A 109,999-nucleotide genomic window follows, 5' to 3' on the forward strand; every position below is an offset into this window, starting at 1 on the left:
AGGGAAACCCCATTTGCTAGGAGCCATGTGGGTACAGTTACAAGCAGAAGAGCAAAGCAGAGAGAGAGAGAAGGGCGGAAGGGGAGAAGGAGGGGCGAAGAGAGCGATGATATATGCGCACAAGTGTAATGGAACTACTCACCAGTGGCCAATGAGCTTTGGCTTTCATGCAACACCCTTTTCTGGTATGTGCCTTTGTGCCATACTTAATACTATAAAATTACCATACACAATCTCACAATCTCTCTCTCTCTCTCTCTCTCTCTCTCTCTCTCTCTCTCTCCCTCTCCTTTTTTTTTGCATTTTCACTCACTACCTTGAAATGTTCAATACCTTATTTATCATTGGTTGATTAGTTTAAATTGTAATATTTGTGTTTATTCACTATAGAAATTTTAAAATTTAAGCTCATTTAACAATGATAAATAGAGTGATGAGCATCACCAACCATCAGTTAAGTTGGTGATAAAAAATATTTTCTTTTTATTTATGTATTTTATTATTTGAATACTTAATTCAATAATTTATATACTAGTTTTATTTGTTATAATATTAATATAGATAGTTTTGGGGCCATTGTTTTCTTAATAGTTGCCAATTTCAAAACCAAGGGTGTTGAGATCTGTTAGTGAGAGGGTAGTGGCCACAAAAACAATACCAATTGACCCGAAAAGATAAAAAGGAACCACTATCCAATCCTCATCTCCACATCTCCACTTCCGCTTGTCTTTTAATATTTAGATTTCTTTTAGTATTTGTTTTAGTTGAGAATCTGAGTCTTGGAGAAGTGGTAACACTGTTCACAAGTTTTACTAATGCAAGTGCGTGACAGATACGTTTCAGCTTAACACTAATAAAGATAAGCTAATTAAGATATAAAAATATATAATCATACAAGCATATGACTTTACTTTTACTTGTTACTTTTCTAGGTTTGATAACTCAAATATTTGTTACTTTTCTAGGTTGGTCCATCAAGTTACTGGATGCATTATTTTCTAAAGAAGTTGTTTTGCTTTTGTTTCATTGTACTTCAACATTTTCTTGCTGTTTTTATCTTCTGGTATGGGAAGACAAAAAAATAACATAAAAATTACAACTAGTGGCTTGGGTTTGTCTTGCCACTCAATTTGGTTGTGAGATACAAGAGAAATGGTAAGATAGAAAAAAAAAATTATAACTAGTGTTCTTTATTTTCTTAATTCTTTTAAATGTAAGTTTGTACAACGTGCTTAGATTTGACTTGTCATTTAATTTGGTATTGTTTTTTCGTTTGCTAGTTCTTCTCGAATTTATAACATACTTTTTTGGTCAAGAACGATTTTCTTCACTACTTCACAATGTTTGACTAGACGTTATTTTTTCTCTTGTTAATTGCTACCTAAAAAATGCGTAAAAAGTGAAGTTTGAGAACATGTTCACTTCTTTTTTATGCCTATGATGTTCTACTTTGAATTGGATTAGAGATATTGGAGCTCTTTGTCCCTGTTTATTTCTATATATAAGTGGCCTAAGTTGGTATCAATTTTTTTTTATGACTGCATGAAAGTCAATCCCTTAGGCCATCACCAACCGAAGGGTCCAGAGGGCTAGAAAGTCGAAAATGACCTGAAAACGGTCTCTAATCGAGGGTCAGGCCAGAAGGCTTGTGGGCCCTACTGGACAAAAAAAGGTCATAGGCCAATTGGTTGGCCCAAACCAACCAGCCAACCAGCCGGCCCCTGACCGGGCTCCAATTAAAATTTGTAACGACTAGTTGCTGAAGTACGTTAGCCGTTATTTTTAAATAATAATAATAATAATAATAATAATAATAATAATTATTATTATTATTATTACTACAAAATATGTTTTAAACCTTGTAAAAATTCTTTTTTTTTCCCTATCACTTCTAAACCATTAAACATTAAATAACATGAAACAACATTAAACAATATTAAACAACATTAAATAACATTAAACAACATAAAATTTGTATTTAGTTGTAGTTTTTAAATAATAAATTATGTTTGGACCTATGACCTTTAGTTGGAGATATTTTTTTGTGATAAGGTTAAAACGAGCTTTATGGCCCTTTGACTCTCGGTTGGAGATGGTAAGAAATATGGCCCTATACTGTTCATTAAAATATTATTTTTTTGGAGGACCAGAGGGCTAAAACGAGCCATTTGGCTAGCCTTCAATTGGAGATGACCTTATAGAGTATCGTTATAGACCTATAATATGACGAGTAATGTATGTAACTTATATTTAATATACTAATATACGGTGGCCTTAAATGTGTTATTAAAATGTGTACACTTCTTTCTTATTTTCGTATATGTAGGGTAGAAAACATGTTGCAACCAATAATATGATATTGACTATCAACTATTAACCAAAAGAAACTATCGCTTGTGTATGGCTACGATGGTTTGGTCGCCATTGAGGTAGCTTCCCACGAACACCTTATTATTTTCTAGTCTAAGTAATAGTTTTAATACATCTATATTTTACTTGAGAAGTTACCAAATAATATCTATCCACTAGATTTATCACTCTCTCTTCCCTGAAAAAAAAAAAAAATTGAGGTTCCAATACAAAATCAATTGTCAATATGAGGAATAATCTAACTTACTTATAAACTCATACAATGTACATTTTCCCATTATGATTCGTTCTAACACGCCTCCTTATGTGTGACGAATTTTCAAGCCAATTGAACACGTTGACAACACAAACGGACGTGGCGTAGAACACATGTGGCCATTGAGTTTTGCATATAAGACAACTTGTTCTGGTACTATGAAAAATGTTGAGATTCCACCGCATACTAATTGAAAAATTGATGAGCTTTTTTCTTTCAATATGATGCAAATGTGGTTTACATATTATCCTATATAAGAGTCTCAAGCTTACCACGTCATCAGTTTAATGAACTATATCTTATACAACTAATCAGACCGAAGACACCAAAAGATACAATTTCAATACTTTAGAGTGTAATATGAGAAAATTAAAACTTTGTGACTAATTTTGAAATCACCCCATACCTGGAAGATGTAAAATTTAATTAACGCTAATGTTTCATTGGATGCTTAACTTCATTCTAGAACTTATTGTTGAATTGAATTCTTTAAGACCCTTTGCCTTAATTGAAATGGGAAGGGCAAAAAGTTGAGATCACCTTTACTACTTACTTTAACATAATTACGTATGTGATCATTTCAATCAGTCATTTTTATGAATGCTTATTGTTCAATTGTTAAGAATTTCATTCGCCCAAAACCTAACCCACTATTTATCTTTTCAATTTTTAGAGAGGGAATGGAAACGTGGGTACTCATTACGCAGGTCCCCCTCTTGATGGATAAGCGTTGCCTAATAATTGCTGGGGTATGCTACACTTACACAACTTATTCACTCAATAATATATGTTGTGGCAGTTTTTTCACCTGTTCAAATCTAATTCTGCTCCAGGGTTTATCTGGCCTAACAAGTTTTTTTTTCGTTTCCTTTTACGTCTGTATATTGTCATGTTTAAGTATTTCTACTTCATTCACTAAGTATTACAGTCTATTTGATATTCATTTTTAGTGTAGATATTATCATTTGCAAAAAAAAAAAAAGGAAGTATTTCTACTTCATAATAAATGTAATCGAGGTAGAGACACGCTTGCTATTTGTGTGTTGTAAATTGAGAGGAGTCATGAATTTCACAAGGAATTTCTCCAAAGAAAAAAAATGTTATCTGTTGATTATTTGACCAAAATAAATAAAACCCACTTGTTAATAAGATGCCTAGTTATTAGCAGTTAATAAGAAAACATAAATAGGGGTGGTTGACTCGAAAATTCTACAATGTAATGGGGATTCTTAATCCAAAATTTTTAGCTGTTAAATTTAGATAATTATAATTTTGATCAAGAATCTTATGGCTAAAATTTTTGGATTGTAAGATACGCCAAAAAATATTAGAAACTCCTGATTGACTACAAGTGAATCCCTTGTTCCCCTTTAGAGGGAAAATAATGATTAGGCAAGTCAACATTAGAATCATTACATTGCTTCCATATAGTTTGGGCTCAATAGGAAGCCGCCAATAGTCCCCAAAATTGTTAGAATAAAGTGGACAGGGACTTTTGGAAAATGGGGAATTGGCTTTCTCAGCTATTGAAAATGTGCATGATTGACACATGTATGTACCTGCTGCCCTCACACAATTTAATTTAATTTTCGCTGTGTTTCTAGGCCGGCCATTTGCTTCGAATGTTTGAAGAATAATTAGGTTAATTTCGGAGGTGACCAGTGTTTTTCCTTTGCTTAGAGGCAAAGCTGAATACATTCATGTGACATCATCATAATTTAGTGCTCCCTTTAAACTTTCAAATTCAGGAACCATAAGCATCAATCATTAACAAAACCCTGTCTTTTACTCCAGAAAAATGGTCCCCTGCGAGTAGGTAAAAGATTTGGATTAAACCCATGATTTGAACGATGAGACAAAGTCCATTGTCCTATTCCAAAGCCTGGAGTACCAAAGATGCTAATTATGTATCGATGTTTATTTTTATTCATTTTTATCGTTTTATAAGGAATCTAAAACTACAAGACATAACTACGTCACAAAACTCCGATAAACTCCAAGACGTACCCTAATGTCTATTTGTTTGCTTCTAGAATTTTAGTTCGAGGATGACAGTGAGTGAACAACTTTAAGTCCAAGTTCTTGGAGAGCTGAAGAGGGTGGGTGGTAGGGCAGGAGCAACCTATCAATTCAAGTTTTCATAAGGTCTCAAATAACAGCTACAACCTCAACAGATACTAACTACCTAGTTCGAGATTATTAACGTTAATAATATAATTAGGCTTCTTCATTACGATAATGTTTCCAAAGAGTATAATATATACAGAATTTTGTTTGTAGTTGTATCATAACAGTTGATTAGTTTATACATCTCTAAAATTAATTAGTGGAATCATTGATGTTGGAAATCGAAGCAAAACTTCTACAATGACAACCTAGTTTTGAAAAAGAGAAGTATATATATATATATATATATATATATATATGTATTTAAGGGTTGACAACATAGTTTTCTTGGTGCAAGAAGTTTGTAAACTGGGTAGTGCTATCCACACACTCATTTTTACTTTTCACACACTTCTCTCCGTTTTTGGTTTTTGGATCGAATGAATTGAAGAAGATGAATGACAAAAAATTAACAATGACGCGTGAGATATAAAAAGGTGTGTGAATAGTATTATCCTTGTAAATTAAGTAATTAAGAGTATTCACCAGTAGATATGAAATATTATGTTCGGTTCTTCTTTCCCTTAATATAACTTGTATAAAAATATAACAATATGGCAAAGAGTACTAGCTAGTATATGAGTTCAAGTCCTCTAACCTAAACAATAGCTTTAAATAACAAAATTCTGAACTTTGATCAACATTAGTGCAGAAAATATAATGGATAGATAGAGCGATACTTGATATTTAAAACGATTCTACTTTAGGAAATATATTCCTTCTCTCAAAATAGTAGTCCAACCTTTGATAACCAAACAGGAAAATCATATTACATGGCCATACTTTACAAGTTTCTTGAAGCAGATATATAGTTGGCTCTCTAGTCTTTAACTAGCGAGCTTCTCTCCTCAATTATTCAAGATTATTGTTAACCAAATAGTACGTACGTTGTTAAAAGTGGTTAGTAAATATATAGCAAAGCCAAATGGTCCGACAAGCTACTCTCTCAAACAATTATTAAACTCCTCATGAACAAACCTTTGCAACTTTGTTCTGTCTTTCTGCTCTCTCACCGTTTGATGTTGAATTGAGAAAGCTCTCCACCACTCGTTACTTGTATGGGTTGTGACGTGTGAAGCGTGTCCATTATATATTGAACACCCAAAAAATATGGCGCCACGCTGGCGCACGACAAGCCACCCAAGTGGAAATCTGCTGGAGGTACACGTACAAAAGGTGTAATGGCCTTTACGTTGTGCCTGTTAGGTTTGCAATCCACATAATCACAAACCAAGCTTTTGAACTTTCTTTTAATCTTTTAACGCTAGCAGACTACACCACTACCATCATTGGCATGGCCTCATTTGGATACACGTGAGAAGATATGGAGAGAGAACTAGAGAGCTTTGTTTCTTTGTGCACGTCTAAAGGGTTTGCTTTCTTGGATCGATCCACAACAGGCTGATCAAGTGGACACGTAAACCATATTTCTATATGGATCCTCTCTTGAGCAAAGGAGACAAAGCCTCCTGACCCAAGTACATGGGCCATTAGATTTTGATTCAACGGTTATAATTATTATAACTTTTAGAGGGGTCTCCTGTTTGTAGACGTTGGATCAAAATTCAATGGCCCGTGTGTTTGGGTCAGAGGGATCCGTCTCCCTTGCTCAGGAGAGGATCCAAATCCATTTTATTTATGTTTTTGTTAGTACAAGAGTGAATTAGAATTCATAATGCAAGCCCTAACCAAAAAAAAAAAAAAAATTAGCTTTAGCAATAATAAGAAAAAGGTAGTGCTATCAACCCACTCACTTTTTACTTCTAGACACCTCTCTCAATGTTTGGCCATTAGACCAAATAAATTGAAGATTAATTACCAAAAAAATAACAATGATGAGAAAAGTAAAAATGAGTGTGTGAATAACACTATCCTAAGAAAATAATGAAAACCTATTACAAGAAATAGTATAAAAGAAAGTGATGGTCATAGTATGAGATATTAAGGGGAGAAAAACCTTGACCTAGCTAGGTAATATTAAGTCTAAGGTACGTGTTAAGGTGAGATAATCAGTTAGGATTATAATAGATGTAAGATTTGATTCTCTCGAATGTAACTAAATAAAATGATTCATATTCATACAACAGGATAATTTTGCCTGCCTAAGTTTTCATTAACCTCACCGTTGTGCTCCACTTTTATGTAGAAAGTGCATAAAATCATACATAAATTAATTACCGACCGATTGACCACCATACAGATCGACTGCCACAATTTTTTTTGGCCTTTCAGTTTCTTTTTACTTTTCCAAGTAATTAAGTGGCATGTTACTTGCTCTCACTTATCAACATGGTGTAAAGGAGTGACAATAATACAATAGAATTGGAGTGCATATAATTATTTTTTGTTGGATTTGATGCATTGTGTTAGTGTTTTCTTCGGCATCTTAAAACTGAATTGGATATGTTTATTTATTTTTATTTAGTGTCGTATTTTCAGGTATTCAGGAGAATTTTTTCCCCTTATCGGTAAAAGACCTATTTTTATTTAGAAGTACGTAGTATGCAAATTCACTTCACTGGGGAAGGTAGGTAGTTTAGATCACTTATTAGGCAAAAATGGGATGCTTTTGCTCACTTTGAGGTAAATTAATAATTGCTGAAAAGTATTATAGCTAGGGTGGACGAAATGGGATTGCCACTAAGAAAGTGGATTAACGTTTCTTAATCCTTGTCTTTCCCGAGTAGTGGGCGATTACATCTCCTGCATGATATGTTTAATTAAAGGTAAAAATCCTTCAAAGAATCTTGTACGACTTTAATAATTCGAGGTTTTGAGATTCTTTTTTATGATGGAGGGACCAATTTGCAAGTGGTGACAGTTCCCAATTTAAATGTTTTAAAATCATAATGTTATTGTTATTCATGTACATTAGTGATAACATTAAGGTGGGTATAAATATCAGGAAGTAAATTATGGTTCTTTGTTTCGTTTTCTTTTGCTCTCTTTTCTATTATTGTTGAGTATATTTTTGCTCACAAATTTATTAATTATCATTAGATTACTTTATGTTTCAAAATTCTGCCTCTTGTTCTGAGCTTACCAATAGTTGACTTGGGAATTAGTAGGAGATTAAGGAAGATATATCCATGTGAATTACCTTTATATACATTGGTAATACTCACCAACCTATTAATTATCGTTAGATTACTCTTAAGTTTCGAAATTCTGCCTCTTTATATCAGTTTATCAATAGCTGACTCGAGGATTAGTAGGAGATAAATAAAGATATATGCATGTGAATTACCAGTGTATATGCGCTGTTGTCAGAATACAGAAAAAAACGTTGGTGCTCAATGATTGTCTTTCTATTTTGGCAAAGCTGGGAGTAGACGGGTTAGTTTTGAATTGGCAACTTGCCCAAAGAGTGAAAAGGACAAGAGAACGATTTTCAAGCTAAAAACAAACCACTAATATGTATCAAGATTCAAGAAGAAAATAATGTAACGAATCAAGGAAAAAACAATGTAACTGATCAAGTGTAACTCAAGTTGGAAGCCCATGATTCTCGACCCGATGGTGATTCTTCAGGCCAGATGGTTTTCTTAGCCCAGAAAACCACGATTTGACCAAGCCCTAAAAGAAGAAAGATTACTAAGGGATCAAACATAGACGTGGCTCAATTGAGTCCTAGTTGAATTAAAATTGTTAAGGATCAAAATGAGTATTGATAAGATTCGAATTATTCTAGAAATCAAAACCTATCTTGATCAGATAAGAATTGATTAAGTTCATCAAGAGACTTGGTTTAGAATTCTAGTTCAAGTCAATGAAGTCGAGATCAGATAGAGATTGCGTTTCAGTTAAAGAAGGGATTGAAGAGATAATGCCAAGGATATCTAGGTAGATGATGACGAGGCATAATACCTCATCAAGCTTGGTCATCACAAAAACTATCCCTATAAATAAAAGTAATTTTGGAATGTGAAAAGCCCCTTCAACTCAAAAAACAACTCAAAATGCTCTACATGAAACCTTGCTCTGCGGGAAATCCTCTCACACTCTTGAGAAAATATTATTTATCCTAATCCTTCTTCATCATATCTTCAATTTAGATTGACAACACTGTGTTGGCAATTGACGATACGTTCAGTTTGGATTAATGTCACTGAAGTCATAGAATCAGTCGATCGAGAAGTACCTTCAGTTTGGACTAATAACACTACTTCAAGTTTGATTGGTTATTTATCCAAGTCTTAGCTAGCAATGAGTCTTTGATTCTTTTGTCAAACGATGTCAATGTCGCTTCTATGATTGGATGCTCCCAGTGCACTTCAGAGGTAGTCAAACGGTTGAATGACATTCACCATAAAGACACTCATCTCATTTGAGTATCTTTGTCCCTACAACCTAATACTGATTCGGCACACCTATATTTTCACAAATATAGTTAAAGCTAACAAACCTGGTGTAGAAGATCCTAAACTTCAGAGTGAATTAAATAACCTTGTCTTCAGGTTCTAGAAACCTAGGCTCAGAATGTTGCTTCCCCAACCATAGTTGCTAAGTACAAAAGCTAGCAACACGTTCGACACCACACCGTCACATCTATTCTACTTGCTTGATTGAGCTTGGTTGCAAGTTGGCAAGCCTGCATTTACAAAAAGGGCGTTAACTCATAAATAACTCCAATATAATCTATGCAATTTTTAGAGTCATTAGTAACATGGTTACATAATGTTACATTGCATTTTCGTACAAGTTTTTAATTAGTAATATTTGCCTAAAATGTAAGCACGTCGTTCACAAAGTTAAAATTTTCATTATATGTACTTTCTACAGTGCTAATCCAATAAAGATTTATCAGCATTATTCAAATATAAATACTTTTATGTTAACAAAAATAGTTTAGCAAGATAAATCCGACGTAAAAGACATTTTCTTGAAGTTCTTTAGAGAAGAAATAAAAGTTAAAAATGAAAACTGCAATGCAGAGTCTATAAGAATGAAGTAGATGTATCTCCATGATTATCACCTCTCTTTGCCGTTCCGAAATTGCTGCCATGAGGATTGAATGTAAATGCAACTCAGAAATCACTCTCTTTCTCCTTTTTTATTTACCTTAAGGTTTTGGACTCTCATGTTTCTTCTTTAAAATGGATGAGTTTGGCCTTTTATCATGAAATGAGTGGTTTCATGGACACGGTAGCACTTTAATTTCTTGTCATTTTTCTCTTGAGACAAATGATAATTTATAACATATGTGGGAAACAAAATATGTGTGTACATAGAAACTAAAGATTCCGAGTAGATAGAAACTCGAGATTCTGTGTATACAATAATCTATTTGCTTTAAGAGATGACGTATAAATTCGTATCGAACTCGCCCTTTACAAAATTTATTTATCTATTAGAATGTCAACTATAATGTCTATTTATAGATCACTTTAGAATCTACTTGGATCCAAAATCACAGTTTCACTTTTTACACCAATAAGGAACTAAACGCAGATGTTATGACATATCGGCTTCAGGTGGACAACCACATATATTTAGTAATACTTGCAACATTCTTCTTTGGATGTCCACAAGCCAATGATTGTTACTTCAAACCCAGTGGACAAAAGCAAAGCGGAGGAAAGAGGTTACAATGTTTTATGAATCATTGATAAGGTGTTGGACACGGTAATTGTTGTCTCGCTAAAATTTTGACAGAAAAAACTCAACAAGATAAAATCATGGTCGAAGAAAAATAGTACTACATGCTCAGTTCATTATTGCATGTTATCGGAGACTCCATTGAATTTCCTTTCACATTAAAGGGACTTTTCTTGGGTTTCCAAATTGTGTTGGCATTTGCATGTGGTCCAATATTCTAGTAGATATGGTTTTGGGTTTCTACCATACATCCCGTGTTCAAAACACTCCATCTTATAAATCAGTAAAGCAGTTTCGAATCCTCTCACTTCTCCCTAAAAATAATTAAAAAAATTCTAATAAAAAGACAAATTATGTATTGGGCAAGAAAGACTTGTATATAAACACTTGATGAAATCTTAATAAAAATAAGAACAAAAACAAGGGAGCGGCTGCAATCATAAACGGTTGAAGTTTGGGTATGAAGTAACAATTGGCGGGGCCACCAAACGTTCACTTAATTACGTTACTGTCATTATGCTCAAACTTTAACTTATGTACAATACGCCTACAACATCTTGTCCTTATCATTAAAGAAATTTCAGCACAACTATCCCTATAATGCATGTGGTCCCCCAATTTGAATTAACCAATCAGAACTAGAAGCATGCATCCAATAATGTTGTCTCCAATGCACAATGCAGGTTAACCAAGTAGGACCACCTATAGAACAATGTACCCAAACAAGCATTGACTCTCAAAAAACTCATATTAACTTAGCATAATCATGCCTAAAACGCGTATGGTTCCCCAATGCGAATTAACCAAGCAAGACCATAGGCATGCATCAAATATTGTGGTTCCCCAATGAGGAATAACCTAGCAAAGTCACCCTTAAAATGCATATAGTCCCCTAGTACAGATTAATCAAGCAAGACCATATGCATGCACCCAATGGTAATGTGGATTAACCAAACAAGACTATCCATGGAAAATGAAGTAATCCAATAGGCAGTGACCCCCAAATGCGGATTAATTAAGCAGAGTTACCTCTATAATGCGTATGGTCCTACAATGTGGATTAATCAAGTAGGACCATCCATGGACTACGCTATTACATGGTACAGTCACATCACATCATATTGCACATCATACATTAATCAGCATGAATCACAATTGTAACCACACTCACTATCGATTCAACATAACTAATAAATATCTAGTCACACAAATGTACAAGTTATACAGAATAATTCTAATATGATTTCCGGCCCATTTCCTCCTACTAGCAATCACACATGTCATTTATTCATCTAGAAGCCCAATAACACACAAATTCCAGTAATGCATCACTTGCACGTAAATAGAGGTGAGCGTCCCCCAGGATGACACACTAACCAATGTAATCCACGAGGCTATGTCGGTTTTTAGCAATTCTAACTTCAACATTTGAGAATGTTTATGAACATGTTGACCAAAAGTGAACTATCGGTCAACGGTAGAGTAAAAAATTTCACGTAATTCAATTCAGAAGATTCGTGTATCAGATTTCCTCTCCATAAATTTCTAAGAGCATTACATTATGCAACAACATTCTAAAATTTCATAGCAATTCAACCGTTAGATCTTCACCAACCACAATGGTATGTGACGGCTATTTACGAAACTATCCTCAAACAACAAATCACATCAAATGGACAATGGAAACGATATCAGAACATGAATCTTAAGACAAACAAGGTCAGGTCACTGGCCATGCACCTGCAGCTCGCGGCGGTTGGCTACCACCATTCGTCTAAATTTAGATATAGCAAAAAAATAGCTCAAAATATACCAAATTGAAGATCGTGAGGAGTAGAGCATTTCTCATACCTTGGCTGGAGGACAGCGAAAATGGTCGTGAAATCCTCGGATTGCTGGAAAAGTTACATCTTTGTCGTGGACTTGCCGAAGTTTCAACGTCCAAACTGAAGCTTGCGTTTTGTAGGTGGGGTCATGGTGAGTTTATAGGTGGTGATGGCTGGCTCTGATACGCAAGGAGAAAGACGATGGCCGATAGCGAAAATCCGGGAAAGTAGAGCTCGACTCCGCCGAGGAACTTGGCCAAACAGTGAGGACTTCGGGTGAGTTATGTTAAAGAGGTGACAAGTTAAATGCTGGTGGTGGCGAACTATTTCGTCGTCAGAATCGGCCGGAAAGCAAAATGTATGCCCACTGAAAGGCTCATCATGTAGAAAATGTCAAAGTAAAGGGTACTGTTGCCATCAGTCTCTCTAAAGTCACTTCCTCATGTAGGTGTTTTTTTGTACTGGAAGCATATGATGTAACAAGTACAACTATTGAGAGGCTCACTAATGGAGTTTCGCTGATCCTTTTTTGTAGTCACTAATTAGCCGGTCTTTTGTAAATTTCAGAGTTTATCCTTATCTACTTTTCAGAATTGGTTATGAAATGATATATAATGACTATTTGGCCAAGTCACATTTAGGCATTTCACTCTATTTTGTTACAAAAACTTGACTTCAGAATGAGTAAACAAATAATTGTGTAAGAAAAGGAAAATGGTTGTGATATATCATTTCCTTGTTATATCATCATTGTGAGGATAAAGCTAGATTTCCCAAGTTTTATCCCGAGTTTTATCATATATCATGGTACAAAATTATATATCCGATTGTTTTTGCTCTCAGTCTCATCCATGCTTTTTTGCCAAACTTTTTAAGAAAAGCTTCTTTTAAAATTATATTATATAAGTATAGGTTTCTCCCTTATGATACAATTTTTTTTCTTTTTGTTGAAAATGATACAAACTTAAACAAATAAGAAAATGGCATACAATTAAACAAAGACCTCATTTTTTTCATTATATTAGAAATGGATACATCCTTCAAACATAACAAGAAAAATAATCATGTCCTTGGAAATACATCCATCAATGCAGCAACCCTAGAGAAATACAACATACTGCATGTTTTCTCTTCTTTTTTTCTTTGTTAGTATTTTGAATTTTTTTATTCATCCTACCAAGGACATAGCAGTTCAAAGAAAGAAGCAACTTTTCTAGTTACCATGCTGAAGCGGATCCTCTGCATCATCGTCATCTGCAACGCTGCTGACTTCGATAGCAACACCCATCAGTCTAATGCGCTTACCTTTTTTTCCAGTTACATTCTCACTTTGCTTCACCATCTCATGACTCACATCAGGTTGCCCTACCTCTTTTCCAGTACCACTGTGAGACATCAGCCCCAGCCCTAGGGCATCTCCAGAGTTCTCAATCCCATTGGCAGCAATATTACCAGCAGTGTTCTCAATGTCCTTCCCTTTCTCATAGTTGGAGGTGCCTTGTTCGCTATTCAGGTCCTCTTTCTCCAAATGCGCAACCAATTTCTTGATCCCGTACATTTTTTCCTTACAAAAGGAAACCAAATCAGTCATGTCACTTCTTTCAAATTCATTCAGTGATTTACCTTCGTGAACTTGATGCATGAGTTTGTTCCCTTTCATTTCCCGAATCTGTTTGTTGATCTTTTTTATTCTTTCTCGGAATTTGACCGCCCTCTCCAGAAGATAAGTCTCTTGGTTCAACGACTTCTTGTACCGCTTCACATTCGGTATGCTGAAGAACCTTTTAATCAGTTCTTCCACCTCCGGGTGAGTAGGCCACAACGTTGGATCATTGTTGTCTTGCCCGTATACGATGGCAAAGGCATTCACTTGGCATAAGGTGGTTATTTCCTCCATTTTCCTTAGCAAATTTGCCTTCCTCTTTCTAAAGCAATCTTTCCTAGCTCTATCATTTTCCACCCATGCAAGTTTCACCTTCTTACCCATGGTTTGATGTTGTTTTCTAGTTGATATTCAGCTCTCTATTTACTGTTTCTCTAGGCTTAAACTCTATCGTGCTCTAAAACATACGCAGCCTAGCGGTATTTATATATTTAGAATAGCATGGATATAACTCAATGCCATTATTTAGATATTGACATAATTGGAAAAAGCGAAGAAATCGTTAGGAAGATATTGGTCATTTATATTGTTCATGCATTTTAGAACCAAAATCTGTATGTGAAGATTTAAAACTATGCTGTTTAGTAAGAAAATTAATTTTACATCTACCTAATATAAGGGAATTGTCGTTGTTAATAATTTAAATGTTAAGTGACGAAAATGCATCTGATTAATTTGAAACCCACATTCAATTATTTTTAGCCAAAAACCTTTAAATTAGGAAACAAAACTTAATCAAATATGACACTATAAGATAAGATCTGGGCCAATTTTTCCATTCCTGCCTAAATTCTTATCAGTATAATTGTAACGCTCCACCAACTCAAATAAATTTTTGTGTAAACTTAACTCTGCCAACGCCACCAATTTAAAAGTGAGTGATGTTTCAATGTAAATATTATGATGCTAAATCAAATAATTTTTTAATGTGTATATAGCGCGGCCAACTCAAAAGAGAGTAATGTTTTAATGTAAATGAAGCACCGCTAATTTAAAATAGAGTATTATTTTAGTGTAAATATCACGCCGCCAACTCAATACTTTTTCGTGTAGTCGTCAACTCAAAACAGAATCATTGTTAAAATAGAACAATTAAATCAGAACTTCTCCGTAATTTAAGAAAATAATTTTATTGCTATGTTTATATATATTGTCAACCTATATATTGTAACATTTAAATTATTAATTCAGAAATTGATAAGACTGCATGACGTGCAAAGGTGCTAGGCGCTAGGCGTGGCTCCAATCACGTGCAAAGGGTATTCCGATCATTCAGGCCACCCTGCATACCACATGGCATGGGCTTCAAAAATCATGATCTCACAATTGCACCTTATTATGCTTCTGAGAAGGCATTCCTACACGAGGAAGGATGATTATAAATAGACCATACGTGAATCTCTCCAGAAATGACCCAGCATCAGAAAGTCCTTAAAAAATCTCTCGAAGATCTATCTTGTCGGAGAATCGAATCAAAAGTATAACTCCTAGTCCGAGGTTCCGAGCTCATAACTTGAAAGCTGAGTGAATAGCAAGACAAGTGAATTTGCCTAATGCCATGTGTGATTTTTGCACTTATAGTAAATTCGAAATTTCTTCCGGATTAACCATTGATCCGGAGAAGCATGTTTTTCATAGAGCTATTTCGTATGTCAGAACGAACTTGGTTCTGAATCATGGTTCCGAATCTGTACTCCGTAAATCGGAGTAATGAATATTTATACTCCCAGCGCAAGAAGTCTGTGCAATGTGACTGCTCTAGATGGGTCTCCTTAATTAGGATCGAGGTTGCTATTACACCCTTAGAGGATCTTGATATATTGAATCATGTTAGTGTAAATTGTGAGTGTTAAAGAACACATGCTCACTGTTTCTTGACATACAAGTAACTTGGTCAATCCGAGATAATAGTTGAGAAAATTATGGAGCCTTATTTGGTCAGGTTGATGAGTCCTTATTTAGTGCAATTAATCTTGAAAACCTTAATTAGTTTACAAAGAATTTGTTACCATATAGGACTACTATGATATCCTAATTGATTTGGAATATCCTTGTAATGAAGTAAATAGGCTGAATTATAAGGATCGTATCAGTATATTAAGGAGGTCCTTGCACTCACAACAATCATTCTATTCTAGACTTCTAGTGCAAAACCCTATTTCTGTGTACTCTCGGCTACTAGACTGTAGAAGTTCCTCCTTGAAACCCTAGCATCATGTCTTCTTCTTCTAGAGATAAGTTTATTTCCTTTTCATGTTGGTCTGGTTATTGCAATCGTGATCCTAATATCTTGTTGTTGTTATAATTTCAAAATATGTCTTACATTAAGGGCACGGTTAGTGAATTTAAGGATCAGGAACACCCTTAGAATCTTTTTTGAATTGATCTTTAATTGTCGTTGACCAGAACTCAATCCAAACTAAGCACTTGCTGAATCTGGAATGATAAGTCCTATTGGATGAGTTCCGTAAGAGATTTGGACATGTTAGTTCTACGTAAATTTAAAAAAAATTAAAATTAAAATTAAAAAAAAAATCATTTCAATAAGGTTCTAGTAAGACACCTTATTCAGACCCGCTAGTGGTAGGCTACATTGAAGAAAGTTAGGATTCCACCATAAAACTAATTAGCAATATAGTGAATAGCCCAACCTTTTACAATCTCATGCAAGGTCCCTACTCCCATCAATGTGGGACTCATTCTCAACACGTCTCCTCACTTGTGATAAATTTTCGAGCCTAACACGTGGACAATACAACAAAATGACATGGAGCTAGCACATGTGGTCATTTGACTTCACACGTGAGACAACCTGCTTTGATACCACGAAAAAAGTTGGGATTCCACCATAAAATCAATTGACAATATGAGAAAGAACCAACCTCTTATAAGCTCATACAAAGTCCCTCATTCTATCAATACGATGACACATTCTCAATGTACATAACTCGTTGACTTTACATGCAGTCCGGGATAAGTGCAACGTACTTTGAATGGAAAACACTGGCCTCTCGCGCGTATTTTTCAAACTGTTTATGAAGTCCCTCAATGGCATTGGGCCCGAGGTAGCACAACCCCAATTTTGCAACAGCTTGATTTCAGAACATTGTGTTCCGTGGGACAACGTTAAGAAAATCAGCATTTACCACAATGCATTATCGTGGTAGCCTATTCCCTTGTTAATCTAGAGGACTTGAAAACAAGTTTTGAGTTTTTTAGACAAAAACTCGAGAAACTGGATCATGGCACATGTCGTATTGATAGGGATACTGTAAAAAAGAACTGAGCATTCCGTTGGATTACACTTGAAACTTAGTAATATCTCCGAGCGGATTTACGTTGGCTGAACCCTATAAGTTGATGCTGCTTGAGGCCTTGAAAGAGTTAGCATAGACTCGCATGAAGTTCTAATGCGTCATCCTTCGTTCATGTGGATTTCAAAATTACAACTTAAGAAATTTAGCAGAGAATTCTAAGCTCGCATTATGAATGGCAAAACGGCGACAATATTTTCCACATCGTTCGGAATCGCGTTATGTGAAGATCAATATAAATCTAACATCTGTATATTCACGATGATGTATGACATGTAGTCCAGTTCCTTCTGATTAGGCAATCTGACTCGCGGTGCTAGGTGCGGCTCCAGTCACATGCAGAGGGTATTCCGGTCATTCGAACCATACTGCGTGCCATGTGGGCATGGTTCAGAAAATCATGTTTTCACATTTACCATTTTTAGATTTTCTACCTTGGACCAACAATGTGGTCTAAATGTTTTCGTAGAGAAAGATTGAACCATATTGTCAAAACTATGGTCCCGGTGGTTTGAAATTTATTTGTGGTTCAAACTTATGGATGTTTTTCTTAAAATACCGCATTTAATAATAACAAATTGCACAAATTAGCTATACTCAAAAGTACATTATCTTACAAATTACTAAAATCCATAATCATAAAATCTATAGCTACAGATTTTTTATCTTTTATATATAACGATTTTTTTCACCAAAACGGCTTGCGTCGCTGATTTATTTCCAAATTCTCATTTAAAATAAAATCGTTGAGTTGTATCTTTGCTCCTATATATATGTTGTCGTGAGTGTCGTTCAGAGCAATGGAGTTGGCTTAGAAACACATAGATTCTAGTAAGAAGATAGCATATCGCTCACAAGCTGAAACTTGCTTGATTTATCATCGTCTATGGCCCAAGCGACGACGAGCCGACTGTGTGGCCATCTGCCCAGCTGTGGAATAATTGATTGCAAGGTTCCAAGGGATACCAAAGATAGAGCAGTACAAGAAGATGATTAACCAGGAGACTTACATTAAGGACTAGCATACAATCTACGCTTGGTTCACCATCTTCTTGCTCTGCTCCATTTTTGGTATGCTAAAGAACCATGCAATCAGTTCTTCAGCCTCTGGGTGGGAAGGCCACACTGTCGGCTCGTAGTTGTATTGGCCATAGACGATGAAAAAGGTTGCCTTCATCACCAAGTTTGCCACTCTCTTTCTAAAGCAAGCTTTCCTAGCCCTGTATGTTATAACATGTAACTTCAATAAATGCATTTTATTTTCAAAAAAGTGTGAAATTATTAAAGTGCCCTTGTGAAGAGTTATGTTGAATAATTATGGACCACTGAATTTAAATTAGATTTCTCATTTAGTTTATTTTATGTTATTAGTGTTCATCCTCACAAGTGCTTGAGCTAAAGCATATTCGAAAACGGACTTATATTGATTAAGTGACGTTTATTACATTGTAATTTTGCCTTGAGGGAACTTTGAGTGAGTTTTACACCCCAACACTCAGCTCTATCTCCACTAATTTTTTCTGTCGCGCTCCTTCTCTCTTACGTCTCTCTTCTTGGCAATTCTCTCTCCCTCTCACTCTCACCGTAGACCACCACCCACATTGTCAAGTCTCGGAGTTGAGGTCGATGGGAAAAAATAACCCTGTGTGCGCGGGCTAAAAACTAAAAATAAAGGAAAAACAAACTTCTTTTACACAAAATGACTTCAAAATCTTTCTAGGGTGTATAAAAATAAAAGAAAATTCTTAAATCCCTCGTCTAACACAACCTCAGCTCGTCTAGCACCTGTCTTGCCATATAATTCACATGAAAAATATAATGGTGAGGGGTGAGCAATAACCACCGTCGCCCAGTAAGTAGAATATGTAATATAATAGTCAAGCAATGTTATTTTACACACACTACAAAATATGGTAATAATATCTTAGCTTTAACCACGTAATTCTACATCACATCATTCTTTTGCATGTTCATTATATCCTTATCAAATGTAACTCACTACGTGGCCACAATTGCCATTCTTCCATAATGTCCCCATGTGCAGTTTACATACCCTTGCATTAATGCAACACTAAAGTTCGAATGCTCCAAGAACATCTCAAACAATTCCACATAGAACATATATATACACATCTCAAGCGATTACATGAAATCAAACATGTTTGACTTGAAAATAGATAGAGATTTGTAAATAGAGAAAAAGGGCAATAGTTTGTGGTTTTCACATTTATAACAAAGAGTAAATTGTAGTAATGGTCCCTTAACTTTAACTCAATTGGGGCAATGGTCCCTCAACTAAAAATCTATTACCATTGGTCCCTCAACTTTAATCCAACTGGAGAAATGATCACTCAACTTTAACCCCAATTGGAGCAATAGTCCCTCAACTTTAACCCAATTGTAGCAATGGTCCTTCCAATCTAATTCATTTTGACAAAATTTTGACGAAGTTCACAAAAAGGACCATAGCTACACGTTTTCATGACTTGAGGGACCCCAATTGTAGCAATGGTCCTTCCAACATAGTTTATTTTGACAAAATTTTGACGAAGTTGACGAAAAGGACCATAACTACACATTTTGATGAGCTGAGGGACCAATGGTAATGGATTTTTAATTGAGGGACCATTGTTCCAATTTGATTAAAATGGAGAGATCATTACTACAATTTACTCTATAAAAAAAATAAGAAATTATGTACTCACCTCGATCGATAGCTAGAACCCCGGCAAGAGAAGCCCACAAATAATCTCCATACATAAGCTCACTATATCTAATCTCTTTCTAACTCTCTCTCTCTCTCTCTCTCTCTCTCTCTCTCTCACATATATATATATATATATATATGTATATATACGTACGCGCTCTGCATGCAGCGCATGCATCACTTTCTATTCCCAACTTACATCAAAAAAAGAACTGAAGTCCTATATATAGTCGGAGGAGGGCGGCAAAACTACATGAGATAACATCAAAGGTTAATATGATAATGTATAAAGGAGATGAGTAAACTAACTAGCAAGTTGACACCTAAAGCACCTAATCTGTGTCTGTCGACCGAGTAGGAGTACTATCTATTGGAGTGACACCAAGAAGTTATAACATATATGTATTGGATGCAAAGCTCCACCTCAATCTAATTGCATGCAACAATTAACGCCACATGCACTTGATCTAATTGCAAAGCTCCACGTCAATCTAATTGCATCAAACTAAAGTAGCAACCTTTTCCACAGTATCGATTCCATCATGTGCATGTTGAAATTGAGTTGAAAATAAAGGGTACTAACCCTTGTTCTTGCTCTGTGTGCGTTTCCAGTTTCCAGCGAGGCTCACCAGCCAATTCCCGACGAGTCCATGGTGAATCTCGAATCAAAACGTCAAGTTCTGGACTTAGGTGAGTAGTTTAGATGTTTTGCGAAATTTGGTCGAAAGAATTGTAAGCATCGAGCTAAAACAAAGCTCTGACCGTTTTCTGGAAAATCTGCAGAGTTTGTTGACGGAGCACGGCACGGAAATTAACGGCGGAATCCTTTAAGTTTAACTGAATCTTGGACAGCGAAGGTATATTCCATCCACCTCTGTTATTCTGCACATGCCTGACACGTGGCAGCTCTGGATGGCGACTGCCATTGTTCCGACGCAGCTGGACGACGGCGACAGCAATAGCGTAGCTGCTGTGAGTACGACGGCGGCATATTCTCACCGGCGACTACGTGGCATGTGATGTCCGTGTGACCATTCTTACGGCGGCACGTGTGGTGGCATGTGAAGCCCGATCTATCTTAAGGTTTTTCAATGTCCCAAATCACGAGAAATTTTTCATTGTGACGGGAACACAGATAATACACCACGTGTTTTTGTAGAAATCGTGAAATTTTTTATTTTTTAAGTTATTAACTCTTTAACACACATATTCCACCATTTGCATAATAACAGGTGGTGTACCATCCTATGTACCGATCACATTGAAAAATCTCTCCCAAATCACGTGGTGCAATCTTTTTTCACTAATTTGGAGGCATTATACACGTTTGACGCTTAAAAACTTTATTGCCTAGCCAAGTGACTAAAGATCTTAGGGATGTTTGTTTGCACTCACTAAGCCTTACTGGATAAGACTGACTTAGCTAAGAACATTAATTTGTGTTTGGTGCAAGCCAGGATTGAGTTTAATGAGACTAGCTCGGACTCGTTTTGACTAAACTCTTCACTTGCTAGGCTTAGCAAGGCTGGGCAAAAAGGATGCAATTGCTAAGACCAACGCTTCACATCATCATCGTGTTGAGGCTTCGACTTCCTTAGTCGTCTTCCACAGATCTCCAACCCACCGCCATTAAGCTTTTCGTCTTCGATCGTCACGTCCTTCTCGAGATTGTTAAGCACTCCACCAGGAAGATGCGTCCGCAAGTTTGTCATCGATTTGCAAATCTACCGATCCGAGCCTCTGCAAATTGAAAAAAAAAAAATTGGGATTTTTCTGGGTTTTATCTTAAGAGAAAGTAAACTAAAAGAAATGAAATATGGATTTTAATTGATGAGAAAGAAAATGAAAAGAAGAGAAAGTTTATGGGTTTGATTATTAGTGGGAGAAAATCTGGGCTTCCAAAGAACAGAATGCAAACTAGAGAAGAAAAGTAGAGGGATTGGGGGGGGGGAGAGAGTCAAATACAAAAAGTGTGTCACTCCAAACTTTCTATAATTAGAAAGAAAAATACACTTGTGAGGAGTGTAGAATAAGATTTTTATAGTGCTAATAACAGTTCCCAATATTAATAACATGAACTAAAAATGACAAAAAAAAATTTTAACTCTAAAATAATTTAGTCCGTCATTTAGTCATATATTGTAACAAACGTTTCATTATCCTTATACTATTTAGTCCATATCAAGCCAATCCAGTTTAGTCCCTGAAGTTAGTCCAGTTTGAAATAGTCTGGTGCAACAAACGCACCCTTAATGCATGTGCGAGCTCGACTAGTCCTAACAAAAGGAAGGCGCCTATTGTGGAGGAATAATTTGAGTTTCTGTTAGTGGATTCCTTCATAACTGTTTTGATGACCACGGTTGTTTTAATAACAGGAGTTTTTGAATATTAGTTGTAAGATCCCACATTACCCAGGGTATATCAGTTTTATAACAACAATGGGTCATTACCTCCCACTTTCTAAATGGTCTAACGAATTTCACATCTTAATTAATACTTTCAAAAATAGCTTTTTAAATATTTTTTGGGAAGTTCTCATGTGAGTTTCCAGAAACAAAACCATGAGGGCGTGGTCGGGGCCCAAAGCGGACAATATCGTGCTACGGTGGTTGAGCGGGCCTTGGCCGGATGTGTGCCAACGAGGATGTTAGGCCTCTAAGGGGGGTGGATTGTAAGATCTCACATTGCCCAGGGGATGATCCTTATATGTATATTCTCATCCCTACCTAGCACGAGGCATTTTGGGGCTCACTAGCTTTGCGTTCCATTGGAACTTCGAAGTTAAACGAGTAGCGTGCGAGAGCAATCCCAGGATGAGTGACCCATTGGGAAGTTCTCGTGTGAGTTCCCAGAAACAAAACCGTGAGGGCATGGTCAGGGCCCAAAGCAGACAATATCATACTACAGTGGTGGAGCGGGCCCGGGAAGTGGTCCCCCCAGGCTGGGATGTGACATTAGTCCTTGTAAAAAATTAAAATTTTAAAAAAAATCTGGTGCTAGATTACATATTAAATTTAATCCATTGAAGTGTACTTTTACTAAAGTTTATATTCAATTTTGTTATTTAATGTGTATTTTTATTTGATAATAAACATATAAGTACATTAATTCAATATAATGCATATTGGTACGTACATTTTGGTACACACATTTGGGTATTGACTTTTAGGTACATTAATTCAATATACTATATTTTGGTACATACATTTTGGTACGTGCATTTCGGTATATACATTTAGGTACAAGTTCAATATAATACATTTTGGTACAAAAATTCAGGTTTATTATAATATATTTCGGTACAAACATTTTCGTATAAACATTTAGGTACAAATATTTCGGATCAAAGAAGTCAATTTTATATATTTCAGTATAGTCATTTCTGTACACTTGCGTATTTACATATTTTTGTATCACAAATTTCTTTTAATATTTTCTCATTTATTTTCATTTATAATTAAAGAACTAAATATGTGCATATTAATAAAATTAAAATTTAATGTGGAGGAATATACCGAAATATTTAAATGTATTAATATACCTATATGAAGAACATACAAAATTGTTATTAGAATATATTAAAAAAAATTTAGTTTGCCTAAATTTAGACATTAAAATATATTGTTATGTAATTAATACATTAAAAAGAAAGAAAAGGATAAATAGAACATCAAAATATAAATAATAAATGAGATGATTAAATGTTCTAGGGATTAAAATTGGATTTTACTCTTACACAAAGTTATAGTATAAAACTCATCTTTTTTAAGGATTAAAATGAAGTTTTCCATTAATAAAATGAGCATACCATTGTTAGTCTCTGATGGGATTAACTTAGTTTGATTGTTTTATAGATTAAAATAATATCGATATATGACGGATACTATCTGTCACATCTTGGTCCGGAGCGGATCACTTCCCGGGCCCGCTCCACCACCGTAGCACGATATTGTCCGTTTTAGGCTTACCATTCCCTCACGATTTTTTTTTTTTGGGAACTCACGAGCAACTTCCCAGAGGGTCACCCATCATGGGATTGCTATAACCATTTTCTAACTTAACTTCGGAGTTCCGATAGAACTCGAAGCCAATAAGCTCCCCAAAAGGCCTCGCTTTAGGTAGGGATGAGAATATACATATAAGGATCACTCCCCTAGGCAATGTGGGATGTTACAATCCACCCCCCTTAGGGGCCCAACGTCTTCGTCGGCACACCACGACCAGGGTTAGGCTCCGGTACCAAATTATCACATCCCGCCCGGGACGGATCACTTCCCGGGCCCGCTCCATCACCGTAGCACGATATTGTCCACTTTGGGCTTGTCATTCCCTCACGGTTTTGTTTTTGAGAACTCACGAGCAACTTCCCAGTAAGTCACCCATCATGGGATTGCTCTAGCCCCCTTCTCGCTTAATTTCGGAGTTCCTACGGAACCCGAAGCCAATGAGCTCCCAAAAAACCTCGTGCTAGGTAGAGATGAGAATATACATATAAGGATCATTCCCCTGGACGGCGTGGGATGTCACACTATCTATTTTCAACATATAGTCTGTTATATGTTAAGATCTTGTTTGATAATTCGGATTATACTGACTATTTCAGTGAAATATGATAAATAACAATTGGATAGTATTGATTAAATTAGTCGGACGTTTGATGTAAATCGAACTAATGACCGTATTAGTTATATGGGGATTGGTATGCAACATGACTCAAATACAATTAATACAAAGTTTCAATAATATATAGATAATTTCGGCAGAGTTCCAAAAAAATTACATAAATTTTTGGAAAAATCCAACTTTTAGGATTTTGTAAAACAAATCCACACAGATCAACAAATTACAATCCACACATGGATCAAACATGTAGCACAAATTTCAACCCCAAATCAATCCTCACAGATGCAGACCCAACCCTAGGCTCGAAACGTCTTCGTCGTCATCGAGGAAAATCAAGCTTCCTTCATCGTCCTCATCCTTCTCCTCATAGCCCAGATCCCAATCGCCATCCCACTCTATTAATTTACTTTCAATCGTCCGGAAGAATTAGAATTTTTGTCTTCCTCCTTCAACCCATGGAAAGATCGATTGGTACTGTTGTTGTCCGAGATCGAAGACGAATGGAGGAGGTGGCAGGTCTGTGTGTGTAAAGGAAGAGGGCGAAACAGAGAGAGAAAAAGAAGAAGACGACGAAGATGACCTCAGACGAGAAAGAGCAGGTGATGCGGCGGAGAGTGATGTGAGAGATGGACGGAGTGCGCGAGAGTGGGACAGAATGAGCGAGAGAAATTCACCCGACTAATAATACACAGCTTTTAGGGGGATAAATAGTCGGATGTGAGTACTATAAAATAAATGGACTCAGATTAAATAATTTGATGCTTATTTAATACGAAACTCACTAAGCATTTGTTTCGTATTATTAATAATATCTGGTAGTCTTAAACAACATGTCAAACGAGTAGAGGCTAGATATACTGGTAGACGCTACTGAGGCCGTAGGATAATTGCATGTGCTATGTGATATCATTTATAGTAGAGGTTAGATATACTAGTAGACGTTATTGAGTTAGATAGCTAATAGATGCTAGCATTACTCGGGTATATGCCTGTGTAGCACTTGCACTAGTAGATGCCAGTAATGTATTGTAGTTCCTCAGGTATCATTTTGTATTTATGATTGGCATGTTTTTGCAACTATATATTGTAGTAGATACTAGTGTGTAGTTTTAAATTATATACATTTTTCTAAAACAGTAGCTAGTACGTTCGAAATAATTTTTACTAGATAAATGACTATGATCCATTAACACTTTGTTGTTCGTCCCTCAAATTCTAGTGAGATGAACGCAACAATTAACAATGGCGAGTGAGCTTGGATGTTGTGCAGATGTCCTACAGATTTGGGTGATCTTACTTCATGTCTTTTATATAGTTGTATAATAAATAGTCAATTTTATGGTACAATACTGCAAGACTATCTTCAATTTTGGGTTAAAATTTAAAAATTTTAATTTGGAAAATTTAAGTTTTAACTCAGAAATTGTTTTTCTCCTCCAACTCTTCTGGTTAAATTTTTAACCTCATATTATTAAAGAATTAATTTAGGATAATTTTTTTTCTTAAAGTAACTTTAAAAAAAAAAATTATGTAGACTATCCTAGTTTATTTTTATGAATGTTTAACCGATATCATGAAATTCGTGAAATACTATGAAAGAGTATGAAACACATAAATTATATATTTTTTTAATTACTTAAGCCATTAGATTTATATTTGGATCATTAGATTTTTTTTATTATTTTTTTATTTTTTACTGTTGAATTTGATAATATTAGATCTTAACCGTTGAGTTCAATTAATTTATACATATAAATATAAAAAAAGTATACATATATGGTGGGCCAGACCTACTAACTCGGGGAAAATCCTGGGCTCAATTTGCCTCAGAAATGAGTTTTTGATTAAAACTCATATTTGCTCCAAGGGTTGGAGCAAGTTAGAATAAATTTAGAACCTAAAATTTGAGTTTTACTTCAAGTGTTGGAAATGGTTTAAATAAGATGGGGGCAATTTTTCGATTCCCTCCTGGATTCTTAGTAACGTCCCCTTCCCCAATAATATTTTAGTGTAAACTTAACGCCACAAACCCCACTCGCCAATTTAAAAGAGATGAATGTTTTATTGCATATTGTCGCCAATATGAATATTTATAGTGCAAATATAATGCGGCCAACTCAAAAAAGAGAGTAGTGTTTTAGTGTGAATGTAGAGTCGTCAAACCTAATAATTTTTTCGTGTAAACGCAATGCTGCTAACTCAATAGTGAGTAAACTTTAGTTTAAATGTAGTGCCACCAATTCAAAATAGACTAATGTTTTAGTGTAAATGAGCACCGTTGACTTTAACCATTTTTTAATGTAGATGTGTTGACTCTAAAAATTACAAAACCTACGTGGCGCGCAGGCCGAGTAATTAATGAGCTAACTACGTCCTTCGGTTGAATGCGGGGCGTGCCAACTCGTCGGCCGAGCGCGGCCGAGGAGTAAAATTTGATGTTGTCGCGTTGAATGCGCTGTTGACTTCTATATCTTGCGATTGCGACCGAGGAAAGAACGCTCTCGGTCTCTGGGTCCTATAGCCTGAAGACAAGGCTACTAATTCCACGGAGTTCACGAGTCGTCGGAGCCTGATTCGGTCACTGTGATTATATTCGTAAGAGTATAAGCACGCCGAATCGAGACCAAACTATATGGGCACAGGTACTCGAATGTGATATATGTTTTGATGGTAAACGTAGTTCGGCCGTCGGAATGCCGAACCCTGAAGCTTACTTGCGAGTATCCAATCATAAAACCACTCGGCGTCCAATGCGCCGAGCAATGCAATTCGTAACACCCTACTATGCCGGGAAGGCTTAGTAAGATGACCTCTACCAACAAGGGCTTGAAAACCCTTCTCGGCCGAGACTTAGATAGATAATCGGTCGACCTCGACGCAGTGCTGTTTATCCAAACTGAAGGTGCTCCTTGGTCGGCTGATTCTGCGGCAGCAGTGCTGTTTATCCAAACTGAAGATGCTCGCCGGGTGCTTCCACAGTGCTGTTTATCCAAACTGAAGGTGTGTCGGCAGGAAAAGAAAAGGAAAAATCTCAAGGTGTTTGAGAGGTTTTGCGCTGGGCAATTGTGTGCTGAGTTGAAGGGCCTTTCTATTACGTGATTTCTTGTATTTATAGCACCCCATTCCTTGAGATCAATTCGCGTTCTGACTCGGATTGGGAGTCCTTGTCCCATTTCACCTTTAACTCGGACAATCCAACTCCTACTGGGATTCTGAATTTTCCTCCCTTTTGGGGTTTTATTCCTCGCTGGTCGAGAATCCTGGTCATACCAGGATTTCCTCGGCCTTTCCTATTCATCTGGACTACTGAGGATAGGATCTGGCCGACCCTACCAGCTGGCCCAAGTTTCATTATTCGGCCCATAGTATTTGTGACCTTGGGCCCAGCACATCCTGCTACTCGGCCCAATAATATTTTGGGCCCAAACAAGATGTAACACCACCAACTAAAAAGAGGGTAATGTTTTAGTGTATACATAGCGCCACCAAGTCAAATAGGAATAATGTTTAGTGAAAATATAGCGACGCCAACTCAAAAAAGTGTAATGTTGTTTTTTTTTTAAATTTTTTTTTTTTATCGAATGATAGATTTTATTAGATTAGATGTTAGATTAACCACCGACGGGATTTGAATTCACTCCGTCATGCAAGTGCTCAACACCTTTTAGTGTAAAGGGAAATGATAAACACACACTCTTTTTAGTCTTTGACACAGTCCTGTTTTAATCTTCATTGTTGATTTCATTTGATTTATTCAATTGACGACTAAAAATAAAAAGGTGCGTGAGAAGCTAAAAGGAGTGTGCAAATCAGTCACTAGTGTAACGCCTCGAACTTAAATAATTTTAGTTTTATGTGCAGCGATGTCAACTAAATTGCTTTTTAGTATAAATGCAATGCCACCAACTCAAAAGAGAGTAATATTTTAGTGTAAATATAGCTACGCCAACTTAAATAATTGTTTAGTATAAATGTAAGCTTCCAACTCAAAAAAAAAGTAAGAGAATCTCTCTAATGGACTTCCTAAATGAGCTCTTGACTAAAACATAGGGAAGATTTTGCAAAAATTTATTCTCCAACCATAGTCCTCCTTATGATGCTCCTAGGATAGCAAAATCGTTAGGAGCCCTTAGGAGCTCTTAGCATTAATTACCATTTCTTTTTAATCTATTTAAATATTTTTTTTATTTTTTTTTATTTTTTGTTGTTGTTGTTGTTGTTGAATTGTAGATGAAGTATAAACAACTGACCATATGAAGTACACATCGGAAATCATCATTCTCACCATTTTTTTCCGAAAAAGGAAAATAAAATTCGCAAATTCTAAATCAGTAGCAATTCTCATTAGCATTTCTGCAATTTTCATGGCACTTGACTTGTTTCAGGTATCAAACAGTTCTCAAAATCCATCTCCCCTCTCAAATACTAGGAAGTATCAATGCAACCTAAAGATGCAACATGTTGCGGCAATGAAGTTTGGATACAAACTAGAAGAACACAAATGTCACGGCAATATGCGACATTGATATCTCTTTTCGGTAAACATAAAATGATTCTCTCAAAGTTAATTAATTTACGACCATTATATTGGCCTCAAACGCAACTAAGCCAATGAGAAAAATTACAAGACAATGGCACCAACAGTTTACATTAGAAAATCTTGCTATACTGGCTAGTGAGGGAGTCTTTCAAATTCGAATAAAATGAGTACTGCATTCCGAAGCTGCAGACCACAATGTCCGTGGTTTTTCCAGAATCCGGATCCTTGCCGGATCTTCTTTATGAGGATCCCGAAAATCTGTCAAGCTTGTCCATTCATCGTACGTGCGGTCAGAAATTATTTTAAATATTTTATTTAAAATTAAACACAAGCAGTACTTGACAAAAACTGACTGCATGATGTACAATGAACAGACAGGATTCACGAATTCTCAGGATTCTCACCAAAATGATCTGGAGAGGATCCTGTTGAGTTTTTGTAGACCACAGATTAGCCACATGCAAAAGTAAATTAATTTAATAATTAGTAAAATCGTAATCCGAGAACATACATATATAAATTTTTGAACTTAAATATATAACCCTTTTGTGCCCGAACGGCTTGCGCCATTGATTTATTTGATTGTCCAATTTTGCCTTTAGAATAGCGTCGTTGATTCATATATGTGCTCCTATACATAACTCATCTTGAGCGTTATTCAGAACTATAGAATTGGCTTAGAGACAGAGATCCTTGTAAGAAAATAGCATATCAAGCATGACTAGGAAAAATGTGAAGCTTGCTTGTAGAATAAAATGAGTGAAGAACATGGCCGGTCCTGAGATTTTGGAGGCTCTATGTGAGACTCAAATGGAGGTCCTTACATAGTCTAAATTTTAGTTGCTATATTTTCCTTTATATTGTATATTTTTTTTTCTTGTGTATACTTAATGCTGTCAACGCCGCCAATTTAAAAGAGAGTAATGTTCTAATTTAAATGAAGCTGCCAACTAATATAATTTTAATATATATAACACTGCCAACACAAAAGAGAGTAATCTTTTAGTGTAAATGTAGAGCCACCAAATAAAAAGAGAGTAATGTTTGATTGTAAATGTAGCGCTGCCAACTCAAATAATTTTTTAGCATTAACATAATGCTGCCAACTCAAAAGATAGTAATTCTTTATTGCCAATGTAGCGCCACCTCCTCCAATAATTTTTGTGTTAACTTAACGCTGCCAACTGAAAAGAGATTAATATTTAAGTCGAAATGTAACGTTGCCAATTCAAAAAGAGTAATGTGTTAGTGTAAATGTGCCGTTGTGAATTGAAAAGAGAGTAAATGTAACGCCGCAAACTCAAATAATCGTACGTGATGCCAACAACTCAAAAGAGGGGTATTATTTTAGTTTAAATGAGCTCCGTCATTCAAAAGAGAGTAATATTTAGTCTAAAGGCTAAATCGCTAAAATGGTCCATGAGATTTGCATAACACATCACTTAGGTTCCTGAGATTTCAAATCAATAGAAGTGGTCTCTGAGATTGTCCACCATCCATCATTTTGGTCATTCCGTTAAAAACTCCGTGAAGTGTCCCCGAGCTCTTGGCCTGAAAATTGCCCAAACTTCCGGCCAAGAGCTCCAGGACACTTAATGGAGTTTTAAACGGATTGATCAAAATGATGGATAGTGGACAATCTTAGGGACCACTTCTATTGATTTGAAATCTCAAGGACCAAAATGATGTGTTATGCAAATCTCAGAGACCATTTTGGTGATTTAGCCTTAGTCTAAATTAATGTTGCTCGCCAACTCAGATAAATTTTATAAAGTAATACGGCCAACTAAAAATAGAGTAATGTATATATTAGTGCAAATGTAGCATCGCCAACTCAGATAATATTTTTCGAATTGCATGAAAAATTGTATATAAACAAAAAAAAAAAAAAAAAAAAATTACTAAACATCCAACTGATCACTAAATTGCTTCAAAATTTCATATAGAGAGTATAGCTGTAAAATGTAAATGCAACAAACAGATCCATTATCCATATAACTACAATATAGTTCAACAATCATTATTAAAAAAAAAAAACAAAAACGCATGTAATAGCATATGAATATGCTAAAATATAGTTTGCAGTCTTTATGGTGAGACCCTAATTGTAAGTCAACACTAATTCTTCTTATCAAACTTGTATTGATGGCGTCGTAAGGGCCTAATAACTACATGCGACTATATTTGTTGCTGAATGAACAAGATGGACTTCTATTAGGATGGACTTGGGCGTTTCCTATTTCCTTACGAATAAAGTTCACGTATGGCTTAATACATTGCATATGACTAAATCTATTAAAGTAAAGATTGGCTTCTCGATAACATATATATTTTTTCAATACCGCATTTAATAATGCCAAAATTGCATAAATTAGATAGACGTAAAAGTAATTTACCTTACTAATTAGAAAGACAAGGTAATCCTATAATCTCCAGAAATAAATTTTTTAACTTTATATCACGATTTTTCACTAAAACGGTTTGCACAGTTACTTTGTTTAATTTTCCAATTTTGCCTTTAGAATAAGGTCGCAATGCAACATCTCTACTCCTATATATACCTTCTCGTGATGATCGTTCAAAGCAATAGAGTTGGCTTAAAAATAGAGTTCCAAGTAATAATATACACATCAACCATGACTAGGAAGAAGATGAGACTCGCTTGGATAATGAATGATAGAGCTAGAAAAAGCCACATTAGAAAAGAGAAAGGCAAACTTGCTAAAGAAAATGAGTGAGCTCGCCATCTTGTATGTTGTTAATAGATTTACCGTTGTAGACGGTGCAGACGACGACGAGCTGACTGCGTGGCCATCCCACCAAATTGTGGAAGAAATGCTCGCAAAGTTCTCGTGGATACGAAAATAGTTCGATACAAGAAGATGACTAATCAAGAGTCTTACCTTAAGGACAAGGCCTACCATTGGCTGCCCTCTCCGTAAGGTAAGTCTCTTGATGTGACATCTTCTTTTTCCGCTCCACTTCTGGTATGTTAAAGAACCTTGCAATCAGTTCTTCCACCTTCAGGGGAGAAGGCCACACCGCTGACTCGCTGTTGTCTTGGTCGTAGACGATGGCAAAGCCATTCACTTCGCATAAGGTGGTTAGCTCCCCCATGTTCCTTATACCAAGTATGCCTTCCTCTTTCTAAAGCAAGCTTTCCTAGCCCTATCATTTTCTACCATGCATGTTTCACCTTCTTCTTAGTCATGGTTGACGTTGTTTTCTAGTTGGTAATTAAGCTCTCTATGACTATTTCTCTAGGCTTAAACCTTATCTGCTCTAAAACATACCCCGCCTAGAGGTATTTATATATTTATGGTAGTAGAGATAAGACTAGATGTTCTTACTTAGATGTTGACATAATTGGAAAACTCAAAAGAAATCATTGTAGGACAATATTGTCCTTAATATTGTTCATGCATTTAGGGCCAAAAATCTGCACGTGAAGATTTTTAAAACTTGTTGTTAGTAAGAAAATTAATATTAAATCTAGCTAACTTAAGTATTAGTTTAAACGGAAAGTGACGAAAATGCATCTGATTATTTTGAATGTGCTATTAAGGAATAAACAATTATCTCTAGGGTGGTGCTATGTACACTAAATTCGTGCAATAGATTTGTGCACCAAAATGGTATGGTACATTCTAAACTACATAAATTTGGGTAGTACATACACCAAATTTGCACCAAATGATGTGGCACATTGTACACCATATATGTTTTTGGTATAATTATTGATCAAATTCCAACTTGAATTAAAGTACAAATTTGATTGGTGTCTCATCATTTAGTACAAAGAGCAAAAATTTGGTGTGCCTGATATTTTTTATACAATTTTATTTCAAGTCAACTTGATTTAAATTATAAATATGATTGGTGCCGCTTTATTTGGTGCCCAAATTATTCTTATTTCTAACCAATCCAAACCTTGAAATTAGGCAACAAAACATAATAAGGTATAAGATACGATGGGGCGATTTTTCCATTCCCGCCTGGATTCTTAGTAACGCCAACTACTTAAATAATTTATTACGAGGGAATTTGATTTAAATTGAATTTTGTAAGTCATTATTGAGTTTAGTCTGCTTTGTTGGGTTAGGTCTATTGATTATCCACGTCAATTTATTTTTATTACTTTTTATTAAATTATGATAAATGTTATCTCTTATTTATAAGATTATTTTTTACTTAATTTTAGAATTAAATGTTGTTTCTCTTGCTTTCAATTGTGTCTCAATTTTTTCTTTTACCTCCATCCGATGTCTAAAATTTCTTCGATATGGTCAATATTTCCGTGGAAATATCAGAAAAATCAGAGAAAGATATGGAGAGGGGGGGTTGATGTCTAAACTTCACTCCATATTAGGGAAACTCTTAAATTTCGGTTAAAATCGACAAATTTTGTTGATATTTTTTACGTATCGATTAAATGTCGGAAAAACTCTTATATTTTATTTAAATTAGTGTTTGACATTCATTATAGTTTCATTTTAAATTTTTACGAGTTTGAGCAAATTTCCAACATTTCCATCTAAAACAACCGAAGAATAGCAAAGGTAGCGTTACCAACAAAAAATAGTAAATGTTAGCGATAAATGTAGAGCCACCAATTGAAAATAAATGCCACCAGAAAAAAAGAAAAAAAAAAAAAAAAAGAGAGCAAATGTAACACCACCAACTTAAAGAGTAATATTTTAGTGTAAATGCAGCACTGCTTAGGTAATTTTTAAGTATCAACGTAACACCGTCAACTCCAAAGAAAACATGAATTAGGTGACAGAATTGGTTGTAGTGCTTGAAAATTCGTCACAGGTAAAATATGTGAGGCATTTTTAGAAATTGTCACATAAGAGTTGTGTCAATGATTCGACTTTGTAAATTATATCATTCTTGATCATATTGGGTGAGGAAAAAATCATCACTTATTAATCTAATACAAGATGAAAGAAATAGGTCACATACTTTTGTATTTTGTGACCCCATACTCTGTCACACATAAAGTTACCAAGTGAAGAAAGCGGAGTTACCTATACTAAAAATTCGTGACAAATGTAAAATTCGTCATGCGTGCTATAGGTGATGATGTATAGGTGCGTAAGCAGTGACACATAATTTTGTCACATATAGTCAAATGTGACAAGTTTTCATATTTTCGTGATGAATGCGTGGATGCAAAATTTCGTACATGGCTAATTTGACAAAATTCCACCTACAAGAGAACGACCATGGTTAGCTAATTAATTGATGGACACCCAGAAAAAAGGGGAAAGGGCGTCCGTCAAAAGGCCTCTAATGTTGAAGTCAGAAAAGTAGTAGAGAGAAAAGAGAATTTGAGAGGGTTCTGAGTAGTAAGTGGGGGTTAACGTTTGTGACATCCCACATCGCCCAGGGGAGCGATCCTTAAATGTATATTCCCATCTCTACCTAGCACGAGGCCTTTTGGGAGCTCACTGGCTTCGGGTTCCATAGGAACTCCGAAGTTAAGCGAGAAGAGGGCTAGAGCACTCCCAGGATGGGTGATCCTCTGGGAAGTTGCTCGTGAGTTCCCAAAAACAAAACCGTGAGGGAATAGTAAGCCCAAAGAGGACAATATCGTGTTACGGTAGTGGAAGCGGGCCCGGGAAGTGATCCGCCCCGGGTCGGGATGTGACATTGGTATTAGAGCCTATCCCTGGCCGGAAATGTGCCGACGAGGACGTCGGGCCCCTAAGGGGGGTGGATTGTGACATCCCACATCGCCCAGGGGAGCGATCCTTAAATGTATATTCCTATCTCTACCTAGCACGAGGCCTTTTGGGAGCTCACTGGCTTCGGGTTCCATAGGAACTCCGAAGTTAAGCGAGAAGAGGGCTAGAGCACTCCCAGGATGGGTGACCCTCTGGGAAGTTGCTCGTGAGTTCCCAAAAACAAAACCGTGAGGGAATGGTAAGCCCAAAGCGGACAATATCGTGTTACGGTAGTGGAAGCGAGCCCGGGAAGTGATCCGCCCCGGGTCGGGATGTGACAACGTTACCGTTTACTCTAATTCACTTTGTTATTTGTAAGGAAGAATCCATAGCAGGTAGCTGGGAGGGGAAACTATAACTAGGCAGTCCTTAATGATGCATGCTAGCCTCCATAATCCTGCTAGATAGTATTCCTGAAGATCCCTCTATTAGTAAAAGTGTAGGCATACCAGACACCTAATGGGAGACTGCAGAGAGCCGGTACCCTGCCATCATTTGACCGAGTATGACCCGATGGCAGAACATATTATGGGTGCTCGGAGAGCCTATGGTCAACTAATGGCATAAAAGCTCAATCACCTTCGGGCAAACTACATCTTATTCCCTTAGAGTAATTTTGTGGTCTACTCATGTTGTCAAGGGTAAAACTATTATCTTGAGCATATAGTTCACGTGTTCTTCTCCTATTGAATGTGGTTAACTTATGTGTCCATAGAATGTCTTGTCACCACATAAGCCTAGTTTTCTTGTACTTGTTATGTTTTAGCATAAATATGTAGGACCACCAATTCAAAAGAGAGTAATGTTTTAGTGTAAATATAGCACTATCATTTCAAAAGAGGGTAATGTTCTATTGTAAATGTAGCTTCACCAAAGTATTTATAAATGTAATCAACCAACTCAAGAGAGTAACATTTTAGTATAAATGTAATAAACACCGCCAACTCGTAAGACGGCCAACTCAAAAAAGACTAATATGCTAGTGTATATAAATGTAACGTCGCCAACATAAATAATTTTTTCATACTGCACAAAGCAAACTAGTATAATTTTACACACAAGTTCTTATTTCAAGTGAGTTTCTTGCATGACATATATAATCTATGCATAATGGAATATAGTACAGTACTGTCGACGTTATCCAATCCAAAAAATTACGGACAATGTGCTTTAAATTATGTTGTAATCTCGTTGCTCTCAATCTCTCACACATGCATACCCATCACACATTCTAAATCCATATTATCATGAAAATGAGATGATCAACCGCACATATTTATCATGAAAATCAGATTGAAAGTTAAATACTTCAATATCAACTCTGGAGAATTATGTAACAAGTAATGATTTTATCACAAATTCAAATAAATTTGCAAATATTAAGATGTTGGAGAAAACTAATACCAAGTAATTACCCTTTCTTATTGTTAAATGTATTCGCAATTCAAGATGCTTTACGACTCTTCTATTTCAACCGTCTATTTTAACTTTCTGCTCTCAATTTACTTCTTATGCTAAATACATATATTTTTTCATGTCACAATTCTATAGAGTTATAAAGTTATATTTGGTCTTTTGTTAAGTAGAATATGTAAGGGGTGTTATCGATAATTTATTATCTTTTGTTGTGCTTTTAAAACTATGTTGGGGTAAAGGTGGTTTTTTACAAGCACCGTTTTCTCCACGCCGTGTACTGTGTCAACGACCTCGATCACACCATCAATTTTCATGTGGAGACTTTAGCTAATACTCGAATGCATCTCTGAGGTTTGGTCCCGAAGACTCTCACTGGTTGAACCAAGAAAGTCTATGAATTACGTTGGAATTCTCAAATTATGACATCTTCGACCCAAAAAGTGTGATAATGAGTGTAATAATGCAACCTTTGTTGTCACCTATTTTATGAAGGTAGAGAGAGGTTGCGGCACAGAGATGAAGAAAGGCGTGAAGAATTATGTGTATGATATTCCTCAGATCTAGTGCCTTTACTTATATAAAATGGATTGCCTTGCAAGTAATACAATCATAAAGGGATATGAAATACAATCTATTAATAATTTACACAATCACACATATGTTATGATTAATATCACGACAATATTTTCTTATTTGCACTCTATTTCTGACATTTCAGGAAGCAACTTTATAATTCTAATGAGTAATAATCTAAATGGAGTGACCAGTTATGTCCTTACACTCCTTTATTATTCGTTGGAACTCTTATCATTTCAAGATCTTGATTTTCTAGTTTAATTATCCATAAAATTCCACAAATTTGAAACATTATTCTTGCACATGTTTATTATCAGATGACTCAATTACATGTTGGAGTGTTGGATGAGGATGTCCGTAATGATATCCAAAGGTTCCTCAAACGAAACTAAATCAATGTCAATGTAGTTTTAATTACGGCTATGTAGGGCTTATACACACCTTTAGTAGTTCCCTTCAAAACTCCTGTCTCCTGCCGGAGAGAGAGCTTGTTAGATGGATAGAGTGAATGCAGTAATGGCATAGAGGAATGGGATGGTACCAAAAAAAAGTAAAAAGCACGGAAGCCTACAGTTGATATAAGAAGTACTTACTATCTTTCCCAAACTCCCCGTTCTGCCTACCAAATGTCAATGTAGTTTTAATTACGGCCCCCGTCTTTAAAAATCAATCTTTTAAGTTCAATTTTTCTTCAATGATAGGTTGCATTGAAGGATATGATAAATAAATAAGATAAGATAAAAATTTAAAATTTAATAATTAAAATACTCGTAAAACTAAATACCACGTGGTACTGAAACCAGACAAAAACCCTCTTAAAGTTTTCCAATTTTTTGTTTCTGAAAGGCCAAGCGCAATCCTTGGGCCTGCACTTTGAATTTTGTTGTACTCTCCTTTTCCCGTTTACTTTCTTTCCAGGTTTTAGTATTCTGGGAGTGACATTTTAGCCAAACTAATCGTTGAGATTTGCATAACTTCTCACTTTAGTCTCTAACATAGAAATCGATATAAGTGATCATTGAGTTTGTCCATTGGAAATCATTTTGAGAATATCCTCGTTAAGTGGAGGAGTTTAGTTTAACAAAAATACCCTTAAAAAGATGGTCATGTAGTCATTTCATGACAATTTAACAAGAATATCAACATATTTTTCATTGAAAAACTAAAATGATTTACAATGTACAAACTTAGAAACCACTTCTATCAATTTTCATTATCATGTACTAAAGTGAAGAATTATACCAATCTCTTAGGAAGTTTATGTTTATTTATACATTTTTAGTTTCCATGACATCGCCAATGACCGCTAATAGAAACGAATATTGCAACCTAAAAAGTAAATATGCAACATGCTACATTGCAGAAATGGAGTTCGAATTAAATGTCACAAATAAGCAGAACACGAATGTGAAGACATCGATCTCCTTTTCAGTAATCACAAACAGATCCTCAAAGTTAGTTAATTTACAACAACTATTTACCTCAAACGCAACGAAACAGATGAGGAAACCTAGTGAGTACGAGCGGTAGGAAAATTACAAGACAAATGGCAGAAACCGTTTAAATTAGAAAATCTTGCTGTACTGGCTACTGAGGGAGTCCTTCAAATTCGAATAAAGACCATAGAGCGAGTACTGCCTAAGGTTTGCCACTTCATACCATGAGTTAAGAACCGAAAGGTGCTTGTCTGTGCCGGAAAATGCCAACTGGATTCCGAGGCTGCAGTCCACAGAGCCGCCATGGTTTTTGCAGCTCGAGGTCTTGAAGGCGCAGTGCTGATTGTTGAGGCAAACAAAGTCGGAGCTCCCTGAACATTTAGAGCACCCATCCTTTTTCCAGTACAAGTTCTGCAGCCTGCCCCTGTTGAACTCAAGCACCTGCATAAACGAAATTTCACTCGCTATATATAGCATTGCGCCGAAAATTACAATGGCAGGGAAAGAATTCCAATTCAAAGTCCGATTTCGGTTCCATTGTCAATACTTACAAGGGTAAAGCTGGTGACAGTGTAGGTGCCATTAGCAACAAAAGTAGGAAGGGACCTTGCAGCATATTTTCGCCCAGCAAACGCAACCATATACCCATAAGTATCCTGATATTTTCAATACCAAGAACACAGAATTAATGGGTTGAATTCCAAACTAGTAAAAAATTTATGCCTGTAATAAATTTAAAAAATTTGTAATTATTTTAATAAAGCTTGTAACTTTATTCAAAATTTAACCCAAAAAAATGCAATTTCAATCTAATAAACAAGCTAATCAAAACCCTAATTAAAGCTAAACCCTTGAAAAGTAAAAATCCATATAAAATAATTGAAAGAAATAAGAGGAATCGTAGAGAGAGAGAGAACGAACCGGATTGAAGGAGGAGGAGTTGACGGAGAGGAGGGAGATCTCGTCAACTTTGGGTCGGAAAACGGAGATCTGGGCATTGGAGGAGAGAGAGAGCCTAGAGTCGCAAGGAGACAGCTGAACGGTGCCGTTTGGTTGGAAGGATTCCTTGGAGGCGAAGGCAATTCCGAAGGTGAACCCGTCGGACCTCTCCACCTTCGTGTCCGCGCACGGCGAGTACACGGGGTTGTTATCGCTGCCGTCGATTACATGCATGACCGTCGTTATCATCATAATCGTGATCATCAAGGTCGTCGTCCATGGAGAAATCACCGCCATGGTTGATCCAGCGATTGGGGATTCTTGGAGGAGACAGAGAAAATGGGTTTTTTGTTAAGCTGGAAAGGAAGCGGAGTTGGAGATGTGGGTCCAGTTGTCGGAGAAAACAGAGATTGAAACTGGGCCTGAAAAGCAAAGAACTGTTTGCAAAGGCCCAAGGCCTTAAACTATGGGGGCCCAAAATCCGTACGAATATACGACATGATGTGTATAATTAGATGTCCATTTAAGTGTAGACGTGTTAATTATGGTGTAGTAATGGTGAAGTTATAATCAAATACGCGACGAGCATACTAACAGAATATAAAATAATACTTTATTAATCGAAAGTAAAGAAACACTACAAATTACCAAGAAGGCTAATCCAATGAGACTACATCCTGACTAACAAATTTATCACAAACTATAGTACGAACCATTCTATAATAAAACGAAAGTAAACTCTAGCTTAATGAGCAAGACAAACAAACTTAGCGGGCAAAGAATCCTAATCCTTGACCCAGAAGAATAACAATAATATTATAACTAATTTTTCCAACAGGTGACACATGGAGTATCCATGGGCACTCATTGATCATCCCTACTCATAATAACATAACGGCCAACTTTGGACTAGATTGAATGATTCAATATACTGAAAGTACGTTGATAGAAGAAATGGAATAGAATTCAAATTTTTCTTAACATTAAAGTTAGAAGATCGACAAGTCATGAAAGAAATTTTCCCTTCCAGTCCTGCATTTTGCCGAGATTATAAAAGATAAGTTTTCTAATTACAAGAAAAAGCACCAAAAAGAAGCTGTGGAATTGATTCGATATAACAGGGTTTTGCAACCTTCCATACTTGTAACGAAACAATCTGGTCTTGCCGAAAATTTTGTTATGCTCGAAGTATCTGTACTCCAAAGTTTTTACCCGTAAAATTTTAATCATTACATATTTGACCGAGAATCTAGTAGCCACCAAATGCATCACCAAAAATTTTAAAAACTAAGAAAAGATGAACAGTTACATCCATTGAAGGGTCTACAACACACACCCCCCAAATTATTATTCATTTAATTATTTGTATGATAAGGCTGTTACCAAAAACAAATGCTAACTTCCGGTTCATATCTTCAAATAGCTGTATCATCAACTTTTCTGTGGGCACATAAAATCAGCTTACCTCTTTTTTATATAAAATAGCAGTAAACACCAACTATCCTTGCAATACATGGAACGTGCTTTGCACGCCCAAACAGGTTGGAAAAAAAAAATAAGAGAGAATTACACCAGATGTGGAGATGATTGGTTGAGTTGAGACAGATATAATTAATTAACGGAGAATACTAGCCATCTTACTATTTACCATTTTTTTTTCCGTATTTATCTTCTCTTTTTCATTTTATAATGTTGTATGACGGAAAAAGAGATAATTTTTGCAAAGAATCCACCATATTGCAAATCGGTTAGTCGTTTTAGTAGTATTTTGATGTTCAAAGTACCACGTTTATTTATTTGATAACAATTAGATAGCTAAATCAATTCTATTTCAGTTGATTTTGAGTAGAGATAATTTTCAAAAGATTATCTAGAAGTTAGATTACCATATTTATCTTCTCTTTTTAATGTTGCAATGTTATATTATGAACGAAATAATTTGTAGTAGAAGAGATCATTCCTGTAAAGAATCAACTATGTTGCAAATCGGTTAGTCATTTTAATAGTGTGATATTCAAAGCACTATGTTTGTTTGTTTATTTGATAATAGTTAGACAGCAATTCTACTTGGTTGATTTTAAGTTGAGGTAATTTCTTAAAAGATGGTCTAAAAGTCAGACAATTTTGAATGTCAAATGACATGACAGGATGAAAACGAGCTGGAAAAATGTAGAAGATGAAGGATTACATGGGACGTAGCTGGCTAGCAATTCCCCATAATTGACTAATTAGCCAATTAATCATATAACAAATAGAGATGCTAAGTTGAAAGATAGACGTTACTCACAAGAAACAAACAGCTAAACCACAAAAAGTATATCACAAAACGTTGACCTTCAAAACCTGCTGACACATAACCCATCATCTAACGCAAAGAAATTCACAGGTAATCCCTCATTCACCTCCCCTCTCTTTACTTAGGTCCAACTGCATCTTCCCTTAATTATAACTCCACCAAAACTCTCTCTCTCTTTCTCTCTCTCTCTCTCTCTCTCTCTCTCTCTCTCTCTCTCTCATGTAGCTACTAGTTGACTTCAAAAAAATTGGATTCCCCAAATAACCAATTCTTTTGTCAATGAGGCCATGGCTGACAAAACCAAAACCGCTTCTATCGTCATCTGCAGCTCCTCCTCCTTACCTTTCAATCCTTTTTTCTCAAGGAAGTGAGAGAGAGAGATCATGAACGCCACAAGCGACTCTGGCGGCTTCCTCGGTTCCAACAACATTGGTAGTTTCGGTTATGGCATTGGTGTATCAGTTGGCGTCCTCCTCCTCATCACAACCATCACCCTTGCCTCCTACTTCTGCGCCAGAACTCAGCAGCCGCCTGCCCCGCCCACACGCAGGAACGCTGGCGACGCCATGGATCCGCCCGGCGTGGAAAACTTTGTTGTGGACATAGGACTCGATGACAACACGATTCAAAGCTACCCGAAATTGCTCTACTCCGAGGCCAAGCTCCAAATGAAAGACTCCACTGCCTCCTGCTGCTCCATATGTCTTGCCGACTACAAGAACAGCGACATGCTGCGGCTGCTGCCAGATTGTAGACACCTCTTCCACCTCAAGTGCATTGATCCGTGGCTGCGGTTGAACCCTACGTGTCCAGTCTGCAGAACGTCTCCAATCCCAACGCCCTTGTCAACTCCTCTGGCCGAGGTGGTTCCATTGGCTAGCAGGCGTGACTGATGGTGGAGCCGATTGATTTCAGTCTTTTTGCATTATTTGTACACAGAAAAGCCACTAGAATACATATCATTAGAGTTCTCTCCCAAATGTTGATGGAGTTAGACTTCCATAGTCAAATTAGTTTTTTCAACTCTTTCTTTGTGATGTAGCTTGAGATCTGGTTGTACGAATTCGGAATAATTTGAGATCTCATTTCATACAGTGTTTAAGGAGTTTATGGTTTCCTGTGGCAGGAACAGAAACTGGTATAAAGTCTACTCATCTGCAAGCCATGAGAAGATAAATCAAACGGGGCAATGACAATATTCAAAAGAGTACCATGAATCTAAACCATTCAACAAATACACGAGTCACTTATATTTGTTGTTTTATTACGTCGCTTAATTGGTTGTGCACCGTTAACTTGTAAAATGTATATGTGAATACACAAACCATTGAGTTATGCTTCCAAAATACAGGCATCTTTCTTTTCTTCGCTAGTTCTCTCTGCGCTAACTCCCTCACTCTCTACCAATTTATGTTTTCTTATATGTTATTAGCCTTTTTATCAGAGCTAACGCTCCTCGTTATCGAAACTGTATAATCTCCACTGCAGCAACCTCCCACCTCTCTCATGGCCACCCTACTGCCTCCCTTCCCCCCTCCTTCAGTATCTCCAATATGATAGCCACCCCCATGAATCGCAACAATTATTTCCCATGGTGTCCCATTTTATGGATGTTCTTAAAATCCATAGCTTAGAAGACACTGTGGCTAGCAACAGTACACATTCAAAAAGGTTCAATGATGGTTCCCTATTAAATAAAATGAGGACCGATGAGACCTTTATATTATAATCTTCGAAAACCTTTACTATAATCGATAATTTGCACAGATCCGCTGCCTCAATCTGGCTTACACTCTGGACAAATTAGTAATTAATTTGATCAAAGTGACTTCTCTTCCTCTGTCAAGTCCATCTTGATTCCTTGGTCAATGACGTATGACGCGTCATGCACGTTGTCCATGATTAACTCCACACTCTAATAAGAGAGACTCGGCACACTCCATCACTATCTCTTACATGCTAAGAGCCTTGGTGATTCACTTGCCTCTGCTGGCTCCACCAGTAATGAGGATGAACTCATTGAATACATTCTCAACGGACTTGGCCAAGAATACAAGGCATTCACGACCTCCATTCATCTTCGTCCCTCTCTCACCTTTATTGACTGTTATGATTTGCTTGTTCAGGAAGAACATTTCATAAAAATGATGTATTCTCTCTCGCTGACCACTGGTGTGGTCCTCACTGCCAAACTCACCTCCTCCGAACACTCTGACCCTTCTCATCATGGTCCTGGTTCTTATAAATCAAGAAAGGGTCATGATCCCGACCGTCATGGTTGTGGTTGACGTTCTAACAATTCCAATCGTCATGGCCATTTGAATTCTCATCGGTCTCATCTTGAACCTTCATGTGATCATTGCCAATACTGACAATAGTGTCATCTAAAAATTTGGGTTGCTTTGAGAAACAGGAGAGATTACGGAAGTGTTTTTAAAATAGCTAAAATGGTTTCCAAAAAACCGATAGTGCTGCCAATAATGCTCATGACAACGTTGCCAAAAAAAAAAATTTCAAGCTTCTCTCATAAAGCATATTAAGGCAAGGAAGAACTTGGGATTTTATTGGCAGAATAGCTACTTGCAACTATCTTTAAATCAAATGGGGCAATGACAATATATATATGCTCAAAAAATGCTTGGAAATAAATGTTGGCTATCCTGCATCGGTGAGAGATAGAAGAAAGAAAGAGTTTAGATATGATTATCCCACTCTAATTAATATCAAGGCTTTTGTGAAAAACTTTACACCTGACGGATTGGGTAAATGGTAATTACAATATGGTATCAAAGCCACGTGACAGGCCCGTGTTGCTCCGCATGATGGGTGAGTCCTGACTTGGATCCATGTACTGCCAAATGATATGGGTGAGTCCTGATTTGGCTCCACGTACTACCAAATGATTGGGGTGGGTCCCCTTCGGCCCCACTTGTTGGGTGAGTTCCGACTTAACTCCACGTGGTTGCCGAAGTGTGATCACCATGTGTGACCCACTAACTGGGATCCTACGTGCGGGGGCGTTTTGGCTATCCCACATCGGTGAGGGAAAGAAGAAAAAAGTTTAAATATCTCAATCTCACTCTACCTAACACCGATGTCTTTTGTGATAAAGTCTCGCATTTGTGCAGGTGGTGGTTAACGAGTTGAGGACAATATCGGTGTTGTTGGAAGTGGATCTTTGGCCTGTCTCTCTGATAACTTGACAATAAAATTAAAGGGTTTTTTTTAACTTTAATCCTTTAAGAATATTGAAATTTAAAACAAACCTGATGTTAGATTACATATTGATTATAATCCATTGATGTGTCCTTAATTCAAAATAATTAAAGTGCATTTTATATAATGTCTCCCATTAAATATTTAAATTTATTAATTTACAAATTTTAATTTATTTTTTCACCAAAAAAGAGTTTTTTAATTTATTAATTTTATTTAACACTCTTCAAACTTGAAAGACTCAATTAAATGTACTTAAATGTTAGTACCGAAATGTGTGTACCGAAATGTATTATATTGAACTAATGTATTTAAATATTAGTACCGAAATATATGTACCAAAATATATGCACCAAAATGTATTATATTTAATTAAGGTACCTAAATGTGTGTACCGAAATGTATTATATTGAATTAATGTACCTAAATGTTTGTATCGAAATGTATGTACCGAAATATGTGTACCTAAATATATGCACCGAAATGTATTATAATGAATTTACTGTACCTAAATGAAGAAGACAAAGTAGATCGAAATATATTATATAACAAAAATTAATTTATCTAAATGCTTACAACAAAATATATTACAATAAATGAAATGAAAAAGAAAATTATAATGAAATAAAATTAATATTAAAAATTACGAAGAAAAAAAAGAAATAATTAAAAAAAGCAAAATATAATTAATAAATGAGGTTACTAATGTATCAATGAACTAAAATTAGATTTTGATCTTACTCACGATTTTAATCTAAAAATCATATTTGTCAAGGATTAAAATGAAGTTTTCTATAAAAATAAACACCCCCAGAAGACGCATTGACGAACATACAAGCAAATTCACAATAAAATCACCCTCGGATTTCACCATTTGCAGAATGTCATCGATGAAACTACCATGTGAGTCATTTACCAATGCAGGTTACCATTATTAATAACTCAACCGCTGAAATTGAAGACGCAAAGACCTTGCGGATGAGTCTTGGAGCAACTCTATTCATCAAAACACGAACGAACAAATTCCTAGTCTAGTAATCCCTCGTAAAGCACCCCCTCAAATTCCCTTCTCCTCATGGATATTTCCAACGACATTGAAACTTGAATCAAAAACATTTCTCCGCTCTCGTTGACGGAAATTGGAAGTTACGAATTTTCTGTCCATCCTGAACACCAAACTCCAGAGCTTGAATGAAACAAGACATCGATCTGCCATTCAACTCGCAGAAGTTTTTTTATAGCATGCCTTTAGCTCCTCCGTAGTTCATCAAAGCTTCTCTGCAATACCGATCTCCATATTTCTTTAAGCATCAGTAAGACAAGATGAAAAAGAGATCATGAGAAAATACTATTCGGTAACAAGCGTCACTCTTTTTCCTAGTAACCCAAGTAATTACAAGCCAAATACATAGGGAGTCATTGTATTCGTCCGAAAATTTACTTGCTCACAAGAGTATTGGTCCCGACATTGTGCAGAAAACCAATGTCTACTTCATAATATCTGTGGTTAGATCCTTCCTCGGCAAGGTTTAACATGATACGCCAGCATGAATCCGAAACACCTTTCTCCAGCTCCCTCTGAATCAATAAATCAATAGATAATAAAGCACTACAAAACACATACCTACCTACCAATACCCTAAATAAATCCTAACTAACTGACTGCATCTATATGTGATTATACTAGTGAACTAAACACAAATAATTCTCAAAATCATCCAACTATAAAACGGCCTCAAGAAAAAAAAAAGAAAATTATGCATTCTCCTTCGCATTGTTTATACTAGCTCGCTCATCCATCAAAACCTCCTCTAGTACCCCTTAGTCTCTCTCGTTAATTTTAACTAACGTCGTACTAGCATTTCCATCAATTTTTCATATGCAACCAGATCGATAGTTGATGGTATGTTGAGCATTTGTCAACCCTCCTCAAACCCGAAGCCAGAAGGTAAAGGGCATCTAAGCCTATATATATATAGATAGATAACAATGTCCCATATAATTAGAATCCAGATCACAAATGTTGAGTAAAGAAAGTAGAACAAATTAAAGGGAATACTTGCCTCTGCTATAAACATGCCAATGGGCTCCATTTAGCTGCTGTCTTTTGAGGATTAACAACTGAATTCGTACCATTGATCCACATGAAAGATCTCCTTTCCTTTTTGTGAACACACGTGCTTTGCATTTCAATTCTGGCACATTGATAGCAACTTAGCATTTTCGTATCTGTCTGAGACTGTCAATGTTTGTGCCTAGTCGTTAAACAGAAACATTGCTTCCCATTCCGATATAATAATGTGGCATTCGTTCATATATGTTTCACCGGCTCAGTGCTGCTTAGTGATTAGGACAAACTATCGAAAATGAATGCCGTTGTGAAAATAATATTTGGAACAATAAAAGGATCAATTATCCACGTTAATGAATTAGAGCTCGTTTGGAAGTGTTTTTATTGAATTTCAAGGATTGTATATTGATCATAAACTTTTACAAGGAGAAATCCAAGCTCTTTAAAGAGCCAAAGAAACTGCCTACAAAATAGTAGGCTTCAGCCACTACACAATCCCATGATTTCTGCCCTAACAATCGGACAAAACAATGACTAAACAAAAAACAATATACAAGTAAGGAAATCCTAGATTTTAGGGAAAGAAACATTGACAAATGAGAAGTATGGTTGAATAAGAAATGAGATGACAAGCTGGAAGGTTGTAGTCATCACTTTAACCCATAACTTAGCTATAGTGATAATTACAACCCATACTTGTGATTGTCATCTATTCCAACACTCTCCCTCAAGCTTGGATCGAGGAGATTGATTGATCCAAGCTTGGACAAAAGGCCTTGAAACACAGCAGTTGCCAATGGCTTGGTGAAGAGATCAGCAAACTGTCGAGAGCTCGGAGTGTAATGAGTTTGTATGATCTTTGATTGGACCTTTTCACGGATGTAATGGCAGTCAACCTCGATGTGCTTGGTCTTCTCATGGAAAACAGGATTAGACGCTATGTGCATGGCTGCTTGGTTATCACACATGAGAGTCATTGGTTGAGAACTAAGAAACCTAAATCAGAAAGAAGGCCTTTGAGCCAGATTAATTCACAAGCAGTAGCTGTCATTGCCCTATACTTAACCTCAGCACTAGATTGAGCAATCACACTTTGCTTCTTGCTTTTCCAACTTACCAGATTACCGCCAACAAAAATACAAAAACCAATAGTTAACTTGTGATCTAATGAGTTGCCTGCCCAATCCACGTCAATGTAACCAAGAATGTGAGTGTGACCATTGTTTTGCATCAAAAGACCACGTCCCACAGAACCTTTCAAGTATCGCATTATTCTGTTAACAACTTGCAAATGATCCATTGTTGGAGAATGCATAAATTGACTCACAAGGCTTACGTTATTGTAAGATAAATAAGTCTTCCAACTAACCTTTGGTAGTAACTGATATCAATGAGTACTTCTCCATCCATGGTCATTTTGTGTTTGCAGTCAAGAGGGGTAGAGACAGGCTTGCAATCCACTATATCTGCTTCTTGAAAAAAATCGAGAATATACTTCCGTTGATTCAAAAACGTTCCCTTCTTAGAAGTTGCCATTTCAATGCCAAGGAAATATTTGAGTGTCCCAAGGTTTTTAATGGCAAACTTCTGCTTGAAAGTGTTCTTAAGTAACACAATTTCACTGGCATTATCACCGGTGACAATGAGATCATCCACATAAATAAGAACCACTAGGGTTCCACTAGAACCAATTCGAACAAAGAGAGATGAATCTGCATTGCTTCTCTTGAAGCCAACTTCTTCAAGAACTGAACTTAACTTTGAATACCAAGCACGAGGGGATTGTTTTAATCCATAAATGGATTTGTGCAGCTTGCAGACCAACTCAGAGTCATTGGATTGAGGATGACCATGAGGGAGTTTCATGTAAACTTGTTCTTCAAGTTCACCATTTAGAAATGCATTTTTGACATCCATTTGATATAAAGGCCATGCATGGTTAATAATAACAGATAACAACACTCGAATTGTGTTCATCTTAGCTATAGGAGCCAATGTCTCCCTGTAATCTACCCTAAAAGTTTGAGTAAAGCCACGAGCTACCAGTCTAGCCTTGTGTCTTTCCAAGGTGCCATCATAATGAGACTTGGTTTTGTACACCCATCAACTTCTCACTGCCTTTTTTCCTGATGGTAGTATGGTAACACTCCAAGTTTTATTGTCATCCAAAGCCTTCAACTCTTCCTCCATAGGCTTCTTCCACTTAGTACCGCCTCCTGAAAGCTTCATGGTTCAGAAGCATTGGATATGGAATTGAGAAAGCCTGCATGTTTAGGTGCCATTCTTTGGTATGAAAGGTACTCAGCAACTGGATACCTTGCATTGTAAATCACATAATCCAACAGCCTTGAAGGATGGTGACGATCACGAGAAGGATTTCTTCTTCCTTGAGGAAAAACAGGTGATGGTTCTGGATCCTCAGGAGGTGAATGAGATATAGGTGATTGAATTGATGACTCTAGCAAAGTTTCCTTTTCATCACTTAGAGGATTCCCATATTCTCTATCAGTGGACACAAATATACTTTCATCACTGGTTGTTGGACTTGGTAAAGGGAACTTTTCAAAAATATTCTCCCCCTGATTTAAATCATCCACTGATTGTTAAAGAAATGTGTAGTTTCATCAAACTTTACATGAGATGATGATTTTCCTTGAAGAAGGATTGTAGCACTTGTAACCTTTTTGTGTTGAAGAATATCCCAAGAAAACACATTTGCTAACTCTTGGATCAAGCTTGTCACGATGTATTGAAGCAATATGAACATAACAAGTACAACCAAAAACTTTCAAATGAGACAAGTCAATCTTTCTTCCTTTCATTACTTTGTAGGGTGATTTTTGATTCAGCACCCTACTAGGCAGTCTATTGATCAAATAGGTAGCAGAAAGCACACCTTGGGACCAAAACTTCTTGGGAACATTCATATGCAACGTTAAGGCTCTAGTATTCTCAAGCAAATCCCTATTTTTCCTCTCGGCCACTCCATTTTGTTGAGGAGTGCCAACACAACTTGTTTGATGAAATATGCCATTGGAACTTAAGTATTGAGACATGTTATTTGACATGTACTCAGTGCCATTGTCAAACCTTAAAGTGTGAATATGACAACCAAAATGAGTTGTTACAAGTTTATGGAAATCTGTAAACACATTCATGACTTCACTCTTGCACTTTGAAAGGTATAACCAAGTAATTCTTGAATAATCATCCACAAATGTTACAAAGTACTTATAACCGTCAAAAGATTCAATTGTAGGTCCCCAGATATCTGAATGAACAAGTTCAAACAATTTACTAGCTCTAGACACTGAGGAATTGAAAGGTAACCTAGTAGATTTTGAGATGTGACAAGTATCACACTCCAAACTACTTTTACACATTGTGGGAAATAAAATGGACAAAACATGGTTTGAAGGATGAGCAAGTCAATGATGCCAAAGTAGTTGTTCCTAAAAAGGGTTTGAGCTGACTTGAAGACTCTTAGGTTTTGGGGGATCCTTTGAAAGATAGTACAACCCATTTAGGAAGAAACCTTCACCAATCTTCCTCTTGGTGACTATGTCCAGAAAGGTGACCTGATCAGGAGAAAAAATAGCATGACAATTTAGTTGTCTTGTGATTTTTCCTACTGACAAAAGCTAAAATGGAAAGGAAGGAACATACAAGGTTGTTAACACTATTTGATCGAAGATCAACTTAATTTTCCCTTTTCCAACAATTGAAACACGTTTACCATTTTCTACTGACACTTGTGAGAAGTTTCTCATTTTTTCAAAGTCATATAAATGTGAAGATTTGTTTGTCATATGGTATGTGGCTCCTGAGTCTATTATCCAATAATCATGCACAAGACTAGCATTTAAAGCCATGGAGAAAGCTTTCAATATACCTGGAATCTGGTTACTTGAGCTTCCATGATCAGAATCAGCAAGAAACCCAGCAAATTTGCTTAGCAATGTAGTAGGGTTTTCGATTCAAGTCCCAGTTGTGTTATCTAGATCTCCACTTCTTTTTTTTCCTTGTAAATAAACAACAAACTCATTGATCCAGCTTACTAGATTTGAAGTGAAGTGAAGTCAAGCAAACTTTCACTTGAGGAAAAAGGAGCAGCTAAAGCTGCATGATTAGCCTTGTACAAAGGTGGTTGTGAGTTTCTCTGGAACCCCTTGTTCTTCTGGAAGTTTAGCTTGAGCTTGAATGGAGAATCCAACATTTGTCAATGGTATGTCCACCATAGTTGCAATGTTTGCACTTCAGGTCAAACCTTTTACCCTTGTCTTTTCTATCATCCAAGTACTTGTGGTTGGAAACATATGCCCTAGATTCAGGCAAGCTGTTTTTGGTTTCAAGGTTCATCACTTTCCTCCAAGTTTCTTAATATTGAATAATGGCACATATACTTGAGAAAAAAGGCAACTCACTGTTCATCAAAATGTGACTACGTAGATCTTCATAGTCTGAGGTAAGACTCACCAAGAGTTAAAAAATCTTATGTTCTTTAGCTCTCTTCAAAAGCACAGAAGCATATGTGGTGTGAGGCCTATGCACATCAAGCTTATTCCACATACTTTTGATATCACCCAAGTGTTGAACAAAAGATTTACTCGCTTGCTGCAAACCTCAAGATCCCTTTTTAGTTGAAAAATCTGGGCAGCATTGTTTTGATTTCCATACATTTCGCAAACATTCTTCTAGAGATGAAAAGAAGACTATGAGTAGCTGAATATCTTAGCTAGCTTCCTCTCCATGGAGTTGAGAAGCCAGGACATGACAAGTTGATCCTTGCATAGCCATGTCTCATATAGAGGTGATGAGATTTCAGGTGCCTGAATGATTCCACTCACATAACCAAGCTTTGATCTTCCACCAAGAGCAAGTGAAACTGCTCGTGACCATGGAAGATGGTTGAACTCATTCAGCAAAATTGAACTGAGTCTTTGATTTGGATTAACTTCTACTTCAGTAAAATTTGAAGTGGGTGAAACACTAGAGCTTGCAACATCAAGACTGAGAGGGTTGTCCTCAACCATTTGAAACAGCTATGGAAGAACAAAGAGGTTGAAGAAGATATGTAGAGACAGGCCACTATGGTCACTGCTCTGATACTATATTGAATTTCAAGGTTTGTATATTGATCATAAACTTTTACAAGGAGAGATCTAAGCTCTTTAAAGAGCCAAAGAAACTGACTACAAAATAGTGGGCTTCAGCCACTACACAATCCCATGATTTCTGCCCTAACAATCGGACAAAACAAGGACTAAACAAAAAAACAATATACAAGTAAGGAAATGCCAGATTTTAGGGAAAGAAACATTGACAAATGAGAAGTATGGTTAAATAAGAAATGAGATGACAAGTTGGAAGGTTGTAGTCATCACTTTAACCCATAACTTAGCTATAGTGATAATTACAACCCATACTTATGATTGTGATCTATTCCAATAGTTTTTAAAATGATTGAAAGTGTTTTTGGTGAAAATATTTTTGAAACCAATTCTTAGTAAAAATTCAAGTAGATCATGGAAAAGCACGTGAAATGTTTTCTATAAGAAACACATATATGATGCTTCTTCTAAAAGCACTTGAAGTGCTTTTGAAATCCAAAATCAATTTCACCAAAAAGTTTTCTTTTTTTGGTTGAAAAACGGGGCTAAAAGCAAGGGCGCAAAAAAACATACTCAATAATAAATCTAAATCGGGACATCTCAAGTCAATCCTCACAGAAGAAACTAACTGAATAAGAAGGAGGAGTATCCAAATAAAATTTGCCTAAATCTAAATTAAGACTATAGATCGCTAAACTGTTTACAACGAAATTCCTTTTCCGGTAGACATGTCGAAGTTCGCATTGCCAAGATCTTTGAAGCAATTCTCGGCAGGCCAAAACAAGGGACCTAAAGGATGATTATTGTTAGCAACTTGCAACACGAAAAGATTTATAGTCATTGTAAAAGTATATCTAAATAAGACATTAAAATTAAATTGATTAGGACAACTTCAAAATCTTTAATAAAACATCTTCATACGAATTTGAAAATATTATTAAAATATGTATTTACACCTTGTTTTGTCAAGTATTTACACCTACTTTTAGAGTTAGTAAAGAAAATAGTTGTTTCAACCTAAATAAAAAAGAAAAGAAAGAAAAGTATAGAGCACGAGCCAGCGAAGAAAACCGTAAATAAGAAGTCTCTATTAATTGGTTTCAACTACCGTTCGTGTTTGTCTTTCTCCAACCAAAAAGTCGTCGCTCCTTCAGACTACTTCTTCCTCTTCTCTTCTTAGCTATCCTATTCCTATACGTACCTTCCTTCCTTCATCCAAATTCCTCTTTCTCTCTCTCCGCTGTCTTCTACTTTTATAAACTCTAATTTCTCGCATAATTTATAGATAATATTGTTAAATAGAATCGGAGCAACGCAATCTGTGAAGATATGGCTTTTCAGTTGAAGTTCATGGTCCCCCTCATCCTCCTAGTTTCTCTCTCTCTGGTTGCCCCTCTCATCCAAGCCAAGGACGTCAACTACTGCGGTGGGTTTCTCTCTCTAACCCTTCTCTCTTTCCTTTGATTTATGAAAGCATCATACTTTCCTTTCGGAACAAGTTTTATATTCTCCGTTTGTTTCCCGAGAAAATCGGAAGTTTTCCACTTTTTGTAATTTAACTGATTGTTTCGTTGTTTGTGGTCAAATTTGATTTGGGTTCTTCTGTTTTTGATGCAATCACAACAAGAAGGAATCTTTAATACGTATATGCATCTAAACTCTCGAGCTGAATAGACGAAGTTGGTCAACATCTTTGATATGTATTTGCAATATTTGATTATTTAAACAAACAAATAAAATTTGGGTTTTGTTTCTCTTTCGATAATTTTGGTATCGGATGCATGGTTCAATGGAATGGTGTTTCGGTGTCGAATTTTATTATGGTTTGTTTATTTCTTGTTGTACTGGTGTTGGCTAAATGAAACTTGAGCGGATTTTTGGAATATGTTCAGATAAGAAGGCTGACTATGATGTCAAGGTCTCCGCGGTTGACATTACTCCTTACCCCGTGGCGAGAGGCAAGCCTGCCAGCTTCAGCATTTCTGCAACTACAGGTCCTAGTTCTATCTAACACTTAAAACTTTCTGGGTGACTTTTTGTTTACCTGTCATTGTTATTAGATAAACACAAAAACGGCTCTGGATAATCGAACATCGTCTGAAGACTTTTTGGGAGTTTAGTTTTGACTAGAGTAAACTTGTATATGTGGTAACAGGTACATCGATCTCTGGAGGAAACTTGGTGATTGAGGTTTCGTACTTTGGTTGGCACATCCACAGTGAGACTCATGACCTTTGCGCAGAAACATCTTGCCCTGTTTCAATTGGCGATTTCGTGATTGGCCACTCGCAAGATTTACCCGGATATACTCCACCTGTAAGTCCTCATTTAAGTTTCTCAGTGTTACTTGTGAGCTGTCTCTACAAACTTGTATAAGCGTATGAGTCTAATTGTTGGTTTCCATCTATGCTTATACAAGGTTTAAGGTGATCCCTTCCGAAATACAATGAAATAGTTTATATTAACTGTTAGGTTGTCATGTCACATTAGAAAGGGAATGGAGACAGTTGAAATCCTTATTATCACGTTTGGTAACCATGTTGCACAGTTTATCGCTGTATTGATACATGTTTGGAAAGTGTTGCTTGTTTGCCAATATTTCTCATCGCGCTTATTCTGTGTAGTGCAAAAAGGACATAAAGCGAATCAAGGTTTTTTGTTTTTCCTAATAGGACCAAAGTGCCTAGTCTTGGGGATTCAATGGCGATTTTTTTTGTAACCAAGTTGTTGATACTACGTCAAGAATATTTGAACATATTGAGTTTTTTTTTGTTCTTCTACCCTCAATTTTGCATTATATGTCTCTTTTCTGGATAGTTATGTAATCCTTTAAAACAAACCTTACGCTATGCTCGTCCGAGGGACTTCCAAGTCCCAAGGGAATTAGGCCAAGTGAGGAAGAAATAAACTACGAAGAAGAATAGAAATGCACTTCATGAGCATTGTAGAGGCATGTATGAGGGGTTTGTATTTGGGTCCTCCCAAGTGGTGATATCCAAATCCCTCTCATATGCCTTTGTAATGACAAGAAGTGCATTTCAAATCCGATCTATCTAACATTTTTTAGTTCATTCCTTAAGTTGTCTAGGAAGTATGTCATTTCTGAAATCTTTGTCATGTGTTTCTTTTAGGCATATTCAATTCAGTTTCCGCTTACTTATCATAACTTACGGCAGTTCTGTTTATAGAATTTTGCTTATGAAAGTAGAGATTTGACTTTAAATGAGTCTCAACCTCCATATATTAGACATTCCTGTGATGCAAAATTACTGTCATCATCCATGTGTTTTAGAGTCAATATATTCTTTAGTTGCATTTACACTGTTAATTGCAGAGAACAAGTAGCAAATAGCTCATGGGATAATGATTGGATTATCTGTGTATATAATATACGTCATTCTGCTTCGTAAATCAAATTGCTAATGCATTGTGTTTGATTTGTTTCCTCTTGGATTCTCTAATTGCTTTTTGAATCACTCTGTCCCTGTCATCATTGCCACTTTCATCATCTCTTTGTTTATATTCGTCTGCAATGTCCTGTGTTTTGACCAAGTTTGTAAAATGCAGGGTTCGTACTCTCTTAAAATGAGGCTGTATGATGGAAACAAACATGAGCTGACATGCATTGCCTTCGATTTTGACATCGGGTTTGTATCATCTGTGGTTGATAGTTAAGTGCGTCAAATGTTGGTCATTTGGTATAGCTATCTAGAACGTTACACTGCATGTAAGAAGAATTCTCTCGTTCCATACTAATAACTTCGCCGGTACGTTGTGATGTGTAAGTTATTATCATTCCGTCTACTTCTTGTTGAGACAATTGAAAGTTTATGGCACAGGAATTAAAATACGAGATCTTGTTATAGTATGCATGGTTAAGTATGATCATAGGATGATAAGCTCTGTCCAATTATTTTGGTTCTTTCGGCTCACCGTTATACTAGCCAAATCACTGAATAGCTTCACTGGCGTCACACAAATTCATGTGCAACTCCAGAGTGCCATACTTCATTCAGAAACCTGTCCTTCAAATTCAAACACCATGTAGAAATTGGTGGATGGCTACGAATGAATGTTCGTATGGTAAGGATATGTGGAACTTGTTCTTGGTTTGGTAGTAAATTTCTTCCTAATGTTCGAAGAGGTCTCAAATTTGGATTCTTCACTTTCGTATTGATGTCCTAAAGAGAACTAGGTTGCTTTCAGCCGTCAGTCACGGTGGCCCATCGTTGCCAAACGGGTTAGCTGCCCACCCAAGACGTTGTATCCCCAGTCAGTGTCCGATCACGTACTCGCATGGAATGTCAATGCCGGAGGAAAAAAAGTTGGCTATGCCAGGTTTATAACCTCTCTTCTCTGATGTGCCCAAAAAACTTAGGTATGTCGGGTTTACACCACTGTCTTCTCTCTGACGTTTCACGTGAGGAGAGAGATGAAATGATAATGTTTATACGAAATCATTCGAACTCGTGGGCATAATCTGACTTGCAAACAATTAGTTTACTAATTAGCACAATTAGTGGAGGGTTTTGCTGAACATGATGGGTATCATCGTGGTCGGATGTGATTGCGTGTACAAAAAGTTTGAGTTTCACTTTAGCTGTCTTCTCGAAGGGTTCCTCCTAACTGATAAAAATTAAAAAGAGAAAAAGGAGAGCTTTGATTTTGCTTGCTAGAGATTCAATCATGACCTAATTGGCACACCACTTGAGATTCAATCATGGCCTAATTGGCACACCATGTCTCCCCGGAATTATTTCTTGTCCTGTGACACATGACCAATTAATTTACTCTCGTGATTATTCGTGATTATTTGGTGTAATGACATCCGTTCTCTATTTAGTTAAAGAAAATCTTGAATTCAACCTCATACACGAAAGATGTTGGTTAAAAACAAAATAAAAAGGTTGTTCAAGGTATGTTATATTTTAGACAAGTCATGAAAGATAATTTTGTGGGGATTTATGCATGGTTATTTAGGTACGAGATAAACCATCATCGGTCATCTTGAATTGTTTAAGTATGACAAACCTAATTTCAACATAGGATCCACTTTTTTATTTTTATTTTTAATTTCTTGAGTTAGTAAACTCAAGATATGTCAGGAAATGAATATTCGACATATCCGTTCTTCCTAATAAATTACAATGAAAAATAACCTACATAAAATATGAGGACAACACCAAGGTGGCGTTGTCCATAACCCATCACCTCTTGCCATGTGGAAAGTTAAAATTCATAACATGGTACTATTCACCCGAAAAACCATGTCCTCTCATCAATGAGTATTTGAGTCATTTACTCTTCAAATTAGGTGGTGGAATTAATCACAATTACACCACTTAATAAATCATGAATTATATTTGGTGAAGGGTCAATTAGCACTAATAGAGGGAGGGAGAGGGGGTGCCCCAGCCTCCCACCGAAAACTCTAGAAAGCATCCCAACACTTTAAACTTTTTGAATTGTCACTTTGGAGCAACCGGAAACCAAAAGGGAAAATGTCATCAACTATGGACATTCAATCTCCTGACCAGTCCCTTTCACCCCAAAACACTCTTCCTTTTATCCTCTCCCACCCACTCTTTGTGATCCTCTCAATGTGATCATATCACATGCCATTCCATGAACCAAAACAAAAGTCAGAGATGAAAGGAATGAGAGGAAAGTTTCTCAAGAAACTGAAGTCCATCCCAACAATTGGCACTTTGAAACATGGCCTGCTCTTTCAGGTCAATCCCGCGGAAAAGTTCTCCAATCCGAACCATCAAACACCGTCTTTGCTTGTTCTCAAACACGAAGATGGCCAGAGGAAGAACAATCTCTCGGCGGAGCTTGTAGTTAAGGAATACAAAGATGAAGATATGGGATTGGGTTTTAATGTTGTCTATAAGGAGAATGTTACACCACCCTCAATGGAAACCAAAGAAACAGGTGTGGAGGCTGACATATTTCATGATGCAAAGGATGATGATGAGGATGATGAACCTCCTTCTTTGTTAGATTTCGAAGAGAAGTGTCCGCCAGGAGGAGGCGATTCTGTCATTCTATATTCAACAAGCATGACAGGCGTTAGGAAAACATTCGAGGACTGCAAGGCAATCCGTTTTTTGCTGGAAAGTTTCAAAGTATCAGTGTATGAAAGGGACGTTTCGATGCACATGGAATTCAGGGAAGAGTTGTGGACGTTATTTGGCGGTAAAGTGATCCCTCCGAGGCTTTTCATCAAGGGAAGGTACATTGGTGGAGCTGAAGAAGTTATAAGACTTCATGAGCAAGGCAGGCTGAAGAAGCTCTTAGAAGGAATCCCAATCAACCTGTCTAGCTCCCCATGCACCGGCTGTGCCAACGTGCGCTTCATTGTGTGCGTCAATTGCAATGGCAGTCGCAAAGTTTTCACGGATGGTGATCATGAACACGACGAGTTGTGCGTTAGATGTCCGGAGTGCAACGAAAATGGTTTGACTAAGTGCTCCATCTGCTGCTGAAAACTAAACTAGTGTCTCCCGTTTTCTTGTTATAACTTTTCGAGTTGTAAGACGCTTAGTGTTTGTGATGCCTTAGCTTGTCCGAACTATGAAGAACTAACAATTTGATGCTGTAGAATTTCAGTTGTAGGGATCTGATATGTATAGTAGATTGTAATATTTATAATGTTAAGTTTTCAATTCCATTCGTTTCGGTTTCAAAGCCTAAACAACTGCAAAACAGCCTTTTTAAAGAGAAAGAAGATACATTAGAACGAGAAATCACGAGTACAACCGGAGCCAAGTTTGTCAAATAAAAAATCAGGGTACGCTGCTGGCGGTAGCGACCTATCCCCAAATATGAGTATTCTCTCGGCCTAACTTAGCAATAGCATCTACAAGAAAATTTGCCTCTCTAAAAATATAGCTTCAAGAAATATGGATAAAAGAGGAAGCGATCCACCGGATAAAAGAGGAAGCGATCCACGGAATGTCTTCAATAATCGCCTTCAGACGCCAAGGAACACTGCATTTGTTTTAGATATAACATCATGCTTGAACTAGATTTAGACTCATTTAGTTTGGATTATGTCATAATAGTATAGGGTTTAGGAATTGATTATGCTGAATTGTGGTGAGGTTGCAAGTAGACATGAAAGTTGTAATTGTGGTCGGATACAAATTCTCCAATGATGGGCTATGGAAGAACATGCACATGGCTCTTCGTAACTTTGGATAAAAAGTTTATGTTTATATATACTAAATGGATGCTGTGGTGCTCATAATAATGAACATTCAGGCCAGCAACTTTATATTAAAGGGATAAAGCACATAATATTTTTTTTATAAACATAATGAATATTTACACTAGGAGTTAAAAATTTGGACTAAGTCACAATAATTTAGTGTCAAACTCGTTATTCAGAGGAGTTAAACCTAAAATCTTTCACCTATAAGGGAAGAAGAATATACCAGCGGCTTTAAGCTTCATAACTTTTAGTCTCAATTCATTTGTATTTTGATGGGCAAGAGGAGAGAAAAGATACCAATCAAATTAAGAGCATCTCCAATGGCGAGATGTAAATTTAAGATGCAAAAATTATATTTACATTTCATTTTACATTTTTGGAAGTAGATGGGAGATCTACTCCAATTAGAGAGGTGTAAATTTGAGATTCTATTTAATTTTCTCTCTTTGATTGGCATGACCCACAACCAAAAAATGTAAAAAAAAATGTGTATATATATATTGAAGTTTTAATTCACATTATTTGGCGAAGATGTAGATTTTACATTCTTTATTGGAGAGTTTTTTTGACCTACCAAAAGTGCAAAATACACATTTTTCATTGGAGATGCCCTAACATATTTTGCACCCCTACAAGAAGGCCAAGTCCATTTGGTTTGTGATATGGAACATTCATCCCCAAGGGGACGAGGGTCTCATCACATTTTTAACAATGTGCCTACACATTGACATTGGGCATGGTTTAAAGCAGATCGGGTTGTGGGCGCATCATACTTCTCATTTATACTGTTTTTGTTAAAACTTGGTTAAGTTTGGCTAGCCCGATACCTTTCAACCATGTTTTAAACTGATGAGCTTCATTGAATTTTAGCCTAACTTTCAGATGGAGATGATTTTTGTACAAATCAATACTATTTTGGCCCTTTAGCCCTTTAGACTTGAGCTATCCTGATTGAAAGTAGCCTAAACACACTCCTATTTCCTTCCGAATAAAGTTAATTTGTAGCATAATACATACAATTAATTCTTTTAAAATACATATTGGCTTCTAGATAGCATAGATATCTTTTTTATATACCGCATTTAATAATAACAAATTGCGCAAAGTAGCTATATACGAAATTAAAATATGTTACTAATTAGGAAAAACCGTAATAGATTTTTTAACTTTTATGCATAACCACTTTTCACCAAAACAGCTTGCACCGCTGATTTGTTTCATTTTCCAATTTTGCTTTTAGAATAGATGGAATCCTATAGAGTCTTTATTTGATGATTTGAGAAAAGAAAAGGGGAAGCAGATCGAAAACATGGTTAATTATGGTGGTTGTAGTAGCATGGCTAGCAACATGACCACTGTTGATAGTAGTAACAATGGTGTTATGAGCGATATGGGGCTGTCACTGCATGAATATTTTGGCAATACTTCTAATATTCATGTTCCAAATGATACGAGGTTGATGCACGAGACTTTTAGTGGTAATGTAGGTTATGCCAAAAGTAATTTTGAAATGTCAAGAGAAAACTTTAGCCGGAACAACGAAGAAAGCAATATGGGATCGTTTTACGAAAATTTCGGTGTAACTGATGGTGGAAGTTGTATGATATACCGACACCGCATATGGATTACGGGATGCTGCAATATTTGAATGCTAACGGAAGTAACAATAATGTGTTGGGGAATCTGCCTTATGATGGTAGCATAAGAGATCCTGAAACAGATACAATAGGACTGCCTTACGGACTGTTTGGAAATAGCAGTGGTGGAAGGGATGGAGGTGGGCAATTTGGAAGGTAGCAACAATGGAGGTGATGTTGGAGTTCCTTATGACGTTTACAAAACTTAGTAAAGCCCGTTCACTCCTTGAATTGCAATTTACTTACATGCAGATTACCAATAAAAACCTGAAGAATACAGAAAAGTGGCAATGTACTTCCTTTGTGTGTGTTTTTGTTGTTGTCTTTTGGTTGTTTTCCCATTTTTTTTCACATCATCTCTAATAAATACTTATCTTTTTGTTACAATAATTTGAAGTCATTGTCTCTTTTTTTCCCCTAAGTGCATGGCATATTCGCATGAATGATTTGATAAACATGCTATGTTTAAATCATAATTAGTAAATTATGGAACGGGTATAGTACATAAAAACATATGTGTATTACTCAGCAACTTTTCTAAAAAGATGCTTTGAAAAATTCGGCCATTTTTTAACTGTAATATTCATTTATTATAAGTATTAATTTTATTATTTTATTTTTTTTACAATAACATCTTAAAAATGCACATAGAATATATGTGAATTTTGTGAATATTGAAAAATCTGTCTAAATAACATGTATTAAAGTTGAAAGCTACATTATTACAAGATAGAAAAAAAATATATATATATATATATATCAGGCGAAGGCAATCCTTTAACACCAACCACTTGTAAGTGGTCTTTTATCAGTTACCATAGTGATGGTAAGGTGTTAAGCTCTTACATGATGGCGTGAGTTCAAATCCCGATTAATCTAACAAAATCTATCATTTGAAAAAAAAAAAAAAAGAACCTCACTTTCAAGCCCATAAATCGGTCCCTATTGAGAAAATATTAAAAGTTTTTGTCTTTTTTCGTTTTGCAGTGGTGGAAATGCTTGTGCACTCTGGTGCAAGTTCGATTTCTACCATTTTTCCTCTTATCTAACATTAACAATTTAACCCACTATTACCATCAGTTGTCAAAAGGAAAAAACTTAGTAAGTGAAAAATCCTCCCCTTTTTTTTTTTCATAGACTGAGAAATATAAAAATATGGCTCAACCATATCCATTATGTTGATGGCCCTTCTAACATTTTGTCAATTGTTCCATTCAAGCTGTTGGATTTGTGTTGTAAATACAATTACTTCAACAAGGCATTTGTCTTGGCCTTTCTGTTTGTTTTCTTCTTCAGTGCCCAGAAGTCAGCTACAGCCGGAAGTTGACCATCACATGGTAATTATCAAAAGAAACAAATCGAAATTTGAGTTGAAAATGCAAAGGAACCGGCCAAAAAAATACTGTTGTGTCCTACTATCTTGATCGCTTAATATAAGTAGTCACGTGGTATAATATGAATGACGAGATATTTGTACTTTAGAATATAGTACCAATAAACGTCTATTTAGATTATGCTATATACATTGCCTAAAAGATATCATAAATAAGTTGATTTTGACTTATCTAAGTTAGTTAGAGCAGTGTGTTTCCTCTTTCTGCATCCAAATTTGAATCCATCTCTGCCGTAATTTAAACAAATGTACTATACAATATCGCTTATATTAAAAAATTTGAAATAGAATAGTGAAGTAGTTTGTGGTAGTCATTTTTGTAGATTAGGCCAAATAAGGATTATAAATGTGAAATTTAATGGTTATAGAAAATCATTGAACATTTTGTTTATGTTATGTGTTATTACACTTGTCAATTTGAATCATGCATTCATACTTGAAATCCTACAGGTCATATTTTTATCAAATAAAACGACATTCATTTTAATTAATTCAATTATCAACTCACTTCTATCTGATAACGTTACAAACAAACTCACAAGTTCAAATTCACTCTTCCATTAGATTTGATGACATTTTCAGCCAAACTTTGAGTGACATGTACGTGGGTTAAGTTGAACCATACAACATGGAACAATGACAAAAACTAGTACCAACAATCCATTGATTCTCAACGTGCACCACATGCCTTTGATTGGATTATTATGCCATATGCAAAAACCTAACCCTAACCCTAACCCTAACCCTAACAAATGTCATATTATTTTAGGTATAGTAGTACCCTAGTGGTGGAAACCAATTCCAGACCACAACTTTTCCTCCAAGACAGCGTGCATGTTTTTTTAAATCACCTTTTTCATGTCCTCCAACACCAAAACTTGAAAGTTCATCATCCATCTTTTTGGTTAATTTTTATTTATTTATTTATTTTAATTTATATATATATATATATATTTTCGGGAAAAGGTTTCCCATGCATCTTTACAGCTAATGAGATGCACCAAATTTGGGAATGGAATATCTGGTTTTACCACAAACATAGAGAATGGAATATCTAGGCATCAATAAAATACGGAGAAAATTGCACAACGGTCAGTGTTGTTTGTCAGGACTTTCACTTTCGTCCACGTTTTATTTTTTGTTACATTTGAGTCGGTGTAGGTTCGTTGTATTTTCAATTTAGATCAAGACTTTCTAGTAACCAAAACCGTTTCTGGCTACATTTGACATAACAACTTGTAAGCAGTCCCAAACAAACCAAGTTTTATCTTTCCATTCATTTTTGTGCACATCTTTTAATTTCAAAAACCAAAATTGGAGAAATTTTGCCTTATTTGATAGGATAGACTCAAGAAGCCAACAGAATGAAACTATAAGGACGAAATTGAAAATCGAAGTAAACTACAGGGACTATTTGTGACAACATGTCCCGGATTATTCGTACAGTAGGTGTGAATGACAATTTTGCCCTTGGTGGTTATTTGTCATTTTGGGATGGTTATTTTATTGTTTGGCTGGTTGCATCTGGACTATACACACACCCTCATCCCCATCATCCTCTCCCGTGTACCACCCTCTATCTCGAACACTCTCTCTCTCTCTCTCTCTCCTTCTCACGTGACGGCCAGCATGCCTTGATTCCGGTCAAGGTGTCACTATTGGTGCAATTCAATCCTATAAAAAAAAACTCTCAGAAATCACATGGGAAATTGAAATCACAAGGAAAGTAGCTGCAGAACAAAATAGTTGGATTTTCACTACCTCAAACTGCAAAAGTCAAAAGCCAATGCAAAAAGGAAATAAATGTGCCCAAAGATTTCGATATCGATAAGAAGTCAGAGCTCAGTCAACTGAAAGTGAAATTACAATTTACAGGGTCATGTTACAGAATTACTCATTTCCCAGTGAGAATAAGCAAGTTAATCTCGAAACAGTGGACACTTACACTTCCATTTTCCAGCCTAACCTAGAAGACCCATGACCCTCAAAACGCTTAACCGGTTTCCTATCGGTTAATCCAGATCCCATTAAGAACACTCAGTTGAAAGAAAAAAAGATAATATAAGCGAAAATACAGTTAGGGTAATCACACTTCCTACCATTTACGTTTCTCCTATGCCGCAACCTCTGTTGTTCAAAGTTGGGGACTTTGTGAAGCGTCCGCGGCCATTTCTGCTGCTGGAGTAGCCGGCAGCAGTTTTAGTAACTGGGTGTAGTGGAACTCAATCTGTAACCGGTGATGGAGAGGTGTGGACGACATTAGTCCTTTCTTGAGATCCGCCTGCAACTCCCTTATTGGAATCGCAGCCAAAAAGCTCTTTATATACTCTTTGCAGGACTCCTTCCCTTGACACACCACCTCCTCTTCCTCCTTCGGCTCCTCTGGCTTGGTTATCTCTGCCTCTACTGTAGATCCATACTCCTTTGCACTGACCTGCTGGTTCCTGGATTCTCCTGCTTCTGCTGCCACAATTTGCTGATCACTGGTTGTCGGTTTATCATCAGATGATTGTGCAATATTTTTCATTTTGTAAATTGTCGTGTTGCTGTCGAATTTTAAGATGTAGGCCTGGTTGCAGCCTTCACAGAGCCTCTCCCCTAATGTGTCGATGATGTAGTAAGCTTCAGCTTCAACCTTGAGAATGAAGAAATGGTCATTCCAGCTGACGATATAAATTTGAGGTTCGCCATTGCTAGCACATTCTGATCCAGCGCGGCTAATCTCATCCCAAATGTTATCAAGGGACATTGCACCATGCAAAAAGTCAAATTGTCCCTCGTCCACAACCTCAGGATGGAAAAACCCAATGAACGATTTCCCAGGAACTACAGAAAGAGGACGTATTTTTGCTTGCAGGACCGTCTCAAGATCAAAGTGCTTGTCGGGGAATCGCTCCCTGTAGGTCTCATTTTCGCAGAGACTCCTCCACTCTAATGAGCCTTCCCGAATCAAACTATCAAACTGAGACTTTATGGGCATGAGCTCTTGGTTATTCTGAAACCAATTGGCAATCACTGCAACCAGAGCTGTACAAGCACTCTCGCCCGCAGCTCTCTCACTACGCTGATCAATAGAAGCAGAAAAGATCTGGGTGTGAAGCTTCATGTGTCCATCGCGGTTTGTCACTTCCTTGTGCTCCCAACTGCCGATGGCAAAATTATCATCCCCAAATTCAGACACTGACGACCGATTAGCAGATGAATCCTCCTCCGTCTTATTCCACTGCCAAATTGTATTAATTATAATCAGAACTTAAGCAACTAACTTTTATTTTTAAGAGATTCTGAGAGGAAATTAACTATTAGATGCTGAAAATGATAAACGCGTCTCATACTTTAGCTATGTTCAGACACTTTTGGTTGGATGTTGGTTTTTGTCTAGGTTCAACTACCTTAATTCGTTGTAAATTTCAGGACAAGTTGAGAGATTTGCACAAGAATTTTCACACAGAAAAGCATTTAGAGAGATGTTTCCAAGGAAATTCAGAATTCCAATTACAACTAAACCTGAGTCAATCAACAAACTTAGTAATCAAGCTTCAACTAATTAGCCATGTGGTGAGTAATTGACAGTACAACCTATCTAATATTTTAAAACACCATATGAGACTTTTAGCTTTCAATCTCTTTATCCTTTACTGAAGAGCAAAATGAGTATACCACAACACCAAGATCTTAGTAAACCATGATAACGAGAAGATTTAGAAGTGGATACTTACGCTGAGAGATAGAGATTCATCAGAGCTAAGCTGCCGACGATCAAAGTCAATGTCATCACCACCTTCTTCACCATAGGCCTTCTTTAACAAAGGTTCTCCTTTGGCCTTGGGAGACCGAATGAAGCTCAACTTTCTCTTCCTCCAAGATAGCAAGCCTCGTTTTGAACTTGCAGGCAGCTCAGACACCGGTGCAGTGGGCTCCTCAGTTTGTGAGCATTCCATATCTGATTTGCGATTGCTGTAGTAAACCCAGTCCTCACCTTCAGTATTGATTCTCATGTTGGAGTAAATTGATCCCCCAGCATAATTTGCATGTGCCAGCGTGCCATAACTGAAAGACTTCCTAACACTGGAATCCTCTTTGACCTCTTCTGATTCACCTTCCTCAAATTCATCAAGCGAATCAGAGTCAAAAGGATAATTATAATCACCATCGTCACTCCTAGCAGAGCACTTGCCCTCACTACCGCCATCCTCCTCACGGCAGGGCTTTTTTGCTTTTCTGGCAGATACGTACTCTGTGAAAATCTTTACTTTTCTAAGACCAGCTTTCAGAGCAGAAAGCTCGTCTTTTTCTAGAGATACAGCTTCTGCTGACTGGGGAGGTGATTGAACAGGCAAAATTGATCTCTGCACTGGCTCTGTAATTTCTTGAGCAGTTCTCAGTTCCAATAAGCTGAGTGATATCTGAAAGTTTAGCATAACTTGATATCAGCAATTGTAGAACTTCAAAGAGTTAAGCAACAGCGGAACCAAACTAATTCTACCGAGAAAGGATAACATACGTGGAAGAAGAAAGAACTAGACACTAATGGGGAGAAACATACACAAAGTTCAGCAGCAGAACCAGATGAGGCCAGGGGGATGTGTAACTCAATCTCCTTCTGTTCAGCTTCCGACACAAATTCAGCAAGGTTCACTGATGCCGTTCCAACAGCAGGCGCCTTACTTTTGGCACCTTGATTCAAACCCTGTATAATAATTGCACCTTAGTTCTCTACAAAATAGTAATCAAAGTTTACAAAAAATCACATCTGCTTTGCACACCAAATCACGGAAAACCCATAACAAAATAACCAATTCTGAGTACAGAGGCACTGAATTCAAACCAATCATCCAACCTAAGTGAAAAACAGATTACAATTTGCAGCAATTTAAACCAACAAATGCGCAATTGAAGCGACTATTCATACACTTGTAAAACTTATGGGATGAAAAAACCCCTTGAGGATCAGGATATCATTTCCAATAACCGTTCCCCAACTCAATCAGTAAACTTTCAGTCGAGTGAAAGATCTTCCGGTCAATGAGCCGAAAATTGGCCAAATTAATTGTATAAAACCAAATCCAACCCTTCGATTATACACAAAGATTAATTTTTTCAACCATGAACAAAAATTAAAAACAAATCATCCGTCCAAATCAAATGAAAGCAACAACAACAACAACAACAACAAATAATATTATAAAAAATAAAAAAAATAAAAAAAAAAAACCTATCTCAGCTTTAAATTCACAAAACCATGTCTCTAATTTCAAGCTAATTTCACAATAAATTCTCTAAAATCACAAATTTAATTCATAATTTCAAGCTAATTTCATAATAAATTCTCTAAAATCACAAATTTAATTCATAATTTCAAATTAAAGAAAAAATTTTCGAGAAAGATCGAAGCGAAAATTCGATACTTACATTAAAGACAGTAAATACGATCTCCCAAGGGTGAAATACATTGTCCTTGTAAGCCGAGAGAGAGCAAACGCTGTGAAACTCCTCGTCCCAGGAAACGACGCCGTCTTCAGACGATGCCTCGACCTCTCTGGTAAAGTTCCTCTTGACCACGGCGCGCCGGAGAGAGCTCAAAGCCCCAACCTTGACCTTGGATCCCTTCCACCTAATCTCCGCCGACCACTTGTCCTCTTTTTCTTGGTCCTGTGGACCGGCCCCGCCCGCACCCTCCCTCACCAGATCCCAGCCCTCCAGCCTCCGCACCACCAGCCTCACCTCGTACTTCTTCGTCGTCAGAGGCGGCCACGGTCGCCACCTCATCATCTTAACCACCATTCTTTTGAATCAGTCCCTACCCACCGACCCACCAAGGCCAGAAAAGAAAATTTGAGGAAAGCAACCCTTAATCTGAATCAAGAAATTTCTCTGGGGGCTGTTTGGTTCCCGGGAAAATAAATGTTTCTGATGGGTTCTTGGGTTTGCAGTGAAGGATTTTCCGAGAAAATTTGGGAGGAAGAACAGAGAGAGAGAGGAATATGCCGTTAATTTTGGAATGGAAATTTTAGAGAGAGAAAGGGAGTGGATTTTAGAGAGAGAAAGTATAGTGGATTTTAGAATGTGGAAAATTTTGTGCCTGTATTGCTAGTGTAGGAGAAAAGGTTGAGTTGGGTTGGGCCCTTTTTTGTTTACTTGGGTTATATTTTCACCTACGGTTAATAGTCACACTCTACTCTAGAGTTTATACTCTCTACACTGTACCGATAACCGGTATTTTGTATACCGTAAAACAAACCTAATAACGTTAATTTTTTTTTTTGTAATTATTCGCACACTAACTTTTACTTCTGACAAACCTCTTTCAACTCTTGGGATCCTATGAACGAAGACATGGTCTCTTTGGATTCCATTGAATTTCATTCGGAGGAGGAACCTTATAAAGATTGTATTGATTCTTATCAAAAAGATTGAAAAAGATCAATTGTCAAAATTAACAAGGATGTGTAGAAGGTGAAAAAAATGTGTAAATAACACTATTTTTTTTTTTCAAGGATGCTCTTGCATGACTTCAAGTCTCGAATTTGATTATCCTCTCTTCCCCACTATTGTTGGCATAAAAAAAATATAAAAAAATAAATAAATATTATCAATAAAGTGTGTTAAACTAGAATAAAAAAGAGAAGCGAATATCCTTATCAACTGATTTAATTCACGTATACAACCTAAAACCGTATTAAGGACAAGGCGTGTTGACTTTGGCTATCACGCACACCATACTTTCTTCAAAGTCTACTGTCTTACTGCGGTTGTTATGTCACCTGGGGTAGTTAAAGTGGAAAAATGTTGTGCAGCATACTCTCTCTTATGTTGACTTGGCAATGCATCCCGCTTTTCTTAGTTGTTTTTCTCTTTTAAAGATCTCCATGCTGAAAATAAATCAAGCTCGTTCACATTTGTTCAGATGAGTTTGATTTTCATATATAAAATAATACAAATAAGACTTAGGTGTTTTATTTATTTTTAAAACGTCTAGAGATTAATTGTGGCTAGCCAACTGCTTAGCATCTGAGCAAGCTTAAAACCATCTCTAATCTTTTGGACTAAAACCTAAAACATTTAAACCAGAAACAGTTTTTCTGCTCCAACTTTCTCGTTAAATTTTTAACCTAGATTATTAAGGAATGAATTTAGAATATTTGTTTTTAAGTAACTTTTAAAAATAAAAAAAATTATTTAGACTGTCATAATTTAATTTTATAGACATTTTAACCTAAAAATATTTAGATTCCAATATATATTGGAAAATCACTAAACCGACACCATGAAACTTGTGAAACATTATAAAAGAGTATGAAACACATGGAAGAATTTTTTTTTTTTTTAAATATTTTAGCCGTTGGATTTAAATTTGGACTATTAGATCCTTTGTTTTTACTGTTAGATTTGATCATATTAGATTTTACTCATTAGTTTCAATGAATTTATAAATATAAAACTAATAAAAATACACTTATATGGTGGGACAGCCCACTAACCCAAGAGGAATCCTAGATTAAATTTGTCTCAAAAATGAGTTTGGGTTAAAATTCGTATTTAGTCCAAGGGTAGAGCAAATTTGGGTAGATGTAGGACCTAAAATTTGAGTTTTATTGCAAAAATTATAGTGTGTCTAAACGACCCTATACAGAGCTTTTTAAAATACTTTATACAAGTAAGACATTTCAAGTCCAATTTAAGAATTAGTATCACTCATAAAATTCAAACTTTCCGACTTACTGGAAGAATAACTCGATTTTCTAGCTCACACACGGAGGAAGGCCTAAGGAAAAAGTATGTACAAAATATGTTAAATATGTAACAGACAGAAAAACGCTTCGCTACCCTCAGCTTTTCCTATCAACTTTTCTTTTATCGACAGTAAAATTATCACATTTTGGTGAACACTATATCGTATGCAATAGGGACTAGAATTCTCTTCTTTTCTATTTTCATCCCTTTCTATTTTCTTCTCTCACTCTCTATTTTGTATTTTTCTTTCTATAAAAAATTAATATAAGATGTTGATGTGGCTTAACCGTGACCGTTCAAATAGGAGGAGAGGGAAGAGGAGGGAAAAAGAGAGAGAAGAGAATCGTTCTCCATTCAATACTGTCACAAACTTACAATAAGTTGGGGAATTATAGTTTGAGAGCAAAAATCTAAGCTCTTAAGTTGCTTTTACTTTTAAGAACTCGTTTGAAAGTGTTTTTAAAATAACTAAAAACGTTTTTGGTGAAATAGATTTTGTGTTTCAAAAGTACTTTAAGTGCTTATTGAAAAAAGCATCAGATATGTGCTTCTTATGAGAAACACTTAAAGTGTTTTTTCAAAATTCACTTGAATTTTTACTGAGGATTAGTTTAAGAAATATTTTCACCAAAAACGTTATCAGTCATTTTAAAAGCACTTTAAAAAAAACTCTAGTAAACAAGAAACAAAACATACTCTACGAAGTTTTAAATTCCTCCGCATATTATCAAATGAACAATAATTTACAAATGAACTTGCAATATCTTTGTTCCATCAGTCTGATTTTAGTCGCTCATGTATACTAATTTATTACTCACGTGACCCAATCTGTGCCACATTCAAGTTATTTCCAAGACAAGGGAGCTAGTAATTGAGGGTTGTTTCTTCAACCATAGTCATTTGAAGAAGTGTAACAACGCAATTATTACATATTACACATGACCTTGTATTAGCGCCCTTAATTGAAATTATCACCATAGTAATTGAGGGGTGTTTCTTAGTTTGTTTGTAATTTCTTAGGCTAGCTGCAACGCCGGCTGTGAATATAGCTAAAATATATGTTTTTTTTTTTTTTTAACTCTTCTCGTTAAATATTTATGTATTGTGAATGATGGAGCCTTCAAGTATTTTGTCCCTTCATTTTTGTAAACAGAGATATTTCTATGAGGGCAGAACTATTATCGACGAAAAGAATATGTTTTTGTTTCGTACTGCAATCACTGCTCCAATTTGTTACTATCAGAGTATTTCCACCCTAAAAAGCACATAGGCAATAGGTAATTCAATCCCCTAAATAAATAGTAACTATCCTTAGTGGATGGTAACTGCTCAAGTGCATCTCAGGAGTAGGATTCTCTTCCCTCCTATTTTCATTCCCTTCCCTCTCCTCCTCTCATACATTATTTTTTGTCTTATTATCTCTATAAAAAAAATCAATATAAGATGTTGACGTAGCTTAACCATGACCATTCAAATAGGAAGGGAGGGAAGGAGAGGGAAATTTGGAGGGGAGAGAATCCTCCCCGTGCAACTCCACCTTAAACTGAATAGTCTAGACAATTTGTATTAAATTTTTTTTTATATAAATTAATAAAAATAATTTGTTTTTAATTTCAGATGATAATAAAGCTTGGTTGAAAGTATCTGAAAATATTGAAATGTGGTGTGAGATGAAAGAACACAGTTAGGTATTTATAGATAAAAATATTATTTTTATTTTATATTTATTGTATTTTTAATTAATTTTTATGATTAATTTTTATATTTTTAATTATTTTTTTATACTTTTTATTAATTTTTAATTATATATATTTTTTGTATTAATTTTTTAATTATAGCTTATATTATCCTTGCATCATATGGCCTAGGGGCTAGGCTAGTCAATTTTAGCCTAGGTGAGCAACTAGGCTCCTCTAGATCCCAGTGGATTGGAATGGGGTGGAGGAGTTTTGGGGGGAGGGAGTTGATTTAATCCGCCGTCCTCTAGGCTATTTGAAAGGAGTGGAAGTGCTCTGAGTTTGTAACTTGCCTCAAACTGAAACAAACTTCATTGTCTCACGCTCTTAAAGCAAAGTTTTTTTCCTTAATATAACGATGTACTGTATTAATAAAACTTGTCGCTTATTGAATTTAAGACATTTTACCTACCGATAAAATAAACATTACCTATTTATAGTACTAAGTGATTCGCAGTAGGGAATCCCCAAAACTGAGGAGGGTTAGAAAGGAAATTTTGCACACTAGGCACAAAAAAAATTTGCATGAAGCAACTTGTAATTTTTTTAGTGTGGCATTTCGTCAAATGGTTGGTAGACTATAATCATCTACCAAGCCATTTAGTACACACAGAGACGTTGCCAAGTGTTGCAGAGGAGGAGCAATGAAGGGACGACGTTGGTCACAAGCCCACTTGACATTTTTAGTGTTATGGTTATGATTTTCAAGATTTTTTCGTACGCTCGGTGCCCCAATCTGACATTTTTAGTTTAATTTCTTTTAGCGGATTTGATTTGAGGTCAGCGGCTCCTACTTTGTTCAAGCAATCTGTTGTTTGTGAGCTTTGAAGAGGAGGGAGAGAGGAAGAGAGTCAAAGAGGTTTGGGGTTTAGGTTTTAAAAAAGGAATGTTGATGACGATGCCATAGCAGACCCAAAACAACGAGAGTCAATTGCTCATCACATGATTAGGAGAGTTTCAAATTGAAACTTTTGAGCTCATAAGCTAAAATTCTAACTTTGTCATTGAAGTGTTAATTAAATTTGTTCAATACCTTATGTGCACAAGTGATTACTACTCGAATAATTAAGAGGACATCGGAGACGTTTCCCAACAAATTTTCCGGCCGCTATACCATCACTGACTGAAGCGTGTCGTTTTCTCACATGTGTATAATTAAGGTACAAAGCAACTTTTTACCTAAAAAATAAATCTTTTTATTCTTTCTTGGACGTGAGTTGATTTTTTTAATAATTATCCTCAATAAGATAATGTTCAACTGGAAATTTTGTAATCCATAATTTATTTTCGCCAGCTGGCAGCTACAATGTTTAGGTTATCCGTTGAGTGGCCATCATCTGAGAGTACAGATCCTTTTCGGTTCTAAAAAAAACTGAGTTTAAAGATCAAATTATTTGAATTATTGAAATTTGATCCAAAGACTACAAATATGAGGTTTCTTTAAAAGTTATAATAATTATAGCCGTTGAATCAAATTTCAACAGTGCTAATCATTTGATCTTTAGACTGTATTAAATTTTAATAATCCGGTTTATTTGATCATTAGGCTTAGTTTTTTTAGATGTACTCGTCATCTGATTCATCTCTATGTACAGGGCCTGACCAGACATATATATAATATATGAGATTTCCAAGTATTTCTTAGTTTATACTAGGGCTCGAAAAAATATTTGAAAATGCCTATACCAACTTGAACAATACAGAATTGATTATAGTAACCGAAAATTTTCGAAAGTCTGATACGAGTTGTGGGATCACAGGCTTGTTACTTCAGTAATACCGAACTGAACTGAAATAAAAAAAATATATTTAATTTTATTTTATTAGTAGTGCTACTAACATATTCTCTTTTTACATCCCACACATCTTTGTCAATTTTTATCCACCAGTTTTTTTCAATTCATTCAATTCGACAACCAAAATTTGAGAGAGGTGTGTGAGGAGTAAAAATAGGTGTGTGGATAGCACCACCCAAATTTTATGACCATCGGATTGTTTAAGATTTAATCTCAACCATTGAATTAAACTCAACTCTCTCTCTTGACCTCACCTTAGAACTTTTGAACTTTTCTCTCTCCTTGACGACTCTACCCGTCTCTCTCGACTCTGATAGTCTCTCCTCCACATATCACAACATGATATAACGAACCAAAAAAATTAAATGAAGTACTCTAAACTAAAATGACACACACTGAAATCAAGGTGCGATGGCCGTCACTCGCGTGACGGCCAGCACGCCTTGATTTCAGTCGGGATGTGTCATAAAATCTACTAGCAGTTGCTTGACTCGTAACTCTATATTATTCATGAGTACAAATAAAAAAACAAAATAAACAAATATCAAATACCAAAAAGATTATAAAATCTTAAAACTTCGGTTTGGTTAAACGAAGATAAAAAATGCCCTATATTAGAGCAAAGCACCGAGTTTATTTCGGCTCGCCATTTTTTTTTTTAAAGATTAGTCATGGACCCGAATCAGACATTGAATCTTAAATCGGCAGTGCTTTGATCTTGTTGTAGACTTTATGCCTTTCAAGTTGATTCGATCCCTTCAGCCATTTGTTATACTCATCACCTTTCAATTATTAAACTAGCTGCAAAGCCAAGTAACTTTTCTTTTACAATGTGCTTGTATCTCTTTAAATGATTATTGACACTCTAAAAAAATTAACATAGACTCATTTAATTTTAACGCTCGTTCATTGCATTGATATAAAAGGAATGCAAGATGACTATTTAAAGTTCCCTTAAATAAAAGCACCCTCCTCCTTACCCCCGAAACAGGGTGACCACTTTGGGTGGTGGTAATATATGCTTGTTTCTCTTTAAGTGATTGTGCTTATGATATCATGCTTCGATAGCCAGCGATGTACAATGAGTCAACGTCTAAATTAATCCAACCCATTTTCCTTTTTATCTTCTTTTTTGTGGGATATAATTAAATCCAACCATTTTTTTTTTCTTTTTCTTCTTTTGAGTTGACTGTTTCTGCAAATGCTGAGTTCTAACTAATTGGCTTTGCATCTTTTTGACTCCATGTGCACCACAAACATGTCACATGTTGCACTCGATTGGATGTGCATTTTTTGCTTCATGGGTTGGATGGGGATCGAAGACCTTTGAAGCCAGACTACACATACAGGTAGCTTAATATTTCTTTATGTGAACCAAAATAAAGGGAAACCAAAACCAACCTCAATTAGGGTTTTAGGTTCTTTCATTCAAGGACAGTTTTGGTTTTACAGCTTGGTTTTCTTGCACTTTAAAATTTTCAAATTGTTTTGCCACTTAGTACTGCAGCTTGGTATTTCTTTTTTAGTTGTAAGTGAGAGATCTTAGGTTCGGTTCTTGCCAAAAACGAATTCTAACCACATTATTCCTAGCACATCATGAGGCTTAACCCACTCCCCTATCTACTTAGTTATATATAATATCGTTTGTTCAAAAAAAAAATATTTCAAATCGGTTTTGCCACAAACACTACGATCTAGTGCTGTTTTACAGCACATGTAAGTAGATTCAAATTTCATAAAAAAATAAAAAATAAAAAGTTCGATATCAAATTATTGCTAACTAGTTGTGTGGTTAACCCAAATCTCCGCCCCTAATATCGTTGTGTCAGGAAATCGGATTGGTTTTGAAAGTTTAAAGATAGCCTTTGGACTTGGGATGCATCTTGTTTATTTGGTTGAAAGTTGAAGGAATCATAACCTCATGTTAGCTAGAGATGATGATTATCATGATTGATATTATTACCAAATATGTGGGCTCTAAAGTTAGTTACCTAACAAATTCATTGGCTCCACCACATAAGCTGGATCTCAATTCAAAAAAAAATTTAGCTTCATTTGAAAGGTTTTTAATTTAGTCATATTTTCATCAAATCTGATATATATTTTTTTATTAAAATTAGGTCGTAAATTTAGCACATTGTTTTCTCTAATGTATTAGCTGTTAAAATTCGCACATATAACCATGATCATGTTTCATGCCACCGTGCCATCCCCAATAAGAAAAATTATAGTCTAAAACAGTAGTAAATTATCTAAAACAGTAGTAAATTAAATATAATCATGCTTAAGAGCTAAGAATGAAAGGATTATATCTCATCATGCTTAAGAGCTAAGACTACGTATTTCACATGCATTGCGTGTGTATAACGTAACCTAATATATTTGATTCAATATGCAATTTACAATTTTAGATATAGCTACTTACGATCAAGTTTACCAAAAACAAAATGATGTTACATGATTGGTTTAAAATACAGGTACATGAACATGGAACCCTACCGTAACATGCAAGACCAATAACACGACTCCATGCACATAGAACGCTATCGTGACATGCAAGACCAATAACATGATCGCACATTTTTAAGTTTTTAACATGGTGATGCTTGATTGGCTTAAAACACCGATCACTTTGAAGCTCCCATTAAATATATGTCCTCTAGAAAGAAAATACACCATAAAGTAGAATTTGCTCTTTTGACATGGTTCTAATAGAGATTCAGTCTGTATGGCTTGACAAATAAAGTTGAAAATTCAAGTAATTTGCCGTTCTTTCACCATCTTCCAGATCTTTGAATGCTTTTATGAAGATTTTAAGGACCTCATTTGATCAGTTGTAACCACTACCAAATATTTGACCTTGTCTGTGTATTAAATTGCTTTTGCGACAAACAAGACGATAATTGCAAATTATCTTTTCTTCAACACACGTCCAACAACTTAATGAAAGACTGCAGGCACAGAGAAATGTCCCAAAGTCCAAACCCTAGAAAGCCAGAAAGCGACATGTGGAATAAGTAGCCACAAATCGAGGAAAGGACCTTCGTGGGCCTAGAGAGAACCACCAATCACAATCACACATGAAAAAGAAGAACCCTTCAACTAATGAAAACCTGCCATATGTCAAGTAAGAATGGCCCTTATTGGCCCAGAGAGTGATTGCTCGATCTTGTCACTGTAGGAGAAAGCGGCCGCACCAATTTGGAGTTTTTAGGGGGAATTCGATCATTTCTGGACTCAAAGGAACTGAGCATGATGATCAAATGATTCGGATTATTGAAATTTAATCCAACAGTTATAATTATTATAACTTTAGAGGGGCTCTTTGTTTATAGCCGATGGATCAAATTTCAATGATTCGAATCATTTGATCCTTAAGCTCAATTCATTTGGATCCGGAGGGGATCCGATTCCTTTTTAGGGATTGCGTTGGATTTTCGGTAATTTTTGTCAATAGATTGGTCATCGTAGCATTTATTTTTTAGAATTGTCATCAATCATTATTAGTATAGAGTTTGCATATCAGAGGCGATTGACATAGTCTTTGGTTGAAAAGTGACTCTTCTAGTGTTATTTCTGCTCTCCAATTGATTGATTTTGATCCTCATTGACCTCTTCATATGCAATAGTCTATTTGTTCAAACCGCATTCGAAAAATAACTTTCTATGCCTCTCACATAATCACGAAAGAAATGTTGTGCGGACAATTTTGCTAACTTTGTCTTCTCCAACTTTAATAGGGCATGTTTACCCTATGTCGGTGGCTAATGCTGATTTGTTTTTTTAACTATGTTGGCTTGCCTGGCTTCCACTTCTCAAATTAATGTGCATCTCTCTTACTTTCTTTTTTTTCCCTAACATTATGGTGTTATTCGACTTGTTTTGCAGGTTTAAACATTTTACTATGAAACCAAGTCACATTTTACTATGAAACTAAGGAGGTTATCGGAAGGTGTTAATCTAGAGTCTACTATATTAAAATCATGTAATTTATTTTAGTTCAGAACAATTGGGTTATAGAGAAGTTTTGGCACTTAGATTATGGTTTTAACTTTTTAACTTGTAACGGGCTACTCATGCTTTAGTTGTTTTACTCAGGGTTGTAATAAGTCTTTAGTTCAAGTTGAAGAACTTTGATTATTTGGAAAGGGCAACTTGCAAAAGTCTTTAGTCTTTTTCAAGCATGAACTTTGAACATGACGTTATATAAATCAAGGTGTCAAAGTTCATAGCAAAACGTAATTACACTAAAGAAAGTGATTTATGCACATCATTTTTCTTTGCACACTCTTATTTATATTGTTGATTCTCATTTTATTTGTTCAATGCAAATACTACAAACGAGAATATTTGTATGGAAAAAAAAAAAAAAATAGCTTACGCTTATCTTTTTCCTTACACCAACTTTTTCTTTATTGACACCAACCCGTATCTTGTGGTTCATCGTTTGTGTATATTTTGGTGGTGTAAAACTTAATTAACCAATTCTTTAAATGAAAAGGATAATACTTGCATTTCTTCTTAAGGGATGAGCTCATCCTCCCACTTGCAAAAAACGTATTTTGACTGTAAATATTTCATAATTGGAATTGTTCAATATCTTAATTTTCATTTGAAAATCATTTTTACAAAAACTCATTCAAATTGGAAATAATTTAGTCATCCAAATATGTTCATCATGAATATATTACTAGATCCTACACCGTTAGTTTGATACAGAACCCCACATGACCAATCATCAAACCCTAAACACAAGGTCGTGGAGCCTTTTGTTGATTGATTCTTCTTATATTAAGGTTTAAACAAATAATAATTTTTTAACGTGTTCAACACTCATGTACGATTTGGTTTGACGTATATTTTGTCATCACATATTCACTTATTCTCTGTCTTTACACAGTATACTTCATTGTTCAATCAATAATTATAAATAATTAGCCAGCTAATCTGTTGGATATTCTCCCAACTTTCCCGGTCAAAAGTGCTGGTAAGGCCTCAACTGGTTAACCCTGATTAAAGCTAATAATTATAAAATAATATATCACAGCAGATCCACACCATATTATATTAACCCATTTTATATAGTTCTGAATATACTTTTTGTGCCGTTGGTGTTTTTTTAAATGTTTAAATTTATGCGCCTACTGTTATTATATTTTAAAGAATCGAATTTTGGAAATTCAAAACTAAAGAATACGAAAATTGTGTTTGATGAAATCTATCTGTGATGCATTTCATGCAACAGAATAGCATGGTGAATTCTGCCGGCAAGCAGGCAGGCGGGCGAGTGGCTCTTCTAGGTGGGCAGCAGTGTACAAAACTTTAAAAAAAAATCTGCGTCTCAGATTATCATAGAAAGAAGTTAAGCACAGAACCAAATGTCTTTTTCTAAAATCAAAGACTTACAACGGTACTCCAAAGTAAGGTAAAAACAAGATGTGACTTGTGGAACACCAAAACCCCACGGACGTACCACAGAAGAGAGGACAAAATTAAAGGGCAGCTTCGAAACAAAAGCAGTGATGCATACAATGCTGGACACCAATTAACACCAAATAAATACACTGTTGGTAATCATATATTATAATATAAAATATTGTAACATATAATTTTAATAATTGAATGAAAAATAGAGTTAATCATATTTCTTGGAAATATTATATTATTTAGGTGCATTCTCTTGTCAAATTATGTATACTGATAAATGAAAGGTTACATCTCTTTCACAAGAAGTAATTGGGTACTATATAAACTCATGAAACCATCATCATTAATATAAAAAATTAGAGTTAATTTTTACTCTTGAAAAATAGGATTTCCCCACTTTGTTTCTCTCATGCTTCGTGTGTTAAATTCTGAGTCATGTCTTCAGAGAACGGAATATATAAAGTTCGTCAGAGTCTGAAAATTGAAGTGCTTTGGCTTTGGATTATAGATTGTTGAATCCTGGGAGATGGACGCCTACCGAACTACAAGCACAAGAGTAGGGACGAAATTCTATCTTTAGGACATTGCATTTATGCAAACCTCAATCTCTAAATTTGTCAGTTTTTCTAACTTTATCTCTAGTTGTTTATATTAATCTTGTATACTATTGATGTTGTTATTTTCTTTATGATTATTATCCTTAGAATTCTTGTGTTATTTTCATATTTTCTAATATTGCTCCAACAATCTAAAGGTAGAATTTTGCCCCTACTCTTGTGCTTGTAAAAACATTACCCTGACATATCAAGCCCAGATATGGCTTCGTCAAATCATATGCAATGTTTTGCATCTTCCCTATCAAGACATGATTTGTCTGGGCATGAAGCCATTCCATCTTCCATTTTAAATAATGGGATTCTATGCATCAATTCAGATTCATTCCTTTTTGAAAAAATAAAAGGAACTAATCATTTCATGAACTGGTATATCACTATAACCATTCTACATTTGCAGATAAACCAATTTTTTCAATAAGCCATTTCACTCGGCCTTAACCGTCACCTCTTTTGTAATAGAAGAATCAACGCCAAACATAGTTTTTGAATGGTATTTCATAAGCGCTATTGCACTGCAGTCATCGAAGTCAAATGATATGCTTCATATTGATATGTAAAGCATTTACTTATATGTGTACTGTCAACAATGACCATACAAATGCATCTATACCAAACAATTGGTTTGTATTAAGCATTAAATAACCCAGATTACATGAAAATCTTTAAAATAAAATCATGCAAAGAATATTATATATATCTTGTCTATATCATGTATATCGCATACAAGATTATAGAACCAAACATGCAATTGTTTTGCAATAATATCTTCTAATTATCATCAATAATTCGCACAACTCACTATATATGCAACCAACTCATCACCTAGCCCAATGATCAAATTAAATCTTTCGATGTAAATTGGAAAGATTCATGTCTCAGTTTCATCATTAGATGCAGTGATCCTTCCTTCTTGAAGAGGGCTAGGGTTTACATCAAATACAACGTTTTCTATTCCCAATATTTAGCCACTGCTTTATGAGAATTGTCATATTTTTAAAAAGTAATTTGAAAAACTTGATGAATATTGTTTAAGTTTTACTTTTGACAACGGTTAATAGTCACACTCTACTCTAGAGTTTATACTCTCTACACTGTACCGATAACCAGTATTTCGTATACCGTAAAACAAACCTAATAACGTTAATTTTTTTGTAATTATTCGCACACTAACTTTTACTTTTGACAAACCTCTTTGAATTCTTGGGATCCTATGAACGAAGACGTGGTCTCTCTGGATGCCATTGAATTTCATTCGGAGGAGGAACCTTATAAAGATTGTATTGATTCTTATCAAAAAGATTGAAAAAGATCAATTGTCAAAATTAATAAGGATGTGTAGAAGGTGAAAAAAATGTGTAAATAACACTATCTTTTTTTTTCAAGGATGCTCTTGCATGACTTCAAGTCCCGAATTTGATTATCCTCTCTTCCCCACTATTGTTCGCATAAAAAAATATATAAAAAAATAAATATTATCAATAAAGTGTGTTAAACTAGAATAAATAAAAAAAGCGAATATCCTTATCAACTGATTTAATTCACGTACTACAATCTAAAACCGTATTAAGGACAAGGCGTGTTGACTTTGGCTATCACGCACACCATACTTTCTTCAAAGTCTACTGTCTTACTGCGGTTGTTATGTCACCTGGGGTTGTTAAAGTGGAAAAATGTTGTGCAGCATACTCTCTCTTATGTTGACTTGGCAATGCATCACGCTTTTCTTAGTTGTTTTTCTGTTTTAAAGATCTCCATGCTGAAAATAAATCAAGCTCGTTCACATTTGTTCAGATGAGTTTGATTTTCATATATAAAATAATACAAATAAGACTTAGGTGTTTTATTTATTTTTAAAACGTCTAGAGGTTAGTTGTGGCTAGCCAACTGCTTAGCATCTGAGCAAGCTTAAAACCATCTCTAATCTTTGGATTAAAACCTAAAACATTTAAACTAGAAACAGTTTTTCTACTCCAACCTTCTCGTTAAATTTTTAACCCTAGATCATTAAAGAATGAATTTAGGATATTTGTTTTTAAGTAACTTTTAAAGATAAAAAAAATTATGTAGACTGTCATAATTTAATTTTATAGACATTTTAACCTAAAAATATTTAGATACCAATAAATATTGGAAAATCACTAAACCGACACCATGAAACTTATGAAACATTATAAAAGAGTATGAAACATATGGAAGATTTTTTTTTTTTTAATTATTTTAGCCGTTGGATTTAAATTTGGACTATTAGATCCTTTGTTTTTACTGTTAGATTTGATTATATTAGATTTTACTCATTAGTTTCAATGAATTTATAAATATAAAACTAATAAAAATACACTTATATGGTGGGACAGCCCACTAAACCAAGAGGAATCCTAGATTAAATTTGTCTCAAAAATGAGTTTGGGTTAAAATTCATATTTAGTCCAAGGGTAGAGCAAATTTGGGTAGATGTAGGACCTAAAATTTGAGTTTTACTGCAAAAATTATAGTGTGTCTAAATGTCACATCCCGGCCCGGGGTGGATCACTTCCCGGGCCCGCTCCACCACCGTAGCACGATATTGTCCGCTTTGGGCCCCGATCACGCCCTCACGGTTTTGTTTTTAGGAACTCACACGAGAACTTCCCGATGGGTCACCCATCCTGGGAATGCTCTCGTGCGCTACTCGCTTAACTTCGGAGTTCCTACGGAACCCGAAGCCAGTGAGCTCCCAAAAGGCCTCGTGCTAGGTAGGGATGAGAATATACATTTAAGGATCACTTCCCTGGGCGATGTGGGATGTCACAATCCACCCCCCTTAGGGGCCCGACGTCCTCGTCGGCACAATTCCAGCCAGGGATAGGCTCTGATACCAAATTGTCACATCCCGGCCCGGGGTGGATCACTTCCCGGACCCGCTCCACCACCGTAGCACGATATTGTCCGCTTTGGGCCCCGACCACGCCCTCACGGTTTTGTTTTTAGGAACTCACACGAGAACTTCCCGATGGGTCACCCATCCTGGGAATGCTCTCGTGCGCTACTCGCTTAACTTCGGAGTTCCTACGGAACCCGAAGCCAGTGAGCTCCCAAAAGGCCTCGTGCTAGGTAGGGATGAGAATATACATTTAAGGATCACTTCCTTGGGCGATGTGGGATGTCACACTAAACGACCCTATGCAGAGCTTTTTAAAATACTTTATACAAGTAAGACATTTCAAGTCCAATTTAAGAATTAGTATCACTCATAAAATTCAAACTTTCCGACTTACTGGAAGAATAACTCGATTTTCTAGCTCACACACCGAGGAAGGCCTGAGGAAAAAGTATGTCCAAAATATGTTAAATATGTAACAGACAGAAAAACGCTACAGTTCCCTCATCTTTCCCTATCAACTTTTCTTTTAGCGACAGTAAAATTATCGCATTTTGGTGAACACTATATCGTATGCAATAGGGACTAGAATTCTCTTCCTTTCTATTTTCATCCCTTTCTATTTTCTTCTCTCACTCTCTATTTTGTATTTTTCTTTCTATAAAAAATTAATATAAGATGTTGACGTGGCTTAACCGTGACCATTCAAATAGGAGGAGAGAGAATAGGAGGGAAAAAGAGAGGGGAGAGAATCGTTCTCCATTCAATATTGTCACAGACTCACAATAAGTTGGGGAATTATAGTTTGAGAGCAAAAATCTAAGCTCTTAAGTTGCTTTACTTCTAAAAGCTCGTTTGAAAGTGTTTTTAAAATAACTAAAAATGCTTCTGGTGAAATAGATTTTGTGTTCCAAAAGTACTTTAAGTGCTTATTAAAAAAACATCATATATGTGCTTCTTATGAGAAGCACTTAAAGTGTTTTTTAAAGATTCACTTGAATTTTTACTAAGGACTAGTTTAAGAAATATTTTCATCAAAAACGCTTTCAGTCATTTTAAAAGCACTTTAAAAAAAACTCAAGTAAACAAGAAACAAAACATACTCTACGAAGTTTTAAATTCCTCCGCATATTATCAAATGAACAATAATTTACAAATGAACTTGCAATATCTTTGTTCCATCAGTCTGATTTTAGTCGCTCATGTATACTAATTTATTAATCACGTGACCCAATCTGTGCCACATTCAAGTTATTTCCAAGACAAGGGAGCTAGTAATTGAGGGTTGTTTCTTCAACCATAGTCATTTGAAGAAGTGTAACAACGCAATTATTACATATTATACATGATCTTGTATTAGCGTCCTTAATTGAAATTATCACCATAGTAATTGAGGGGTGTTTCTTAATTTGTTTGTAATTTCTTAGGCTAGCTGCAACGCCGGCTGTGAATATAGCTAAAATATATGTTTTTTTTTTTTTTTAACTCTTATAGTTAAATATTTATGTATTGTGAATGATGGAGCCTTCAAGTATTTTGTCCCTTCATTTTTGTAAACAGAGATATTTCTATGAGGGCAGAACTATTATCGACGAAAAGAATATGTTTTTGTTTCGTACTGCACTCACTGCTCCAATTTGTTACCATCAGAGTATTTCCATCCTAAAAAGCACATAGTAATTCAATCTCCTAAATGAATAGTAACTATCCTTAGTGGATGGTAACGGCTCAAGTGCATCTCCGGAGTAGGATTCTCTTCTTTCCTATTTTCATTCCCTTCTCTCTCCTCCTCTCATACATTGTTTTTTGTCTTATTATCTCTATAAAAAAAATCAATATAAGATGTTGATGTAGCTTAACCATGGCCATTCAAATAGGAAGTAAGGGAAGGAGAGGAAATTTGGAGGGGAGGGAATCCTCCCCCGTGCATCTCCACCCTAAACTGAATATTCTAGACAATTCGTATTAAATTTTTTTTTAATATAAATTAATAAAAATAATTTATTTTTAATTTCGGGTGATAATAAAGCTTGGTTGAAAGTATCTGAAATATTGAAATGTGGTGTGAGATGAAAGAACATAGTTAGGTATTTATAGATAAAAATATTTTTTTATTTTATATTTATTGTATGTTTAATTAATTTTTATGATTAATTTTTTATATTTTTAATTATGTTTTTATACTTTTTATTAATTTTTAATTATATATATTTTTTAGTATTAATTTTTTAATTATAGCTTATATTATCCTTGCATCATATGGCCTAGGAGCTAGGCTAGTCAATTTTAGCCTAGGTGAGCAACTAGGCTCCTCTAGATCCTAGTGGATTGGAATGGGGTGGAGGAGTTTTGTGGGGAGGGAGGTGATTTTAATCCGCCGTCCTCTAGGCTATTTGAGAATGGTGGAAGTGCTCCGAGTTTGTAACTTGCCTCAAACTGAAACAAACTTCATTGTCTCACACTCTCAAAGCAAAGTTTTTTTCTTAATATAACGATATACTGTATTAATAAAACTTGTCGCTTATTGAATTTAAGACATTTTACTTACCGATAAAATAAACATTACCTATTTATAGTACTAAGTGATGCGCAGTAGGGGACCCCCAAAACTGAGGAGAGTTAGAAAGGAAATTTTGCACACTAGGCACAAAAAAAAAAAATTGGATGAAGCAACTTGTAATTTTTTTAGTGTGCCATTTCGTCGAATGGTTAGTAGACTATAATCATCAACCGAGCCATTTAGTACACACAGAGACATTGCCAAGTGTTGCAAAGGAGGAGCAATGAAGGGACGACGTTGGTCACAGGCCCACTTGACATTTTTAGTGCTATGGTTATGATTTTCAAGGTTTTTTCATAAGCTCGGTGCCCCAATCTGACATTTTTAGTTTAATTTCTTTTAGCGGATTTGATTTGAGGTCAGCGGCTCTTACTTTGTTCAAGCAATCTGTTGTGAAGAGGAGGGAGAGAGGAAGAGAATCAAAGGGGTTTGGGGTTTAGGTTTTAAAAAAGGTATGCTGATGACGATACCATAGCAGATCCAAAACAACGAGTGTCAATTGCTCACCACATGATTAGGAGAGTTTCAAATTGAAACTTTTGAGCTCATAAGCTAAAATTCTAACTCTGTCATTGAAGTGTTAATTAAATTTGTTGAATACCTTATGTGCACAAGTGATTACTACTCGAATAATTAAGAGGACATCGAAGACGTTTAATTAAATTTGTTGAATACCTTATGTACACAAGTGATTACTAATCGAATAATTAAGAGGACATCGGAGACGTTTCCCAACAAATTTTCCGGCCGCTATACCATCACTGACTGATGCGAGTCGTTTTCTCACATGTGTATAATTAAGGTACAAAGCAACTTTTTACCTAAAAAATAAACCTTTTTATTCTTTCTTGGACGTGAGTTGATTTTTTTAATAATTATCCTCAATAAGATAATGTTCAACTGGAATTTTTGTAATCCATAATTTATTTTCGCCAGCTGGCAGCTACAATGTTTAGGTTATCCGTTGAGTGGCCATCATCTGAGAGCACAGATTCATTTCGGTTCTAAAAAAAAACTGAGTTTAAAGATAAAATGATTCGGACTATTGAAATTTGATTCAACAACTACAAATATGAGATTCCTTTAAAAGTTATAATAATTGTAGTCGTTGAATCAAATTTCAACAGTCCTAATCATTTGATCTTTAAGTTGTATTAAATTTCAACAGTTCGGATTATTTGATCCTTAGGCTTAGTTTTTTTAGATGTACTCATCATCTGATTCATCTCTATGTACAGGGCCTGACCAGACATATATATAATATATGAGATTTCCAAGTATTTCTTAGTTTATACTAGGGCTTGATAAAATATTTGAAAAGACCGAACCGTGCCTATACCAAATTGAACAATACAGAATTGATTATAGTAAATCATTTAGGGTTTGTTTGGTACTCTACTTGAATTCAACTTTTTAAACTTAAAAACAATTTTTAAATTTTAGGTCTTAAAAACTTGTTTGGTAGGACTTATTTCAAAAACTGAACTCAAGACTAACTCAAAAATATAGTCTATTATCTAAAAACATAAAAAGTGAGTTTTTAGAGTTTTTAAACTTAAACTCACACATTTCTTTTCTCTTCCTTCTCCCTTCTCACTCCAAATCTATCTCTCTCCTTTTTCTTCTTTCTCTCATTTTTTTTATTTTATTTTTTGTTACCTTTTTCGCCTCTTCTCCAACCCGTTCTCTTCATTCTCTCGGTTCTTTCTCTCACTCATCTTCCTTTCTATCTTGTCCAATCCCCTCTTTTCTTTCTCTTTCATTCAATCATCTCTTACTTTCTTTCCTCCTCTCTTCTCTTTCTCCTTTTCCTGCGACCCCTCTTTTTAGATCTCTTCGTCTAGTTTAAGTCGTAAGATTTAAAAAATTTAAATCGTAAACCAATCAAGTTTTTGAGTCTTAAAGAAAATTGTTTTAAAGAAATGTTCTTAAGAAATGTTTTGAGAAATGATAAAAAATTTCAAATAAGATACCAAACAGGCTCTTAGTAACTGTAACCGAATATTTTCAAAAGTCTGATACGAGTTGTGGGATCACAGGCTTGTCACTTCAGTAATACCGAACTGAACCAAAATTAAAAATATATATTTAATTTTATTTTATTAGTAGTGTGTGCTACTAACATATTCTCTTTTTACATCCCACACATCTTTGTCAATTTTTATCCACCGGTCTTTTTCAATTCATTCAATTCGACAGCCAAAATTTGAGAGAGGTGTGTGAGGAGTAAAAATAGGTGTGTGGATAGCACTACCCAAATTTTATGACCATCGGATTGTTTAAGATTTAATGTCAACCATTGAATTAAACTCAACTCTCTCTCTCTCAACCTCACCTTAGAACTTTTGAACTTTTCTCTCTCCTTGACGACTCTACCCATCTCTCTCGACTCTGATAGTCTCTCCTCCATATATCACAACATGATATAACGAACCAAAAAAATTAAATGAAGTACTCTAAACTAAAATGACACACACTGAAATCAAGGTGTGATAGCCATCACGCGATCACACACTGAAATCAAGGTGTGATGGCCGTCACGCATCAAGGTGTGATGGCCGTCACTCGCATGACGGCCAGCACTCCTTAATTTCAGTCGGGGTGTGTCATAAAATCTACTAGCAGTTGCTTGACTCGTAACTCTATATTATTCATGAGTACAAATAAAAAAACAAAATAAACAAATATCAAATACCAAAAAGATTATAAAATCTTAAAACTTCGGTTTGGTTAAACGAAGATAAAAAATGCACTATATTAGAGCAAAGCACCGAGTTTATTTTGGCTCGCCATTTTTTTTTTTTAAAGATTAGTCATGGACCCGAATCAGACATTGAATCTTAAATCGGCAGTGCTTTGACCTTGTTGTAGACTTTATGCGTTGATTCAATCCCTTCAGCCATTTGTTATACTCATCACCTTTCAATTATTAAACTAGCTGCAAAGCCAAGTAACTTTTCTTTTACAATGTGCTTGTATCTCTTTAAACGATTATTGACACTCTAAAAAATTAACATAGACTCATTTAATTTTAACGCTCGTTCATTGCATTGATATAAAAGGAATGCAAGATGACTATTTAAAGTTCCCTTAAATAAAAGCACCCTCCTCCTTACCCCCGAAACAGGGTGACCACTTTGGGTGGTGGTAATATATGCTTGTTTCTCTACAAGTGATTGTGCTTATGATATCATGCTTCGATAGCCAGCAATGTACAATGAGTCAACGTCTAAATTAATCCAACCCATTTTCTTTTTATTTTCTTTTTTGTGGGATATAATTAAATCCAACCATTTTTTTTTTCTTTTTCTTCTTTTGAATTGACTGTTTCTGCAAATGCTGAGTTCTAACTAATTGGCTTTGCATCTTTTTGACTCCATGTGCACCACAAACATGTCATATGTTGCACTCGATTGGATGTGCATTTTTTGCTTCATGGGTTGGATGGGGATCGAAGACCTTTGAAGCCAGACTACTCATACAGGTAGCTTAATATTTCTTTATGTGAACCAAAATAAAGGGAAACCAAAACCAACCTCAATTAGGGTTCTAGGTTCTTTCATTCAAGGATAGTTTTGGTTTTACAGCTTGGTTTTCTTGCACTTTAAAATTTTCAAATCGTTTTGCCACTTAGTACTGCAGCTTGGTAATTCTTTTTTAGTTGTAAGTGAGAGGTCTTAGGTTCGGTTCTCGCCAAAAACGAATTTCAACCGCATTATTCCTAGCACATCATAAGGCCTAACCCACTCCCATATCCACTTAGTTATATATAATATCATTTGTTCAAAAAAAAAAAATATTTCAAATCGGTTTTGCCACAAACACTACGATCTAGTGCTGTTTTACAGCACATGTAAGTAGATTCAAATTTCATAAAAAAATAAAAAATAAAAAGTTCGATATCAAATTATTGCTAACTAGTTGTGTGGTTAACCCAACTCTCCGCCCCTAATATCGTTGTGTCAGGAAATCGGATTGGTTTTGAAAGTTTAAAGATAGCCTTTGGACTTGGGATGCATCTTGTTTATTTGGTTGAAAGTTGAAGGAATCATAACCTCATGTTAGCTAGAGATGATGATTATCATGATTGATCAAGTTATTATTACCAAATATGTGGGCTCTAAAGTTAGTTACCTAACAAATTCATTGGCTCCACCACATAAGCTGGATCTCAATTCAAAATAAAATTTAGCTTCACTTGAAAGGTTTTAAATTTAGTCATATTTTCATCAAATCTGATATATATTTTTTTAATAAAATTAGGTCGTAAATTTAGCACATTGTTTTCTCTAATGTATTAGCTGTTAAAATTCGCACATATAACCATGATCATGTTTCATGCCACCGTGCCATCCCCAATAAGAAAAATTATAGTCTAAAACAGTAGTAAATTAAATATAATCATGCTTAAGAGCTAAGAATGAAAGGATTATATCTCATCATGCTTAAGAGCTAAGACTACGTATTTCACATGCATTGCGTGTGTATAATGTAACCTAATATATTTGATTCAATATGCAATTTACAATTTTAGATATAGCTACTCACGATTAAGTTTACCAAAAACAAAATGATGTTACATGATTGGTTTAAAATACAGGTACATGAACATGGAACCCTACCGTAACATGCAAGACCAATAACACGACTCCATGCACATAAAATGCTATCGTGACATGCAAGACCAATAACATGATCGCACATTTTTAAGTTTTTAACATGGTGATGCTTGATTGGCTTAAAACACTGGTCACCTTGAAGCCCCCGTTAAATATATGTCCTCTAGAAAGAAAATACACCATAAAGTAGAATTTGCTCTTTTGACATGGTTCTAATAGGTACCATTTGGTACGTGGGGCGGAACGGAACAGAGTGGGACAAGGCGTTCTGTCCCACGTTTGGTGCGCCTAAAACGGGTGGAACGAGTTGTTCCACAGGACGAGTTTTGGGTGAATTTTCGTTCTACCTCATCCCCTGGAACGACTTGTTCCACATCCGTGGAACACAAAATTATAATCTCTCCGTCTCCTTCTTCTTCTTCTTCCTTGTTTCCATCCGAGGGCATCTTTGCTCCTACTCTATTCCATTCCGTTCTGTCCCGTCCCGTCTCGTCTGCATATCAAACGATACCATAGAGATTCACTCTGTATGGTTTGACAAATAAAGTTGAAAATTCAAGTAATTTGCCGTTCTTTCACCATCTTCCAGATCTTTGAATGCTTTTATGAAGATTTTAAAGACCTCATTTGATCAGTTGTAACCACTACCAAATATTTGACTTTGTCTGTGTATTAAATTGCTTTTGCGAGTAGACGATAATTGCAAATTATCTTTACTTCAACACACGTCCAACAACTTAATGAAAGACTGCAGGCACAGAGAAATGTCCCAAAGTCCAAACCCTAGAAAGCCAGAAAGCGACATGTGGAATAAGTAGCCACAAATCGAGGAAAGGACCTTCGTGGGCCTAGAGAGAACCACCAATCACAATCACACATGAAAAAGAAGAACCCTTCAACTAATGAAAACCTGCCATATGTCAATTAAGAATGGCCCTTATTGGCCCAGAGAGTGATTGCTCGATCTTGTCACTGTAGGAGAAAGCGGCCGCGCCAATTTGGAGTTTTTAGGGGGAATTGGATCCTTTCTGGACTTAAAGGAACTGAGCACAATGATCAAATGATCCGGACCATTAAAATTTAATCCAACTTTTACAATTATTATAACTTTAGAGGGGCCCCTTGTTTATAGCCGTTGAATCAAATTTTAATGGTTCGAATCATTTGATCCTTAAGCTCAATTCATTTGAATCCGAAGGGGATCCGGTTCCTTTTTAGGGATTGCGTTGGATTTTCAGTAATTTATGTCAATAGATTGGTCATCGTAGCATTTATTTTTTAGAATTGTCATCAATCATTATTGGTATAGAGTTTGCATATCAGAGGCGATTGACATAGTCTTTGGTTGAAAAGTGACTCTTCTAGTGTTATTTCTGCTCTTCAATTGACTAATTTTGATCCTCATTGACCTCTTCATATGCAATAGTTTATTTGTTCAAACCGTATTCGAAAAATAACTTTCTACGCCTCTCACATAATCACGAAAGAAATGTTGTGCGGACAATTTTGCTAACTTTGTCTTCTCCAACTTTAATAGGGCATGTTTACCCTATGTTGGTAGCTCATGCTGCTTTGTTTTTTAACTATGTTGGCTTGTCTGGCTTCCACTTCTCAAATTAATGTGCATCTCTCTCACTTTCTTTTTTTTCCCTAACATTATGGTGTTATTCGACTTGTTTTCCAGGTTTAAACATTTTACTATGAAACCAAGTCACATTTTACTATGAAACTAAGGAGGTTATCGGAAGGTGTTAATCTAGAGTCTACTATATTAAAATCATGTAATTTATTTTAGTTCAAAACAATTGGGTTATAGAGAAGTTTTGGCACTTAGATTATGGTTTTAACTTTTTAACTTGTAACGGGCTACTCATGCTTTAGTTGTTTTACTCAGGGTTGTAATAAGTCTTTAGTTCAAGTTGAAGAACTTTGATTATTTGGAAAGGGCAACTTGCAAAAGTCTTTAGTCTTTTTCAAGCATGAACTTTGAACATGACGTTATATAAATCAAGGTGTCAAAGTTCATAGCAAAACGTAATTACACTAAAGAAAGTGATTTATGCACATCATTTTTCTTTGCACACTCTTATTTATATTGTTGATTCTCATTTTATTTGTTCGTTGCAAATACTACAAACGAGAATATTTGTATGGAAAAAAAAAAATAGCTTACGCTTATCTTTTTCCTTACACCAACTTTTTCTTTATTGACACCAACCCCTATCTTGTGGTTCATCGTTTGTGTATATTTTGGTGGTGTAAAACTTAATTAACTGATTCTTTAAATGATAAGGATAATACTTGCATTTCTCTTTAAGGGATGAGCCCTCCTTCCACCTGCAAAAAACGTATTTTGACTGTAAATATTTCATAATTGGAATTATTCAATCTCTTAATCTTCATTTGAAAATCATTTTTACAAAAACTCATTCAAATTGGAAATAATTTAGGCATCCAAATATGTTCATCATGAATATATTACTAGATCCTACACCGTTAGTTTGATACAGAACCCCACATGACCAATCGTCAAACCCTAAACACAAGGTATTGGAGCCTTTTGTTGATTGATTCTTCTTATATTAAGGTTTAAACAAATAATAATTTTTTAACGTGTTCAACACTCATATACGATTTGGTTTGACGTATATTTTGTCATCACATATTCACTTATTCTCTGTCTTTACACAGTATACTTCATTGTTCAATCAACAATTATAAATAATTAGCCAGCTAATCTGTTGCATATTCTCCCAACTTTCCCGGTCAAAAATGCTGGTAAGGCCTCAACTGGTTAACCCTGATTAAAGCTAATAATTATAAAATAATATATCACAGCAGATCCACACCATATTATATTAACCCATTTTATATAGTTCGGAATATACTTTTTGTGCCGTTGGTGTTTTTTTAAATGTTTAAATTTATGCGCCTACCTTTATGGTATTTTGAAGAATCGAATTTTGGAAATTCAAAATTAAAGAATACAAAAATTATGTTTGATGAAATCTATCTATGGTGCATTTCATGCAACAGAATGGCATGGTGAATTCTGCCAGCAAGCAGGCAGGCGGGCGAGTGGCTCTTCTAGGTGGGCAGCAGTGTACAAAACTTTAAAAAAAAATTTGCGTATCAGATTATCATAGAAAGAAGTTAAGCACAGAACCAAATGTCTTTTTCTAAAATCAAAGACTTACAACGGAACTCCAAAGTAAGGTAAAAACAAGATGTGATTTGTGGAACACCAAAACCCCACGGACGTACCACAGAAGAAAGGACAAAATTAAAGGGCAGCTTCGAAACAAAAGCAGTGATGCATACAATGCTGGACACCAATTAACACCAAATAAATAAACTGTTGGTAATCATATATTATAATATAAAATATTGTAATATATAATTTTAATAATTGAATGAAAAGTAGAGTTAATCATATTTCTTGGAAATATATGTTATTTAGGTGCATTTTCTTGTCAAATTATGGACACCTATAAATGAAAGGTTACATCTCTTTCACAATAAGTAATTGGGTGCTATATAAACTCATGAAACCATCATCATTAATATAAAAAATTAGAGGTAATTTTTACTCTTGAGAAATAGGATTTCCCTACTTTGTTTCTCTCATGCTTCGTGTGTCAAATTCTGAGTCATGTCTTCAGAGAACGGAATATATAAAGTTCATCAGAGTCCGAAGATTGAAGTGCTTTAACTTTGGATTATAGATTGTTGAATCCTGGGAGATGGACGCCTACCGAATTACAAGTATAAGAGTAGGGACAAAATTCTATCTTTAGGACATTGCATTTATGCAAGCCTCAATCTCTAAATGTGTCAGTTTTTCTAACTTTATCTCTAGTTGTTTATATTAATCTTGTATACTATTGATGTTATTTTCTTTATGATTGTTATCCTTAGGATTCTTGTGTTATTTTTATATTTTCTAATATTGCTCCAACAATCTAAAGGTAGAATTTTGCCCCTGCTCTTGTGCTTGTAAAAACATCACCCTGGCATATCAAGCCCAGATATGGCTTCGTCAAATCATATGCAATGTTTTGCATCTTCCCTATCAAGACACGATTTGTCTGGGCGTGAAGCCATTCCATCTTCCATTTTAAATAATGGGATTCTATGCATCAATTCAGATTCATTCCTTTTTGAAAAAATAAAAGGAACTAATCATTTCATGAACTGGTATATCACTATAACCATTCTACATTTGCAGATAAACCAATTTTTTTAATAAGCCATTTCACTCGGCCCTAACCGTCACCTCTTTTGTAATAGAAGAATCAACGCCAAACATGGTTTTTGAATGGTATTTCATAAGCGCTATTGCACTGCAGTCATCGAAGTCAAATGATATGCTTCATATTGATATGTAAAGCATTTACTTATATGTGTACCGTCAACAATGACCATACAAATGCATCTATACCAAACAATTGGTTTGTATTAAGCATTAAATAACCCAGATTACATGAAAATCTTTAAAATAAAATCATGCAAAGAATATTATATATATCGTGTCTATATCATGTATATCGCATACAAGATTATAGAACCAAACATGCAATTGTTTTGCAATAATATCTTCCAATTATCATCAATAATTCCCACAACTCACTATATATACAACCAACTAACTCATCATCTAGCCCAATGATCAAATTAAATCTTTCTATGTAAATTGGAAAGATTCATGTCTCAGTTTCATCATTAGATGCAGTGATCCTTCCTTCTTGAAGAGGGCTAGGGTTTACATCAAATACAACGTATTCTATTCCCAATATTTAGCCACTGCTTTATGAGATTTGTCATATTTTTTAAAAAGTAATTTGAAAAACTTGATGAATATTGTTTAAGTTTTGCCGATGGAATACTGAGAAAATGACCATTTATTATCCAAGCAATTAACATTAAATGAATAAACCTTAAAAAGAAATTTGAAAAACTTGATGAATATTGTTTTAAGTTTTGCCGATGGAATACTGAGAAAATGGCCATGTATAATCCAAGTAAATAATTCGAGAAACACAGTTTGCAGGAGTCTATATCACGCACTACCTTCCTCTGTAAAACTTTAGAAAACTAATAGGGTTCAACATTCAACTGATGCGAAAATATTGGGAGTATATGACAATTTTGATGATGGAAAACTGAGAAATGGCCAATAAGCAACCCTCAACAGGATGATGAAAAATTGGTGTATCATTTGAGGAGAATGGACCATGGTTCACATGAGTATCCTATATATGAGAGATTCTATCATGCAACTAAGATTTAGTGTTAGCAACGTTATCATTCTATAAATGTTAGTCATGTGCAAAAGAAGTACACTATATATCCACTTCATAGACAATTGACACGTAATAAATTGATGACATGAAAAAATCTTTCCCTTTATACAGTCTCATATATAGCGAGTTGCACTCATATATAGGATATAGCACAATTTCTTTTTTATATAAACACTATTAAAGAGAGGTAATTTGAACTTGGAATCGAATAGAAGAGTAACAACAACACCAACAACAAAACCTTATTCTACTAAGTAAGATCGGCTATATGAATTCTATAACACCACTGCGCTCGGTTTTGTGTAAAGTCTTTCGTTAGCTCCAAATACTCCATGTGTCGTAATCCCACCCAAAACATCGAATACAAGAGTAAATAATAATAATAGTTATAAAAAAACATGCGGTGAGTAGTATTTTGACCTTCAAATAGTAAGCCATGAACAATGATTATAGTCCATTAGTGGTGGGTGGGTAGCCTCGAGAGTTTTGAGGGCCATGCATTCCACTTAGGTTCCACTCCTCGCGTGGATGCAGATAACATATATTTGTGAAGGAATCCCAGGAGGAGTAATGGTGCCTGGCAATGGACGACGTAGTGTTGCTATCTATTTCTTTGCCCTTTTACTATTACACATATGGATGGTCACGGACAAGCCAAAAAGCACGTATGTATTGTTAGATTCTTGAATGGACAAGACAAAGGATTATGGCGATGCCAAGCCTTTTGAGAAAAAAACTTGCCTATCTCGGAGTGTATATATTCTGCTTTCTTCTCCATCAACACCCATGATTGTGTACGAACGTTATAGGAATCCATGAATGTGCATCTTAGCATGCAAGTTGTTTTGCAAGATTTTTCCTCCTAACTCCTATATATATTTGTAGGAATTTGCTTAGTTGAAATCTGACTTTGGTCAAGAAAATAAAATATCAAGGATCCCTGAAAATTTAACCAAAGGTGGTAAATTGGCCCAATTGTAATGATAAATGTGGTAAACTACTACCTAGAGAGGAGAAAATTTTATACTATGGGTTTTGGTAGTGGTTCAGTTAGTTTCTGGGCTATCCCCAACGGTCCAACCACTATCAAATCAAATGGGCTGGGCTCAAAGGTTGAAGCACCTCTAAGAAACCAACTTCTTTTATCTTATGGGCTTTTGAAATCCAATCACTACCAAATCAAATTACAAAGTTTACATATATGTTAAAGGAGTGAGAGTTTTCTTGTCAAAGATCCTTGATATGATTGGGATCATAATTTTCAATTTATTTGATACATTTGTATGACGGAAAAGATTGAACTCGCTCCGAAAGTTTACGAGTTAGCAAGAGGTTATTTGAGCAAGATAGTGGAATTTTAGAAGAAATTGGTGTGACCCATTCTATTGGAAGTAGAACGGGATGAAAATGGGTAATACTTAGCTTCTTACATATGAATAGTCATTTCATCATTTCATTACACAACCTCAAGATCAAAATCGTTTATTATATTTATTAGTATTCAAATATCAAGTGTAGGTAAATTTATTTAGTTTGAAAACAATTAGTCATCTTTGTGTGTCTAACAAAAATATGACTACAATGATATAATAAATAACTTTCTCACAATGAATCAGTAACTCTATGATTTTTATGTGTGACTAAGCATCTTTAAATTGATTTTTTTTTTTAAATATGATCTTTAAATAATTTAAAAAGAAAAAACATTTTCAATTATATTGTGTATGTGATATAAAAGAATTAGAGTAAACTGTCAATTTCCTCCTATATTTTCACCTAATTTTCGAGTCTCACAGATTTGCACATGTCAATATTTTATAAATATAGGGTTTTCAATTATCTTAAAGAACAAAGCGACCAAATTACCTTCACATGTTGTGCACATGTTTTCATTTAACAGAAATTTGGATGAAATAAATAAAAAACTAACAGTAGTTTTAGTCCTTAATTTTCTAATTCAAAAGTTTAAAGATAAAAAAAAAATTAAGTGAAAGTTTAAAGAGAGAGATCGGCAATTTATCCTAAAAAAATAATCTTAGATAGCAAAACAAGATTTATCCATAAAAAATCTCCATCGGTCCATCTTTGCTTCGAATTGAGTTGCAATTTTCTCTAAATATTTGTGTTCAGAGCTGTCAGATGTAGAAATTCATATGGTTGGATTAATAACTTCATTAGCACATCCCGATGTCACACCGTACAAAAAAAAATCCTTAAACGATCGGATCTCTCTCTTTGAACTTGTCGGATCGGATTCGTCCGGACGGAGAATCTCAACTTTAATGCTCTATTACAAAATGTCCTTTCTCGGCCACGCTCACATTCAGCGCGTTCAAGACACCCACATGCACCCATGTGGGGTCCACACAGTCGTACAGTCCTCCAAAATTATTAAATATATTTTTTAAAAGTAAATCAGTTTTGTGTGGCGAAGAGTAAATAAGAAAGAATGGAGGGTGTGACTCACTCTGTATTATGACCCGACGACTCTACGAGAAGCTCCGTCTCTCTCTCTTCCCCTACAAGCCGCCCCTCCGCTTTCTCTCTCTCTCTTCCACGCTCCACCTTTGCAAGTCCCTCGCACGCGCCGTCGCCGCCAAAACCCTAGCGCTCTTCTCCCCGAACTCCGAAGTTCACCACGCCATGGACGGTTCCTTCGGCGACGACGCCTTCTGGGACCTCGACTTCCGCCCCCATTTCCGCTCCCAGCGCCCCCGCCTCCACGACGACTACGATGACAACGGCGACAACGACGGCGTTCTGGGCAATGCGGTTGATAAGGTCTACCTCGTTCCCTACAGGTGCGCTTTGGAGCGACTACTCCCGCTGAAATTCTCACTCTTTTGGGGATTTTTCCGATTGGGTTTGAATGTCGTTTTGGTTTGATTTCAGGTGGTGGAAGGAGGCTCGGACGGAGGAGGATCGCAATGGAGGGGTCCTGTACACTGCTACGAGGGAGGAGGACGACGACGTCGACGCCGCCGCTGAAATTGTACTGAATTTGAAGAAGAACGACGTCGTTGAAGAGGGGTTTTCGGGGCGCGAGTACGCCTTGGTCCCTGAATCAACGTGGTGTCGCGCTCTCATACGGTGAGGACAACTTTTCGGCTCTGATTTCGCAGTGTTTCTCACTCAAGATGCTCTGAATTTGGTTCTTTAAAGTTGTATTGATAGGGGCAGGAGTAGGCTAGTTCTGGTGTTTGAATCCCTCGAAAGGAAAGATAGTGTGTCATTTCTCTCTTGGTGTAAGGTGATAACTACGACTCTATTGTTCTGAGGGAATTGCTGGATAACCTTTTTAGAAACTGGTAAATAAGCCTTAGTTCAATTATTACAGTTGCGTACACAAATCTTTGACCGCCCATTTAGTAAATCATCGACCTTGGATAGCACATCTCCCCAATTACCAACTTTTTTTTTTTTTTTTTTTTGGTGGAAAGAAAAGGAGTAGGTCCGAGGAGATGTGCTATGACGGCAGTGTAAAACCTCATTTACATCCCATTTACATTTCCACTGGGAGATGTATTAAATTTGGCCTCGCCTCTTCTTGAACTCATACGACTACTGCTTTCATTTCTCTCCTGAGGTGTATAAAAGGATGTTAATTTATATATATTACATCCATGGGTCAAGATGGGTATTTTACATTCTCTTAATTTACCCATTGGAACTGGAGATGCTCTGAGAATGTGGATAGGGTTGAGTTTTAGGCTCGTGCGGGAGGAAATAGAAAAATGCTTTTAATATGTTGTCAGGGATTTCTTTCTTTCTTCTCCGCCTCCTCCTGAAGTATTTTAGTATATATTTATTATTATGTCTACATGATTTAACAGTGATTTACGCGATCGGTGCTTTTCTTTCTCTCTTTCTCATCCACAACCTCCTGGCTGCCATTTGTCTGCCACTATCTTTCTATTCTTTTCTAGGCAGTGTATTGCCTAAATAGTATTGGCATTGATTTGTCCACTCTTCTTGTAGGCATAATGCTTTCAACGCAGCAAAGAAGGATAACGTGAGCTTTTTTGGTGCAGAAAACTTGTGGAAGGATATTTTTTCTCTACAAATTAGGCTATTTGTTTCCTGGGAAACAAATTCATTATTCGTAAAGATCATCCAAAAGGTTAGTGACTCCTCTTGTTATAGTCCTGTATTAGGTGAATTCCGAGAACTTTGTTACAGTCCTGTATTAGATGAATTCCAAAAACTTTGTTATAGAAGTTAGATGCTCTTGTTCTTTGGGAAGGAAATTGTTTGAGAATCATGCTCTACATTATAATTAGCATAATCTAAAGTGTGGAAATTTATTTTTGTCGTTATCTTTTTTCTTTTCTTTGTGATATGTATTTGCGGGTTCAACATTGTAGGCTTTCAAAGTTGTTGAATCATGCATGCATTCTTCCTAATTTAAATTGACGTAGCAATTGACTAATTCTGTGTTGTGAACTGGAGTTCTGTGAAACTATAGAATGATATGGTTATTGAACAAGATGCTAAGAAGACGAGTGAAAGAGCGAGATCAAGAAGGGGAGTGTGTGTTTTAGATAGCCCAGGAGTATAGTCTGAATAAGCGATGAACTATTTCTCATCAGTTTATCAGATATTGTATTGGGATTGTTCTGCAATGTTTCAAGGAAATTTTGGTGAATATTTATTTGTCCGGACGGCTTGAGTCATATGAAGGAAGGTTGTATGAGCGAGGAGTCAGGCTAAGAAATGCATAAAGAATCAGAATATGAAAGCATACTGTTTATGGATTATATTGCTTCTTGTAGTTTGACATTAAGTGGAAGATTTAGCTTTTACGAAAAAATTTCTTGGGATTCTACTGAAATGTGGGGTGTGTAACTCGCATTTTCTTTTCTTAAACCTCGTGTATGTTTGTGACATGCATATGATTCTTAATTTTGTACTTGGGTACATTCTCAGGATAATGCAATAGTCTCGTACAAGAGGGCCTGTAATATTTTCAGTAGAGTATGTTCCGGTGAGTTACCTAACAAGTGACACTTGGTCATTTACAACTGCTCTGATAATTAAGTGTTGATATTCACTCATTCAAGAATTGATTGGACAGTTGCTTATTTGGGACTTCTCTGGGCAGACAACCCAATTTTTCGTGAATGACAGAGTTGATTTGCTTAGCAATATTTCTGAACAGCTGAACAAAGAGGTGAGTGATTAAATGTATGCAACATTTATCAATATATTGATTTCTTTCTCCCTTGTATTTTTTGGGTGAGAATCTGATTGGTCTTTTTGGATTTGGAAACAAGGGTTAGTTTCTCATTAGCATCATTTAATTTGGGTACTCATATTTGCACCTTGACGAATGTCAACACGACCAAGGTTTAAAAAATTCCCTTTCTTTCCATTTCCCCCCAAGCTATTTCTATGTTTTAAATATGAGAGTTCTTTTAAAAAGCACTGTTGTGGCTGCCATGGCCCATTTTTGGTGAGGGAGGGAAGAAGAGGGGGGGGGGGGGGTAGGTATGACAATGATGCCCTTTGGCTGCATTGATTCTTTGTTAATGTGGAGTAGATTACATCAAGTCTTGGTGTTTTGTTTCTGTTTTTTTTTTGAAAAAAGATTACATGATGCATTCTTCTCAAGGATCCAAATTACAAATATCTAGTAAACTTAATTTTCAATGCTCAGTGTTGCTATATATGATTATGTATGGCTTTCATGCAGATTAAGTTCTACAGTTTACTTATCCTGCCTTTCTTTTCATATTGTCTTTTCAGATTCTCCTTGAATTGCGACTCCATGGATTTTCAGATTATATGAAAGGTACAGATTGGAGGAGCGATGAACTGGCTGATAAAGAGTCAAGTTTGGATGGTTCTACTTCTACTTCTGGTGGCTCTATTAAGATGAATGGAACAACTGACTGTGTGAATCCTTATTTAACTCCAACTAACTCCTTGCAAAGTGGTATAATCTATAGAGGAGTATGTTCCTTAGGCCTTACTGGACTAGAGAATCTTGGGAATACTTGTTTTATGAACAGTGCCATCCAATGCTTGGTGCATACTCCGAAGCTGGTTGATTACTTTCTAGGAGATTACCGGAAGGACATAAATTATGCAAATCCACTAGGATTGAAAGTATGTGTTTGGAACATTCCTTTAGTTCTCATTTTAAATGTCTGCCTCTCTGTGGCACATTTAACTTACTTTGGCTATTGCCTCTCCCTTTTGCTATACTTATTTACCAGGGAGAGCTTGCTTTAGCATTTGGAGAGTTATTGAGGAGGTTATGGGCTCCGGGTGCAAGGCCAGTGGCTCCAACAATGTTCAAGTTAAAACTTGCTAATTTTGCTCCCCAATTCAGTGGCTATAATCAGCATGATTCCCAGGTTAGTTCTTTTTATGTTTATTCTCTTTTTTATCTTTGTGGGAATGTTTAATTATGTTGTGCATGAAATAGGTTTATTAATTGTAATTTGTTGAAGTGCCTGTTGTAGGAACTTCTTGCTTTTTTGTTGGATGGTCTCCATGAAGATCTAAATCGTGTAAAATGCAAGCCATATATTGAAGCTAAGGATGTAGAGGGTCGTCCTGATGATGAAGTAGCAGAAGAATATTGGCAAAATCACCTTGCTCGGAATGACTCAATCATTGTTGATGTGTGCCAAGTAAGCATTCTGGTTAAATGCATTTGTAATTTGATGATTTAAATTTTACCTATACCTTCTTTAAGTAAGTTTGTCGGGATTAACTTCATTCAATTTTCAATATGTTGCTATATATATTCGCTTTCCAACTGTAGGGTCAGTACCGGTCAAAATTGGTTTGCCCTGCTTGCAACAAGGTGTCTGTAATGTTTGACCCATTTATGTACCTTTCAATACCGTTACCTTCAACATCAATGCGTACTATGACTTTGACGGTCCTAAGCACAGACGGGACTGCGATGCCATCTACACTTACTGTGACGGTTCCCCAGGGTGGGAGGTTGATGGATCTTACTAATGCCTTAAGCACTGCATGTTGCTTAAGAGATGATGAAACTCTGTTGGTAGCTGAGGTATATTTCTAGAGCTAAATTTGGGGGTATGAAAACTTTGTTGCATGTCATTGGGGCAGGGGTAGTGGTGGGGATGGGGATGGGGTTTTCCATATGGATGGGTGACGTGCATACTAGCTATGGTCATGGGGCAGTTGTGTTGTTGTGTAGACTCTTGATTCTCTAGCACCATTTATTGGCTGACTATCAGGTGGCCTCTTTATGCCTTTTGCATTCTCCGTGGTAAATTCATGCCCATGATTTTTTTTTTATTTTTTATAGTATTTGTAATCTTGTCAAGAATCTTCAGTGAAAGATTAACAACTTGGCCTTTGTTTATAACTTTGTAGATATACAAGAGTCGTATTTTTCGTCTACTAGAAGATCCATTTGATTTATTAGTCTTGATCAGAGATGGTGACCTGTTGGTTGCTTATCGGTTGCCAAAGGATTGTGAGTCGTCCCTTTTGGTTACTTTTATTCATCAGCAGATGGATGTGTAAGTTGTCTCTTAAATATGTCACTGCTGCTCTATCAATTGCTTTACTCAAATTACTTCATAAAAAACTGAAAGTGATACTGCTTCTGATTTTCTGCTATATTTGTATGTCAAACACACTAGCTTAGTGAACTCAATAAGCAACCTAAAGAGTTTTTATGTGATTGAAACATAACTCATGGCTTTTTACAAAATGTTTGATATAATAATCTCGTTTACAGGTATAATGAAGGTGCATTGTTTATCTAGTACAAATTTGGATATGACAGGACACTTTATGCTAATATGCAAAAATGGCGGTTAGTTCTTATAGTTAAACTAGAAATTGCGTTGAAAACATACTCTTTGAGAAATTTTCCCCATAAAACATTTTTTGCTAGTGTATGTTACATTTCATGTAATGCAGATGTTAAGTAATGCAATTAGTTGACTTATTGGAAAAAAAGAGCATGTAATTGATGTCGTGATTTGACATCTGTTTTATATTCATTTAAGTTTGAATTCATGGCATAAAAGAATGTCTTATAGGGTGGTACTGGGTTCAGGGGCTACAGTAATGGAGACATGAGCTTAGTCCCACAGGCGTTTGGTGTTCCCCTCTTAGCAAGGTTGCCTGATGTTTGCAATGGATCTGATATTCGTAACGAGTTCCTGAAAGTACTAAATCCATACTTGATGCCAACTGGAGATGCATTAGATATTTTTGATGATGATACTGGAAATTATGCTACTGAAGATTCTAACAAGGAGGATGCTACTACTCCTACGATTATGGATAATGATGCTTACTCGGACAGGGAATCAGGGAATGAAGCACATTTGGATAATGACTTCCAGTTTTACTTAACAGATACAAAGGCAGCTATAGAAGACACCTTGATAGAGACGAATGAGCCAATAGTGCTCTCAAAGTTGCCTAAGAGGTTGAGTGTTCTTGTTTTATGGTCCGATAAAATGACTAAAAAGTACGATACATGCCTTCTAAGCAATTTGCCGGAAATTTTCAAGCCCCAATTTTTTGTGAGGAGGCCTCAAGAATCTGTTTCTCTGGACAAATGCCTGGAAGCCTTTATGAAGGAAGAACCTTTAGGACCAGAAGATATGTGGTTAGTATATGCTTTTTATTCAAAATTACGTGAACAAAAATGTTTTGCATCTTGTTGCCTCTTGTTTCTTGGAATAATCTGGCTAGTGAGAGAATGCAATTTTGTTAATTACTTATGTCATCTACACAGTTGGACTTTCCTGTTTTTTACAATTTATTAAATAATAATGGAGTCAAGTCATATTCCTGTATTAAGTACAGATTTTGCAATGATCTGTTATTTACAGGTACTGCCCAACCTGCAAGACGCCTCAGCAAGCTAGCAAAAAGTTAGATCTTTGGAGGTTGCCTGAGATTTTGGTTATTCATCTGAAAAGATTCTCGTACAGCCATTATTTTAAGAACAAGCTAGAAACATTTGTTGATTTTCCAATTCATGATCTTGATTTTTCACACTACATTTCCCACCAAAGAAGCCAGTTATCCAGCCGATACACGTTGTATGCGATTAGTAATCACTATGGTGGCTTGGGCGGTGGTCACTATACTGCATTTGCTCAAGTAAGTGTTGTTTCGTTTATTGTTGGAAATTCCTTGTGTTTTTTGTCTAAGTATCTCAATTGAAACATTTTATTCATCTATTTCCAAGGTTTTGTCAGTTTAATGCTTTCTTAAAACATATTTATAATTAGGCATGCGTGAGCTAAAAAATGGGTAAATGAAAAAGAACGAACTGCAACTTTTGAGGTTCTGTTAGTCAGACACTGGCTGGTAATTGTTGTGTTCTCAGACATGGTTAACAGGATTGTGGATTTCTTTCTGCAAGCAAATTTGCGTTTCTTTTGAACATGGACCTTTTGAATGACATGGGTTATAAAACAATAACTTTTCCCGTGCAGCTCGGTGACGGTTCGTGGTATGAGTTTGATGATGACAGGGTTTGTCCTGTTATGGAAGAGACGATCAAGACATCAGCTGCATATGTTCTTTTCTACAGAAGAACACCAAATGTATAATCACCTAGACAGATGTATAGTTAACAATTGGGAAGCAGGTTCCGGGAGGAGGGACGACGGGCGTAGATATCGGAGAGGGATATTCATAGAGAAATGGAGCAGATGATTCATGTTGTACAGCTTTTAATTCACCTTGTATATATACCTGACCCAGAAAAATGCTGAAATACCATCAATTGGTCAACATTTTTGTCTTCTCATCTTTTGCGTTATTTATGGCACATTTTAGCATTTGTAATTTACTCCAGTTTACTTGCAGGCTTGCAGCTGGTTAATTTGATCTTAAAATTAAGATCTTGAAGAAGGATGAGCGTTTTTTGGCCGCGGTTATGAAATAATATAGTTAGGGCCAATTATCAGATCAGATTTGCGTTTGTGCTACAATTTGATGTGATGGTTACTAATTTACTTATTTATAACATGAGTATTTATTTATTTATATAATTGTATCGATTATAGTCTACTTATGATATATCAATCTTGTCATATCACATATTACAATTATCAATTTTTATAAGATGGGGACTAATTTTCTGAAATTGGTAATACCATTTCAATTAGCAACAATTTGGTCCCTATCTTCCTGTAGTCCCAAAAACACCCTTTTATGTTACGGTGCTATATCTAGGAGGATGTTGAGAGGATGGCGTGGCAATAAAATCATTGTGGTGTTATTGTGTCAATGAAAGAATGACGTATAAATTTTGGTTCAAGTGTTCTTATTAACATTAAGATGAGATGTCACGTAACGGTATACGCGTGCTATATAAGTTGTTTTCTTACCTAATAGGGTGTTGTATTCTAATCATTATAATTTGACATGTGTAATCAGCATGACGATCAGATATAACCTGTACGAATATATAAATTAGGAGACCATAATTAATAGTTGAGATGGTGATACATGTAAGTATTGTACTCAAAATAAATGACGAAAGCACTGGGAAAACGCCACGTCATGTGGTAACGGTTTATTTGATGGTCTAATGGACTTGATGGGTTAATTTTATCTATATATATATATAGATGGACTGGTGGATCATAGACCATAGTTACGATGTATGTATGTATGTGTGTGTGTGTGTGTGTGTGTAGATAGATAGATAGATGGACTGGTAGGTCATAGACCATAGTTACGGTGTATGTAACATAGGTGTAGCCTGTAGGTATAGCGCGCTATCTAGTATCCATCTGTGAGTTGTATGTACGGTGTTTCAGACTCCCTTGAACTGGGTTCTGCTCGCATACACACGTCTGACCAAACGCAGTTTCTCCCGCAACGCACACCCTTGAAGAAACATTCCGAAAAGCTGCCAAATACAAAATTTGTAACTAATGGCTGCGCCAATTTCTGGTAAACTCAACTTTTCTCTCTCTTTTCTGCTTACTTTTTCTTGATAAGTAGGATAAATCCAGAAGCTTTTTTTGTATTTTTGATGTGGAAAAAGGTCTAAAATTGAGAAATGGGTAATGGGTTCTTGAACATTTGTGGTTATGAGCATGTGAGCATTACTGGGTTCCTCCTGGATTTACAGATACGGAAGAGGAAGATGGAGAAAACAACGACTGTATAGGCCTCGTTCGGTGCCGAGGATTAGATTGGATTGGATAACTCAGTAGATTGTATGTATGTTGAATGAAGAAATGGATGCCAACTTCCAAATTTTGCACTGGCTGAAAGGTGGAAGATGGACTAGTCAGGAAGGAAACTTATCCCTCGGAGTCCTTTTTTGTGGGGATTTGAAGGATAAGTCCCTTCACGACTAATTCATATTCCGTCTTCAACTCGGACAAAATTTGAAGAGTCAGCCTACATTTCTTCATTCAACATTCATTGAAGCTACTTAGTTATCCGAACTAATCCAATTCAATCCTAGACTCCAATCGAGCCCACCACAAAGTTTAATGAACATGGAAAATTTCTTAACAACCATAGAAACTTATATTAGGAGTTGGGGGATAGTTTACAAGGAAAGTTGTGGGTTTTCCTGTTGACAGTCTATTTGCATACCTCGACTTAGCAAAGTTGACTAGAGTAGTGACATCCTCTTTCTGCACCCAAGTTCAAATCCCTTCCCCGTAGTATAAATTAGATTAATTAGAATAGCGCTCAACTAAAAAAAAGAAGTAATGACAGTCAATTTGTATAGATTCTTGTTATCTTCAGTAATAATTTTATTAAGTTTTGTATATGGTCTAAGTGAACATGAACATGTTTTATGGATTCTTTATTGGTTCGTGTTATTGGGCAGCCATTTATGGCTAATAATGGTTGATTTTCATTAGGAACAATACAGGAAGATGCTGCAGTAAGAGGGGGAGATAAGCTCATATTGAGGGGTTTGAAGTTCCATGGTTTCCATGGGGTGAAGCCGGAGGAAAGGAAGTTGGGTCAGAAGTTTGTAATAGATGTTGATGCTTGGATGGATCTCCGGGAGGCTGGTAAATCTGATCGTTTGTCAGATACCATTAGTTACACCGAAATCTATCGGTCAGTAATAGCATAGCACCACCTTTTCATTTTCCATTACCTTGAATACTGACATATATATAATGTCCTCGTTAAGTGCTGCAGTTCTAGCATTTTCGTATTGCGGTCAAATGGTCACTTCAGTTTGCAATGGCCTTGAAAAGTTATCTCCGATATCAGTCTACCCTGATATCTGTCTGTTTCTTTGGTCTTATAAATATGATATGATTATCGTCTTATATCTAAGATTTTATCATATTAATACGAGATCACTTTTGATTTATTGAAATTGTACACTGCAGCATCGTGAAGGAAGTCGTAGAAGGGCCACCTCATAATCTTCTGGAGTCTGTGGCTCAACAAATTGCATCTACCACTCTGAAAAATTATCCCCAGATATCTGCTGTCTCTGTGAAAGTTGGGAAGCCGCATGTTGCTGTTCATGGTTCTCTTGACTACTTGGGGGTTGAGATTTTCAGATACAGAAGTATTGATGCGCCAAAGTGATATTTTACTAAGTCACTCATACATAGGCAATTATGTCTCTTGTGACTTCCAGACAGTTTTTCGGTGTTGGATCTTTTCTTTCTTTCTGAATTTAATTTGGCGGGGATCCTTGTTATGTAGCGTGAACCAGTGCTTTCACTTGTTAATGGCAATGCAATTTTTCTTGTGATTCCCCTGAGATTAAAACTGAACTCTACCCTCTATTGATAACAGCCTATAAATGCCCATCTTTGGCACCAATGCTTCTTGCATGCAACAATAGTCGACCCGTGGGATTAAAACTAAACCTACCCCTACAAATGCCCTATCCCCGTCACTTATGGTTCGTACGGCAAATCATGGCTGACACGTGGGATTAAAACTAAACCCTACCCCTTTATAGATGCCCTACCCCTGACAATTGGTTCGTATGGGCAACAATGGTTGACTCGTGAGATTCAGGCTAAACCCTATCCCATATTGATAACGGCTTATATATGCTCCCCCCCCCTTGAGCACCAATGCTTCGTCCGAGCAACAATGGTTGATCTGTGCGCCCGGGCCTGCCACGTTTTGCGTGCCAATTCCTTTTGTTCACAAAGCTTACCTTGCTTTTTGTGCTAGAAGCTTGTCTCGTTTTTTCTGCGTCGAGCCCGCCTCGTCTTTCGGGATGAGCTTTTTGTGCGCCGATACAACCCTGTTTTGCATGCTCGGAAGGCTATCTCGTTTTGTGTGAGTAGAGTATGCCTTGATTTGCTCAAATAAAGTGTGCCTCTTTTTGCGAGCTACATTTTTCGTACGCCGAGAACGCCTCGTTTAACGTAACAGAAATCCGTCTCGTTTTTCATGAGCGGAGTTTGCCTAATTTTCTGTGCGCTCGACTTCGCATCGTTTAGCTTGCGCAGAAAGTGTCTCGTTCTGCATGCTGTAGTTTTTTTTCGTGCGCCTTGCCTGTCTCGTTTTACGTGTACTGAGCCCTCATTTCCGTGAGTAGAAAATGCCTCGTTTTGCCTACACAGAGACAGCTTCATTTTTTGTGCGAATGCGATCACCTCATTCTGCGTGTGCAGAGTCTGCCTTGTTATGTGTGTCGCATTTTTTCGTGCACCGAGCTCGTCGCATTTTCTATGAGTGAAGCCTACCTCATTTTATGTGTGCCCGACTTCGCCTTGTTCTGTGTGTGCAGAGTCTGGCTCGTTTTGCATGTATTGAGCCAGACTCTTTTCGCATCTTTATGCACCCACCGAGCAGGACTTTAGAGAAATATTTTGTGTGAGAGTTAAGAAAAATGTTGCTAGACCTTTGAATGTGATCCTAACATTTATTAGGTCCTGAAACTATTTTTATGGATTTTTTAAGTTGAAAAATAGAAAAAATAAAATAAACTAGTAGTGGGTCCCCCAAAGAGATTTGTAGGTGTCAAAAATCTTGGAAATGTCGTTAATTAACTTTATCAAACATGTGGTATGACCAGAATGACTCAAATTTTGGGTTATATTTAATCTTTTAAAATCCTCAAAATTCATTGGAAAACATTGGTTATAACTCATAGTCGTGAAAAAATTTGAAATTTGTAGTTTTATGAAATATTTTGAGTATGAATTAACGAATATGTTGCAAGACCTTTGGATGTAATCCTAACATTTATTAGGTCTCGAAACTATTTTTTATTGATTTTTAAAGTTGAAAAAAATAGAAAAATAATATAAACTAATAGCAAGGCCCCTAAAGAGATTTGTAGATGTCGAAAATCTTTGGAATGTCCTAAATTAATTTTAAAAAACATGTGTTCAGACCAGAATGATTCAAATTTTGTCTTATAATGAATCTTGTAAAAGTTCTCAAAATCGATTGGAAAACGTAGGTTATAACTCACAATTTCTGTGAAAAAAATTGGAATTTTTAGTTTTATGAATTTTTTTTGCGTGGTATTTAACGAAAATGTTGCAAGACATTTGGATGTGATTCTATCTTTTTTTAGGTCTTGAAACTACTTTTCATTTATTAAAGTTGAAAAGAGAAAAATATAGTGCACCCCCAAAGAGAATTGTAGGTGTCTGATGTCACATCCCGGTCTGGGATGGATCACTTCTCGGGCCCGCTCCACCACCGTAGCACGATATTGTCCTCTTTGGGCTTACCATTCCTTCACGATTTTGTTTTTGGGAACTCACAAGCAACTTCCAAGTGGGTCACCCATCATGGGATTGCTCTAGCCCCCTTCTCGCTTAACTTCAGAGTTCCTACGGAACCCGAAGCCAGTGGAGTTTCCAAAAGGCCTCGTGCTAGGTAGAGATAGGAATATACATATAAGGATCACTCCCCTGGGCTATGTGGGATGTTACAATCCACCCCCTTTAGGGGCCCAACGTCCTCGTCGACACACACGCAGCCAGGGTTAAGCTCTGATACCAATTGTCACATCCCGGCTCGGGGCGGATCACTTCCCAGGCCCGCTCCACCACTGTAGCGCGATATTGTCCACTTTGGGCTTACCATTCCCTCACGGTTTTATTTTTGGGAACTCACGTGCAACTTCCCAGTGGGTCACCCATCATGGGATTGCTCTAGCCCCTTCTCACTTAACTTCGGAGTTCCTACGGAACCCGAAGCCAGTGAGTTCCAAAAGGCCTCGTGCTAGGTAGAAATGAGAATATACATATAAGGATCACTCCCTTGGGCGATGTGAGATGTTACATCTGAAATTTTGAGAATGTCCTAAATTA

At 36.0% G+C, this 109,999-nt stretch overlaps 9 protein-coding genes across 9 annotated transcripts in view; 5 read left to right on the forward strand and 4 right to left on the reverse strand.

Annotated features, from left to right (window-relative positions):
• LOC103940452 (nuclear transcription factor Y subunit A-10-like) overlaps window positions 1–184 on the reverse strand; it is a 5,080-nt gene extending 4,896 nt beyond the window's left edge. The window contains 1 exon segment of the mRNA XM_048576374.1: window positions 1–184. This exon segment is cut by the window's left edge and continues 96 nt beyond it. The gene's annotated coding sequence lies outside the window, so the exon portion shown is untranslated.
• Window positions 185–13,429: 13,245 nt separating this feature from the next.
• On the reverse strand, window positions 13,430–14,203 carry LOC103941447 (agamous-like MADS-box protein AGL36). The gene has a single exon (XM_009351641.2). The coding sequence runs from the start codon at window positions 14,201–14,203 to the stop codon at window positions 13,430–13,432; it is 774 nt and encodes a 257-aa protein (XP_009349916.2).
• A 23,938-nt stretch (window positions 14,204–38,141) lies between these two features.
• On the reverse strand, window positions 38,142–39,526 carry LOC103940443. The gene is made up of 3 exons (XM_009350562.3): window positions 39,142–39,526; window positions 38,772–38,876; window positions 38,142–38,661 (listed from the first exon to the last, which is right to left on the reverse strand). Exons 1-3 carry the CDS (start codon window positions 39,454–39,456, stop codon window positions 38,350–38,352), a joined length of 732 nt encoding a protein of 243 aa, XP_009348837.1. The 5' UTR covers window positions 39,457–39,526; the 3' UTR covers window positions 38,142–38,349.
• Window positions 39,527–41,678: 2,152 nt separating this feature from the next.
• On the forward strand, window positions 41,679–42,549 carry LOC103940432 (RING-H2 finger protein ATL70-like). The gene has a single exon (XM_009350554.3). The coding sequence runs from the start codon at window positions 41,839–41,841 to the stop codon at window positions 42,346–42,348; it is 510 nt and encodes a 169-aa protein (XP_009348829.1). The 5' UTR covers window positions 41,679–41,838; the 3' UTR covers window positions 42,349–42,549.
• Window positions 42,550–53,064: 10,515 nt separating this feature from the next.
• On the forward strand, window positions 53,065–55,721 carry LOC103940423 (putative phosphatidylglycerol/phosphatidylinositol transfer protein DDB_G0282179). The gene is made up of 4 exons (XM_009350543.3): window positions 53,065–53,279; window positions 53,746–53,847; window positions 54,009–54,169; window positions 55,421–55,721. Exons 1-4 carry the CDS (start codon window positions 53,183–53,185, stop codon window positions 55,526–55,528), a joined length of 468 nt encoding a protein of 155 aa, XP_009348818.1. The 5' UTR covers window positions 53,065–53,182; the 3' UTR covers window positions 55,529–55,721.
• Window positions 55,722–57,258: 1,537 nt separating this feature from the next.
• LOC103940413 (uncharacterized protein At5g39865-like) lies at window positions 57,259–58,528 on the forward strand. The gene has a single exon (XM_009350532.3). The coding sequence runs from the start codon at window positions 57,469–57,471 to the stop codon at window positions 58,339–58,341; it is 873 nt and encodes a 290-aa protein (XP_009348807.2). The 5' UTR covers window positions 57,259–57,468; the 3' UTR covers window positions 58,342–58,528.
• Window positions 58,529–63,897: 5,369 nt separating this feature from the next.
• On the reverse strand, window positions 63,898–67,912 carry LOC103940405. The gene is made up of 4 exons (XM_009350524.3): window positions 67,512–67,912; window positions 66,646–66,789; window positions 65,819–66,505; window positions 63,898–65,322 (listed from the first exon to the last, which is right to left on the reverse strand). The coding sequence occupies exons 1-4, from the start codon at window positions 67,881–67,883 to the stop codon at window positions 64,234–64,236; spliced, it is 2,292 nt and encodes a 763-aa protein (XP_009348799.1). The 5' UTR covers window positions 67,884–67,912; the 3' UTR covers window positions 63,898–64,233.
• Window positions 67,913–97,223: 29,311 nt separating this feature from the next.
• Window positions 97,224–104,503, forward strand: LOC103940390 (ubiquitin carboxyl-terminal hydrolase 8). Its single transcript, XM_009350514.3, is given in 14 exon segments — window positions 97,224–97,549; window positions 97,641–97,838; window positions 98,727–98,868; window positions 99,675–99,718; window positions 99,720–99,732; window positions 99,823–99,918; window positions 100,494–100,856; window positions 100,967–101,107; window positions 101,216–101,386; window positions 101,521–101,778; window positions 102,108–102,256; window positions 102,802–103,362; window positions 103,589–103,862; window positions 104,201–104,503. Coding segments are annotated over 14 exon segments (2,853 nt in total). The 3' UTR covers window positions 104,318–104,503.
• A 936-nt stretch (window positions 104,504–105,439) lies between these two features.
• On the forward strand, window positions 105,440–107,463 carry LOC103940383 (dihydroneopterin aldolase 1-like). The gene is made up of 3 exons (XM_009350496.3): window positions 105,440–105,671; window positions 106,604–106,808; window positions 107,090–107,463. The coding sequence occupies exons 1-3, from the start codon at window positions 105,653–105,655 to the stop codon at window positions 107,292–107,294; spliced, it is 429 nt and encodes a 142-aa protein (XP_009348771.1). The 5' UTR covers window positions 105,440–105,652; the 3' UTR covers window positions 107,295–107,463.
• The last annotated feature ends 2,536 nt before the right edge of the window (window positions 107,464–109,999 follow it).

This window comes from the organism of the source record quoted next, unplaced genomic scaffold, assembly GCF_019419815.1.
Source record: "Pyrus x bretschneideri cultivar Hongxiangsu unplaced genomic scaffold, Pyrus_bretschneideri_v1 Contig9, whole genome shotgun sequence".
In the NCBI taxonomy this organism is placed as follows: domain Eukaryota; kingdom Viridiplantae; phylum Streptophyta; class Magnoliopsida; order Rosales; family Rosaceae; genus Pyrus; species Pyrus x bretschneideri.

Bases quoted from the DNA above. Each gene is read 5' to 3' on its own strand.
- LOC103941447 (XM_009351641.2), bottom strand. From the start codon at position 14,203: ATGGGTAAGAAGGTGAAACTTGCATGGGTGGAAAATGATAGAGCTAGG.
- LOC103940443 (XM_009350562.3), bottom strand. From the start codon at position 39,456: ATGGCGGTGATTTCTCCATGGACGACGACCTTGATGATCACGATTATG. The intron at 38,877-39,141 runs GTTCGTTCTCTC...TGAAAATATCAG, and splicing joins ACTCCTCCTCCTTCAATCCG to GATACTTATGGGTATATGGT. The intron at 38,662-38,771 runs GTAAGTATTGAC...TCGTTTATGCAG, and splicing joins CTGTCACCAGCTTTACCCTT to GTGCTTGAGTTCAACAGGGG.
- LOC103940432 (XM_009350554.3), top strand. From the start codon at position 41,839: ATGAACGCCACAAGCGACTCTGGCGGCTTCCTCGGTTCCAACAACATT.
- LOC103940423 (XM_009350543.3), top strand. From the start codon at position 53,183: ATGGCTTTTCAGTTGAAGTTCATGGTCCCCCTCATCCTCCTAGTTTCT. The intron at 53,280-53,745 runs GTGGGTTTCTCT...GAATATGTTCAG, and splicing joins CAAGGACGTCAACTACTGCG to ATAAGAAGGCTGACTATGAT. The intron at 54,170-55,420 runs GTAAGTCCTCAT...TGTAAAATGCAG, and splicing joins TACCCGGATATACTCCACCT to GGTTCGTACTCTCTTAAAAT.
- LOC103940413 (XM_009350532.3), top strand. From the start codon at position 57,469: ATGCCATTCCATGAACCAAAACAAAAGTCAGAGATGAAAGGAATGAGA.
- LOC103940405 (XM_009350524.3), bottom strand. From the start codon at position 67,883: ATGGTGGTTAAGATGATGAGGTGGCGACCGTGGCCGCCTCTGACGACG. The intron at 66,790-67,511 runs GTAAGTATCGAA...ATTATTATACAG, and splicing joins TCGTATTTACTGTCTTTAAT to GGTTTGAATCAAGGTGCCAA. The intron at 65,323-65,818 runs GTAAGTATCCAC...ACAATTTGGCAG, and splicing joins ATGAATCTCTATCTCTCAGC to TGGAATAAGACGGAGGAGGA.
- LOC103940383 (XM_009350496.3), top strand. The intron at 106,809-107,089 runs GTCAGTAATAGC...TGTACACTGCAG, and splicing joins AGTTACACCGAAATCTATCG to CATCGTGAAGGAAGTCGTAG.